The sequence below is a fragment of the Acomys minous genome (assembly GCF_964271855.1).
Source record: "Acomys minous genome assembly, chromosome: 4".
Taxonomy (NCBI): domain Eukaryota; kingdom Metazoa; phylum Chordata; class Mammalia; order Rodentia; family Muridae; genus Acomys; species Acomys minous.
The window spans coordinates 18,220,097-18,364,275 of NC_140486.1; the positions used below are offsets into that span (position 1 = coordinate 18,220,097).

At 41.4% G+C, this 144,179-nt stretch overlaps 1 protein-coding gene across 9 annotated transcripts; it reads right to left on the reverse strand.

Annotated features, from left to right (window-relative positions):
- Window positions 1-722: 722 nt before the first annotated feature.
- CCDC68 (coiled-coil domain containing 68) lies at window positions 723-75,218 on the reverse strand. 9 transcript variants are annotated; one of them, XM_084779069.1, is made up of 12 exons: window positions 75,117-75,217; window positions 36,129-36,360; window positions 21,136-21,183; window positions 19,807-19,893; window positions 16,583-16,717; window positions 15,145-15,270; window positions 14,425-14,553; window positions 9,234-9,316; window positions 7,641-7,746; window positions 6,591-6,674; window positions 4,067-4,143; window positions 724-1,836 (listed from the first exon to the last, which is right to left on the reverse strand). In XM_084779069.1, the coding sequence occupies exons 4-12, from the start codon at window positions 19,858-19,860 to the stop codon at window positions 1,779-1,781; spliced, it is 852 nt and encodes a 283-aa protein (XP_084635195.1). In that variant the 5' UTR covers window positions 19,861-19,893; window positions 21,136-21,183; window positions 36,129-36,360; window positions 75,117-75,217; the 3' UTR covers window positions 724-1,778. The 9 variants fall into 9 exon arrangements, with proteins under 9 accessions (XP_084635197.1, XP_084635195.1, XP_084635196.1 ...); XM_084779064.1 differs by having other exon boundaries at window positions 726-1,836; window positions 21,059-21,183; XM_084779066.1 differs by having other exon boundaries at window positions 726-1,836; window positions 21,059-21,187.
- Window positions 75,219-144,179: the final 68,961 nt, after the last annotated feature.

The following is a 144,179-nucleotide window of genomic DNA, read 5'->3' on the forward strand; positions in this document are numbered from 1 at the left end:
ATTTAAAAAACAAATAAAAAAGCAAGTGAGCAAGCCTGCTGAGCTCCTGCTCCAGGTTACTGCCTTTCCTGAGTTCCCAGCCTGATTTCCTTCAATGATAAACAGTGATATGGAAGTGTAAGCCAACAACAACAACAAAACCAAAACCTAAACCAAAAACCCTTCTTCTCCAACTTGGTTTGAGCATGGTGTTTTATCACAGTGATAGTAACCCAAACTAAGAGAGTGACAAAGTGCCTCTCTCTCTCTCTCTCTCTCTCTCTCTCTCTCTCTCTCTCTCTCTCTCTCCAACAGAAGCATGGTCTGCTTTCTGAGAGTCAGCATTTCTGAGGTTAGAGTTTGGTTTTACATATAGCACTCACAAGCCTCACCTTAAATGAAGACACACAACAGAATTTTTTAAAATTTTTTTATTAATTTATTCTTGTTACATCTCAATGGTTATCCCATCCCTTGTATCCTCCCATTCTTCCCTCCCTTCCATTTTCCCCTTATTCCCCTCCCCTATGACTGTACCTGAGGGGGATTACCTCCCCCTGTATATGCTCATAGGGTATCAAGTCTCTTCTTGGTAACCTGCTGTCCTTCCTCTGAGTGCCACCAGGTCTCCCCCTCCAGGGGACATGGTCAAACATGCGGCACCAGAGTACGTGAGAAAGTCACACCCCACTCTCTACTCTACTGTGGAGAATGTTCTGTCTATTGGCTAGGTCTAGGTAGGGGTTTAAAGTTTATGGCCTGTATTTTCCTTGGCTGGTGCCTTAGTTCAAGCGTGACCCCTGGGCCCAAATCTGCCTATCATAATGTTCTACTTGTAGGTTTCTAGGACCCTCTGGATCCTTCTACTTTGCTATTCTCCCATGCTTCTCTCATTTAGAGTCCCAATAGGATGTCCTCCCCTCTGTCCCAGTTCCCTGGTAAGTGGAGGCTTTCACACAACAGAATTTGAGCACACTTTCACAAAGTCACCAGGCACAAGATTCCAGCTCAGAACTACAGATGGATTCTTTGTGGCTTAGAGAGCAGCCATTGTCCCATTGCACTGTGTACTGTTTACATTACCATGGAGATCCCTGGTAACAGCGCTGTGCTCTGTCTTTCTACCTAATTATTTTAGATAACATTAATATCAGGAAGAAAATAAGTAACAAAACAAAATGCACCACTTGCAGCCGTGTGTGTGTGTGTGTGTGTGTGTGTGTGTGTGTGTGTGGTTTTCCTCTAGCAAAGAACAAAGCCCTTCTAAAGCGATGCAAGGCAACCAGGCAGCCATAATTCCAACCTCAAAGGCCAGCATTTGGTGTCAAATGAGCCTAGAAAAATCTACACCTGCCTCTTCACATCAACTTGTAGAGACCAATTCTCTTAAAAACAAGGCAGGAGATGAGACTATGACATAGTGAGATATTTATTATCTAAAAGCCAAATTACACCACACCATTCATTCATATATATTACAGTCTCCCTTTTCTTTGTCCATATAAAAACCACTAGCAAAGGTCAAATCTGACAACCTTAAAGGAGTCCACATGGTAAAATATTTGAAGATATAGATTTGGATTTTATTTTTTTGGGGGGAGGTTTAAAGCAGAATTCATCATCCATGTGGGAAAGGTCAGACACATTTGTTGAATTGCCTGCGACATCACCTTCCTATGATGTCACTGATACATAATAAGTAACATTGAAATAAATACTGGCATGATGCTAATTTAACTTGGGAGCTGAAACTGCATTTCAAGGAATAAATAAGGTCATCACAGTCCTTTTCTCTCAGCTCATTTCCGTAGCCGAATCAACATCAAGTAGGGAGAAGCACCTTCAGTCTTCAATTCGCTGTAGAAAAGACAACAGGAATTATCAAAGATCAAAGTGGGACAAGGTATAGTCTAGTAATACAATGAGTATACTATCATTATCTAAGGAGAGGCCTAATTGAAATAGGCCTCAACTACCACCATACTGCAAGAGACAGCCACTAATGGAACTATTCTGATGGATTCCCCATGGGGTATAGTAAAGTCATATCAGAGAGGCATTTATCATCAACAATTTCATCTAGGTTGAATTGGGCAAGAGTGAGGTGGAGCAGCGAGAAGGCAGAGTTGGAGCATTTCCATGCGGAGGAACTATGCAGCAAAGTAAACTTAGGATAGGAAAAGTCAAAACTTCTGTCCCCTAAGTGCTTCAGTTCTGCCTGCTCTTCAAGCCTGAACTCCTCCCTTACCATCTGAGTACAGAATTTAAACTATATGTATATGCGCATATGTATACATGTACACATCTATATATGTATGCATGTGTTTTGTAACAATATAGACCCTTAACTCAAACATATCACCTTTTGTATTCAGCATAAGAAACATCTCTGTGCTGTTTGGTGGGTAAAAATCTTGTGTGTACATAGTGAGACATAAGATAGAACTAGGTCTTGGGAGAAATCTGATTGATTTATTCAGACAAGTTTTAAATGTCATCTCCCTCAAGTTATAATTCCATTGTATACTGGAAAATCCAGGCTTAACTTACCAAACCATGTTGCAATGGCATTCTTAAAGCACCTAGCCAATTCTTTTTTGAAAATGCACCACAGACTTTCTGCCCTTAACACTGGAACGTGTATGTTTAAAAGAACACAAGGTGTCCAGTGTCAACATTTCAGTCAGGAAGTTGCTACTAGTTGACTTTTTCCAAATTTTAGAAAGAAAACAAACTTTTTCATGGTCTAATCTTGAGATGTTAATTAATTGTAGCAAAATATATTGGCAAAGAAATCATTGTTTCCAGCATATCGCCTCTATACCAGCCAAACTTTCAGCATTCAATGCCACATCATTGTAAAGGGATGCATGCACCCAGCACTTCCTCCACAGCCCCACTCGGGCTCTGCTCCCTCTAGAGTCAACGCCACTTGACTGTGACATGACATTCACCAAGTTCTAGGCAACAACACTGAGCATCCACTCTTCTCCAGGAAAATCTGGCTTCCTCTTTAAGTGCCTCTAGGGCTTAATTTTTTTTTTTTTCTTTTTAGAAGTTGCAGTGTTGGTGACCAATAAGTTGAGAATTTCGCACCTGGAGATCTGCAAGGACTTGATTCAAAATGGGCTTCATCTCTACTCCCTAATTATGCACATCATTAGCAAACTGAATCATTGTTGCTAGGAGTTTTGAAGAGAGATGAAATCTGTCTGAATTCCTAGACTAATGTTAATCATAGCAAGTCTGATTTTCCACCTCAGGCCTGTGCCCCAGAGTCTTGGAAAATGGGCTCCTTCCCTGCGGGGACCAGACAGTGGAATTCAAAAGCAGCTAGAACAGGAAGTTTTTAATCACTTTCTAAACGACACATGTAATTACAGGCTATGCTTTCTCTTAAGTGATCACTTCTTAAAGCTTATGGAAATGAGGCTTGAGTCCAGATTCAAATTCTGATTCAGCCAACAACAATAAATATCCTACACAAAGAAATCTGTCTGGCTCTAAGTATCATTTTGATTGCTTCCTTGGGTCATTATCACCACTTGAAATCATCTGTTGGTAGCTGGGAGTTGTTGAAGTTACATGTTCTTAGCAGTACAGAAAATAAAAAGAAATAACAGGACATGGTCCTTTCCTCGGAATGTTTACAATCCTTTTGATTGAGAGCTGGTATGAAAAAAATCTAGTAAGTACTAACAACTCGTGATTAAAACATCCATTAATGGCACAAAGAACAGAGCAGCTGGGGAAGAAGGAGAATAGAGAAAAATTATGTGCAGGGCTTGAGGAAAGTTGTGCAGTTAAGTTTGGGCTTGGCTTAAAGCAGAGAAGTGGGGGCGGGGTATACAAACACATGTGTTTATTTGGTAGGTATTAACATGTCCAGCCTCACGTGCTCAGGGGTGGATAATCCATATGGACAGTTCTGGACAATATTTGAGTGACAGGTGTGTGGTGGTTAATCTTCATCATCAACCTGGTGGGTTTGGGATCACCTAGGAGATACACCTCTGAAGGTGTCTTTAAGAGGGTTTCTGGACAGAATTTCAGGTGGAGGATGGGACTGAAGAGGGAAAGACCTTACCTTGTAGAGACAGCCTTAGATACTGATACCCTAGGGGGTTGCGTCCAATGTGCCACCTTGGTTTTAAGTTCTTTATTCTAAAATTGGAAGCCATAAGGTACAGAGATCAGACAGCAAATCCACACATTGCCTACACCCTCCGTGGTTCTGCTCCGCTCTTCACCTGCCTCAAGCCTAGAGAATGAGTCTGTTGTGGTCATTTTATTAGAACCAAGGGCCACAATATGTAAATGTACCTTGAAAAGTATATAATGTACCAAAGGGTACTATTTGAGTTTACAAAGATTCTTTTTCATAGGTAAATGAAAACAATCTTAGTGATACAGATGACACATGTGTTTATTATTATTTTACACGTTAATATACATATATACCTACACATGCATTTATCTGACCACTTACATGAATATTGGAGTTAGTCACATGCTTTAGAGTCAATTGCAATGTCTGCCATCTGTCAAGTGAGTTGGTTTGGATGAGAATGGCCCCCACAGGCTAATATTTGAATGTTTGATTTCCAGTTGATGAACTTTTCAGAAAGGATAGAATGCGTGCCCTTTTTGGAAGAAATGAGTCACTGGAGGTGGGCTTTGAGGTTTCAAAAGCTCATGCCAGACCAAATCTCACTCAGCCTGCTGCCTACAGATCAGAATGTAAGCTCTCAGCTACTGCTCTACCACGCTAGCCCTCCCACCTTCCAGAACAATCCCCACCATCATGAACATGGACTAGTCATGCCAGCAAGCCTCCAGGTATATGCTTTCATCTTAAAGCTGCTCTTGGTGTCTCTTCACACTAGAGTAATACTCAAGACACTGAGCAACTTTAAACAAATGTCTTATCATCTCTGAATTTCATCACTTTCAATATGTAAAAATAAACAAACAATAACTTTCTCCTAGAGCAGCTTTGTAATTGAACATGCACAAAGTCTTGAGTTCCATCCCAAGCAGCTAATATACTTTAGACAGGCCTATAATCTCAACCCTCAGGGGGAGGCAGTGTCAGGACCTCAGAAATCCAAGGCCATGCTTGGCTGTGTAGAATGTCAGGGCCAGTTAGTTATGAGGCTTAGGCTTCTAAAGCTTCAGAGTGCTGACAAGGAAAACATTTATCTACTGAAGAAAGTAAAATTTCAGTTTCTAAAGACCAGGGTTCAGTGGTACTTGGAAAATCTAGGAAAACATTGAAAGATATTGTCACATCTTGTGAAGATCCTGTAGCCAAGTACCAAGTTTCCATGATGGGTTCATGTCCCCACTAGATGGGTCAACCATCCCTGCTGAAATGGAAGACAAAGGCAGGATGTGATAGAAAGAGACACACTTTCTTGGTCCCACTACTGGACCTCAAATATAACTAAATCAATGCACAGCATCTAGGACAAATTATGATGAAGTTATTGGATGACAAAAATCTTCTTGGAGGGACTCCACTTTTGGAGGGCTTTCCTGTACTTCCTGTGAAACAGATGGAATCTACCACAAAAAACCAGGAATGGTTTTACAGAAGAGAAAATGAGTGGATGAGAACAAAATCATGTCTTATCACAGAAAATTAAAACATGTTGCTTGTGTTTTTTTATTTTGTTTTTAATTAAAGAGATTAAATAACATTTAACTTAATTTAACATTTAGTTTAAAATGGTTCTTCACAATGAATTGTTAAGTCAAACCTAACAAAAGTGGAGGAATTTAATGCAATTATAAAATTACGTTGATTAAGTTTTGTTAAGTCAGTTTTTTGCATAGCTGTCATGTGAGAAGCTCTTGATCCTACAGCCATAGAGAATCTTCTACTGTGAAGGAAAGCTAACCCATACCACTTCTCCAACCAACTCCCAAGAAAAGCCTCTCATTTTACAGAGTTTTAAGAGCCCTGAAAAGCACAACAATTTCAGCTGACTTTGGGATTGTAATTAAGCCCAGAGGCAAAGATAGGGAGCTGGGATGGATGTGGGTGAAAAGGACGTCACATGCCAGGGGGGAGCATGGGGACAAGGGGTCAGGAAGTGCCACGTTGTGGCTAGAGAACACACAGGAGCAGCCTGGACCCAGCCTTGGCCTGGTGTGTGTGATCATCACCTGTCTGGCCATACAGTCAGTATCCAGGCACAGTGTGGGTGAACCTTTAACATTTATTTTGTATCTAAAGATAATAATAATAATAATAATAATAATAATAATAATAATAATACTTTAATATGTTTGTTCAATAATGATTTAGTCACAATTAAATTTAATAGTAAATTGAAAGTAAACTATAATTTCTCATGCATATGCAGTGATAAAGATACCTTCATAAACACCAGGGCATGTGTAACATTGAGACACTGAGACCCAGTCAAACACAATTTTACACACAAACACATTCAAAGTCAGACAGGCACAGAATCATGCACAAGCACAAGCATATGCTTGTGTATGCTTGCGGTAATGCATAATTTACACACAGGCATACACTTACATATACATGTCCAGGCATGTACCAACACTGAAACATAGAGCACAGATTCTGTTCTTACCTGGGCTTCAAGTGTGTTGACCTTTTCTTTCAAGGTTTCAATTTCTTTATCTTGTTCCTTTAAAGTATGTTTTAGTCCTTCCATCTACGAATCGGGACGAACAATTGGGAAATCTTGTCAGGCCACGGGGTGTAGTTACAAAAGTGAGGAATTATACAGCTCTCTGTGGTCAAGTGATGGTCATCAAATAAAAAGATGCAATCCCACAGCATGAGCAGAGCCAGCAGGCCACTTAAGATCACAAGCCAAACTGGCACCCAGGGAGGAAAGTATCAGATGATGCCACTCTCCATTTCCCTCTATAGGAGAAGTGTGCCTACAGGAAAATCCAGCAGGGATACAGGTGGCAGAAAGCTGCAGCAGGTGCCCAGTGTCTCACCCTGCCGAAGAACTCACTGAGGAAGAGCACAGACTGGTCCCTGCTCTAAAATAGCCCCCTAAATTGACTGTTTATGACTATGTAACAGTCAAGTCTGCTTGTACCTGGGATCCCAGCTATCCAGGAAGCAGAAGCAGGAGGATTCCAAGATCAAAGGCAGTCTAGGTTGCATAGCAACTCCCAGACTATCATGATCAATTAAGCAAGACCCTATCTCAAGGATCAAAGTAAAACAGGGCAATTGCTACAGCTCGGTGCTACAGCACGTAGCTAGCATGTGCAAGGCATAGCAGATCCACAGTACTAAAAAAAAAAAAAAAAATTTAAAATCACACACAACCCAAACCTGATTAGGTAAGAAAGGTTTGAATCTCTTAATGTACAAAGTCTTCCATATGACACTGTGTAACATCTGACTCAGAACATGTACGTTTGTACAAAAATCACTGAAATACCTAAAGAGCAGTTAAGCTCAGTTTCTCAAACTCTCCTCTAGAATCTGACAATGTGTTGACGTTATAGGTAAGAGAAGCCCGGAGCCAGGTTGCCTGAGAAACAGAAACGATGCATCAGTGAGGTGAGCTGTGGAGCTTAGCCTGCCAAAGTGTCCAGGTCCAGTCTTTGCACTGCAGACCTGTCATCTCCCTGAGAAATGGCCCTGTGACTCTGACCTCCTGGATGATGCTGTATAGGTTCTGGTGCTGGGAGTGAATCACAAACTGCAGGTGACAGATCTGCTCCTGGAGGGTGGAAATCTCCACCTGAAGATCCCGGCAACTGAGAAGGAATGCAAAGGAGGAGGGAGTGAAGGATGGATTTATTTATTTATTTATTTATTTATTTATTTATTTATTGCTACACCAGGCCTACCCTCCTGATGTTGAGCCTTGTGTGGTAAGATGCTAGGAATAAGCGGACCACCAAAGAATCATGGGGGAAGGATAGGCCTGTGCTTTGCTTGCATAGGAACTTGAATGATGTAGGCATTGAGGTCAAAAGCTGCTTCTGGGTGGGGAAATGGATCAGTGGTTACAAGTACTTGCTCTGCAATCACGAGGACCTGAATTTGCATTCCCTGGATCCATGTAAAGCTACATGTGGTAGCCAGCATCAATAATCCCAGGATTTCTACAGCAATACAGTAGTCCAAGACTAACGAATACTTAGATGTTCAAAGCCAGTGTCTTCGGCATATGCATAGGGGAGCAGGAAGCTTGGGTTCTATAACATGGTCCTTTAAAGGACCCAGTCTCCAGCAGAAACACAAACCTTGGTCTTTCTCTTAGAGAGAGGCAGTGGGAGTTAACATGTTGGTGGGCAGAAGATGGTTGAACTAAGTTGCTGACCTAGAGTATGCGTTATGTTGACATCAGAGAATACCATGACTATGGTGAGTTTATAATCAAAAGCATAAGAAAAAAACCCTCAGGAACTGTGACATGAATCAGGACCTAACATTCCAGATGATTCCCTAAGAGCAACTGAGCATGACAGCTGCTGTGATGACCATAGTCCCTCCCCTGGAACTAGGGCTGAGAGAGATCAAGTTGAAAATTATGGACGAGCCAGCCAGCCCAACAAATGAAGGATGCTTCCATAGAGCTTCTTTCACTCTCTGTAGAGTCTGAAGAGTGCCAGGCTATCACAGCTTCACCTGGGTGACAGGCCAGAGTGATGTACACTGTTGAAGATACCCACTAGCTCACAGCAATGAGGATAAAGCACAGAGGATAAAGATACCTCCAGCATCTATGAGTAAATGGAGAAGGATAGACTCACTCTTCGGAAGAATGAGCTCTCCCAGTGGGTCTCCAGCACCCTCCTGTACTCTAGCCCCCTGCCATCCCTGCTAGGTGAGAAACAGGATGCATGTCTGCTAATCCTAGGAGTGTGCCATCCCTTCTCTCAGCATTTGCCCTATTTCCTCTACTTTCCTTAGGCCAGTGGTTCTCAATCTGTGGGTTATGACCCCATTGGGGTTCATATATTAGATATCCTGCATGTCGTGTGTGTGTGTGTGTGTGTGTGTGTGTGTGTGTGTGTGTGTATTGTAGCAGTAGCAAAATTACACTTATGAAGTATCAATGAAATAATTTTATGGATGGGGGGTCACCACAACATGAGGGGCTGTCCTAAAGCGTCGCAGCACGAGGAAGGTTGAGAACTACTGCCCTAGGTATGTAAAGCCTACCTGCCGGCATCCCTGCACACCCACAAACTGAAACGTTATCAGAGTCTGCTTTTCAGGAGGTAGATTCTCAAACCTTTTGGAATGCGCAGCACTGGACTTGAGTTGTAGCAGCTTGCTTTCCAAACACAATTTTCTCTCTAAAAGTATTTTCTTTTCCTAGGAGAGAGAGAGAAAAAAAAGATTTTGTGTGTGTGTGTGTGTGTGTGTGTGTGTGTGTGTGTGTGCACGCGCGCACGTGCGTGCGTGCACATGCGCAGGGGTGCACAGACCTGCTTGCAAATTTTTTGCAATAGATGTGTCTTGTGATACGAGAAATATGGCCTGCTCTCCAGAGCTCATTTCGTCTGAGCAGTTACAGTGTGCCACCAGGAAGCCTGGCCCGGGCCAAGTCCTCTGTGTTGTAAAAGGAAATCTATACTGCGTCATGAGTACTGTTCAAGGCGGGCATGGTATGGCACATGGTTAATGCTAGCACTCTGGATGTAGAGACTGCAGTATCAGGACCAGCTGTTGCTACCTAGCAAGTTCCAGGTCAGCGTGGGCTGCATGAGATCCTATCTAAGAATAAATAAAAGTCTTCATAACTTACTCATTTAGCCTGAATGAAAGCACTTGCTCCTCCTCAGCCCACTGCCAAAATGCAGCCCTACACTTGCAACCTTGCCCACCCACTTTCCCTGTGCCACCTGGAGTACGAAGCCTGCAGGGCCTCTCCTGATGTGAGCTCCCTTCCCTTCTGCGCCTGCCTCTTTGCCACATTAGGAGAGCTGCTGGTATCCAAGGACACCGCTGCACATACGCTGATGCTTCTACCTGTTCTCACAGCATCTGTCCTCACTTAGTAAAGCGGTAAATATATGCTTAATGAGGGATCGAGGACACAAATGTTAAAACTACTTTCTAATGAGGATGCGGGAGAAACTACAGGACAGGAAGAATATCTTTTAAAATGCCATGATTTAATATTGAACCACACTGCTCACCCCAAGGGGAACGTGACAGGGCCATGAAAGGCTAAGCTTGGGAAAGCGGAGTTTGACTTGCTGCTTAGTGCTATGCTACGGGAACCAGAAAAGGCTACAAAAGAGGCAAAAACTGGAATTGGCAGCACGGGCAGAGTGGGCTGGGGATGCTTCAGAATCACTGCTTGCCACAGCATGTGCGTGGGCACCGCGCAAAGAGCGCTCTATAGCTGCACCCAGAAACCCCCTGCCATACACTGGTCTGGTTTTAAAGCTTTGGCCAAGGTTTTAACCTCTCTGGACCTTATAAGGAAACTTTGGTGAAAACTTGAAAATAAAAGTCATCTACAGCATGGGTCTTCTCTAACGGCACGCTGGGTCGCTGTTCAATGATGGGATGCGACAGTCATTCGGTCGCTCCAGACAATTTTCCTATCTTACTTTATTATTTAGAGATCAGAACCCTGCTTCTCTGAAGTTGCATGCTATACTTAGGTTTTTATTTTGCTTTGTTCTTATTTTTGAGATTAAGTCTCTTGAGGCACAGACTGGCCCTGAACTCACTATGTAGCTAAAATTGGCTTTAAACTCAACATCTCCTTTTCTCAGCCTCCCTACTACTGATATGATAGGTGTGATTTTTCCACACTAAATTTAATTTATACATTTCTATCTGGTAAAAGGTAATTCTGAAGATCATTGTCTTAAAGAATATTAATCAGATACACCTAGACTGGTACCACATGCCTGTACCCTGTCCATTCCATGCCCACAGCACCCAATGCCTATAAACAACTTATATAAACAAACTTCCAAAATTAGTAATGAATTGGATAAAAAAGCAATCACTCTCTAATTGTATGAGCCACGGTTTTAACTATCTGACTGTCACTAGAATGAAGCTAGCATGGGCTAAGTAGAGACAACATGTGTGGGATGAGACCCCTCCTACTTGTTTCCCTGACAGACATTTGGATTTCAGTATACAGTAACTTAAAAGTATCAATTGCTTCATATCCTGTGTGAGCTGCTACTTTTAATTATGGCGACTTATTTAAATTATTTTCTTAGAGCAATCTTCCTCACAGAAGTTATTCCGTATTAACCTTTTCCATGTTAGACTTAAGTGTCCTTAAATAATTTCTGAGAGATGTCAGATATGTCTTGAGGCTGAAGCTGATGCACGGATTCTCCAAGAACCAATGGCACAGACCATGTAGTATGATTTGTAGGGTCTGCAGAACACGTAGAAGGCAAATGTTCCTCCTAGGGGCCTTTGTCTTGATTAATGAATGCTTGTGGCCAGAGCCAGAGACTGAGCATATAAGAATGTGTTCTACCCTGGCTCTTGTATACACCATAGGATCCTCATGAACTCCTCTTTGTCAGCACAGAAAATCACACACTTCATTGCAGTGCCTTGCTCAAGCATATAACACCTCACTGTGGGTACCAGTTCTACCTCTGAGAGTTCAAGATTTCCCATCACTGTCACTCAAAGTGGACCGATACAGATTTAGGACATTGTAAGTGCTAACATAGGAATGCCTTAACAACCAGGAATATAATCTTTTTAAAAAATAGCTTTAATTATTTATTTAAAAAATATTTACTTCTTGTGTGTATACACATGTGCCACAGCATACGTGTAGAGGTCAGGTGACAGTTCGTGGGAAGGCGTTATCTCCTTCCACCATATGTGTTTTAGGGATCCAGCTCAGGCTGGCATGCACATTTACCTATTTTGCCATCTCTTTAGCCACAGAACATATTCTTCATCTCACATTAGAAAGCAGCTGGGTGTAATAGGAAGGTTACAAAATAGAAATGGGAGATTATGAAATGGTTTCCTGGTTGTTCCATCCTCACTTACAGAAGAAAGATGAGGAAGTAGGTGGTCTCCGCAGTGCCTTTGAGCCCTGAGAGTCTAGTGGAGCGCTAGCAATGACACTGGCAAACAAATGTGAACCAGCAGAACCGCACTGCTGGCGAAAGGAACATATGCCATGCTAAAATGCTCTTACAGGGCGTTTCTGCGAGCTTCTTGCTGTGTGTTCGGAATTCATTCTCACCGCATTCATGATTAAAAGGGGACAGATGGTGGGGGCTTTAAGTAATGTGTTCATTACCAGACCTCACAGCGCTAATGGCTATTTAGTGGAGCAAGGCCTTGCTCAAGTGAGTTGCAAATGAGTCCTTCTCAGGGAGCAGCCACTGCTAGGGCTGTATCTATCAGCCTTTCTGAGGACATGCACTTTCCGTCATCTCTTCCCATTTGAACTCGCATCCGCCCCCACTGAAACAGAAGGGTCAGCAGCTCTCTAGTATTCCAATAGTCACTCCCCACCCAAGAAATTTCCATACAGTCTCTCTTCTCATTGTCTCCTTAGCTCAAGGAGCTTTTCTGCTTATTTTACTTATTTCCACACATGTTTGAAAAAGATGAAATAGCGTCAGGCTAAATATGTTCTACAGTAACAGTTTGCACATTGCTCCTCTCCTCTATTTAATTGCCATTTGCTTTCACTAACCTCACTAACCAGAGAGACTCTAAGAGGCCCCACGTAACTCCCCCAGAATAGGGAATTTGGAGGTTTGTTTCCTGGCCTTCTTGAGCATGGCATCTACTTACTGCATCACAGAGCTCTGAAAGAGAGTCACAATTATTGGTCAGCATCAATGTTCCTGGATTCACTGCCCTACCTTAAGTGGACTTACAGCTTTTGAAAAAGACTCTTAGAAGAATTAAAAATGGGAAATCTGGAAAGTTCCTTAGACTCAACACAAGCCTGTTATATACACTGAAATCGTCATGAAGAGTGAGTATTTCCAGTTCGTTCACAAGTATCAGTATATCTCCCGTGCCTGGTTGTGTGCAGCATGTGTGTGTAGCACATGGTAGGTACTCAGATATCTTGAAATAAGAGCACTCGACACACCCAGGGGTCTGACAAGGACTTGCCTTGAGTACAGAACTCCTTGAGTTGCTAGGAGAGGGTCTTTCTTTCCACTGTCCTTTTGTTAAGAACACACCCACAGGTGGCCACTAACCTGACTCTGGGTCTCAGAGACTGTGCTTTCAATCCTAATGTCCCATCTCAAGTTGTTTCACCATTTGCTTGGTTAGATAATTCTCTTTGCTTTACAGTACGGTCTTTCTTCCCTTAATGCCAACAGGTAGTGCACTGTCTTAGTCCCTCAGATTATTCACTGCAAGATATGATATTCTAACACTATCGGGTGCTCAACAAATACTGCAGTTTTTCCTATTATAAACTGGCATGCTGGCATGAGCAAACTGCCAAGGATGATTTAGTGACTCTGGGAATGACAAGAGTGGCCCGTGGCATAGTACAGACGTCGGTGAATCCTACTATTATTAGGACCTGTTATATATGCGCTCATGCCCTATTTCTGATTCCCTTCATTAGGACTATACATTTAATAGTCATAGTGTTATCAAATTTTACGTTATTGGAATATATTTTAAACTAATTAAATTTCCTTTGGTCAGAAACCTGCACAGTACAGAAATGTACTGCTCAGGAAGTGACAGTTCGCTAATGGCAAAACCCCAGGAAAATGCAAACAAGGGAAGGCTGAGTAGATTTGAGGCCAATCCAGGAATAATAATGAGCGAGAGGAGGAGGGAGACGTAAGTTACAAGAAGCCTAAGGTTACATTCTCATCCACTCACACTTTGGTTTCTGAGATGCTCATTTTTTTTTTTTTTTTGCCAATAAAAGATCATAATCCTTATTTTGTCTGAATTCTGAACTCAAAGGCACTATTTAAATTTATATGATTTATATTGGCATGTGAATAGCTACCTTTGGAAGCTATTCAATGAGACTTCCAGTTTTTCTTCCACTGCTCTTCTGGAAATAGACCTTTTGAGAGTTCTAATAGCCATAGTTTTCTTGCAGATTTTGTAGCCACTGTTTTTTTTATAAACCCAAAGTGGCCGTGGACTGCTAAAAAGAATGGATACTACTATATTGACTCTAATATATCTAAGTGCTAAATTACAGGGATCCACTCTGCTACTGCTCCAAACAGAGGCACTCTGTGACTTAACCCACTATTTCATTCACAGCTCGTCAAACGCACACATGGACCTCAAGGAGAAATCAGGCAGCTAATAACTGCAGAGCAGGTCACAGGAAATGTGTAAGGGGAAAAGCAGAATTGTGAAGCACCACCCACAAAGCCTCACTCCAAGGAAGACTTCCGACTTGTCATTCTATTTCCCTTTATATAATACTGTCAGGAGGAAATATCTTCACTTCTCTGGGGACTTACATTTTCCATTCTCTGAACACGGTTCTCCAGCCCTATGATTTGAACGTGCTTTTCTTCGAGTTTTTCTGAAAGTTCACTTAGATTTTTATCATGTTGCTTTAATGTCTGCCCTTTTTCATGGTTGTTGGCCTGTGGTCAGAAAACAAACAAACAAACAAAAACAAAACAGAACAAAACAAAAAAGGTTGCTAGACTCTTGTTTTCACTATTTATCTAGAACAAAATATAACACCTTGTATTGCTAATTAAAAGTGTTTTCTTTCTTATCAGAAAATGTCCTAAAAGCAGGAGCATTACCCCCACTGTATCCCAAGGTCACTTGTTAAGTATGAAGCCGGAGCTGAAAGGTCAGTCCCAGACGTGTCCCCGTTAGGGAGGGGTCTTCAGCTCACTTCCAATATAGTACGCATGCACATTCCTGTGCATACATAAAACACAGGCATACATAAAATGGCTCAGTAAAAAAGGAGTGTGTTGTCTGGCCCTGAAAACACTAGGTAAGCCTTCTTGCCAGGTCACTCAGGTTAGAGCTGAGCCCCTAATGCTAGCACACGTACACCTGTTCCTATAGGTCACACCATCCACACGGTGCATAACCAGGCCACATATAGCTAGGTGGGGCTGAGTTCTCCCATTTATGAGCTGCAGCTGGAGATACACACACACACACACACACACACACACACACACACACACACACACACACACGGATGTATATACCTGAAGTAAATGTTTACTGTCCTCATGCTTTCTCTTCATGTCTTCAGACTGTGTTTGGTAGTTATCAAATAATCTCTGGGCCACGTTTCTCAATGCTGCTGCTCCCGCTTCTCTGGAAGCTTCTAGCTAGGGAATAAATAAATAAATAAAGTCACCCTGCATGTTTAGACATTTCCAATAAAAAGAGGTAAAAGGAGAACAGTTATGTGGCCAATTAAAAACAGTCCCTAATCATGATTTCTATCCTTATAGATAATTTATGGGAGAGAAATTGCTGGTGTTGAGTAAGAGCCAAGCGTTAAAGGCTGAAGTCTCTGGTAGGGCATAGGACATGGGCATGTGCCACGGTCAAGCCAAACCAGAGCGCTCTACACACCTGTGGTTGGCACATGGAGAGAGAACCCTGTCGGTACATTTAGTGGCTGCTTTTAATCGAAACTTCTATTGTAGAGAGCTGCATTCGTCAGTTCGTTCTGGACACTGGTGAAAGACATGGGACAAGACTGGAGTAGTAAGAGCAATAAAGCTCAAGCATCAACCTTTCAAGGGTATGAGCTAAGTAAATGACCAAGAGTGTCTGCCAAGATTTATGTACCAAGGTAATCATTGTGAAGCCTCATACAAAAGAAACCCAAGGGCGAAATAGAAAGCACTCAACAACAGATTAATTAAAAAACTGATGAGGCATGTGATAATAATGGTTGCAATCAGTATTTGGGTTTGGGGGTACGTGTGCATGTTCCCATGTGCACAGATGTGTGGGTGTAGATGCACAGTTCGTACACACATAAGGAGGTCTGAAGTCAACCTTGTGCCGGGAGGTCCTTCCTTAGGGACCTTGTCTTCCCACTCTGCCCCCCTTAAAATGGAGTTTCTTGGTATGTTCTAAAGCTCGCAGATCAGGCCAGAATGTCTGGTCAGCAGCTCCACGGATCCTCCTGCCTCCGCATCCTGAGCACTGGGTTTGCAAGCACATGCCTTGATGGGTAGTTTTCTCTGTTGGGGCAGGGGCTTGAACTCAGGCTCTCAGGACTGTAGAGCACTTAGCTGATTAAGGTATCTCCCTAGCTCTGACAGTTCTTAAAGATGCAAAGTATTTTAGAAAGGCACTGTGGTAAAAAAGCAAGGTAGCCTGAGCTCTCTCCCCTTAATAAATGTGTAAGTACACACTGTAGTAGTATTAGCTGTAGGTGTGATGTCACATGGGACACTGCCAGAACTTGCTACTTTTTCATAACTGAAACTTTATAGCCATGGACCGTCAGAAGATTTCGTTAGTACTAAAAGTCATCTCCAAAATAAAACAGCAGAATTTAATTTGCATGACATTCCAACAGTTTGGCTGTGTGTCTGCATGGTCTTCTGCATGTGAGTGGGTGTCTTCCAGTCTGTGTGGACCGATGGATGCTAACTACCTACGAGCACCTAGCATTCATACCTTGATTTGCAACACTTCATTCTCTTTATTCATTTCTAGGAGCTGCTGATCTTTTCTTCTCATGTTTTCCATGAGCAAATCCAAACAGGTGGGATCTGGTGTGGAATCTGAACCATTCTGAATCTTTCCAGTTCTCTGAAATGAAAAAACACAGAAACCATCGAGCTGATGATCCCTTCCTTTGTGAACATGGGCAGCAGTGATTATCATTCACAATATGAGCCAAGGAGAATTCAGGCCAGCAAAAATAATTCTTTGAAATCTCAACCTTTGATGGTTAATTCTGGATAAACGAGCTAGCTTCTGTGTCTGCGCCGATTTAAACATAGTCTTATAAGAATATGCATCCTTTGTGCCTTTTCTATTTCCTACAGCTTTAAAAAATATTGTTAAGTACATTGTACATACCAAGCAACAACCATGAGGCTAGATTAATTAAAGCCATGCCTATAAATATGTTTTTGGTTAAAGAGAATTGGATCTGATAACATCCCATGTTAACGGTGTTTCCTTGCAATCACTTCGTATTGAATTTCTAATCAGAGATATCAGAATGGAGTGCCACAGCAATGTAATCCTGTGCAGAGCCATGCTCCTCGAAAATACACCTGGAACACACAGCTCATCTAGAACCCTGGGCATATGAGGTGAAGAGGAAAGTAGAAAACATCTTAGCCCACCAGTTTCACAGATGTGGACGCTGACCAGCCGAGTCGACATTTATGCAAATAAAGCCAAGAGCTCATGACACAGCCTCCTGATCATCATCCACACTGCCTGCTTTTTCACCTCATTTCATGGCAGATAGAAACTCTCTCTTGCAATTCCACATACCCTGTGGCTTTGATAACAATTTCTCTTTGTTAAGTAGCTATTATACACAATGTCATGTCTTCAATGTTATATACAATTCTTTCCCTGGGTGCACAAAATAGAAGAAAGCGCTATACTCTTTAGAGAAGTGGGGAAACTTAAAATTAGAGTTTCATATACTCAAGTGTTCTAGTTCGGTTTTTGCTGCTGTAAAACAAAATGTCACTCTGATCGTAAGCAACTTGGAAGATGGAAGAATGTATGTCATGTAACTTCCAGGTTGGTCATTGAGGGACGTCAGTGAAGAGTCTAGTGTGGGAGCTGGAAACTATGGAGGAGCATCGCATGCTGGCTCACTCACACACCCAAGCATGCCGGCTTTCCTAGACAACTCAGGGCCACCTGCCCAAGAAATTGTTTTACCCACTATGGCCCGAGCCTTGCTACATCAACTGACAACCAGGACAACCTCAAACAGACGAATCTGATCTGGGCACTCCTTCAGTTGAGTCCCCTGTCTCGGGTGATTCCGGGCTGTTTCAAGTTGACAGTTAAAGCTAAAGTTGCACCTACATAAATAACCATGAGACCAGATTTAGAGTGTAAGATTGCTTAACAGCCAATCTTATAATTTTCCCAGTGCAATAAACTACCTGTACTCCAGAAATAAAAACTAAGCACATGATGTATCTACAGTAACTTGGCCTTTCCTTTTCTGGTTCAGGCCCCATACACACCTTCCCTGACCATATATGGATATATACTAGTGAATAATTGACAGATTCTTACAGAAGGTAAATTACTGGCTGTGGTTGATGGTTGTAAATGACTAGATCAGTGTTCTCCTAGGAGTAGTTGATGGCAAAGAGCTGCAGATTCTTAAAGTACATTAAGAGCACCATGGACAAGCCCCAGCATGAGTACTAGGATGCCCCAATAAACCTTAGCACTACCATCTCCACAAAAAAAAAAAAAAAAAAAAAGCTGCAGATTCCAGGTCAGGAGGTCTGGGTGGAAACCTAGACAATACAAACCTAATAATATAATATAATGTAATAATATATGATAATAATAATAATAATAATAATAATAATAATAATAATAATAATATAGTATAATATAATAATAATAGGAAGCCTATGGAGATGCTGCTGCCAGGCCAGCAGCCCACACTTTACACGTTAACAAGACCCTTCCATCACAGCAGCACCATGTCCTCTCCATTCATGCAGAGATACTTCTAGCAAGGTTAGCAAAAACTCTACGTCAGTGTTTCCAGTAGCCACTGGCCAGTTCTTGGTTTACATGGACAGCACTGGGCAGTTGCTTCCTTCACCCAGCCTCAGGAAATCCATCCTCTATTGCTTTTCCTCCTAATTATCCACCGTCCATCTCCACCTCTGTGATGGTTTTTCTTCTTGCACAAACACAAGCTTTGGGAAGTTCATCACTATGCATTTAGGTCACCTATCATCTCTATGCAGACTCGCTTGCTTGAAAATCCTCTCCACTGTCAAAACTATTGTTATTTTATTCTTTATTCTGGAGATGAAGTCTTACTATCTGAACCAGGCAGGTCTTGCACTCTTGCCCTCCTGCTCAGTGTCAAACCCAGCTCTAGTTTCAGACAGTTACCAACCATAATGGCCCAGTTCTATATATTGTAGCCTGAATCTTCTAACCCAGATTAGAATCCCCAGATCTAAAATCCTATGTCTACCCACTGATAGAGTTCTAGAAGACAACTTAACGTAGCCAAAATGATTTTTTTTTTTATCTTATCTTCTTTACCATACCTCTACATAGTCCCTATCTGCCTGGTTTTGGAGCACTTGCACTAGCTGAGGGTGTTTATGTAACATACACTACTTTCTCCTGTACTGAGTGGCTCTGATTTATAGTGAGTAATGCTGATGAGATGCACATGTTCCTGATGATATTTAATTTGGCAGTTTGTGCTCAAAGAGGTTTGCCCAAACTTAAGTACACCAAGATGCTTTGAAATCAGAGAAAGGCGCCTAAGCTTATTGATCTGCAAAGTCATCACTCAACTCACTGTCAGTTGCCGTGTCCCAGGGTAGGCTTGCAAGCTCGCCCTTTCAACCCTGAAACATGCTGCTGCCATGCATTCTCCTTGGTCTGACATTCTGCAGTATAATTCATAATTATGTTTAGTTTGCAATGTCCCAGCAAGGTCTGGCCAGTCTGATCTGATCCTTCTAATGATATTCCTGGTGAGCGTGCCATACACAGAGGCACTAACCAGCTTTAGATGTTAGACACACACGAAATACTTTATCACTCAGGTCCAAAGAGTGATGGCTGGCAAAGCTGACTGAATAGAAATCTAAGTGGCTTTTTGTTAATTTTCAGAAATGACGCAAGTAAATGGATCTTGATGCATTTGTTACCTCTGTGTCTAGTTTGTGACTGGCATTGCTGTGTCCTTCTTCATCTTTAAACATGTGATTTCGGATCTTTTCCAGGGTAGTTCGGATCTGGAGGAGAAAAAAAATTAGTTAATTTGTTTTACAAGGCATTTAATTCCAAATGCATTTTTCTTTCTTTATACCAGCTATGGGGTACCTTTTTTATACATATACTCTGATGTCAGATTGAAATACTAGCCTCCAACTTAAATTATATTTAGGTTCATATTGTTTGGAGTAATGAAGTGTTTCTCATTTTTTTTCAGAGAAGCCTAAAATATGACAAACTTAATTATCATTATACTAGAAAATAATTTAGTAATTAGTACCTTAAAACTGTGCATTTTGTTCGTCTTTATCTATAATTCTCTACTAATTTAATGTTTAGTAATTACTATAAGACAATTTAGTAATCATTACAAAACAATCACTATATAATAATTACTACAAAATGATTACTATATAGTAATTACCACAAAATAATTGCTATTAAGTAACTACTACAGAAAAATCACTAAGACATGATCATATAAACTTGTGCTGAAATTTGAGCATCACTCTTTCTGACCTGTGGAATTATGAGACAGTCCAACATAATTTAATTAGCTGATCTGATAAAATTACAAGCTATAAATGTCAGAATTCTTCTATGCGGTGTAATAGGCAGTTTAAGTGACGATCTTTTGTTAGTTCTTTTTGTAGTGGATTTCATAAGTTACATTTTTAATGAAGTCATTTTCCGAGGAGGAGGAAGAGGAGGAGGAGGAGGAGGAGGAGGAGGAGGAGGAGGAGTCACTGGCAGTAGCTAGCTGGAGTAGCTAGCTTAGGGACAGGGCAAGGAGAAAGCTGGAATCAACAGGAAGCATAAACATCTAGTGGGGGGCAGAATACCCCCATTCAAGCACCCACCAGGGAAGGCTATAAAACAGCAGGAAATCCAGCAGTGAATGGTGGGCTGAGAATTAAATCCTGACAGGTGTTCCGAACCCTGCTGGCCTTTATTCAGTTTCACTGAATGGAGAAAGTAATTTTACTTCACATGTAGGCTCAGGTTTATATCCTAAAGAAAAGCGACTATCCATGGTTAAATCTAAGCTGTCTACTACGCCAAGTCAGGCAAGGTTCACTCCTTTTCTCATACGCTGCATGGGTGAGGAAACAAAGGCCACCAGTCAATACCGGTGCTTATCCTAAAATACCCATGTCGTGTAGATGACGTCTGGTGCCCTCATACCTTTCTCACATACTCGGTTTCTTCAATAATGTGAGCTGGCGTAGATCCATACAGGAGAGAGTCGTCTTCTGTCTTACCTCTTGGGGGAACTTCTGTCGTCACCGTTACAGTTGTCATGATGAATTCTGGCTTTAGGAAAACACAAATCAGCTCAGCAGAACAACATAAAGGAGTTTCATCATAATTAAAAGTTTTAGTACCAAATGTTTAGTATCACCTTAGATGGCAAAATCTCAAGAGTGGCCCCCAGTTTACTCATTTTATGTTATAGCATACTGCCAGAGTTTAATAAATGTCTGCAAAACTAGAAATACAGCTATAATCAAACTGTGTTGCGTGAGTATCCTGCAGAAACTCTATAAAGGCTGTTTATTAAAGGACTCTGTAATGGAAAATAATGGAAGAAACCTAAATGCACACAAATAGGATTGGAAGTAGTTTATTGCTATGGAGTAATCTTTACATCGTGTGACTCTATTAAAAAACGTGGTACTGAACGAACATTTAACATCATGGGTTTGTCTTTTTTAAAAATGCAGAGAATATGAATGAAGAGAAATATCTGTCTCGCAACATTGACAAAGTAAGTTTCAGATGAGCCTGGGCTTAGGTGAGCTCCTGCCTACACACACACACACACACACACACACACACACACACACACACACACACACACAGTGGATTCTGGTAGAGTGATGGTCACACTCCTGGTGCTCAGGCTGTGCTCTCTCAATATCAAGCCCTTCTGCGGAGAAGCTAGGAATTCTACTACAGAATCCTGGACCTGCCACAGACTAAGTCTTGGGGCTGGGGAGATGGCTCTGTGTTAAGAACACTTGCTACTCTTAAAGAGGATCTAGATTTGGTTCTCAGTATTCCCATCAACAACTCACAATCACCTGTAGCTTCAGGTGGGCATCTAGCGCCCCCCTCTGGCCTTCCCACGCATTTACATACATGGGCTATCCCATGTATGTAATATAATAAATGAATCTTATTTGAATCCTGCCTTAAACACATTAGGCATATCTAGGTTGGTTTGTTGTTGTTGTTATTGTTGTTGTTTTAGATTAATGAGAAAAAGCTGATAATGAAGAATTCTTATCATATACTGGGGATAGCTCACTTGGTAAAGTGCTTACTTTACAAACACGAGGAGCTGAACTCATTAAACCCAAGGTGTGTGGAGGGGAAGGGGGCCGGTAGGTGCCACTCGTTTGTAACCCCAGCATTCCAGAGGTAAGAAGTAAACAGAACCCTGGAACTCACTGGACAGCTCGCCTAACATTTTTTACCAGTTTGGAGACAATGAAAAAGTCTGTCTCCCCCTCAAAAAAAATATGGGTACTATTTGAGAAATAACAGTAGAGGTTGTTTTCTGAATTCCACATGCAAGCACACGCACACCTATACACATACACCTGTACAAACAGGAACAGGAACACACATGTGTACACATGCTTATATATACACACATGCGCACACACACACACACACACACGCACACACATACACACCTATATACACATACACCTGTAGAAACATGAACAGGAACACACGTGTACACATGCTTATACACACACACACACACACACACACACACACAGACACCCTTTATGTTTCTAAGCTTAAAAGAATTAAGACAGCCTTTTAAAAAATTGTGTCTCCTAGGGGGACTTGCTGAGATAGTTGTGGGTGAAATAAGGACAGTTGGGCCTGCTGTGAAGGAACACACAGTAAAGATGGAACTTGAATACAGATTACCGTTGTGTCTTAACCAAAAGTTTGGCGAGCTCCAAGTGACTTGAATCTACACTATTCTCTATAGGCTAGTGTGTTGGGACACCTGATGCCTAGCTGACGGTGCTGCTCTGGGAGGTTACAGAGTCTTAAGGAGATGGCTTTTGGCTGGGTAAGATGGGTCACTGAAAGGCTGCAGCCCTTCTTTTGATCCAGTGCTTGGCTTCCTGGTTTAGGCTCCAAGTGAGGAACTGTGCCACAGGGTCTCACCACAGAGCTCCCCCCCACCCCCGCCTTCCAAAACTGTGGGGCAAGGTAAATCTACCCTCCCCTAAGTTGGGCCTCAGACACTTTGTCACAGTGATGAGAAAGTTAACCATGGAAAACAAGCTACAGGAAAAAGCTGTGTAGAGAATTATTGAACCTTCTCTGCCGATTAGCAAGTTTATAGTGATGTCATGTCAACTTACCCTACATCACACTAAAACTAATGGAGGCAAACCTCAAACTCTGTTTTGTTTTTCCCCAACCTCAAGGTATTTCCACTGCATTCAGACTGTCTTACCTAGAAAGAGACAACAAAATGCCTAAAATCTAGCAATGACCTATGCATGCTAAAAGACAGAGGGAAATTTTATATTGGCCCATAGCACTCTGAAAGAAGATGGCCTCAGGGGAAGCCACAAAGCCTTTCGTTTATCCTTTAATCTTCAATGAAATTGACAGGGCATGCCAAGAATTTTCCATTTTATTGCAAATCCTCTCAGAAGGCAGCAACGGGTTCTTTTTGTTTCAGCTGAACTCAATTTGGCAGCATCAACCCCGCAAGTCTACTGTGTGGAACGGCATGGAAGTACTTCCTCCTCTTGGGTCTGTAAAGTCTCTTCCAGGATTAGAGGCTTGCTGCACAACAGCATTTGAGTGCTCAAAGAAAAAAATAAAACACCTTAAAGACAATAAGCAATGTGTTCAGGAACTCAAAGGAGGTGGTCAGCAATCTATAGATTGTTTCCTTTCTATCTGGTTTTCTCCTTCGACACAGCCTACAGTCTAAGAGATTTCATGTATTTTTTTTTCAAATAATTCAAAAGAGGCATATCATTTCATGAAATGTGAAACATATATGATGTTGAAATTTGTAAGCACTACATTTAGAAAAACACATGCAGTTTGAATCTGAAACACATACAAGTCCATGTTTTGCGCGCCTGTTCCTCTGGCTGGTGGTACTGTTTTGGGGTGAGCGTGAAAGTTTTGGGCAGCAAGGAACAGCTGACAGAAGTAGGTGAATAGAGGTGAGCCTGTGAAGGTTGTTAATTGGCCCCTTTTTATACCCTTACTGCTACCTGCTCTGCCCTATTGCCACAAGCCTCTGCCACGTGCTGTTCTATCTTCCCACCATGAGGCACTGGAACCTCTCAGAAATCAGTCAAAACAGACCCTTCCACAGAACATTGTCTATGGTGACAGCAACACTTAAAGTAACTAGCACAGTGTCCATGCGTGAGGTTTTTCTGTAACGCTGCTGTGTCTGATTGTTGGCATATGGTCCTTGCTAATTTGGCATAGGTGAGCATTAACCAGAGAAGCAGTACACAGCAAGCAAAACTGAAATAATTCCTATCTGTCTATTTCTACAAAAGAGTCTGCTCCATAGCGTTGCAGGGAACAGGGGCTGTGGAAGTGGGCGAGCAGAGGCAAGCAAAGCGATCTCCAGGCTTGGGGCTGACTTCTTTTCTTCATTGCAACTCACTTCTCCACGACTTCATTGGACTGAGGGATTTTCACTTTCCTTCTTCATATCTATGCGTTTCCTCCCTGAAAAAAATGAATCTTAAAAAAAAAAAAAAGCTGTCCTTCCTCTGAGTGCCGGACAGCAGGTTACCGAGAAGAGACTTGATACCCTATGAGCATATACTGGGGGAGGAAGTCCCCCTCAGGAACAGTCATAGGGGAGGGGAATAAGGGGAAAATGGGAGGGAGGGAAGAATGGGCGGATACAAGGGATGGAATAACCATTGAGATGTAACAAGAATAAATTAATAATTTTTAAAAAAGAGGAAAAAGGGGGAAAAAAGCGCCCTGCTTTCTTAAATCTTTCCAAATCTGACAAACACACTGGACCTAAGTAATAGATCCTTAAACACATTTTCTTCTCTGCCTTTCATTCTTAGTAACAATTGCATCTTCACCTTAACTGATCTTCAGTTGCCTTCTTTCAAAAACACCATCCTCTCTGCTTACAAGTTGTAAAGGTTACAGATAATTCAAGTCTGAATTTATATACTTGTGCTATAAGGGGGACAATCCCCTGGAGATGCCACACGTGTTGTTTTTAATGGTTCATTGGAGGAGGCTATCACTGGACCAACAGACTGTGAACATCAGTTATTACCGCCCTTCCTGTTTTATAGTCCTAATAACCTCAGAAGACAAGTCATCTATAGCAAGGGAGAGAGGTCAGGCCCCTGCGGTTTAAAGCTTTACATCCAACAGCATCTATATGAAATTAAATTCCATTTCTCTTTGGTTCTGAAAAACTTCTGTGCCCAAGGTCCTGAGTTGAATAAAGAAATCACAGACAGGAAGAAGGTGGAGGCGGGAGGGATAGCAAAGTCCAACAGGCCATATGGCATTATCATCCCGAGGAAAATCCATGTTAGCATTTTATGTCAGCCAGAAGTAGATTAGACAGATAAACTTTTCAAAATAAAGCACAATCAGTTAATTAAAGTGAGGAAATGCTTTATTTGTTTTTTTTTTGCTGGGATGGATTGAAGATAGCTTATGGGCGGCATCATGCCAAGAGGAGGTATTTCCTACTTCAGGCCTTGCAAACAAAGCAGCAGGGGGTGCTGGGCAGACAGTGTTCTGGCCCCGCCATCTGCAGCCAAAGCAGATGCTTTGTCTTACCACACTGCATTTTCCCAAGAACATTCGGTGAATAAAAAGGGTTGTGTAGTTAAAAAGTTCAGAGGGAGCTCTCTTTGCTTCAAGGCCCCTGGAGATACATGACCACCACCCAGCAGATAGTCACCATGGGTGCTTCCCCGTTCAGGGCCTCAGTTGCTCTTGTGGTAGAATTTAGGTAATATTAATTATTGACAATAAGAGTCAACAGGGGGTGGTTTGTGAGTTAGTATTTTTTTTTTTTGTGTCAAGCACTTAGCAGTATAATACATAATAAATGACCTGCACTTGTTTGTCAAATGAGTAAATAAAATATGAGACAATTATCCATAATTAAAGCTGAAGAGTAGTCTGAGTGGTTTTGTCCCCATTGGGGACGAATCAGGTAATATTTGAAATAGTCTGCCCTCTGAGTTTGCTTGGGGACATTTGACACTGGTAAATTATGGTAGCCATTGCTAAGGTATCAGTGACAACATATCCAAACAATGATGCTAACAACAGCTTACAGTCTACAGAGCAATGTATACACATTGCGGTGCATTATCTTATCCGTGGGATAAACCAACACACCGAGGGACCAGGATGATGCAATTAAACCCACTTCACTGCTTCAGGACCCGAGAAGATCCACCTGTGACCACCCCCCCCTCCAAATTTGCAGGCTGGAGTCCTAGTCCCCGGGATCTCAGAACATGACCGTCTTTGAAATAGGGTCACCGTATATAGTATATATGCACATAGTATATATGTTAAGTGACGCCTTTGCCATGGCGCAGTACAAGCACAGGCTGCACCCCAGCTGTAGATAGCTTTATGTGTAAGAAGGCTTGAGGGGTCATAGGAACAAGGACACATGAAGACGAAGGTACACATCGATGCCCCTACCAGCCAAAGAATACCAAGGATTTGCCTCAGACTTCCATACTTCAGAACAGCAAGAGGACAAATTTCTGTTAGCCACTCAGCTGGTGGTTCCAGATTAGAGTCGCTGTAGGACTAAAACACAGGTCAGTTTACAGTCGAGGAACATTAATGAGCATTTCCTTTCTTTACCTTACTGTCGATTCATCCTTCTTGTAGGAGCTATTTCCTGAACGTTGCTGTGCTAGCAGCTGCGTCTACAGGGCCAGCCTCTAAAGCCTACTAGGCAGGACTTTGAGTTCAGGAAGGCAGGCAGAGGGGAGTAAATGAACACAACATGTTTGGGGGGCAGGGTAAAGACTAAAGAAGAATGGGGGAGCCCCGTGAAAGAAGTGCTGCTTGGAATAAACCTGAAGGAAGGCAACCCAGGAGGGCCCCACTGGAGAAAAGTCTGGATTGGAGGAAACCCCTGTGGCCTACCAGGAGAGGATTCCAGGCTAAGGGGGAGAGGGGCAAAGCGGGATTTGCTGGTTCTGAGAGCAGTATGGCAGACAGCACAGTGCAGCTGATACTGTCTACCCAGGGGACGACCTCCCCCAGATTGACATTTCCATTTAGCTTCAATCTTGAAAGAAAAAAACTCTTTCACAAATCCACCAAAGGAGGGAGCCCGGCATGCCGAGCACTGCTTACTTAGCATTCAGAAGCAGGAGGTCCGGCAGTGGTGGCCATCGCCTCCCCGAGGGACCTCACCTGCTCTTCCCCGGTCCCAATCTCACAGAATTAGCTGCCCAGGGACCCTCTCACTTTCCAAATCTAGTTTTTCAACTTCCCTATCACTTCTATGGGTCAATTCCACACCCTTACCGCAGACTCTTATTCAATTATAGCAGTCTGTAAGCAGGAACCCAGACTGGTTTGGCCACATTTTCTGAGTTCTTCTCTCAGAATCTATCAACTGCCAATAGCTCCTCAGGAACACATGCGGCCTGAAGAGCATCTACCTCATCTACACCAGGACTAATTGAATTATTTCTTAATGTTTAGTACAGGGAACAGCAGGGAAAGGGAGGGCTAACCTGAAGGAAGGTGGTATAAAACACACACACACACACACACACACACACACACACACACACACACACGCGTGCGCTATTATCTCACAAACCAGCATAAAATCAGTAACTGAAGGGATAGTACAAGACATGTGAAATGAAATAAGAGAAGAGAATACTAAGAGTCAAAGGATTAAGCAAGAATAGAAGCTGGAGTGGAGGGAAAGAGGGAGTAGAAAGTGAGTTAGGCAAACTCGGAAAGTGTGGAAGAGCCTTATGAAAATCCAGGGGTTATAAAATTGATTTCAAAATTCAATTTCAAAAATAAACAAGAAGATTGTGAATGGAGCTAATATTGGTATTGCTCAGGGAGGGCCCAGAGGTCCCCAAAACAAGACAGGCTACTGTTAACTGTCATTGTGCTTTGTAACCCCCCTTAACTACATGGTAAGGCCCTATTGCTGAACACACCACACACTCAACTTCTGAACACAGAGAAGTCAGTTATAAACCAACCAGGACACTTGCTCTCTTTTGGGAACCATTCTGTGTTAAGGGCGTGGCGTTGGTATGTTTCCCTTGCTCCAGTACAGAATAGAGTTTCCTTTTTTTTTTTTTTCATTATTTAGAGAATACTTTATTAGTTTTTATAATCAAACCCACATAGATAAGACCTTACATATTTAATACAGTGTGTTACCCCTGTTCAAAAGGAAAAATATACAGCGTAGAGCTATATTCATACACATATGAGTAGCACTAATTGGACATTATGGTTATTGAGATTTTTTTAAATGGCATGAAATTGAGGTGTGTGTGTGTGCGTGTGTGTGTGTGTGTATGTGTGTGTGTGTGTGTGTGTGTGTGTGTGTGTGTGAGAGAGAGAGAGAGAGAGAGAGAGAGAGAGAGAGAGAGAGAGAGAGAGAGAGAGACATGTGGGAAGATCATTATTTTATGGCATACATGAAGGATACTCTCTCAAAAAATAATGCTTTCCATTTAAGAAGGAGAAGGAATCAGGATATGTTGAACTTCATAATATGCCAGGAAACCATGCTCCCTATACACTTTACTATTTCTCAGAAAGGTTAGTGTTATAAATAATGTTTTACAAATGAATAAGGAAAGCTCAATAACACTAACAAAAAACCAGCTCATTCATTCTAGCCCCGGATTCAACCCTATGACTCCACTCTCTCCTCCCATGATCCTGCTGGCTCTTTCCCGAAGTTCTGCTGGTTCCCTCTCTCTTCTCCAGGGTGCCCTCTGGCCATCTGCTACATTCTAAAAGAAGTTCTAAGTCTCTCTGCTTGGGCCCAGATAGTTTAGAAATAAAGTCACTCATTCAATAGCAACAGCGAACTCGCGAGGTGAGCTCCCAGATTAATGACCTGGGAGTCTTAGCAGCTGCTGTGGTCAAAGCAGATCCAGCCTGTGAACAGGGGCAATGTGACCCTGGGGCTTAAAGACCAGAGATGTGGACTCACCTGTGCTGTCTACAAGATTTTTCCTCCACTTCCTTATCAGGTGGAATTATTTAAAATTATTTAAACTCCCAAGTACTTAGTTTCTTCATGTAAAATAAATGCAAGTGAAAATGTGTATTTCTACATAGCTCTGTGAGAACGGAATGAAACAGTGAAGCATAAAGGCTTATAGAGTATCGGACAAGATGAAAATTAAGTGAATACTAAATAATAATATGTACGTTCACAACATTCACATACTGGGCTTCAGTGGAGTATGGCAGGTGTGCTCTCTGTCCATCCCACATCCGTTCAGCCTATTATTTCTGTTCTCCACTTACCGCAGACCCCCAAAGCATCAGGAATGAAAGAAAGATTATGACCCTTCTAAAACTGAGTGTCAAGACTAACATTTCTTCCTGCAAGTTGCTTGCCTTGAGCATTTATTATAGTGACGGGAAAGCTGACAAATACACCAACCAAAAGTATGATTTTTTTTTTCAGGGAAGAAGATATAACAAGAAGCAATGTGAGTGCTAAACCACAGTTGATGATAGATAGCATCCCTATCCTCCTCTCTTTGCAAATTTCTTGAGTCATTCTAGAAAATATTTTCAGAGGAAATAGGTCAGGAATTTACCAACTAACCGTAGCCTTTTAGATTGGTCCTAAAGCATTGAGATGTAACAATAACACAGTTGTACATATGAATGCAGAATGCATAGTGTTGGATAATGGGTAACGGTGTGGCAGTGTCCTGCGCAGTCAAACATGAACAGTCCCATGCAGAAATCCTACTCCTAGCCATTCACCCAAGAGAAACTATGATGTCTGTTTTACCAGTCTGGGTGCAGATGTTCGCAGCTCCCATATGATCAAGATGTCCGTCAGTAGGTGAGCAGGACTCAGCAATCCAAAGGCACAGGTAGCTTTTGGATCTGGGATGTTCCCTAAAGGTCTTTAAGGTAAGGTCTTGGTCCTCATCCAGCTACAGGGGGCATACTGGAGCCTTTAAAATGTGGAGCTTATAGGGAGTCTTTAAATGCTGTAGCTTTGTCCTTGAAGGGGAGTTTGGGACACCCAGCACCTTTCTCTTCCTTTCTTTTGCTACCTGGTTGTGAGGTAAACAGGTTTGCTCTGCTGTGTGCTTCTACCCCGAGGTCGTGCTCTCTCACCAGCCTAGCAGCAACCAGGTGATCTGAGACAGAAACCCTCAAAATGGAGAACCAAAGCTTTCTGGACTGCACACAGACCCGTGGTGTCTTAGGTCTGGCAGTGCAGGAAGGCTGTCTGTGAAAGGAATATGAGAAACAGTTTCACACCGTGGTGTGGTGTGGCTCCTAGGATTGCAATCTCTTGCCAAGGCTTACTATACTCTACACTGAAAAGATTAATTGCAATCTTCTTTTTACTCCAACCATAATAATACCCAGTATCCTATGGAGGTGGGGAGGGGAGGGAAGGACAACTATAATTTTAAAATGCAAGGATCTTTAATGGGTTGTGAGAACTGAAGCAACAGCTGACTGGATTCGTTTTCCTTCGTTACAATCATTGGCCACACTGGCTTGGGAGGGAGTTTATTGGGATGCCTGTCTTGACCTCAGTTCAAGCTCCCACACTCCCTGTAAAACAGGAGCTGGACATAGTAGTGCACATTCGTGGTGCCAGAACAGGGAAGGAAAAACAGGAAGATGCCTGGGGCTTGCTGGTCAGAGAGCTTAGCCTATTGTTCCAAGACAGTAAGAGTAAGAGTGCTATCTAAGGTTGTCTTCTGGTTTCTATATGCATATAGATAGCATGCATAGGGTCCCTCATACATGCCTACACCCACCATACATGTAAACACACACACACACACACACACACACACACACACACACACACACACCCCTGATGACAAGAAAGTATATGTAGCAAAACCCTAAAATTAAAAAGGTCAGAGTCACAGAGCAGGCCACCGTGCTGCCAATAGCTAGACTAAAGCATGGAATGAAGCACTGATATGTAGAAAGCCACGGGTCTATCCAGTGTGGTGACAGAGACGAGGCAAGCCCTCTAAGAATTTCAAGAAAGTTAATCATTGGTTTTCCCTGGATGCCCACCTGCCATGCTGACCAGGGAGGCAGTTGGATGATTGTCACTCTCCCTCTATCCTCCAAATCCAAATCCCCCAGTCTCATCCCCAGCTCTGCAGCAGATCGCCTGCTGTGGCCCCTCTTCTTCTGGAAACTCATCTCCAGAGGATCCCGCTGATCTTCTGCAGCCTTCATCGCCACCCCATGCCTTTGGCTCAGCTGCCAACTCCCACTGCCATTCTCTGGAGACTCTCTGGCCACCTCAGCCAGGGAACCAAGAAGCCAACGCCCTGACCATCTGCCTTCTCCCCCAGCTCTGTAGTTTACCACCTGCTGGGGCTCTCTTCCCTCTCTGTCCCCACTCCCAGGGGTCTACACAGATACCGGTGGCACAGCTGGCTGTCCTCCGCCTGTGGACTCAGGAGCCTCCGACTCCCCTTGCTGCATCAAAGCTTCTGGCTCTTCTCAATGCTTTCCTTGTCCTGCAGATCGTTCAGTCAATCTGTTCAGGGCCTGGAGCTGCCAGGACCTTTCTTTCTGTTACTATCCCTGGCTCCTTTCTGTACCATAAAGATGCCTGGCTTCCCCCAAAACAGCATCCTACTTAGACCCAAATAATAATAGAAAGACACCAGAGAGAAGCAGGTGCCTGGTGTGGGCAGTACGGACTCGCGTTTTGTAACTTTTTAAACCTTCACGAAGTTGGATAAAACAAAAGGCGCTCCTGAGATCAGTCCGGGTCTAATCCAGGAGCTTCAGGCAGCTCCCTTGACATTTCAGACAGAAAAACTGAGCTGTCCATGAGAATACATCCAACATGGAAAATAATATTACTTTACTGTGGGTTATCTTGTTCTCAATTGTAAGGTATTTTTCAGAAATCTCTTGCATTCTAAGTTGCCAAAAAGAAGACCTCATGCTATCTTACTGTTTGTGTTTTCGACAGTGGGAACTTTGGTCTGAGTATCAACAGAAAGGCACTCTGAGACATTGTCTTCTCTCGGGTCCTCAGGACCCATGGACTCTTTTATAAGAGTTTCAGTTCAAATACAGAAAAACTCTTTAAGCATTAGTCATCGACCAGGCACAACCCTCCTCCAATGGCGTCCATTGCAGCAGCACAGTTTCTTCAATTCCTAACAGTTATCCCCAAACGTCACTGCGTTTGCAATGTTAGGATGTTCTTATTTGATTTCCTAGACAGTTTCACGCAGAAAATTCCACTGTTTAACACAATGCGGTGATAAATTCTTTTTTTTCTCTTTTATTAATTTATTCTTGTTACATCTCAATGGTTATCCCATCCCTTGTATCCTCCCATTCTTCCCTCCCTCCCATTTTCCCCTTATTCCCCTCCCCTATGACTGTTCCTGAGGAGGATTACCTCCCCCTGTATATGCTCATAGGGTATCAAGTCTCTTCTTGGTAACCTGCTGTCCTTCCTCTGAGTGCCACCAGGTCTCCCCCTCCAGGGGACATGGTCAAAGGTGAGGCACCAGAGTATGTGAGAAAGTAATATCCCACTCTCCACTCTACTGTGGAGAGTGTTCTGTCCATTGTCTAGATCTGGGTAGGGGTTTAAGGTTTACCACCTGTATTGTCCTTAAGGCTAAATTTTGGAAAGTGGGCTAGGAGTGCAGCTAAGCCGTTCTGTGCTTTCCTAGCATGCACAAAGTCCTCTGTTTGGTCCTCAGCACTGCAAAAAACCGGACACCATGGTGCATGCCCATACCAATACATACAGAACCAAGGAGCTTGGGAGATGGCGCGAAGAATGAAATGCTGCTGCAGACTGCGGGGACCAGCGGTTGACCTCTAGCACCCATGGCAGTGCTGTGCAGCCAGGACAGCCTCGGGGAATTTCAGTGCACAGGTGACAGAGATGGAGGAGCTAGAGCAAGAAGTTAGCTGGACTGGCTGATCTGGCAAGCTCTGCATTCAACTGAAAAACCCCGCCTTCATATATAAGGAGGAGAGTGGCAGAATACCTGGTGTGAGTCTCTGGCCTCCACACCCGTGTGCGCACACATGCAAAGACATTTACACGCCACAGACAGAATCATACACACACATGTATGTGTGTGTGTGTGTGTGTGTGTGATAAAATATTTAAAACAGTCTCATCAAATGGAATGGATATTGGTTGACCATAAAACAGAACCAACTGGGCTGGAGAGATGGCTCAGAGAGATGGTTAAGAGCACTGGCTGCTCTTGCAAAGGTCCTGAGTTAAATTCCCAGCAACCATATGGTGGCTCACAACCATCTATGTGATCTGGTGCGCTCTTCTGGGGTGCAGGTGTACATGCAGGCAGAATATTGTGTACATAATAAATAAATAAAACTTAAAAAAAACCCCGACCAACCACAGGTACATTCTTCAACCTAAATGAACCTCAAAATATTTATTCTATGTAAAAGAAGCCAGATGTTAAGGACCAAACATTGCTTGATTCCATTAGTTTGAAATGTCCAGAAAGACGTCTACACAGACAGAAAGTAGATGAGAAGTTCCCAGGGCCTGGAGACGGGGACTGCAAATGTTCAGGGATGGTGACGTGATTGGACATTGGACTGTGGTGACCACTATGCAGTTCAGCGTATTTACAAACTGCTCAACTATACACTTGGATATGTTTTATAGTGTCTTGATTTCACCTCCAATAAAGCTGTTTTCAAGGAAACTGAATAAAAGCAAGAATAACTTGAACAAAGATGATTTCCCCCTATGGGGAATCACAATAATTGTTGATGTGTTTTTAACTTAAAGGAAAAGAAATAATTATTGGATAGGATTTTCTTAAATTTAAATTTTGTGTTCATATCTCCCTCCAAAATCAGTGCTACTCAAGGCAACACATTTAAACGTCAGCTATTTTTTCACAAATCTAACAACTGATTCTCTAGTTTTAATAGTTCCAGGTTAATAATATTAAACCTAGAATTCATAATTCCTAAGTTTTTCCCCAATCTACATGAAATAGAACAGCACTAGCCTAAAAACATGGAGTTCTTCTCTAAGTTGTAGATAGTTAGACATGAGGTGAAATCCTGTCGGAAAGGCATTTATCTTATTCATGACACGTGCTTATTGGTGTGTTTCCTGATACATGATTGTACGAAGCCCCGAAGGACTCCAATATAACCAGACAGCAATGTGTCCTCTTGTGCCTTCAGCACGGAACACGGTGCCAAGCAGGAGCACCATCAATACTGATTTAAGGACTGTGTGATCTCGTCCACAGGCTCACAGTTGCTTCAAGTGTGTCCTAGAACTGAACGCACAAACACAACTGAAAATCAACATTTGTTTTCTAAAACCATGCAGAGGGCCGATCTTGTGCTTAGCAAATCTGAATTTATTTTAGCAGGTTATTAAATTAATCAAACCAAGCACTGTTGGTGCCTAATAGGAACTACAATCTGAATGAATCTGCATGCCCTTAGAGGACATTTTTTTTGTTGTTCAATGAAATGTTTCAATCAATGGATGGTCATCTCAATTGGATGTACCTGTCTCTGCTCAAAATATTTGAATGTACAACTATAAACACTTTTCAATTCTCTTTAAAAATGTTTCTCTTTATCATCAAGTATTTGAAGCAGACAATTTAAGGCTTCTGCAGAATCTAGCTTATATTTTTAAGCATTTTTGGGGAAAAAAAAGTGGATTGCAACCCAAGTCCACTGTTGGAACACATTTGATACAGCCAAGCTAAAAAAATGATAGTATGTGGATCTATTCAGGCTGCAGTCCCTATTAGTAAGTTACCAAATGGTGCCTGTGTTTGTTTCAGATTCTTTTCAGTTAGGGCAGAGCATCAGTTTATTTTGAAAAGAACAGATTGAGAATCTTATTAAGTCTGCCTGGGTCCTAGGACACGAAGTATCATACAGTGCTCTCCCCTGCCTAAGACACAAATACTTCATCTTCTTTCCGCTCTCTCATCCCTTCCCCCTTCCTCTGCATGGAGCTGGAGGGGCAGAGCGCAGACGAGCAACACTTGAACAACAGCACCAATTGTACACGGGTACTGGGTACCTGACACTCAGGCCCAGCTCAAGTTTCCAGAAAACAAGTCTTAGGGTAGAGCTGAATATTTAATGGTATCGAGTAAATTCGGCAGGCTAGATCACCTTTCACCATTCCTAAACTTCCTATTTGTCATTGCTAAATTTCATCTAAGCCAGCTAGCTAATCTTTATATAGCACAAAAGGAAGGGGCCGGGGCGGGGAGCACTTCATCCTTCGAAAAAAACAACAACTGTGATTTGATGGTGGGACTTCGGTTATGTCCTGAGCTGCAGGCATGCTCTATGCTCCTAAGGTTATGCTCACTGTTTTTCCTTCTGAAAGAGGCTGAAAATTCACTACCACGACGATCCACTCTAGCACCCAAACTGCCCCTGCAGGTGATAACTGGTCACTGGCAAAGCTGCCACAGGCCCCAGTCCGCATTGAAGAGCAGGAAAACTGCTTGGCAGCAGGCTGTTCCCTCACTGTACGTGCAGCTACGCTACTCTGCGCAAGCAACTAACACTACTACTCTGGTCTTCGCTGCTAAACATCGTGTAAGCAGGAATGCAGCCCCAGGGAGATTGCAGAGTTTTCTGGGTTACTTTCCTCTGGGGCCACTGAAACAGGCAGACGCACCACGTCTTAGGACTTTTGACTAAGGGACTGGACAGCAGCTACAGCCGAAAGAAACTATCAGGTGTGTGTGCACTGCGGAAAATTACTTTGTAGGAGAATGGCAACTTTTTCTCTTCCTTGACACTTCTGAACCCCAGAAAAAAGGCTCAAAGAAACACTTTCTTCACCTTTCCAAGACTCTCCCCCGCCCCCCTCTATCGCAGGAAAGTTCCAGGGCGCAAAGCTGCGCTGGGTGACCCGCTCCAAGGTCACCTGGAGTTCCCTCACCTGGCGGGCCTTAAGTGCTGTCCAGGGTTCGCTTACCTTGGAGGGCGCTCAGCGGAAGGCCCCGCCTGCTGCAGCTCCGGGGGCGATCAGGCAGTGAGCCCAGGGTGGAGTTCCCAATTGGTGCAGTTTGGCGACAGAAGGCTGCTAGTGCTCAGTTAGGCGGGGCGCAACCAGGGCAGAGTCCGGTGCTCAGCGGCCACTGGGAGGAGCCTAGGCTGTCCAATGCCTGCGATGCTTGAGACTGTGCATAAAGACCAGAGAGCCTGTCCTGGGAGAGAGGGTCTAGCTGAGCACTGGCCCGCATGAGGAAGTTCTACCTGCACCCTAAGTCCACAAGCTCCTGCTTCGCCTCTCCCTCTCCCTCTCCCTCTGCCTCCCTCCCTCCCTCCTCTCTCCCCTCCCTCTCCCCCTCTGCTTTTCAGAATTTTCCATCGAAGCCAACAATTCCAACACATTGGAAGAAAATGGTATTTTTCACAACAAGTTGATTTGTATGGATTATGGCCCAGTTTGGAGATGTGAAAGCTGATCGCTTTATTTCAGAATTTCATATTTTTATCAAAGCAAAAGAAACAATTACTTTCAATAATCAGGCACTCTTATAAAATTGATGAAGACCAGCGACATGCTTTGACGAGCAGAGGTACCTGTGTGCCCACATCCCACAAGATGACAGCAAGGAAGTGATTCCCGAGAGCTGTTTTCTGGGCTGCACAGACATACTCAGCACACATATTTACACACACACACACACACACACACACACACACACACACAATTAATGAACTAATTCATTTATTTAAAAATAAACTAATGGAAATTATCTTTGCCAAGAAAGAGCCAGGAGGTGAAAGAAGTAAAAACGATATGCTTAAAGTGATGGTTCTCAATTAATTTTCTGTTTGCTCATCTGCAAGGCTCTGCTAAGTTCATACATGCACGCTTGTAAAAAGGAAAAAAAAAAATCCCCACCCAAAGATAGCCGTGGATACTTACTCCCGGCTCAAACACAGAAGTTCAGACGCTACCACCCACGTGTTGTTTTGCTTTGGTTAGCTCGTGTTTACTTTGCCAGTCTGTTGGATAAACAGCACACTTCCTCCCCTTGGCGTGGGTTTCACTCAGCCTTTGGCGCCACCTTACTGACTAGGATCCCTCCACCCTCTTTCTGGCCAGACTCTCCAAGGAGTAACTCTACTGCTCCTTGACCCAGGATGTGCCAGGAAACAATAATGAGCAGCTGGCAGAGGGAACTGACTTCCTACTTCACAAAGGCTTTTTGACTTTATATTTAAATGCCATCAGTTTTTCTATAGAGTAAATGTTTATCTCCCCGATACCCAATTGAGTTTCAAAGGACCAGCATCATTTAAAAGTGGGCCCTTTCAGCTAGTGTCACCCCCCATATCCTCCCAAGAGCCTACCCTGTCCCAGGTTTCCAGCTTGTCCCAGAGATGTCCTCCACCTTGGCATCCCTTGTCTATTCCAGCCCTCTCGCCTCCAGCCCCAGCTCTCCCCACATCTGACCCCCACCCTTGTTCCCTCCCCACAGCCTTTCCCACCCAGCTCTGTCTCTTCATCCACTTTCCTTTCTGAATGAGATTCAAGCATCCTCCCATAGGTCTTCCTTGTTACTTAGCTTCTTTGGGTCTGCACACGCCTTTAATTCTAGCACTCGGGAGGTAGAGGCAGGTGGATTGCTGTGAGTTCGAGGCCAGCCTGGTCTACAAAGTGAATCCAGGACAGCCAAGACTACACAGAGAAACCTTGTCTCAAAAACAACAACAACAACAACAACAACAACAAAACAAAACAAAACAAAACAAAACAAAAAAAAACAAAAACCAAACCAAAACAAAAGAAAAATCCACTTATAATTATGCACATACCATTCATGTCTTTCTGTGTCTTGGTTACCTCACTCAGGATGATACTTTCTAATTCATACGTTTGCATGCAAGTTTTATGATTTCCCTTGCTTTTAATAGCTGAGTAGTATTCCATTGTGTAAATGTACCACATTTTCTTTATCTATTCTTCAGTTGAGGGACATCTTGGTTTTTTCCAGTTTCTAGTTATTACAAATAAAGCTGCTATGAATATAGCTGAGCAAATGTCTTTGGTGGAGCATCTTTTGGGTGGGACATGAAGACTGGAGTGGTCACCTCCTTAACCAAGCAGGACTTCCAGTGGAGGGAGAGGGACACCACCTCACCCAAAAAACATCTGACCCAAAATTTACCCTGCCTACAAGATGTAGAGGGATAAATATGGAACAGAGATGGAGAGAATGGCTAAACTAATGCCTGGTCCAATCTGAAACCCACCCCACAGGAGAAAGCCAACCCCAACAGGATTAATGATATTTTGCTGTGCTTGCAGACAGGAGCTCAGCTTAACTGTCCTCTGAGATACTTCACCCAGCAGTAGATCAAAACCGATGCTGAGATCCACCGCCAAACATTAGGCAGAGCTCAGGGAGCCTTGTGGAAGCGTGTGTATATGGGGGTGTGTGTGTGTGAAGATAGAAGGACCCAGTGAGGATAAGAACTCCACAAGAAGACCAACAGAGTCAACTAATATAGGCCCATGGGGCCTTACAGAGACTAAAGCACCAACCAAAGACCATGCATGGACTGTACCTAGGCCCCCTATGCAGATGTACCCAAAGGGCCACTTGATTTTCATGTGGGTTCCCCTAGTAAGAGGAGCCAGGAGAGTGGCTATCTCTGACAAGGACTCTGTTGTATGCTTTCAATCACTTACCCCTGGCTAGGCTGCCTTGCCAGGGCACTGTTGAAGAGGATGTGCTCAGTCCCCATGTGACTTGATGTGCTAGAGTGGGTTGGAGGAAAGTGGGGTGCCGTTCTCTGAGGGGTATGGGGGGGGAGATAGAGGGAAGAGGTAGAGAGGGTGGGACCAGGAGAGGAGGAGGAAGGGGGCTGCGATCAGATGTAAAGTGAATGAATACATAGACTTAATGAAAGGGGACATCTTTCTTAAGCAGTTAGGTCTTGGAGACCTGAAGGCTTGGGGTCCTTATTAGAAGAAATAGAGAGGGGATCAGTCATACAAAGGAAAAAGAGGGAGGGTCTCACATGCCACAGCTGTGTGCGCTTCGATCCTCAACTTCCCAGTCTTTAAAGCATAAGAAATGAACATTGATTATTTAGCCAGTTAAATATAAACCTACGGTATTTTCTTATCAGACCGATTACGGTGATGTCCCCAAAGGAATCAGCAAAGTCAGATATATGAGTAAGAGTCTGTGTACTTTCCTAAACCCACACTTTCCTGGGTGTACATTCTATGAGCTGCCAACAAGTCCAGTCCACCTGGAACAAAGGACACTGGCTGCAGGAAAGTCAGGAAGAGGGACAATCTGCAGAAGGACCCAGAAATGGCTTATGGTAATCTTTGGACCATCTCTGTCTGTGAGGAAAAGATGAAAAGAATCATTAGAGGACCTGAGGCCATCATCTTTGTTATAAGTTCACGAGCAAAAACACTTGTCAAGTGTTTAGGAACAATAAACACGTTGCTCTGTGTACACAAGTTGGTCTGAACAGGTAATTCTTTTATATATGACTCCTGTCACATCACAGATGCAGAAACCATGACATAAGCAAGAGGCCTGTTCAAAATATGTACCTACTGGGTGAGCAAAAGAGCTGCTGGCCACAGTGAGCCATACAGATGTCAAGCAGCTGAGCACGTGCTCCAGATGCCAGTGTATGCTGCACTCTTAGGAAACGAGCTGTGCAAGGCTAAGGATGCATGCCAATGGCAAGATGCCTACTTAGTATGCACAAGGCCTGATCTCGATTCCAAGCACCACAAAAACAAACACACTGTCACCACAACAATGTCGTACATGTGCAAATCTGATTTTTCTACCAGAAATGTCATTTCAAAACACAGTGGTATATGCAGTTATCTGAACTTAGTAAGTTCTGTTCTCGATGGGCTTTTTTTTTTTTTTTTAATGATTACGGCCTTGGCTTTCCCCTATGGTTATAGCTAAAGTATTAACTCTCACTTCCCTCTGCACTGTGAGCCTGTGTCATAGTTTCTACAAGACTCATTGGCTGATTAAAGCCTGTGTGTTTATGGAGAGATAGGCTGTTAAAATCACGGAGTCCAATTATCTGGACCCATCTTTATCCTCTTGGTAACCATTCTTTGCTCAACTTCGTGGCCCAGCATTCATCCTTGCGCTAGTAGGTAAATCTTTTTACAGCACACCAATAATGCTGTAGCTTTCACTAACCAACAGGTTAGGAATGTCATCAGATAACACCTGAGGCCCATAATAGGAACTGCCCTGCTTTGTTGTAACCTGCCTATGTGACATTCTTACCAAGGTATTTTAAATACCTTTTTAAAAGAAAACTCTATTTCCGGGTATATGCCTATTTGTGGACATATGAGTGCAGTGTGTTCAGAGGCCAGAGGAAGTGAACAATCCTCTGGAGCTGGAGTTACAGGATGTGAGTCTCCTGAGGAGAATGCTGGAACCCACCTGTGGTCCTTTAATAGAGCACACTGTGCCGTTACCTGATGAACCACCTATCCAGTCTCACCAATGTTTATTCTTTCTTTTTATCTATTCTCTCATACAATACATCCTGACCACGACTTCCTTGTCGCCACTCCTCTCAGTCTCTGCCTGCCTTTCCCCTAGACCCACTCCTCTATTTTTCTTTAGAAAAGAATAGGCCTCAAAGGGATACCAACAGAACACAGAATAACAAGATGCTGGAAGGCCAGGCACAAACCCTCATATTGAGGCTGGAAAAGGCCACCTAGTAGGAGGAAAAGAGACAAACCCACTCCCATTGTTAGGAGTCCCACAGAAACCCCAAGCCAAACAAGCACAGTATGTTTGCAGATGGCCTAGCGCGGACCGGTGCAGGCTCCCTGGTTGCTATGAACCCTGCTTAGTTAATTCTGTGGGCCATGTTCTCCTAATGTCCTTTACCCTTCTGGCTCCTACAATCCTTTCTCTCCTTCTTCTGTGGGGCTCCCTGAGCTCTGCCTAAGTTTCGGCTGTGGCTTTCTGTGTCTACTCCCATCATCCTCCCGAGAACACCCCTCTGAGGACAGTTGGGCTAGGTACCGGTCTCTGTGTATAGCAGAACATCACAGGAATAATTTCATAGACTGTTTGGAGGAGGGATGTGAGCCTCAGAATAAGGCTACAGGAAGGTACATTAAAGTTTGCTGGCTAACCTAGAGCTTACAGCCCAAGACTACTGTCTTTATTACCTCGTGGTTGGACTCTTTCCCTTTGTCTTTACGATCTTCAGAGGATTTCAATAGTACTTTTGCAGCTCTCTTATTCCTTAATAGAATGAAGTCTAACAGATTCTGAAGCTCAACTTTCTTTTGGTTCTGTTATTTTGTTTTTGTTTTTGGCTTGTGTGTGTGTGTGTGTGTGTGTGTGTGTGTGTATGTGTGTGTGTGTGTATTCCCATGAGTGGGGACATGTTGTTTGTGATTGTACATACATGAACTTGCATTCTCCTGTAAGGGCACAAATTTGACATTGTGTGTGTTCCTTGAACTCTCTCTACTTCGTTTGTTGAGACAAAGTGTCTTAGGGTTTTATTGCTGTGAAGAGACAATATAACCGAGGCAACTCTTATAAAGGAAAATATATACTTGGGTCTGGTTTAGAGTTTCAGAGGTTTAGTCCATTTTCATCATGGCAGGAAGCATGGTGAAGTGCAGGCCAACATGGTGCTGATAAAGAAGCTGAGAGCTCTCCATCTAGATCGGCTTGCAGCAGATCTTCCTGTAACTGTGTGAGACACTGAACCTGGGCTCCAGCTTCTGAGCCCACCCCCACAGTGACACACTTCCTCCAACAAGGTCACACCTACTTCAACAAGGCTAAACTCTTTATAGTGCTACTCCCTATGAGTCAAGCATTCAAACATATGAGTCTATGGGGACCATCCCTATTCAATCCACCACGGAAGCCAAGAGTCAATTCTGAAACCAAATATGTTCTGGAAAGACAGGAGCCTACCCTAGATGTCCTCTGAAAGACTCCACTCATCAGGGGATAGAAACAGAGACTCACAGTCAACCTTTGGGCAGAGCTCAAGGAGTATGATGGAAGCTTGTGGGATTAGAAGGACCCCGAAAAGACTGGATCTCCATAAGGAGACCAATAGAGCCAACAAATCTGGGCCCAGGGGGACCAGTGGAAACTGATGCACCAACCAAGGACCATGCAAGGAGAGGACCTAACCCCTGCTCAGATGTAGTTGATGGGCAACTTATTTTCATGTGGGTCCCCTTATTAAGGGGAGCAGGGCTGTCTCAGCCATGGACTCTGTTGTCTGGTCTTCAATCACTTCCCCATGGTGAGGCAGCCTTGCCACAGAGGAAGAGAATGCAGGCAGCCCTGATAAGACTTGATAGGCTGAGGTCAGTTGGTAAGGGAGGAAGGCTCCCTCTTTCTGAGGACTAAGGAAAGGGGTTGGAAGGAAGAGAGAGGGAGTGTGGAACTGAGAGGAGACAAAGGAAGGGGTTACAATCAGGATGTAAGGTGAATAAATTTTTAAAAATAAATTTAATTTTTAAAAAGACAGTGTCAAGTTATTCCTGTGGTGACAGAACAAAGGTAGTCATCAAGCAAAACACTTTCACAGTACATTGCTGGAAACATCCGGAAACTGGGTAACAGCAAATCAGAGAAATGAGGCCTTCTCTGATGACATTCTCTAGGGATCTGTGTGTATATTCCAAGGGAGTTTTCCTAGTATTCACGAGGACATGAGGTCATACTCAGAAGAGGGGCTAAGATAATTCAAAATGATTTGTGTCTGGACTTGTAACATTCCAACTCAGGACAATCAATCAGCCATATAATATGTTTAACTAGATGAAGCATTTGGTTTTGAGAACTTCAGGTCACATCATAAGTTGACTGCCATTGAAATGGATCTCTCTCTCTCTCTCTCTCTCTCTCTCTCTCTCTCTCCCATTTCTTTTCACCTCTCTCTCCCTCTCCCTGCCCTCTCTGTCTGTCACTCTCTCAGACTTAGTAATTATGCAGTAGTGACTTCTGTTGGAGATACAGTCAACAGGGACTATGGTGTGACAGGCCCTTAGAATAGAAACTCCAGTGGGAAGTACCATGACTCATGCCTCTAGCACAAGGCAAACAAAGAGTGGGGCCAAGGAGCTTGTCCTTGGGCTGGGCAGGAGTCTATGGCACACTCATAACTGCTTGCTCTCCTTCCTTCACCCACGGAGGATTCTGTGATACCTTTAAAGAACAACAATAACAACACAAATGATATCCATAACCTATGTGTGATTTCTGCTTGAAGCTAGTTGAAATTTAAATCATGCCCCCATCAGAAATTCAAGGTTTAGCAAATCCTGTTTGTCCTGTCTGTACAAATTCTAAAAGTCAAGCAGAAGGCTGTACATCAGCTAAAGGATAAAGACACCTATGTGCCTAGGAAAAGACAGTTGAAGAACATGTTTTACATCCTGGGATGCCATCTTGGTTAATGTTCTACTGCTCTAAAGAGTCATGAAGACCAAGGGAACTTATAAAGGAGAGGATTTAATTGGAGCCTTGTTGATCCAGAACCTGGGGTCTGCTACTTCCCTTTTGGGGCATCCAGGCACTGAACTCCAAGGAATGGAGCAGGTCTGCAGGATCCTGACTCTACAGTATGTATGAGGGTAGAGAGAATATCAGCCCTTTTAGTGACAGCCCTCCCATTGCCAGAGTTTTTTATTTTTTTATTTTTATTTTTAAATTGGGGGAAGTAAGGGCTATATAAACCTTGGGGTAGGGGTTCTTGGGTGAGTGAACAGCATTGTCTGAGGGTGAAGTCTTGGGAATGTTTCATTTGCATGGAGAGGAATTTCAAGTATTAGGCTATGTGACTATCTCAAGAATTGTGAGGGTGGGGTTTGCGCTGGAGCACGCAAGCACAGAAGAGGGAGGGAGTGATCCTTATTCCTGCCAGTCTCGCGATTGAGATTTTCAGGATTTGGCCACATCCCATCCTCGCTCTACCTTCATGCCTGTTGTCCTACTCACACGATCCATGAGGCCCACACAGCTTTGCTCAGGTTTCCGAGGCATAGTCTGTTTTCCTCAAGGTGGGGTGAGTGGCTGCTGGCAGGCAGTGTGCTGGGGAAGTAGCCGAGAGCTTTTCATCCTGATCCACAGGTAACAGGCAGAGAGACACTGGCTTTGAAATCTCAAGGCCCACTCCAGGGAGACACTTCTTCTAACAAGGTCACACCTTCTAATTCTACTAAATATTCAAATATATGAGGCTGTCGGGCCATTCTTATTCAAACTACCCCAGGTGTCAAGGAAGACCTCTGTTTCAGGGTCTACTATAAGAATGAATGGCCATTCTTGTTCTTGGCAATCACCTGGGCTGTGGTTATGAATTGCAGCCATTGCCCTATAGGAAATTTGAATTGCTCATCCTGTAACAGAATCCACCAGGCCCAGTGACCCTCTACCACCTACATCTCTGAGCAGACTCCTGGTCAGAGACAACAAAGAGAGCTGTGTCTGAATTAGTGCCCTGTGGTCTAACATTTCACAGTTGGCAAAAAAAAACCCAGCAACTAAGAATGGCATTTTATCAGCTGTGTCCTGTTGCTAGGAGCTGGCCTGGCTCTCATGATCAGGCAGTGAAGAACCCAACCCAAATACTACAAGAAGGGAAATGCCAGGCCGATGGCTTTCATACTCATACATGAAAATATGATATTATGAAACTGGGCCCATAGAGAACAAAACTCCTTCCCAGTCAAGTAAATTTACTCCAGGGCAGCAAGATTGACATAATTACTAAAACTCAACAATATAATTGTCTATGTAAGGAAACTAAAGAAGAAAATATTTGGTCATTTCAAAACCATGGGGAAAGGATTTGTGACACTGGTTATTTACTCTAGACCTCCAGATGCCTGTCCTTCCTCTCTGTCCCCATTCCCTGGGGACTCTACAGATCCTCACAAGGCCCAGCCTTCCTCCCCTATGCCACTCTTTTGTGTCAGCCACCAATACCTAGAGGCACTCTGTACCTGAGGACCTGCTGTCCACACTGACCTGGTAATCAGGTAGGCTGTCTTCACTTCTCCTTCCTTTCTCCATTGCAAGTTTCCTGTCTTACACCCAGCTCTGTGAGAGACCACCTGGAAGTGCTCCCTCCCTACCTCCCTTTGTTCTCCCTCACTACCTCCACCCTGAGGAAGTTATAGCTTTCCTTCCTTCTGTGAACCCTCTCAGCCCTCCCCTCCAGTTTAGGCAACCCTCATTCCTTCCAGTCAGCACCCAACACCTAGAAGCACATTCTACCCTAGATTCCCTGGGGCCACATGTGGCAGGGACTCAGAAGCACTTCTTACTAGGCCACTCACAGCCACGATACTCCCTAAGATCCAGGCAGGGCAACACAAACCAAGGAACAAAATACCCACCCAACAAAGACAAGACCAGACACCAACTCCTAGAGTTACAATCATCCCAACTCCAGATACCTAGACATCAGTGCAAAATCGCAGCAACATCCAGGACAATATAGCTCCACCAGAACCCAGCGGGCTGACTGTGTATTAAAGCTGAGTATCATCAACAACAACAGAAACAACAGAAAGCTTACAAACTCATGGCAACTGAACAACTCACTACTGAATAAAAAATGAGCTGAGACAGAAATTAGGCAAGTTTAAAACATCTTAAATGGAGTGAAAATGAAAAGACAGCATACCCAAATCTATGGGACACAGTGAGGGCTGTTCCAAGAGGTAAGTTGAAAACACTCAGTGCTTACATTTAAAATAGAAATGAGAGTACTATGGAAGAGTGGGAAGATAGAAGGACCAAGAGGGGACAGGAGCTCCAGAAGGAGACCATCAAAGCCAACAAATCTGGATCCAGGGGGCCCTGCACAAACTGATGCACCAACTAAGGACAATGCCTGCAGAGAACCTACACGCTCTGTTCAAATGTAGCTGATGGGCAGCTCATTCTCCACATACATTCCTTAGTAAGGGGAGCAGTGACTGCCTCTGACATGGACTCTGGTGCCCTCAATTTGATCATTTCTTCTTGGCAGGGCAGCCTTGCAGGGCCACAGAGGAAGAGGACGCAGGCTAACCTAATGAAACCTGAGTGGTCAAATGGTAGAGGAGGAGGACTCCCCTGTCAGAGAACTATGGGAGGGGAAAGGGGGAAGAAGAAGGGAGGATGGAAATGGGAGGATATGAATGAGGGAGTAATAATTGGGATGTAGTGTGAATAAATTATAAAAAATTAAAAATTAAAAATATTGAACAGATACGTATTTGTAACTTAACAGCACACCTGAAAACTCCAGAACAAAATGAAGACATAATGCCCAACAGAAGTAGATGGCAAAAATGTATCAAACTCAGGGATGAAATCAATAAAATAAAAATAAAAATAAATAAAGAATCAAGGAAAAGAGTTAGTTCTTTGAGAATATCAACAAGAATTATAAGCCCCCATTAACCAAATTAAATAAAAATGGAGAGAGAATATTCATTTCAATAAAATTAGAGGTGATGGGGTGTCATAACAACCCCTATTGAGTATCATAAAAAGATACTTTAAAAACTGTACTCCACTAAATTGGAAAACTGAAGAGAAATGGATAAATTTCTTAATGTATGCCACCTGTCAAGATTAAACCAAGATCAGGTAAGCAATTTAAACAAACCTATAATCTCTAGTAAAATGGAACAAGTAATTAAAGTCTACTAATCAAAAAAGCCCAGGGTACAGTAGATTTGGCAAAGAATAGTACCTGACTTTGAAAGAATTAACATCAACACTCCTTAAACTATTCCACAAAATATAAATAAAAGAAATATTGCCCAATTCTTTTTAGGAGATGAAAGTTACCCTGATATCTGAGCCAGATAAAGATCCAACAAAGAAAGAAAATTACAGACATTTTTCTTGCAAATATATATGGGGCAATTCTCAATAAAATAATTAGAAACTGAGTCCAAAAAGAACATCAAGAAGATCATCCACCATGATAAAGTAGGCTTCACCTCAGAGGTTCAGGGATGGTTCAACATACATAAATCAATCAATGTAATCCATCACATAAACAGAATAAAGGAGAAAAACCACATGCTTGTTTTATTACATGTTGAAAAGTCTTTGAAAAAACCCAGCACCCTGTCAGGATAAAAATTCCTGGAGAAATTAGAGACACAGGGACATAAATAATAAAGGTGATTTACAGCATACCCATAGTCAACTTCAACCTAAATGGAGAGAAACTCAAAGTCAATCCACTAAAATTAGAAACAAGACAATGTTGTTAGCTCTTTCCATGCCTGGTCAATATACTACTTGAAGTCTTAGCTAGAGCAATTAGATGACTGGAGGAGTACAGAGTACAGAGAGAAAAAAGAAGTCAAAATTTTTTTGCATAGTGTGTGTGTGTGTGTGTGTGTGTGTGTGTGTGTGTGTGTGTGTGAGAAAATGACCTTGAGAACACTTGGAAACTTCTATAGTTGATAAACAATATTCAACAATGTAGCAAGATATGACATTAGCACAAAAAAATCAGCAGCCTTTCTAAATCAGGATAACAAACTTGTTCACAGAAGCCTCAAAAACAAAAAAACAAAAAAACAAAAAACAAAAAACAAAAAAAACAAAACCTTGGAGTAAGTGAAAGGCTTGTATAATAAAAACTTTTAGACATTAACGAAATTGAAGATGTCAGGTTATGGAATGATCTCACATGTTCATGGATAGGTAGGACTGATATACTGAAAATAAACATCCTACCAAAAGTAATCTACAGATTCAACACCATCCCCATTGAAATTCCAACACAATTCTTCACAGATCACGAAAGGATAATTTTCAGCCTCATAAGAAAACTCAAGAGATCCAGTATATACAAAACACTCCCAAATAATAAAATAACTAATGAGGTATCACCATCCCCAATTTCAAATTGTATCGTAGAGCTATAGTAATAAAAAAAAGTGTGATATTGGCACAAAACAGATATGTCAATCAATAGTTTAAAATTGAAGATTCATAAAGAAGTTCTCATACCCATGGACACCTGCTTTTTTATAAAGAAGCCAGTAATACACACTTAAAAAAAAAAACAGACAGCACCTCCAACAAGTAATGCTGGTCAAACTGAATGACTGCATGTAAAAGAACGCAAATAGATCAATATTTATGATATTGCACAAAACTCAGCTTCAAATGGACCAAGAACCTCAGAATAAGGCCAGATATACTGAAGTTGATAGAAGAGAAATTGAGGAATAACCTTGAGCACGTTGACACATGAAAAGCCTTTCTGAACAGAACACCATTAGCACAAGCACCAAGATTAACAATTAATATATGGGGCCCCATGAAACTGAGAAGCTTCTGCAAGGCAAAGGGCGCTGTCATTTGGACAAATGACAGCCTATAGAATAGAAAAGGGTTTTTACCAACTAAAAATCTGTTGAAGGGCTAATATCTAAAATATATACAGAATTCAAAAACCTAGACATCAAAAAAACAAGCAAATTTGAAAATGGGGTACAGATATAGACATATTTCTTAAAAGATGAACTACAAATGGCCGAGAAACACTTAAAGAAAGGTTCAACATCCTTAGTCATCAGAAAAATACAAATCAAAACTACTTTGAGTTTTCCTCTTACACCAGTCAGAACTGCCAAGATCAGTAAAAACGAACGATACCTCATTCGGGTAACGGTGTGGAGTAAGGTGAACACTCATCCATTGCTAATAGTAGTGTAAAATTTTACAGCCACTGTAGTAATCAGTGTGGTGGTTCCTCAGGAATCTGGGAATCGATCTACCTCAACATCCAGCTCTACCTCTTGGGTATATACCCAAAGGATGGGCTACAGAGACTCTTGCTCATCCATATTCACTGCTGTTCTATTCATATCAGCCAGATATTGGAAACAGCCCAGATGTCTTTCAATGTATGAATAGATAAAGAAAGTGTGATATATTTACACAATGGAATATTACTCAGACATTTTAAAAGAAGTAATGAAATTGTCAGGTAAAAGAGTGGCACTATAAAAAATCATCCTGAGTTAGACAACTCAGACACACACACACACACACACACACACACACACACACACACACACACAGATACACAAAACATAATGCATATTGAATATTGTATGTATTCATATCATTTATTTGTGGACACTGGCTGTTAAGTCTTTGATAAGAAAACTATAATTCATATAACCATAGAAGTTAGGTGCAGAATAAGGGACTAGAGGGGAGGGAAGAGTCTCCCTAGGGAAAGGAGATAGAATAGACAGTTACAGATTGTGTGGGGGCTAGAACAAGAGGATTAAATTAGGAGGGATAAGGTACATACCTATGTACTGGCACACACATACATACACAATTAAAAATAATAAAGTTAAAACCTAAAAAAATAAGAATGATTTTTATCACATCTGTTAAGTTATAGAGTAATAAAAATTCTTTCCAATGAAATAAGAAAGAAAAATGTGTAAATATTAAAAAGAGTAAATTCTGTTTTCATACCAAAGATTATATGATCACATGTGTGGAATGTTCACGTCGATATCCAGACAAAATGTAGAATTAAAAAAATGAATCCGTCTGTATTTCTGTAAAGTTTCTATACAAAAGCAGTACGTCTTAAAATAATTTTTGAAAAAAATGTTAAAATAGCATTAGTAAGCATTAAATGCTTGTAGTGTATTAAATAAAAACAAAAACAAACCCTATACATAGGCAACTATTAAAACGGTCTGTGCCAAACTGCAGAAGGCTTAGAGAGAATGGAGAGCTGTACTGTGTTCATAGTTGAGAGGCGTGCTTTGTAAGACAGAAGATGTGCCAGGTTACCATCATCCTTCATATAGATGCCTCCAGACGTAAAGAAATCACAACTAAAATGACATTTTCAAATTTAAGAAGTCTAGTTGTTTATAAAAATGTATGTAGAAATGTGGTCATCCCAAAGTAGTCAAGAACAACCTGAATAAAATTAAACCAAGTTGGAGGACTGCACAGATACTGAACCGTCATGGGAAAACTAGAGTCATTAGCTTTACATGGGGCTCAAAGATAGACAGTAGTGCAAACTGAGAGTTCGGAGACACAGCCAGGCAGCCCAGTCATTTACTTTACAGGTAGAGACGGTTCCATTGCACTTGGAAAGGGTGTGTTCAGCGCCAGTGCCAAGTGATTGAGGAGGACCAATGTGAATATTGTACTCACACTGTAAGTGATCCCAGGTGGACCTCGGCTCTAAACGTAAACGGCAAAGCAGTAAAGCTGCTGGGAGTTACCTTAAGAGAGTGTCCTAATTTTGCCTTATGAAATCTTTAAAGCAGGATACCAAAATCACACACTGCAGAAAGTAAACTTAGTAAGTTCTGTCCGCTGAAGTACATGATAGCACAGTAAGACTCAGCTACAGAGTGGGACAGCATGCAAGTAAATACTGTACAGCAAAGAGGACAAATATGCTCTTCTGTCCCATTTCCTCTGTCATTTGCCTCCCCATCTCCTTGTGACAAGGAGGAGCACAGACTCCTGAAAAGAGTCACAGTCTTACTGTTTACTTTCTTTATTCTCACTTGAGCCACATTCAACCGGGTTTTTGCCTGAACATCCATCATGCCACCAAGATGTTGACATCCTGGACCCCAGGAGCTCAGCCACCCTCCTCAGGGCTGGATTCAGTTCTATCAGTGGAACCTCCACCTCCACTTTCCCATGTTCTCTTGCTTCCTCCATGTTTTCTCTGAGCTCCTAGACACCACATTTTCTCATGTTTTCCCCCCACTGGCAATTTCTTACTCTTTCTGGATATTTTCTCAACATATCCCCAAGTTCTTAATTTTAGAATGCGTCTACAGCACTCTTGATCCTTTTGCTTCTAGGTTTAACCTCACTTCCTTGATGAAATGCAATGTACATTTTGATAACCCAGAAATATAAATCCTCCACCACACACACACACACACACACACACACACGCATACCTGCACATGTTTACAATTATGTGTTTAATATCACCATTTGGATACCTAATAGAAATATCTGTGCTACATATTACAAATGTATTTCATGATCTTTATATAACCTGTCTCTCTGGCAATCTTCACACTCAGTAGACACAACTTCATAATTCCATTTGTTTAGACCCCAGATACTAATAGCATCATATTTTATTTATTCCTATTAATCACTAGGGAGGGGAAGGTGAATTAGAAATAGAAGCAGATAGATCCTATGAGTTTGAGGTCTGCCTTGTCTATAAAGAGAAATTCTGTCTCAAAGAAGTACATATTTATGTTCTCTGTGTATGAGTGTTTTGCCTGCATTTGTGTATGGGTACCACTTGTGTGCAGTGCTGGAGAAGGCCAGAAGAGGTCATCAGTCTCCTGGGACTGCTGTTACAGAAGGTTATGAGCCATACTGGTGATGGAAACAGAACGAGAGTCATAACAATGCCCTTAACAGCTGAGCCTGCTCTTCAGTGCCCTAGTTATTAACTTATGTACAGTCTATGAGCAAATGCTATAGGTTGTACCATGAAACACATGCAGCCCTCTAGTACAACTTTGGGATAAATCACCTTTATTCATTGTTCTAATTTTTAGGAAAATGCCCTCCTAAATCAGTGCTCCTAGCACTGTTCTTGTTTCCTGTCCCCTCTTAGTGTTCACTTATCTTTCTTGGCCATAATCTGGTATATGACATATCCCCAATAAATTAATGAGTTGTTAAGACTAAAATAACAGAAAAACAAATTTTATAGAGGACAATTGAAATTTTGTTTTAAAATTTTATATCTAAAACTTCCAAATAGATATCTAGCTGGAGAGGGATAGTTTTTAAAGAGTTTAATATGAGGCTACAGTTCAAAATAGGATATGTATGAATTATTTGGTATATGAAATGGGTGAAATAATCTAGGGGTTATATATAGGTGGGAAAAACTTGAAGAGTAAATGGCGCAGACATTAAAAACATAGCCTCAAACTAAACTTTAAAAGCTTTGAAATTTCATTTTTCTTTTTCATTTTCATCGTGCAATGAATACCCAAGGATTTGATCTGAAGCTCAATAAGCCAATCAATTAGTGTGAATTGTAGCTTCCTATTTAAAGCTTGTTCTTGAGTGTTCTTTTGAAGATACTCTCTGAAATAAGTCATTAAAACCAAAAAAGGAAACTACATAAGATATCTAAACAGGAGAATCAGCTTAAAATTGGGAAAGAAATTGAGTTTGATTCCTTTCTGGAAAACAGACGATGACAAAAAAAAAAAAATCACACTTATCCTTAATAGCAAATTACTGTCCCCTTTGTGAGAAGATGACATGATATCAGGCTGTCACAGAAGCCTAGCATGTCATTTCATCTGGCTCTCGTAACAGAAGCAGACATGAGGGCTCTGTTTTACACTGCTGACCCTGAAATGCTCCTTCCACATCCACCTTCCTCCCCTCCTGAGCTTCTCTGATTCCCTTTGGCTTTAGACTCACTCATATCTGATCCTCCTTTTGGCTCTACAGCTGTAAAGACCCAACATAAAAGGCATGTTTACTTTAATCTAAGTGGCTATTAAATTACGATAAAGAAATAACATCTTGAAAGCTTATATAAAATAATTTTGTCAGGAGGAAAGTCAGACTATTGTGAGTTGTACGTGAAGGAAGATACGCAGCCAGTGCCGGAAGTGACTTCCTTCTCAAGGCTGGATCTGGTCCTTTCAGAGGAGTGTTGCTTAGGTTCACCCTTACCCTTGCCCTTCTAAGGTCTTTTAAAGTTTGATGTTCAGTAGAAAACTAAAGAGGGAAGAAGATGCTTGTCATTCTTCCTTGACTTTGATCCTAGAGTGATGCTCTTATGCGACCCACTTCTCCATGGACCTCTGTGCTGTGCAATGGTCTGCACCACGCTCATGGCCCTTTTCTTGGATAGCAAGACATCTTCATACGCAGTGTGGAGATAAAGCCCTATGTATTCCACATGGCAGCCATATTGCTCACTCTTATCTTTAGCACCTGGGCAGGAATGACCTCCTTTTTCCAGCCAAAGGGAGACTCCTAGACTAATTTCCAACTCTGAACTGTCTTTGGATCCTCACAGTAAATTTATCTCAACCTGAAGAAAATGTTCTATTCCTGGGATGTTACTGCTATTTCATTTTGTTTTGCAGAGTAGAAATTACTATGTCAAATGTCCAAAAAAGTTGGACAGACAGTGTGGATTGTACCCTAGATATAGTGGTGATGCTTTCCCTACCAAAATCAAAGACGCGTGTATCTTTACAGATTTCAGATCCATTTTCAGCTTTAAGGATATTGTTTAACATCCTGACCTGTGCAACAAAAGAAATATGTTTTTAAATATTGAAAAAAAAAAGAATGTATTCACTTAACATCTGACACTCATCCAAAAGTAATTTGAGTTATAAAAATATAAATTTCCAATTACCTTGATACTTGGAAGCAGATAACATTTGCCAAGAACTGAGAATTAAAAGTAAGTTAAGCTGGATTCTCAGAGGACTGCTGCATCAGGGACTACCAAATGAGAGCCTGCCACCAATAGTCCCCTGCCTGTCTGATCCTGTCTGGCAAACCCAGCAGTAGTGAGCTCTACCTTGTCCCCTTACACTCTATTTTATGGCCCACAGCTCTGCCTGCATCACTGGAGGCTTGCTGCCATCTGGGGCTACCAGGTGAGATATTTTCCCCAAGTCCTCTGCCAGCCTGTGCCCCTAAAGTTCCCCAACAGATGTGAACTACACCTGCTCCCCTGTGCTCTATTTTCTGTCCCACAACTGCATTACCAGAGGCTTCCCAACACCGGGGACAACCAGATGGCTAAAGGCCAGAGTAAGAACACAATCGGCAAGAGGCAGGACACTGCGGCACCAACCAGACCTCAGCTATCTTACTACAGCAAGCCCTGGATATTCTAACACAGCTGAATCACACACGCCAGGGCAACACAGCACCACCAGATACCCAGAAAAGCTACCACAACAAGCCATGGATAGACTAACATAGCTGAATCACACACACAAAAATGACCTTATGAACATGATAGAGGCCTTTAAAGAGGAAATTAATACATCCCTTTAAAAAATACAGGAAAAATACAATCAAGCAGGTAAAGGAAATGAATAAAACTGTTCAAGACTTGAAAATTGAAATAGATGCAATAAAGAAAACACAAACTGAGGGAATCCTGGATATGGGAAACCTAGATAAGAGAACACAAACTATAGACACAAACATCACCAACAGAATACAAGAGATGGGAGGTAGAATATCAGGTCTGAAAGATACAATACAGGAAATTGATACACTGATCAAAGAAAAATTTAAATCTAAAAATTTCTAGCACAGAACATCCAGAAATGTTGGGACACTATGAAAGGACCAGAAAATATTTTCAACAAAATCATAGAAGAAAATTTCTCTATCCTAAAGAAAGACATGCCCATAAATGTACAAGAAACTTACAGAACAGCAAATAGATTTGACCAAAAAAAGAAAATCCTCTCATCATATAATAATCTAAACACTAAATGTATGGAACAAAGAAAGAATATTAAAAGCTGGGAGGGGAAAAGGCCAGGTAACATAAAAAGGCAGATCAATTAGCATTACACCAGACTTCTCAACAACAGAGACTTTGAAAACCACAAGGGCCTGGGAAGATGCCTTGGAGTCTCTAGGAGACCACAGATGCCATCCCAGAATATTATACATAGCAAAACATTCAATCACCATAGATGGATATTCCATGACAAAATCAAATTTAAACAGTATTTTTAAAAAAATCCAGGCTTACAGAGGATACTAGATGGAAAACTTCATAACAAGGAAGCTAACTACACCCAAAAAGGCATAAGGAATAATTTCATACCAGTAAAACCAAAAGAAGGTAACTGTGCACTTATGTGTACACACACACACACACACACACACACACACACACACACACACAAAACAACAACAACAACATCAAAATAGCAGGAATTAACAATCATTGGTCATTAATATCTCTCAACATCAATGGGCTCAATTCCCCAATAAACAGACACAGGCTAACAAAATGGGTGCAAAAGCAGGATCCATCATTTTGTGCATATAAGAAACAAATCTCAGCAACAAAGATAGACATTACCTCAGAGTGAAGGGCTGGGAAAAAGAAAACAGACCCAAGAAGTAAGCTATTCTAATATCTAACAAAATAGGCTATCAACCAAAATTATTTTAAAAGGGTAACAAAGGGCACTTTCTACTCATCAAAGGAAAAATCTGCCAAGATGATATCTCAGTTTTGAATATCTATACCCCATATGCAAGGGGACCCACATTCACTTATATCACACATTGAACCAAAAATGTTAATAGTGAGAGACTTCAATACAACACTCTCACCAATAGACAGGTCATTGAGACAAAAACTGAACAGAGAAATAATAAAACTAACAGATATTATGAATCAAATTGACCTAACAGAACATTTCACTCAAACACAAGAGAATATACCTTTATTCTCATCACCTCTTGGAACATTCTCCAAAATTGCCTATATACTCAGTCATAAATTAAGTCTCAATAGATACAAGAAAATTGAAATAACCTCTTGTTATTGAAATACTACCATTGATTAAAGCTGGACTTGAACAACAAGAGAAACCTTACAAATCCATGGAATCTGAAAAACTCTCTACTCAATGACCACTGGGTCAAGGCATAAATACAAAATGAAATTGAAGACTTTGTAGAACTCAATGAAAGTGAAGGCACAACATGTACAAACTTATAGGACACAATGAAAGCAGTGCTAAGAGGAAAGTGCCTTCATAAGGAACTTGGAGAAATTTAATACCAGCAACTTAACAAAACACCTGAAAGCGTTAAAACAAAAAGATGCAAACACACTCAAAAGCAGTAAATGGCAGGAAATAAACTCATGGATAAAGTAAATATATTAGAAACAAAGAGAATAATATAAAGAATCAATGAAACCAAGAGCTGGTTCTTAGAGAAAATCAATAAGATAGACAGACCCTTAGTCAAACTAAAAGGCAGAGAGACAATGTCCAAATTAACAAAATCAGAAAAAAATTGGGGGCATAACAACAGACATTGAGGAAATCCAAGGAATCATTAGGTCTCACTTCAAAAACATGTGCACCACAAAATTGAAAAATCTAAATAAAATGGATGATTTTCTTGATAGATAGCACTTACCAATGTCAAGTCAATATCAGGTAAACAATTTAATAGACCCATATACCCCAAGGAAATAGAAGCAATCATTAAAAGTCTCCCAACAATAACAAAAGCCCAGGCCAGATGGTTTCAGCACAGAATTCTATTACAATAAAGGTAGTATACAGGCAGCCAATAGTCAACATCAAATTAAATGGAGAGACTCAAAGAAATTCCACTAAAATCAGAGACAAGGCTTCCCACTCTCTTCATACCTCTTCAATATAGTGCTTGAAGTTGTACCATGTATAATAAGACAACTAAAAGATATCAGGAGATACAAATTGCAAAGGGAAAAGTCAAAGTATTGATATTCACAGATGATATGATAGTATATATATAATGTGACCCCAAAAATTCTACAAGAGAACTTCTACAGCTGATAAATATCTTCAGCAAAATGGATGGATAAAAGTTTTACTCAAAAAAATTAGTAGCCCTCTTTTATACAAATGATAAGCAGGCTAAAGAAGAAAGGGAAACTCCCCTGGATGGTGAGGCCTGGTGGCACTCAGAGGAAGGATAGCAGGCTACCAAGAAGAGACTTGACACCCTATGAGCGTATACAGGGAAAGGAGGACCCCCTCAGTCACAGTCATAGGGGAGGGGAGTAAGGGGAAAATGGGAGGGAGGGAGGAATGGGAGGATACAAGGGATGGGATAGCAATTGAGATGTAATATGAATAAATTAATAAAATATATTTTTAAAAAAGAAAAAAAGGAATAAGGGAAACAACACCCTTCACAATAGCCACATATAATATAAAATATTTTGATGTAACTTTAACCAAGCAAGTCAAAGAGCTGTATGACAAGAACTTCTAGTCTTTGAAGAAAGAAACTGAACAAGATATCAGAAGATAGAAAGGTCTCCCATGCTCTTGGATTGGTAGGATTAACATAGTTTTAAAAAAAATGGTCATCTTACCAAAAGCAATCTATAGATTCTATATAAATCCCACCAAAATGTCAACACAATTATTTACAGACCTTGAAAGAACAATTATCAACTCCATATGGAAAAACAGAAAAATCCAGAACAATCCTGTAGAATAAAAGAACTTCTGGAGTTATCACCATCCTTGATCTCAAGCTGTATTACAGAGCAATAGTATTAAAAAGCTATAACTAGTATTAGCATAAACCACATCCATCTATAATCCCAGCTCATAACCATCTATAATGAGATCTGGTGTCCTTTTCTGGCGTGCAGGTGTAACGTGCAGGCAGAACACTGTATACATAATAATAATAAAAAACAGTTAGGTTGATCAATGAAATCAACTCAGAGACCCAGAAGTAAACCTACATACCTACAGACAATTGTGTTAGACAAAGAAGCCAAAACCATACAATGGAACAAAGAAAGCATCTTCAACAAATGGTGTTAGTCTAACTGGATGTCTGCATGTAGAATAATGATCCATATCTATCACCCTGCACAAAACTCAAATCCAAATGGATCAAAGAACTCAGCATAAAAGAGAATATACTATATCTGATAGAAGAAAAAAATGGCAAACACATTGGCACAGGAGACAACTTCCTGAGCAGAACACCAACACCTCAGGTACTAAGAATAACAATTAATAAATGGAAACTCATAAAACTGAAAAGCTGCTGTAAGGCAAAGGATACCATCAAAAGACAAAATGGCAGCCTACAGAATGGGAAAATATCTTTACCAACCCTACATCCAATAGAGGGCTGAAAGCCAAAATATATAAAGAACTCAAAAAGTTAGCAAAAAAATCAAACAACTTAATTAAAAACAGATTCTCAACAGAATCTGTAATGGCTGAGAAGCACTTAAAGAAATATTCAACACCTGTAGTCATCAAGGAAATGCAAATTGAAAGGACTGAGGTTCCACATAATACCCATCAGAATGGCTAAGATAAAAAACTGAAGTGACAGGTCATACCAGTGAGGATGTGGAGCAAGGATCATTCCTCCATTGCTTGTGGGAGGCAAACTTGTAAACCATCTTGGAAATCAATTTGGCACATTCTCAGAAAATTGAAAACATCTCTACCCCAAGATCAGCTACATTATTCTTGGGCATATAACCAAAAGATGCTTCACCATACCACAACAACACTGGCTCAACTATGTTCAGAGCAGCTTTATTTGTAATAGCCAGAAACTGGAAACAACCTAGATGACCCTCAACCTAAGAATGGATAAAGAAAATATGGTACATTTACACAACGGAATACTACTCAGCTATTGAAAACAATGACATAATAACTTTTTTCAGGCAGAAGGGTGGAATTAAAAAAGATGATCCTAAGTGAGGTAACCCAGACCCAGAAAGACAAACATGGTATGTACTCAAGTGTAAGTGGAATTTAGCCATACAGTGCGGGATAACCAAGCTACAATTCACAGTCTATCCAAAGAAGGGAGGATGCTTGACTCTCACTGAGAAGGGGAAATAAAATGGATATCTGGAATGGATGGAGGAAAGGGTGGGAAGGGAAACAGGAGGGATCAAGTGTGGGGCAGACGGCAGGAGAGAGAACTGGAATCAGTGGGGATGTATCTCTGGGACAAGCTAGACATCTAGGACAATGAAAACTCCCAGGAATCTATATGGGTGACCCTTGCTAACTGTCTTAGCAATAGGAAATACGGACCATGAAATGGTCACCTCCTATAACCAGGCAATACTTCCAATGGAGGGACACCAACCCAGCCACGAAACCTTCAACTCACAATTTTCCCTGCCTATAAGAGGTTCATGGATAAAGAGGTAGCAGAAAGAGAAGGAAAGACCAACCAATGACTGGCCCAACTTGAGTCCCATACTATAAAAGAGAGCCCACGCCTGACACTGTTAATGATATTACACCACACTTGCACACAGGAGCCTACCATAACTGTCATCTGAGTGGCTTCACCCAGCCGCTGATGGAAACAGATGGAAAGACTCACAGACAAACATCAGGCAGAGCTCAGGAAATCTTACGGAAGAGGCAAAGGAAGGATTGAAAGAGCCAGAGAGGTGAAGGACACCACAAGAAAACCTACAAAATCACGAGGGCCCTGTAGGGCCTCACAGAGACTGAACCACCCACCAGAGAGCATGCATGGGACAGACCCAGCTTCCTACATATATGTAACAGATGCACAGTTTAGTCTTCATATGGGACCTCTAACAGCAGGAGGAGGGGCTGCCTCGGACTCTGGTGCCTGCCTTTGGATCTCTCTCCCCTAACTGGATAGCTTTATCTAGTCTAAATAGAAGGTGCACCAAGTCCTACTACAACTTGCTATGCCAAGGCAGGTTGGTATCTATGGGAGGCCTCCCCTTCTCTGCGGAGAAAGGGAGGAAAGAGAGAGGAATTGGGAGGAGACGAGGGAGGAGGAGTTCTGATCAGCATATAAAGTTAATTAATTAATTAATGAAAATAAAATGGGTGGGGAGTGAGTTAAACTGGGTGTAGTGGTGGCGCACACCTTTAATCCCAGCACTCAGAGGCAGAGGCAGGTGGATCTCTGAGTCAGAGGCCAGCCTGGTCTACAGAGCAGCTACAAAGAGAAACTCTGCTTTAAAAAAAAAAGTAAATTAAATATCTGAGTGGAATTAACAATGAGCAGGGACTTCAACTATTTAAATACTGATTTTTCACTGCAAAGAGACACTGTTCCTTGCCTTACAAAATTAATTAAGCTCTGTGTTAATTAATCACTATGCCTGTATAATGAGAGGCTGCCAATCACCTTGTCAGACTGTTTACACCTAAAATCTTAGCCCAAAATTTGTCTGGTTAATGATCTAAGTTAAATTTAACCCATGTCTTGGGACATCCCTCCCTATCACAGCAGACTTCAGGGCTTTAGAATCCCACACGGGCCTCCTAGCCTCTCCATTAATATATGCAAGCTCCAGACTTGCCTGCTTTCCTGAGGCTATGCCTAACTGTACCCTGAAAGGACATAAAAAAGGAGGCAATTTTAAGAAGACCTGCATGTTCTTTTCCTATCTTACTGAGCAATATAGTCGGTAAAGAATGTTTTTATTGTCAAATATATAAGGTGACTGAATAAGGAGGCACTTTTAGAGCTAAAACATTTCAAAATGGAAGTAAACATGTAACAGGCACCAGACAAAATGCTTACATGTTTCAAAATCCTGTCCAGAGAAAAGGCTCAAGGGATGTGCAGTTTGCCAAGTATTGGAATGGACTGGGGGTCTCTTTAAGGAGTTTGTTGTTTTGGGCAGGGAAGCTTTCTATTCATGTTTTCCTGTGGAGTAAGGACTTAAGAGATGAGAGTGGGGCCATGAGTTGGGAGAAAGGGAAACTCACAGAAAGCATCTAGCCTGGGAACTAGCCCAAGCCAGAGACGAAGGAGGAGCAGGAAGCGTCTACTGACCAGTCTGTAGTCATGACCAGGCGATGGTTTCCAGCAGCCTTTCCAACAAGGCCGTTAATAGCTACCCACCCACAGCTACGGAGTATACAGAATGTGTTCAGTCTTAACAGAAATAAATAATTTCAAAGCATAAAAGAATATACATGATCTCAGTAATATTTTATATAGTAATAAAAATAAAGGTGAAATTGATGCCTTAGATATATATATTGACAAAAACAAAATAATTAAAATTATTTCATAATTCCTTGAATTACTTTAATGGAACTTCTAATGTCTGGAAAAGGGTACATGTGACTCGTCTTTTGTTTCTGAGATAGTTGAGTTTTAGAGGCAGCATCTTACATGAAGATAAACAATCGTCAGAGAGCCCCAAGAGAGACCACACACAGAGGCCCTGTGGGCACCTGTACATGACCATGTACAAAGGGAAACTTACTTTCTTGCTGATCCTAAAATAATCCTCATCTCCACAGCAAAGCCCTTTGCATTCAGTAGTACTGACGAAGGCAGTCGCGTTATTTATTTAGAAGTTATCTTCTAATAGCTTAACCCGGAGGGAAAACTCTAACGACAGAGCGGTTGTTCTCAGACACGGTTCCCCGACCAGAAGCAACTGGAAAACTTGTCAGACTGCAAATGTGTGTGGGGCTGGCTCTGGGGCCACGCATCAGAATCTCTGAAGGTCAGAGACTCAGCAGCTGTGTTGATACATACCTCCCACAGATTTTGATGTATATAAGGTTTGACAGCGACTCCCTGGGCGTCAAATAAGGGGACCGAGCTCTCTTCGAGGATCTAGGGGGTGCGAGGCGCTGTTAAAATCTGTTAACATCACTGTTAGTGTTAATTAGGCTGTATAAGTTTACATTGACGCACTCTTGCTCTTCCTCTCCCTGTAAATAAGCAAAGATGTTGTGAAGTTGGACCAGTTGACTCCCTAGTTATCTGTTAGTCCTGCCCTGACTGCTTTGTGCAGAACGACCGTTGTCTAGCAGCCAGCCTTTATGCAAGCACCAGGCACCTTAAGACAACCACGTGGGGACTGGACTGTTTCCCTCGGCCAGGCATGTGTAGAATAGTTCATACCAGATTAGTTTTTTTTTTTTTTTTCCTATTGCCAAGACTGAAAGAATTCTAGGTGAACTCGGCCACTCTTTTCTCCCAGGCCAGAGAAGTACTTCCTCTGGCGATCCAACAAAGCTGGCATAGTCTGAACAAGTGGTAGTGATTGGTCCAAATGCCCACCCACCCGCCCCGTGCCTCCCATTGCGTCATTTAATAGTGCTGTTCACATCACTCGGGGAGTTGGCTGAGAAACACTCAGCCGTGCCGTGCTGCTTCCCCTGGTTTTGAAGCAGCAGCCCCCAAAAGACTTTTCTGTCAAGTGGTCTTTTTCTTGCTTACTTTAAGTACTGCAGGGTTAGCTGGTTACATAAGGAAAGAGGCAGCAGAGACAAGAACGATGGCGGCGGAGTGGCAGGGAGGCGGCAGCAGAACAAGCCTACCATGGGCAGCATACACGAGGGGGCCTCAGCAGCGCCTACCGAGGAGGCTAACTGAGCTCCAGGAGTCAGGCAGCAATCGGGCAGAACAGTTCACAGTTGCCAAAGATGGGAAGAAAAACATCAGAAATGGTGGGCGGAGGCGTGATGGAAGGCCAAGACTAAGGAGTGATGGCAGGTAATAAAGAGCCAGAGAAGCGGGAAGCCGGCTCAGAAGACTTCCAGAGAGCTGTCGGATCTTAAGCGCCAAGGATTTCCGGCACCTGACTGTGAACAGTGGTCACTGACGAGGACCTAGGTAGCCCCACACAGGAACTCTGCATACATACATACATACATACATACATACATACATACTTACATACATACATACATATATACATACATACATACATACAAGGTTAGCGGTCCTGATACCCAGTCCTTGCGTGAGGGCTGTGTCCATGGCCGCTGCCAAATATCAGGGTAAGGAACTTGGCTTCAGAGCACCAGAAAACCGGCTTGCTCACTAGGAAGCTGTCATTTCTAAGCGTCTGGAGGAAATGAGCCCTCAGCTAGATGATTGGCAACAGCTACATTCAGTTGAAGAGTTATCAGATGAAGTCTAGTGGAGCTGTAGCTCAGCTGGGTGGACGGCTTGCCTGGCATGTATCCCCATCTTTGTATATAGCAGGCACCTTAGCACATGCCTATAATCCTAACACTTAGCAAATCAGGGAAGAACCAAGAATTCAAGGTTAGCCTTGGCTACATTGTGAGTTTGGGGCTAATCTGGATACATGATGCCATTTATCAAGGCAAATAAACAGTAACAGCAAAAGCCACCACCAAGAGCTAGAATCCTAGATGCTAATTTGCATTTGAAATTCATATTAGCAGTAGCCTTCATAGAAAGACGGCATGTAAGGTCATCTTTTAAAAATACATTTACAAATCTGACAACAGTGTATTGCCACCAAGACGGAACTTCAATAGTACCTAGAACTTGTACAATTACCAACCTAGAATTGTAAGCGTTAGCCCAAGAGTAAACTAAAATCCGCCCCCTACTTTAAGATCAGAGGTCAGAGTCTGGGAGAGCAGGAAGTAGGAAGGACTGCAGAGAAACTGCTCAGAGAAGCTGAAAGGTGACAGCCCAGATCTGTGCCCTGTGGATGGAAGATAACTGGCCAAGATGCCGTCTGCAAAATGTCTCGAAAAGATCTAGGGAGAAAAGGTGTGTAGTGAGTGTACTGCTCTGACCAGAGAGGCGGGAACAGTACCTGCCTCAGTTGCCCAGTGCAGTGCGACAACTCCTCCACCACTCTATGGCTTAAGATGAAAGTGACAGTTGTCCTGACTTAACTCTGGGGAACTCATGTCACTCTTGGGGCTCTAGAGAGCCTCCTAGTGTCTGGGAAGCCCTTCCTTTGAAAGGAGCCCAGGAGATCTGGCTGCAAAGGAGGAAAGGCTTATTCTGGGCCACAATTCAAGAGAATTCGGTCCATTGTGGTAGAGAATCCATGACCACCTTGTGGAAGAAGGGGAAGGAAAATTCTAAGATTCAGAAGACCGGGGAGTTTACTGTGGGGTTGTGTCTCCCAGTACTGTCATGAGCTACACCTGTCAAGTCTCACCAACATAATTGTCTGCACATGAGCTAGAAGGGGTGACGCTAATAGACATGCCAAAGGGAATAGGGGAAAGCCCACAAAACCTCAGCCATATACAAATAACTACAGGCTACTAATGAATATGAAAAGCCAGAGAAACAGTCTGCCCTGGGGACTTCAAACACAAATGTAAACATGGCCCCTAGTAAGCAGAGCATGACCCAAGTCTCTGAGAAAGTAACTGAACAGCCCCTGAGTCGCCTTCATTTCAATCATCCAGATTCTAAGGAAGCGTCCCCAAAGTTCACAGCCTGGAGAAAAATGAAGCCTCGAACACACCTTTGAAGCAGTTCATGTAGAAACCTTTCAGATCTCTAGTGATTTTATCGAATGCATTATTTCCCTTAGCTATTCCTATTGGGAGGCCACAAGAGTGTGTGCATGCATGTGTGTGTGCCCACGTGTATGTGTATTAATCCTTAAATGTAACAGATATATATATATATATTTATATATGGAATTATCATAACAAATTGATGTACAAAATAATTCATACGTCTATACCATATGCAACAGTTAAGTCAGCCTGATTAGCATTTCTACATCCCTACAGTTTTATCATTTCCTTATTTTTAGAACATATAGGCTTTTTCTAGTTCTTTAGAAGATATTAACTGGATAATCTATCATGAACTTAGCCCTAACTATCTTGGCATTTGTTATCTGACTTTAGTTCTTCCTCCTCAAATCCTTTCAGGTTGCCAATAATTATCATCCTATTCTCTCCTATGAGATCAATGTTTTCATCCTGAAGACATTAGGAAAACACATGGTATTTGGTGGAGTGACAAAATAATTAAACAGCTCATCTTTGAGTGCATTCAAGGCACTCAACTTTCACAAAATCAATTAATAACTATTAATGCCTTTGCTTGGGCAGTACGTTGTTTACACCATATGAAGTAGACTACAGAATTAAAATGTTGGGAGAAAGGTCTTATTGGCTACAAGCACACAGTTCATCCCCACAGGTGCTTTCAGCGGAATGCAACTAGAGGCTTCATCTAGAGAACTAGCTACGTGGCAGTGACATGGGTTTCTCTTGAGGACTCTATGCTTGAAGAAAGTGGGGGTACTAGCGCATTAGAAGCATAATATGCTTACTTATTATTTGAAAAGCCTTCATGTGTTTATGGTGAAACATAGGAAATTTTGATTGTTCAGTTTTTGTTTTACAGCTACTGGTCATTTATTGAGTGACCTTAACTTCCAGTGTATCCTGAGCAGACTTTCATCTTTTATTTCAAATTTCTATTAGCCTGTTTTCACCATTATTGCCAGAATGCCAGCAATTTACTTGCTGTGTTATTGTTCAACTGTGAGCAATGGTCAGTCCAGAGACTGTATCCGGTCCTTGCCAGGAAGTCCATAAGCAGTTGTCTAACAAACAAAGACATACTTTGTCCTAAGTCCTTAGTTTCCAGCTGTCAGCAACTATAAAGAGTCCTAGACTAACCCGACATGGGAACAGCAAACACGTCATTTTTAAACAAAAACTCATAATTGGAGTAGTTCCTTCCAAATAATTACTGAAGCCAGCCAATCATTTTTATCTGTGTAACAAAATTCCCAAGTGTCAGATGAGGTGAATGCCAGGCCGCCCATCTCTCTGGATCCTTCTTACAAATTCAGTGCAGAGTAAATATGACCACATGTTGCCACCTAGTGGACATTTCGTAAATGGCAGGCTATCAAATGTACTGCTTAACTATGTAGTTAGGATCACAAAACAGGGCTGAGGGGACCTTTGATGTCATTTTACGCATCTTTATTATTTCAAAGCATCATGATAGGTTTTAGGATGATCAAAATTGAAGTTATAAACAAAAAATCAAAATGGGATCTCTAAATTCCTAATATTTACTGAGCACTTTGTGCTGAGCACAGGCTTTCCCCGAATAATCCCACATGGTTCTCGTAAGAACCAGCTGGACTGTTATTAGCACCTGCCCTGGTTTGAGACTAAGAAACCTAGACATGGGAGGATTAAATAGGTCGCCCACAGTAGCACCCTCACCACCAAGCTGTGAGTTGAGGTTCAAGTGCAGACTGTGAACTTCGGGGACGCTTCCTTAGAATCTGGGTGATTGAGATGACGGCGATTCAGGGCTGTTCAGACCCTCATCTTTTGGTTTGTCACGTGTGGAACATAGGGAATGGGCTTCATTTTCTAAAAGTGCCTGGCATTTGTCTATTGAATTCTTTATTGAATCATTCTTTATTGAATATTTGCAATATTGCACATGGTTCTGGGCTTTAAAGAGTCAATGAGACAATGATCTCTACTGCGTTCATTTTGTTAGAATGATGTAGGCAAGCTCGGTATGACGGGCACTGAGAAGTCCTCCTGCCCTCCGCTCTTGCCTGTCAAGCATCACTCAACACAAGAACTCAAGCTTTAGAGGTTACTGTTGTTGCGAGGCTGAAATTTTGTTATCTGGGAGACAAACTCATAAGCTAAATATTTATCAAACTCACACATTTTCATGGTATCCCTGAGAAGGTTCAGCCCCTTTTGACAAGGTAGAAATAAAGGGTGAACTGTAAGACAGAGTCCTGTACACAAAAATAGGGCTGGATTTAGCTGTCAGGACAATGTAGATTAAACTACTTCAAGACTCTCCTCACCCCAGGCAGATTGGCCATCATCAAGAATAAAAGTAACAGCAAATGCTGGTGAGGGTATATTCACTGTAAGTGGGGGGCACAAACTAGTGAAGCCACTTCATAAATCATTCCAGAGGTATCTTTAGCTTCTCAATAAACTAGAAATAGCACTTCCAAATGAGCAGACCAGAGCACGATAAAGCCAAAAGAGACATCTGACTATCAGCATTCATTGCTGCTCTATTCACAATAACTAGGAAACCGAACCGGTCTTGATGCCCATCAACCCAAGTGATGAAGGAATAATGAAAAGTGGGCCCAGGCACACAGTGGGGTTTTCTTCATTTGTAGGAGAAAAGGAAATTTGCAAGAAAATGAGTGGAACTAGTGACTATTATAGTGAAGGAAGTAATCCAGTTCTGTGGAGCCAAACTCTGTGTTCCCTCTGATATATGAATTGTAGCTTTACATTTTTAGATTTGTTTAACTTGAAATGTTGTAGAGACCTGGGACCACAAAGGGGCAGGGGTCATAGTGGGAGAGAGAAGAGGCTTTAAGTAGGGAAGAGGTGGTAGAACACATGAGTGTGGAAATAAATTCAGGGGCTAAAGGGGAAGATTGAGAGCAAGGTAAAGGTTAACAAAATCATAGGGAAACCACAACTTATAATCTAATTGAAAGCAATGTTTAAAAACAGGATTTGAGTGTGGGTATCATGTACTGGCAGGTAATGCTGACTCCAGAAGCCATGGGTCATCAAATAAAGACTAGTGCCAGGTGTAGAAGTCATTGGTCAAGAAGGTCCCAGATGCCTCTGAAACTATCCAGGCTATTGACCCTTCCCCCATTTGTCTATCAGACCTGGACATTAAGAGCCGTGGCTGAAGACACCACATGTCTTGGTTGCAGAATATAAAGAAGGTACGATGAAGTTGAGTGCCCCCTTCTTGCTGGCTAGCCTTTATGGTGTTTGTAGCTGTTATAAGGGCAGCTATTACAAGCATATGTATCTATTCGGCCTAGGAAGCCGATAACTGACACAAAGAGACCGAATTGTACTGTAAAACTGCAAGCACTATGCTGGGCACAATCTAAACTGATACTAATCTACTTGTAAACTAAAATAAACTACTCTAAAACTCATAACCAACATATATCCCAAGCACTTGCCACTCTGATCCTCAGCGGCTTCTTTCCTCCTTCTCTCCATCAACTGTCCACTCTTGGCTCCTCCCCTTCTCTCGGAAGTCCCTCCTTCCACTTCCTGTCCTTCTGCCCGGCTGATTGGCTAAACTATTGACAGTTGTTACATCCACTCAAGACATTCCTCCATAATTCCCCCTTTTAGTCTAATAATAATAATAATAACTTTTACCTACACATTTATATTATTATAACAATGTGTATACAACAATGTATATACAATACACACACACAAGAACCACAAAAAAATCATTATATTAATGCTATACTCATAATGTTTTGCTGTCTTCAACCCCATCAGAGACTTGAAAAAAAATAAAAGTAATTACCTTAATAAACAGGAAGTACAGGTTAACAGCTTCCAAAATGAAAAAATGACAGGGACACTTTGTTGCCTGAACAGTCACTCAAAACTCTCTAATACATTGGAGCACCATCTTCAGCCTTCTGGTCCAGTATATCTGACAGACATATTTGTGAGGCAAGGACTATTGAGGAGGACTTGCCTACCCTGTCATGCCGGAGTTTGGCTGTCAACTCTACCTGTATCCAAGTTTTCCCATTTCAGGCAGAATTCTGTCTGGGGCAAAAAACAAAGACATTTATGCCCAGTGGCTAGTTTGCCACATCTGAAGCCATCTCCATAAAGAGGAGTCTTGATGCCCATTACCTTCTTTGAGGCAGGCTGGGTGTTGCCAGGAGTCAACCTGTCTCATTTTCAAAGAATCCCCAAAACAATAAAAAAAAACTTTAAATGCCATATTCTGTAGGTCTCTGAGGTTTTTGAGGACCTTATCTCAATATTTTACCTTATCTATCCATTAAACCATTACCAAAGAACATACAATCATTATTTAATTGAAATCAAAACAAGACTGTACAGTTCTAAATGTTGTTTTCTAGGCTCTATGGCACGTGATATATAGGCCAGGCCACTACCTACTCCCGAGAAAATGTATCCTGCTTTAGAGATAAGTTGGTTGCCTTAAGCAAAAGAAAAGGCATTAATCTTATATTTTTATAAATATGAATTTTTGCCTTTGAGTTTTGGGGACCTAACTAAACTGACGTGTTCCTTGTCACCTGTAAGTGCTCTGTGTCTTTTTGAATCTGGTGTGACCACCACCTGTTACTCCATGAAAGTAGCTCACGTTTAGAGGGATAAGCCAGAGAAGTGATACCCCAACTCAGCATACAAAGGGTTTTCAATGTGGGAGGCATGTAGCTTGCCTGCTTGTCTCCCCGCCAACCTTGGTCCTTACATAGACCAATAGACTATATCTTCTAAGCCAATTATCCTTTGGCACTAGTTCTCCCAATGGAGCTCCACTTTAAAGGAGATTGGCTGGCTTTTTTAAAGCAGTGCCATTTTCCTTACATAAGCCTAAGATCGATGTATATCCGTCCTTTAGATTAGTAGGGACATACAATCTATTGTTAAATATACTTAATAAATTTAAGGAAAAAAATTTCATTTTAGATCCTAGGTTGTCTCTGCAAGTAACTTATCAGCAGGGAGGGGGGCTGGTCTAGAACTCACAGAGATCCATATGTCTTTTTCTCCATTGTGTTAAGATTAAGGGTGTGTGCCACCACCACCATGCATGAATATTTCATCTCAATTCCAGTCAAAATTCACAGAAATATCAAGTAAAATTCCAAAGTTAACAAAAAAAAATTCTAAGTCTTGTGTCAGTTGTGTCAATTTAGGCTTCAGTAAGTGAAGCCCTGTCCACCATTCTTTTGAATTTAGTTATTGCTAATTCACATAGGCAGACCCTTTCAAGAGAGAGCTGGCAAACACCTTGCAGCTAATAAATTCTGAATTTCAGCCGTTATCAACTCTATGGAAAAAAGTTTGGTACCTTCTTCCCTTCTCATTGTTAGTAACTTAGCCTGGCATCTCTCAGCTTTCTGCCTTTCTCTCTGAACAACAAAAGCCAAAAACTGGCCAAAAAGGATCCCAGAGCCTTCTGCCATAGTGACTTGGATAGGGACTATAGCAGTCTTTATTTTATTATTTAGGTTATCTCTTATGGAGCTATTCTCTCCACCAAACTATAACAAACTACGCTTTTTCAAGGGAGTGGATAAACTAAAATGGTTGGGCACCAATTTGTTACAAACAAATATATCTGTTCAGCCTGGGAAGCGGATAACTGACCCAAAGAGACTGAATTGGAGTTTAAAGCTGCAAGCCCTTTGCTGGGCAGACTCGAAACTGATACTAATCTATTCATAAACTAAAATAAACTACTGTAATCCTCATAACCAACATATATCCCAAGCACTTGCCAATCTGATCCTCGGCGGCTTCTCTCCTCCTTCTCTCCATCAACTGTCCACTTTCAGCTCCTCCTCCTCTCCCGGAAGTCCCTCCTTCCACTTCCTGTCCTTCTGCCCAGCTGATAGGCTAAACAGCACTTTATTGACAGTTGTTACATCCACTCAAGACATTCCTCCACAGGCAGCCTTGAGAGAAAATTTAGCAATGGTGTTTCCCAGCTTTGAACAGGGCAGTATAAACTTGCCAGGCAGGAAGTGCTTACTGGTGCCATTGTGGGATGACTGTAATTAGGGTAACCAACTGATGGCTATGACATACTCAAAGGCCCATAACTGAGGAGGTGATAGGTACTAGGGGTGAATCTACTACTTTTGTTTTGCTAAATGAACATGTTGTCAAGAAGCCTTTTAATATTTATGTGTATACCCATAGACAGGAGTTGCCCTAAGCTTTGATCAGAGAAACATCTCATTAGAATAGATAGCAGTTAGAACAAAGGCTGGTTGGTCGAGGTACTGAGAACAAGTGACTATTAAGTCAGGTACTAACAGGTAGTCAGCCTTAAATGGAACACTCATATCACCTCTCCATGGCTCAGAATACAGCACAGAAGAGGCAGAAAGAATGCAAGGGTTTCAGGACGGGGAAGAGGGCTTGAAATACTGTCTTGAAGCATGGCGTGGCTATTGCAATCATTGTTCAGGGCTTACAGAAGACTGACTATTAAATATTAAGTCATAAATAGGGGAGGATTTCAAGAGGGTCCATCCCACCCAGGGAAGCTAATGGCAGTTGAGGAAATCATTGTCTTCAGTGATGTAGCTGCTGGCAAGTTACTTGTGCCCCAGTATCTGCTGGGCATAGTCACACCTCTGCCCATGTAAATGGCCTTGGTAAAATGCAGTGGGCACCAAAACAAAGACAAGAGTAAGACAAAAACAAAGAGATGTGAAAGTGGCGTGGGTGCCTGGTGTAGTTGTGCGCACCTTTAATTCTATTACTAAGGGGTCAGAGCCTGGTGGATTTCTGTGAGTTTGAGACCAGTCGGATCTAAACAGAGTTCCAAACCAACCAGGGATATGTACAGAAGATCCTGTCTCAAGAAGAAAGAGAGAGAGAGAGGGAGAGAGAGAGAGAGAGAGGGAGAGAGGAAGGAAGGAAGGAAGGAAGGAAGGAAGGAAGGAAGGAAGGAAGGAAAAAGAAAAGAAAGGGTCTTGAGTGGGAGTGGGCAAAGGGTGATTATGGAGTTGGGGAAGCATGAGCCTGTGTGGATCCCATCAGACTCCAATGAACAGTTCTAAACCCATGACCACATAAAACACCATGACTAACCTTGGTGGGTCATAAACCCAAACCCAAAGACGCACATGTGAGAAAGGGGGGGGCGGGTAGGGAGGTAAAGTGTAGAAGTCTAGAGTAACCACTTACTCACAGGCATGACATTGCTGAAGAAAACATTTCATACAAACTCTAATAAAAGATTAACATTCCCCAACCTCCTGACTTCATGTACCTTAACCATAGATGGTTTTTAAATGAGGACAATAAACCTGAAAAAATTGAGAGTAGAAAAATGAGTGTGACCAGAGTGTATTATCAGCATGTATGAAATTGTCAAAGAGTAAATTAATTTTAAAATAAGGAAATTTACTATATTAATTTGTTTAGTTTTTAACCATATAAGCAAAGTAAAATCAATAAGCTGGTTCCAAGTGGGCAGCTAATAAAATTAATTTGGATTGAAAAAACGTATACTGGGATATAATTTCTACATGCTATGAGAGTTCTTCCTCCCAATGCACCCAAACAGTTTTCTCAAACCTTTATTCGTAATATTTATAGTTATATTGTGACGACTATTTTATTCTATTATGTTATTCCTTATTGCCATCTACCTCCCAAGCACAGACTGCAGACAGGCTTATATCAATTGCAAGAGGAACACTTTTTAAATCCCCTGTTGTCTGGGATTTTTTCCCCCAGGGTCATAGCATTTATTCAATAAATGCTTTTTGAGTGACAGAAACACAGTTTGGATTATCTAAAATAAAAACCAACTGGATGCAAGTAAAATATCTATGTATTTGATGTCCTATATAATTAAAGAAATTAAAACCCAAGTATACAACTTGATGCCATATTTGCACAGATTTCATTTTTTTCTTTGGCATTTGAAGTAAAAGATGACTTAAAAGCTTTTGTCATCTCCATGGTAATTTATGTCACCAAACAAAATGCACATTTTGAAAATAAATAACTGAGACTGCTAATGAGGAATCACGGTGCTATGCATGCAAAGTTTCAAGTCGATAAAACGAAGATGTACTTTCTATGATCATTGAAAGCAAATAGATGGATAATTATCCCTTTTCATAGTGTAGGCTTGTTCACATCAGAAAGGACTCTAATTTTGCCACTGAATCTGGTGTGATTGTCGTATGACTAGACGTAGGTTATACTATGCTTAATATATCTCTGAATGTATAGCAAACTTCTTAGCATTAGGATTTCCAAACCAGACCTCTGGCATTTCCTTCGAATCCATTTCTTAGAGCTGCCCCATCTCTGGGGAGGAGGGCATCATTCTTTTAGTTCTTGTCTCCAAAGAAAGGAGTTCAATCTTGACTCCTTTGCCCTGTGCCTCATCCATCAACAAGTCTTTCTGGTTCTTTCTTTAGCGCACATCAGAAATCCACCTTTTCTCACAGCAGGGTAGCAGAGGCTACCACATCTCACCTTGATTTGTGCAGTCAGCCCCTTCAGGTGGGGAAAATTAAAGGGACATGGAAGAGAAACCAACCTCTGACTCTACAGTCTGGTTAAAGTCTTCCACCAGCTGAATAGTCAGCAATTCCAGCATTGCTAACAAAATATACTATGAGGGTGCCCTTGTGGAGATAATATTCTTTCTATACAGTGGTGTTTCAAAGAAGAATAGTAAAGTAACTCTAAATCACTTATACAGCCTGAACATATATGACCTTCAAGCATAGCTATTCTCCTTCCCCACATGTAAACCTGCCATTTCCTGGAAACTCATAAAAAAGACTGTAAATCTTGTTTACACTAAAAACATCTCAAGCCCTTTATGCAATGCTTGTAAGCAGTGGCTTTACTTCATCAGCCTATTATAATTCTAACCAATGCACCCCAGTAAAGACTCTCTGAATTCACTTACTGAAAAAAGCAGAGAGAACAAAATGAGTGGGTGTCCTTTAGAAACCCATATAAAATGTTAGTTCAGTAGCCATCGAAATCATGGATGTGGGTATTAGGAGACACATGTGTGACTCTCTCTTGATAAACCTACATTCACACTAGGATGAGTCCTCCCTTTCCCTAAGTGATTGTCTTTCTAAACATGGCCATGTTCTCATCCACATTAAAAAAATGTCTTCTTAATAAACTCTAATTATTTTTCATCCTTGTGGTTTGAATGGAACACCCTTGCCCCCAAATCTAGATCTTTGGCCTTCTGGGAGGAAGGATGCCACTGGAAGTGGCCTTTGAAAGTTTAAGCACTAGTAATACCTCAATTTGCCTCCTTTGGCTTCCTGCTGTGGTTGGAGATGCAAGCTCTCATCCACTGCTCCAGCCCTCATGCCCTCCTGCTACATGCTCTCTGGAACCAGAAGCCCCCCAAAACACCCTTTCCTTCTACAAGTTGCCATGTCCAGGTGTGTATCGCGATGAATGGAAAGTACCAACAACACTGATTCATCTGAGCATTCCTTTGGCCACATAGTCAGGAATTGCAGCTTCACCTGCCTGGAGGTCTCTGAAACCCTCAGACTGCTACGGAAGTCAGGGTAGAGCTGTGTCTCTGGCTCCTGACCAGTTTTCTCTTGGCTCTCACAGATCCCTACTCTACCTCATCCTCATATAACAGCCACTGAGAAGATTATGTCCAAGTTCTTGGTTCAGAATCCTTCAATGGTTTCCAGGTTCTCCCCAAGCGCAAGGTACTCATGTCGTTCAAGGCCTTAGTTTAGAGGATTCTATTCCCACTCTTTGTTTTTCTTTCTTACCTCTTCCTCCTCCCTTCCCCTCTCTTCTCCTCCTCCTTCTGTTAAATGGTTTTATTATTAATTTATTTATTCACTTTATATCCAGATCTAACTTATCATTTAAGTTAGCTCATTTAAAAAATTCCTTCTCTCTTTAACAAGTGTAGTACCAACATCTGAGAGCCTTTATATTCCCCACTTTTCTATTAACCTCTTAAATTTCACCAGTCCCTAAAATGTTAACTATATTTCCAAGTAACAGGGAGGAGAGAAAAAGAATAAGATAGAAAAATCTGAGAAACATAAATTCTCCCACATTGGTATGCTAGGGATGACTGTTTGGAACTACAGCTGGGCACTAGTCTCCTTTGTAGCTGCCATGAAGCCCTGTGCATCAGTGAGTATCACAACAATGCTGTGTAACATACAACTTCAAAAGCTTAAAATGCTGTAGCAGTGAGTGTTTCTTTGCTACACATCTGTAGTGTTAGCAACATGGCCTGGGTCCCATATGTTTGAATTCCTAATTCGTGTAGAACTGTTAGGGAAAGATTAAGAAGTGTGGCCTTGTTGGAACTTGGGGCAAGCTTTGAGGTTCCAAGAGAACTGCAACATTCCCAGTGTGCCCTCTTGTCTCTGACTTGTGGCTGAAAAGATGTGAACTCTCAACTGTCCCTGATGCCACCCCTTTATTCCACCATCATGGACTCTCACTCTCTGGAACCATGGGCCAGATTAAATGATGCTTTCTTTTATAAATTGACTTGGTATGGTGTTTTGTTACACCAATAGAAAAGTAATAAAAAAATAAAAGAGTAGTGGAGGAATAGGTACTTATAAGTGTTATTATTTGTCTGGGCCCCAAGCTGGACATTGGAGAAAGCACACAGATAAAGTGATAAGCAGACTGCAAGTTTCTAAGTACCTGAGCAGAGGATTCACAAAGTATAGAGTGGAAGGATTTTTAGAAAGAACAAAGAAAGGTGATAGAACACTTGGCAGCAGAATATCAACATGATAAAATAAATCAGTATTTGTTGTGTCTTCTTACCTCTTCCACCAAGCTTTCTTCTTGCCCTATTCCAAACTCCCCAGATTTTCACTTTATATAAATGTTCTCTTTGAATCTTGTTCTCACCACGTAGTACAAATCCATTCTAGTTCCATGAAAAGAATCGGTAAGATCTGAGTCATAATGAGCATATTGGAGTCTTGTCTTGAAGCACAGAAGCATTGAGTCAGGACCTAAGGTAGAGGCCCAGCCCTCAGCAGATTTCCAGTGTGGAGGGAATAGCCTTTATGAGCCTACGGTAAACAGGATAAGACAGAGTAGATTTAGAGCAAATTCCAATGCTGTAGACAAGGAACTCAAGGGAGCAAAAGTACAATTAAGAAGACACAGTTATTGCCCTGCAAATTATCAACTGCCCCTATGGATCCAGAGTAACACTGCTAGTATGTCATGTTTAAGACCAAGCAGAAGAACCCCACAATGTCTCTGCAAGGCTTTGACAAGCTTTCCCAACATCAGACTCCTGTGCACTCAATTCTGAGAACACTCCCATTCCGTACCACATAATTGAGCACCTAATTATATTTTTCCTAGTAATGCTTGCTGTGTTTTTTTCAGGATGGTTAGCCTTCCACTCCTACCAGATTGTAAACCCACTAAGGCCTGGGAACATATGTGGCTGCGTCGATTTGAATGAGACCTTTGAGATCCTTTTATGTTGACAGCTGCAGGAGATGAAGACTGACAATTTTGTGCCTTGTCCTAGTTCATACAGCCACTTTGCTGTTTGGGAAATTTCTTATAATCTCCCTTTGATTGGTGGAGAAAAAAGTGACGTGTGGATCACCCCCAGCGCCCCCCCCCCAGGAATGTGGTTACAAATTAGTGTTTAGTGTTTTCCCACCTTAGGTGAAATGTAAAACCCTGGAATTTTTGGTCTAGATTTTTCGCGTGGTGAGGGCCAGCTATCATTTATTATTATTCCTTATTTTGGGCTAGTCGAGGCTTGAATATAGAAAGGATGAGACTCTTTATGCCTATTAAATCCTCTAAACAGGATGAGGCAAGTAAGAATCAGTGGGTTTCAGGGGCTGATCAGATAAGGTCTGACTATGAATGAGAAGCAACAATTAGGACCTGACCTGTGTTTGGCAGACCAAAGAAAGAAATGGGAGCATTATAAGAGGCTGAGTCTGGATTCAGAGGTGAAAATCCAGCAGGAGAGATGGCTTAGTGGTTAAGAGCACTAGTTTCTCTTCTAGAGGATCTGGGTACAAGTCCCATCACCCACATAGCAGCTTAGAAGTGAAAATGCCATGCTGCAATGTAATCAGGCAGTGTCTGGCAGTCTATATTGGGCAGAACAGTGGCTTTTTCAGCCTGTGACCTGCCCTGAGGGAATCTGTCTTACAGGTAGTGTTTGACTCCAGTTTAACTGCAAACACAGAGACAGGGTACCTCTATACCTTGGTGGGCATAATAAATAACACAGACTGCCTAGTGCCATCTCCAAGACGAGACACAAACCAATAACTTGTTCCAGAAACTAAAAAGGTGCAAATCTATACATTTATCAAAGTAAATTGAGGCCAAAGGAACTTATGGGTACATTAAAAATAACACCAGACAAAACAAACTCAAGAACTTATCAGGTACACCAGACTAAGAAAATGATGTAAAACACTTGCCTGCATCCCATGAAGAAGAAAGAAAACATGTAACACCAGGATTGTGGTCCCTTACCCAACTGTCATTTGAACACCTGGTGTTTCTATCAAGGAGTGAACAAATAGAGAACTCCCAACTCTAAAGACTTTGGTTGGAGTCAGTCCCCATTGAAGATGTAGCCTATTGACACTACTGTCTGTTCATCTGCTCACTAGTTCATCTGAACCCAGCCCTGCTCTTCACTTCCATGGCCCCCTACCTCATTTCTATCACCCAACTAGATGCTGAGGTTAGGCTCAAACCTGAAACTCTGAGAACAGTGTCTACAGTAGCAACTTTTGGTGTCAACCAGCTTGTTGCTTCTGCCTCTCAATGAGGCGTTGTTGAAACTCCTTGAACTTAATTAAGGCCTCTTTAGCCCTTTGTAGATAATTTAGTGCCTGATTCATGATTTTAACCCTTTGTAGGCAATTTACTGTCTGATTTATGTGATCTGACAATTAATATTGGAATAGATTCCCCAATACCTATATAAAAAGCCAGGCATGGAAGCATGTATCTGTAACCCCAGATTAGAAGGGCAGAATCACGCTGATCACAGATGGGTCCTCTGCTTCAGTGAGAAACTCTATCTCCAAAAACATACAATTGAAAAAGATGGAAGAAGCCATCCAACATTGACCTCAGGCCAATGTGTGCACCCACATAGTCATGTGCAAGTGCATACAACACACACACACATACACACACACACACACACACAGAGAGAGAGAGAGAGAGAGAGAGAGAGAGAGAGAGAGAGAGAGAGACAGACAGACAGACAGACAGACAGACAGACAGACAGACAGACAGACACAGACACAGACAGAGAGACAGACAGAGAGACAGAGAGAGAGAGACAGAGACAGAGAGACAGAGACAGAGACAGAGAGAGACAGAGAGAGAGAGAGACAGAGAGAGGCAGAGACAGAGACAGAGAGAGGCAGAGACAGAGAGACAGAGAGAGACAGAGAGACAGAGAGAGAGAGAGAGACAGAGACAGAGACAGAGACAGAGAGAGAGAGAGAGAGCTGGAATAAACAGAACCTCTATTTGCCTTGGGGAATAATCAAGGGAACTAGAACTCCTGGGAAAGAACGCTGTCTTCGGAAGCAGAGTACATTGTCAGCTGATCATTGTTCATTAAGTTCTGCTATTAAACACATATGATAATTTATGTTTCTGGCATACTGTATTCATGAAAGAATGAGTGAGAGATGCCTTTAACCCAGCTGGAAAACCTCAATGTCTCAGGAGGCTTTGCCACCACTCAAGCTTTAATTAGAGAGGCCAGCTTGAACTACATACATACTCTTTGCAAAATTACATGGGCTTTTGTAGATATTACTGTCACCTGTAGCTTCTTGCTGTCAGCCATGATCAACCCTAGTGTGTTCTTCAACATAGAAGCCAATGGTGAGCCCTTAAGCCATGTCTCCTTTGAGCTGTTTGTACAGAAAGTTCCAGAGATAGCCAAAAATATTCATGTTTTGAGCGTTGGAGGAAAAGATTTGTTTAAAAGGGTTCTTGTTGTCAACAGATGAGTGCACTCTGATGGAGACAACACCAGACATATGACAGAGATGGAGAGGGCATATCATGAAGAGCCTGACAGGACCTAGTACCCAGCCAGCAGCAAATGTTTACCAAACCTAAATGTTTCCCATAGCCTCATCTGTGCTGCCAAGAATGAGAGGTTGGATGGCATCACACAGCATATACTACTGTTGCTTAGCTTCTCTCACTCAGCACAATCATCTTGGAATCAATAAATTTCCACATGCCGTTGGTGATTTGAAGTATTACACTGTATGGCTCAACTTCCGTTTGCTTAGTCCCTGCCTTTACATGGTAGACATGGTTTTTAGAATCACAGTGAGGTTCTAACTTGCACTTCTTTAGCTAACGGAACCAGAACATAACCTTGTAAGCATATTGAATATCTGTGTATCTTTTTTTATGGTCTCATGCATATATAAGATGGACTGTGATTACGTTCACACACACTCACCAACTTCTCTGTTATTCTCCTTCCCTTTCCATCTTAACTCCTTCTTCCCAGCATGTCCTCCAGCAGATATATCACTGAAGCAAATGGCAAATGCAACAACCATTATTAGCCAACTGCTCCTCAAGAAGGAATGGGACCTCACGGGGCCTCCTCCATTCATGCTGTAATGCTAAGTGGCCCAGTCTTGGGCATATACCTATTGTTGTGCATGAATGATTGTTAAGGCCATATCATATATAGATGGCAATATCTCCCCAGCTCCTGGTTCTTATACTCTTGCTATCTGCCCCCACCCCACCATCACGATGTTCTCTGGGCCTTGGGGTTTGATATAGATGTTCAATTTATGGATGTGTTGTCATAAGTCATTATTCTCATCACATAGTCCAGATATGAGTCTTTGCATTAGCGGTCACTCTCTGCAAAGTGGACCTTCTTAGCCTCACATTGAGAGTAGCATTAATAAATGAATATTAACTAGGAAGCTTTATAAAATGTTCATTTACCAAAACAATAGTAGTATGACCCCCTATTGGGTCCATAGTCTCTGTAACCCTAGGCTTTTGACTGAGTTTATAGCACTAGATGTTTAGTTACTCCTATGGAGCAAGCCTCAAATCCAATCATAACTTGGTTGGTTACACCAAGTATAGTTGTGCCACTGATAAACCACTAGGCATGTCTTCGGTGGCACACTGTTATTGCAGAAAGACCAGCCTACCGCTGGTGAGATTATTGATGAGTTTTCTTTCTCTTAGTTTATTTTTATGTTGCTGCAATAAAATATCATGACCGAGAACAGCTTTATAATGAATGAGTTTACTTGTCTTACACGTTCCTGTCATGGTCCATCGTCAGGGGAAGACAAGATAGGAACTCAAGCAGGGCAGGAACCTGGAGGCAGGAGCTGATGCAGAGGCTACAAAGGAGTGCTGCTTACTGGCTTACTCCACATGACTGTCTCAGACTGCTTTCTTATATACCCATTACCTCCTGCTTACTGATGGCAGCATCCACGATGAGCTAGGACCTTCCATACCAGTCACAGATCAACAAGATGCACCCACAGACTTGCCAATCCTACGGAGGCATTCTCCAAGCCTTGAGTCAAGTTGCCAAAAATTAACAAGAACACTTCCCTAGCAGCACCTTCTGGCAGTGAGAATGTTGGTCCACAGATTGGGAGCTGCCCTCTGTGTTCTGCAAGGCTGGTATGCGATGCCATCATTCTTACCATCTGATTTCGTGATCAACCAAGAACAGTAGCAACATCCAGTGTTCTTTGGAGGGGGCCGTCTGAGACTTCTATGGCCAAAAATCATAGAAAAGTACCCCACACCTAACACTGGGAGTTTGGATTTAAAAGTCTATGGCTCTGGGGACAGCATTATCTACCTATAATAGCTCTATTCAAAGATGTTGCATATTTATATTTATTATATTATTATTATTAAAATAATATCATTATATATTATATATTATATATTTTTATATTATATATGTGTGTATACTGTCCACCTCAATTTCCATGCTGTCTAGGATTTTCCTTATGTTTTGGCACTGAGAGAGGAGTTGGCACCTAGGGCACCCAAGAAGTAAAGGTGACATGGTACATGTCAGCCGCAGCAACAGGCCTCACGCTTGCAACCTCCTTGATATCAGGCAGCAAAAATGAATCTCTAATATTTTTTTGTTAAAGTAGCTGTTGAAATGCTTGTAAAATGAGTAGTATACTTTGTTATAATTGAGTTTTGTAAGTTTTTAATATATTATGAAAATAAGCCCTTCATTAGATACATAATATGAAATAATTTCTCAAAGTCTCAAGCTTGATTTTCGTTCTATTGTTTTTCCATTTTTATTCTCTTTTTAAATTTTCATTTTTTTCATAGCCTTACTACGTAGCCCTAGCTGGCCTGGAACTTGCTATATAGACCATTCTAGAACAGAAATTATAGGAGTCAGCCTCCCAAATGCCTGGATTAAAGACATGTGTCAGTATATCTGGATAAAATTCATTCTCTTTGTCATTACGAAAGAAAAAAAATTAAGTTTGATAACAAAATCAAATTTATCAAAAATTTCATTTTATGAATTATATTTCGTTCCCATTTTTGCCTCCCCCAAGGTTAAAAAGATATTCTCTAATGAATTTCCCCTTTTATTTAAATGTATGGTCTTATATTGAGGCTTATAATCTCTTAGAAGTAATTATCATATACAGCATAGATATGGTGTATCTGATACATCATGGCTGAGATGGCTCAGTAGGTGGGAGCACTTGCTATGAGAGCAGGAGGATGGACGTGAGTGTGGATGCCACAGCCAGGCGAAGACCTCCATGCTGTGCACACACCTGTAACCCCAGCTCTGGAGTGGAGAGAGGCGAGACTAGAGGATGGCTAGGGCTCACTGGCTGCCAGCCTAGCTCCAGGGTCAGCGCAGACCCTGTCTTGAAAGAATACAGTGGCTGGAGCCAAATACCTGACGTTCTCCCGTGGCCTCAGTGAACACCAGCACCTGTACTTGTACACACCGTTGTGCATATAACACACACACACACACACACACACACACACACACACACACACACACACAAGATATGGAGCAAGATTTTCTTTGTATATGGACAGAAAATTGTTGCAGCTTCGTTTAACTGAAAAGACCCATCAGTAAATTGCTAGTTTATTTATTCTTTCTTGAAATGTAGTCTTATTTTTTTTTAAAAACATAATTAAAATTTTTTGAGACATGAGTCCTGTGTTTATATCATTTCCACCGTTTCCCTCCCCTCACTTCTCCTTTCTCCTCCAACTCCTCTCCAATTCATCACCTCGTTTTCTATAACAACTTACTGATTCCACCCGGTGTTGATCGTATGTGCATGGGCTCAGAGCTAACCACTTGGAACGGGGTCATCTATCAAGGGACTTGTCCTGGGAGCAATCAGCATCTCCTTGTTTCCACGGCCATGGATTTCCTGTAGCTTCTTATCTAGGGGTGAGGCCTTGAGAAATTTCGCCTATCCATGTGGACATATCACCTGGACTGCTCGTTTTACAATTCTTCTGACTCTGCATTTCCTATTTCAGCAAAGTTTTTGATGAGCTTGTCTATCTTAGTGCCAATATAATTTTTTTTTTCATTACTGGTGTTCCGTAATTGGCTTAAAGTTTGTTTCGTCTTTATCAAAATTAGTTTGGTAATTCTGTGCATACTCATATGGATTTCAAAATCTCTCAGTTCTACCTGTAAGCCCTTTACTAGATCTCTAGACTTAAGTCTGCACTAAGCTTGGGATGAAAAGTGAAAGCCACTTAGCTTTTACTGAGTTTTCCTGACAATTAGCATGTCATCTCTCCCCATTTCCTTAAGGCTTTAATTTCTCACAGTAATACTATGGCAATGCTGAATTCCATCTCTATGGCCGTTATTGGTTTATCAAAATATGCTTATGCTTACATTTTCTAATTCTGCCACCTCTTAAAATTGACAAAATACACCCGTTCTGGTGGTTTTGCTATGCAAATTCTTTAGGATTTTGCATAACCGACTATGGTACACTCACATCAGAACAGCTTTATTTCTCTCTAATCTCTGTACATTTTCTCTGTATATATTTCCATTCGTCGCTGACTACAGCCTCCAGCACAATGGTGATGCCAAGTACATATTATCTCTTCCTTCTTTAGTGTTAGAGGGAAACATCTAGTTCTGTGCTGCAAATACACAGTTAACAGGAGGATTTTTGTAGGTCGCCATTATCTCAGAGGAAGTTTGCTCCTACCCAAGACCCTGCTCAGCCTGCAGTGTGCTCAGCTGAATGCTGGGAGTAGGCATTGTCCCTGACTTTGTGTGAGCTTTGGCTCATACACAAAGCATTGACAGCTCCTTATCAGACTGAGTAAAGTCTCTCTATTCCTGCTTCGATGAGGAGGCATATGGGGGTAAATTATATCTGAGAGTTAATCAACATCCCTGGATTTAACCATGGGGGTTTTCTTGTGGTGATAGGACCCATTGCAATGATTTTTATCTATTTGCTTTTTGGGGAGAATAAGGACCCTTGCGTAGATGATTCTGAAGCCTTTGAGACCCAGCAAGCAATAGATGAGTGATGCCTGGCCCAGGCCTTAGAAAAGGATTGGCCATTCATACACCATGAAGTTGCCACTTCATCTGTTCATCCTTTATTGGTGATAAATTCACAAAGTTGTAAGTGGTGTTTGCAGCCAGCTGGTGGTCACTTAGTTCACGAAGGTCTCAGCCAACACAGCAGCAAGCTATGGGAGTAGCTCTGGGCCTGTGTTACACCACTGAATTTCATCTTTAGATACTTTTAAAATTTTTTGTCTTTTTCTCCATGGGAAAATTATGAATATGATAAACACATGTTGCTATACATATATTGACAATGGAAGCTCCCATATCCTCTGGCTAAATTTTCCCTTTGGTTATCAGTTTGGAACTTCTTGAATATGACATATCTGGAGAGATGCATTTCCTTCAGAAGTTTTAGGGTGTTAGCACTGTTTTGACAATGAGAATTCTTTGTGTCGATGACTCTTCTTCTACTCCAGCCCCACCTATATTCCTAACATCCCACACACATAACCACTATGTGGTGAGAGAAATGTTCATGGTCCATTATTGTAGCTCAGAATGATTTGTTTCCAGGATATGAGTGACATTCAAATGTCATTTGAACCATCTTGTACTGATGCCTTTGGGATTTTGTTTTGGTCTATTTTTAGATTTGCCCATTTTATTTTCCACGTTTGCCATCTGCAGATATGTATGTGTATCACATGTGTACCTGGTGCCTGGCAAAAGCCAGAACATGGCATCTGATGCCCTGAAACCGAAGTTTCAGAGAACAGTGAGCTGCCACGTGGGTGCAGGGAACTGAACTTAGGTCCTCTGTAAGAGCACCAAGTGCTAAGCTATCTCTGTATCCCCAAAATCTACACTTCAGTGTTACTACCACTGCTCTGGTGAAATGTACAGCCTGAATCAAGTGACTAACTGATAATATTAATTTTTTTTTTAGAATTAAAGGTATTTATAAATTGGAGACAGTCCAGATATTGTGCTGACATGTAATATTACTGTATTGATGCACAAGCATCCTGTGTATATTTAACAATATGTCTAAATGTTGGAGGTAGCAGTGAAAATCACACTTACTGTTTGGTGAAGCAACACGAAACTTGTTTTAAAAAAAAAGGTGCAAGCTGCTGCTGAACTCTCTCATACAGCTGACTGGAAGTTGATTCTGGAAAGGCCATTATGGGGGTAATTGCCCAAGAAAATGTTTTTCTTACACAGGAAATTAAAGGCAGAGAAAACATTAGAAAAAGCAAAAAATTGTAGATTTTTGCATCTGCCAGGACACGTGGCTTGAACTCCTAATGGAAGTAATGACTAAATTGAATCTCACTTAAATCCAAAATTGAAGTTGCATTTCAAGGGGCACAGAACCTTGAATGAGGAAGGGAAAACTATCAAGATGTTTTATACAGTGAGCTTCTCCTTTCCTGAAATTACATTTTAAAAAGTTAATTCCTTCCTCCACCCCCCAAAAAAGATAAAGTGACAGGTTTATTGCTTATATTAAAAGAAAGATCAAAATGTTTAGATTGGTGCTTTTGAAAAATCTAGTGATCCACCCAAATTCACCATATGTATCTGATTCTAGAAGCTAGATATGATAAGACATATATATATATATATATATATATATATATATATATATATATATAATGCCTGTCACAAACTCTTACTCTTGAATTCTTAGCAAAATGGAGAATTATCCACATAGTAATATAGATGTCCTTGTGAATAATATATGTTGTGTTGTTGTGTAGGTAAAGTGTGAATGTGTATATTTTAAGAGAAAAATGAATCAAAATTAAAAATGTTAATTGGACAGCATTCTTGACTGTCTTAATTACAGTGATGTCTCATTTGAATTAATTTGGCAAATAATCAACTTATTTTTCTCTTTGGTCTATACCCTGCAGTCCTGCAGATTCGAATCTTGAGGTGCAGCTCTACTGAGGGCACAGCTTCTCCATCTCTGCATTAATTTATAGGAATAGTGATTATACTCTGTCATGCAGCTAGACAGTCTTTGGACAAGATGTCATCCACATTCATTAACAGCTCATTTATTTGCCATTATAAGTTTTGCATAAGTGAATTTTTCCAGATAACCAAAATGAAATCCGTGACATTTTACTTTAACCATGTTGATGGAAAGGGATCCAATTCCCTCATTTCTCACATCAACTATCCTTATGAAGATGCCAAGTGAGTCCAGACTACCTTGAGAAGGAAATGTTGGTATCTCATGGATGGGAATTAGACTGAGATGTGAAATTTAAATGATGTACAATGGAATGACACTATTGCAAGACATATAAAGAAGAAAACTGTCACACTATCATACTAAATAGCAAAATAAAATGCAAAGCTCCATCCCAGTAGTTGTAGGATGTGCATAGAAAGTATGGGCCATGACAAATTATTAACAATGTTCCCTTCTGAAGAGTGGACTAGAGATGAATTTTGATGTATTTTTTCTCAGAATTTATTATTTACACAAACATCTTTTTACTGTTAGTTTTTTCCCCTCAAAGGCAGTTGGTTTATAACTTATATGAGAAATGTTATGTGAATATGTTTTTGTTTTGATCCCAGATGTGGGAAATGGAGCTGCTTCAGGTTGTCCACTGCATCTGACTATGATTTGCCTCGTGCTCTAACAAGGTCGTGATTTTGCCAGCCAAGCATAGCTTATTTGGAATTCTGGGGACTCTACAAAGGGTATAACAAAAATGCTAGAGCCCTGAGAGGTGGGGTGGCTGCTGCTTTCTCTGCTGCTGCTCCCCTGTTGCTGCCCCTGCTGCTGCTACTTGCTGTTTGCTCCTGCTGTTGTTTTCTGTTTGCTGGATTTCTGGTTGCTGCTTGGAGATATCCTCATGACAAAGATCAAACTCACCCCAAGGAACTTGACACCCTTAATTAGCAGGAAGTAGTCTAAGGATATTGACATCCCCTTTCCCCTTAACCTTCTTTCTCTCCTACCTATTGTTGGGGGGTTGAAATAGATAGGGACAGTGTCAGGAGGTAGATAATAAAACCCAATACAGTAGCCAAAAAGTCTGGCCACAGTCCCTTATTACCCTGCATCTATTACATTTTGAAAACTTGACTACATGAAGAATGATGATCAGAACATTCATTTTTACATGACATTATTTCTGAGGGTATTTCCATAAAGAGACTGTGCTTGAAGTGTCTCACGGTAAAAACTGTCTTGTAGCTTTCTTCTGCCCTGTATTTATTACTTTCGTACTCACTTATCACAGAGGCAAAGAGGTCTTCTAGGGGCTATAACACAGACACCTCAGCTGACAGCAGTGGTCCACAGAGCAAAGTAAGAAACATGATGCTAGTTACAGTTCTTGTCTGAGTAAACCCTTCAGGTCACAATGGATGGCAAAAGGCAGTTATTGTGTGATTGATTGACTGCCTAAATTAATCATAAGAATGGGGATGAAGTTCAAGATGTGTGACATGACCTATGATGTCTGTTAACAGCTAGGTCTTCCCTCCAGTTCTTCATGAATCAGCACTTGGGCTAAAATGCTTTGTGCTTGTTCCTAAAGGACATCTTTAACCTTTGTAGTCATTGAGACTGAGTGACACACAGTGGTAGGTAGTGTGGGCCCTTGCTTGGCCATTATGAAGACTATTATAACTACCAGTGTATGAGGCTGCAAGCGAACAATAGATCCTGGAGTGTGAAGTTTTCTATGCATCTTCCTCTTAATTCCATGGACAAAATACTTACATTCTTTGTGCCTTAATTTCTCACCTGAAATAGATGCTAGTATTAGAATCTGTTCTTATAAGGTCTCTGAGGCCATTAAAGGTGTTAAATCCAAGACTATTTTAATACAGTTCCTAAGACGTTTATATAGCTAATAAATATTATTAGCATTTACTTATGACTCATAATTAACATAACTCTGAACTTAAGTATTCATAAAGTCATAGTGAGCCAAAAAAAATCATATGACAATAGGCAATGTGTCCTGGCAGATGCAGAACAGGAATCAGAAAACTAGAGTCTGAAGGCCAAATACAGCCCACTGCCTCTTTAAGTAAATAAAAAGTTATCGGAATGTAGCTTCACCACTCTTTCCATGTTCTCTGCACTTCCGTCCTGCTGTAATGGAAGAACCAAGCAGTTGCAAATTAGCCATAACAAGTACAGCCTTAAACACTGCCTGTTCCTGTATAGAAAAGCCTGCCATCCACTTGGCCTCAGAGAGCAGCCAGGGAAAATGTATGACACTTGAGAGAAACCCAGAATTTGAAGAAGTAATCAAGGAAGAGGCAGTCTGAGGAATGATTCCGAGTCACTGCTCAGCCAGAAAAGAAGCAATAGTAATATGAAGACGCCAAGTGAGCACCCCTGTCAAGAGAGTGTCAAGCAGCGTCAAGGCAGACAGCAGTTGGCTTATTTGAGGACAAGAAGGGATCGCATCCAAGAGAAAGAGGAAAGGAGAAAAGGAAAAGGAAAGGAAAGTTCTTCCTATGTACTACAGACAACAAGGAAGGCCATCTTCACTTTGTATAGTCTTTTGAGATAAAGCAGTAATCAACTACTCACTCCAATTAATTAGTGGTGCTCCATCCAAATTGTTAAAAAGCATGTGTGTGTGCTCATCAAGGATGGTGATGCCAGGGGCGCTGGAGAGATGGATGGCTCAGTTGCTAAGAGCTCCCTCTACATTTCCAGAGCTCTTCCAAGCATCCACATAGAGTGGCTCACAACCACCTGGAATTTCAGCTCTAGAGGATCTAATACCTGCTTCTCACATCTGTGAGTGCCCACATGAACATGCGTACGCACAGAGACTCAAGCGCACACCTACACATACACACACACTCACACTCGTACCCACACTTACACACACACATGCATAGGCACAAATACACAAATGTGCACACACACTCACATACACATGCACAAGTGTGCATGCCCACACATATGCATCCACACATGCACATACACAAGTACACATGCATACACACTATGTGATCTAGGAGTACACATATAAAACACGAAAATAAATTGTATTTTAGGAAAGAAGGTTGATGCTAGTGATAAAATGACTAAGTCTCAGAAAAACGAAAGCAGGAAACCAGCATAATTTTGCTCTCTGCCGAACAAAAATTTGTTGCAAGCACCAGAGACTTACATGACAACAGAAGCTCATCAACAAGACTGTGGAAGTTGTTCTGAACTAGGTGACAGTCTCTGCTAAGACGAAGACCATTGCTTGTTCCCATGACAAAATGTCACATAAACTCTCAGGCCAAGCTACTTTCCTGAGGATAAACTCTCATTACATCACTGCAAAGCTCTGCCTCCAATCATTTCTCCTTGCTAAGGGTTGGACATCAAGTGAAAGTACCAAAATGAACATCCAGACCCTATCCTTAATTGGAGGATAACCACCTCACGCTCAGGTGGAAGAGAGTAAAGACCAAGCTGCTTGGCAACCTGGTCTTCTTCTAACTAGAACTTCCCAAATCCCCTGAGCCTTCATCCAACCAGTCACAAATTTGAGGGGTCAAGAGTGGGAGTGTGTGTTTGAATTCCAATGCCACTCTTATGCAACCCCAATTTCCCACAGGGTCATCAGCATTCCTCTTCATTTGGACTGTGTGCACTGTTGTCTCATCAATCTTCGGTAAAACACCGAGGGGAACACAGAGCCACTTACACGTTGAACTAAGCTACAGGAGTCAAAGCAGAGCTATTACTAGCTGCTGTCTCCAGAGAGAAAGATTGTTTCCATGTGCTGTACTCTCGCTTGGTGAGCAATGGCTACCTGCTTAGATATTCATTAGATTCACTCAGCACTGACACTCTGAATTGTGTCGGTATGGCTTCTATGGTCCCATCATTGTCAGGATGCATGTGGGAGAGAGGTATACAGAAGCTTTGCACTGTTGCTCAGATGGTTGGACCCATCCAAGGCAGCAAGGGATGGGAGGTTGAAATGAACTAAGTTTAGACCACAGTATCATTTCTGTTGGACTCAGAGCAAGAAGCACGAGCTGAGGATTTTCTGGGGTGTACTGTTGCTCATCTTCAAACTGGGGCAGGGGGATAAAGGCGATGCATTTAATAATTATTGACCTTGGATACTTGGTAACTTGTAAATGTGGCTTTCACTGCTCTGGCCCTCTTCTACTACTTAAATCCATATATAGTTACAGAGGATAAAACGGGCTGAGATGAGGCAAATTCATCAAGATGTTTAGATTTGCTTTCTTTGAATGGTAAGAGTACATAGACTTTGTTGTCATCATTTGCTTTGCAATCTTTTTTTTTTCCCTAAAAAGTCTATGTGTCCTTACAGAGTGGAACAAATATGAAATAAATTATATTACACTGGTTTATTTAATTTCTTCCAGCATATTTGAAAAAAAGAAAAGAAAAAGAAAATTAGCTTATTTCCTGATATGACAGATGGATGTCTGGCAGCTATATTTTAAAAATGATTTTAATAAATGAGAGTAGACAAAATAATAACATTTTTCTGGCATTTAAACCTAATATAAATGAATAAAAAGGCAGAGTCTTACCTTAATGAAATATTTCAGCCAAAAAGTCATTCATTTTTATTTGTTATGTGGATAAATAAATGTGATTCTCCCCCAAGTCCGCTCATTAATTCTACTTCTGTTTTCTTCCCTGCCATTTTACATTTCTCTCTATTTCTTCCTTTCTCTGACTTTATTGTTCACTTCAAACAACAATCATAATTGTTCAAGTACATAAAATAAAAATGTTTGCTCTTGGAAGTAATGGTCTTAGCATGTTGTACATTAATTTCCCATCTTGCTCTCTACTCATAAATTACAAATGTGTGAATTGCTCTATGTAGTTCATTAAAATTAGGTAGATATTATTCTAATTCTACAAATAGGTGCTAATTAGGACATATTTGCAATTAATGTAATTTTTTTCAAAATGTCTATGTTACCCCCCCCAACATTTTAAAAGCACATTTCTCCATGTACAAACACTGAAATGTGTATCTTAGGCCATTATAAGTACTATAAGTACAAAGATTGTATCAAAAAACAATTTGTACTTTTGCATTTGCAATTTTCTTGGTCTATTATAAACAAATGCACTTTTTATAGAGCACATTTAGATGCATTATTTCCATGCTTAAAAAAATGTACTCTTTTTAAAAAGAGCATTAAGAGAAATGCTAATGTAACCATCTTGTAGATTTCACTTGGGCAAGGGGTGAATCAGTTGAAGAGTGGAAATGCAAGCAAAATACCCTTACTGCACCGACAAGACATCCTCCGAGCACTACAGTCCAGAGAGTGAGCACTTGCCTAGGGTAGATACCTTAATTCTCTCATTCTTGGGGTGGCTGATGGATCTTAGCTTTCTTGCCAGTCATTTATTCTATAGTTTTCTATTTATAATACCAAATTACCTAACTAACCTCATCTCTTTCATTGCCTCCATGTTGATGCCACCCCAGTCATTGCATTCCTATCCTCCACCATGCCAGTGGGCTGACTTCCTTATCTCAGAATCACCATTTTGTCTCTTCCTGGTACCTTCTACCTTTGGTGACCTCACCAATCCAAGAATTCAGTTGCTGCTACAGTTTTTAACCCAAGCACATCACAGTTGAGAAACAGGAAGACATCTTCTGGCTTTCATTTTAAAGGTTTCAAAATGTATGGATTTTCTCCTCCATTAATTTTCTTCTAAACCTGTAAATGCCATCTGAGATTCTTTAAGTCTTCTCAGTCAGCATTTATGGTTTGAAAAATACCCCAACGTGCCTCGTTGTTGGCTGTTGAGAGAATCAATGCTCTGTCCTTTGTTCCACTGTACCACTTGAGAGGCATTTTTTCTCTACTTACAAACACAGAGACTGTGGTATTTTTAATGGATGGGGGGACTGGGAAAGTAGCCTTGACACAGAACCAAATTAAACAAAAACGGAGTCTCGCTAGGCTGTTGGCGTTGGCCGGCCCCTGGGAATTGGTAGCACTCCTTCAGTACAGATCATGCACATGCCAACACACAAACTGTAGAGCTCCACCATGTATCTGCTAAGTTATAACTCAGCCATCTCCACAAGAAAGGGATCCGGTGCCTCAGCAGGAGTAAATGAGTTCCCTGCAGGTTTAAAAAGCTGTTCTCCGATTCGAACCAGGGTGCTTGAAGTGTTCCGATAATGAAATGAAATGAATTTTCGACTGTTATAGAAATGCTGTTCACCAGACCCAGACAGACATTTCCACTGGCGCTCACACAGCGAATGAGTTTGTCACAGATGCTCCCTTCTCTAAAGATGACTTCTTGTTGTAGTTCAAGTATCTGTCTTTCTGAGTAGGTCCTTCTAAAGGTTATCTACACCTGAGCACCAGAAGGGGTGCCCAGCCTGTGTCCTCTCTGTCCCTGAGGACAACTGGAGTGAGCGCTTCCTTCAGCAGGACAACCTTCCAGAAGAGCCACAAGCTTGCAGGAGGTCTAAGGGCTGTGCAAGGTGGGTAAGCAACAGCCCAGCAGCCCACCTGGATACACAAGCACACACATACCCGTGTCTGAACTATTTCAAGAATTTCCTGATTGGAAGGAAATTCTAAGTTTGTGCCAACACAGGGGGAAAAAAAAAAGACTGCACTCGGAAGAGTGCAGACGGCAATAAGAAGGCAAAATGCCAAACTGAGAAAAAAACTCTGCAATAATGCAGAGAAAGGGTCATTATTACTATTTTTTTTTGAAATTGATCTTTTCCTCTAAGAAAAAGTAAATCTCCTGTCCCTTCACGACTTAGTAACTCACCAAACATATTGGCTAATATGCACATGAAAAATAACTAAATCTATAGTAATCATAGAGTTTTGTAAATTAAAGCAATATCAAAATTTTATTTGTTTCAAATTAAACAAAATACTTACTGCTTATGTAAGTAGCAATTGTTTTTTAGTATCCGATACACAGCTTTAGAAGTCCATTTATTTTATACCTAGGATGACAACAAAGATATTAAGGACATGGGGAGGCATTTGTTTTATTAATCAGTCACAGCTCTAAAAGCATAAACGTAGTTGTTTTTAAACATATAATGAATGAATTTGTAAGAAGACAAAGCTAGAAGAGCAAAGGTCCAAATGTTTATTTTATGAATTAGAGACCTTGCCTTTTTGTTTTTTTGACTTTCATGAATTTGTTGTATTTGATTCACTGAGCACCATTTTTTAAAAAATTTCTTTACTCAGATTACATCTCAATTGTTATCCCATCCCCTGTAGCCTCCCATTCCTCCCTCCCTCCTGCTTTCATCCTATTCCCCTCCCCTATGTCTGTGACCAAGGGGGACCTCCTCCCCCTGTATATGCTCATAGGCTATCAAGTCTCATCTTGGTAGCCTGCTTATCCTTCCTCTGAGTGTCACCAGGCTCCCCCACTAAGGGGATGTGGTCAAATATGGGGCACTAGAGTTCGTGTCAGAGTCAGCCCCTGCTCTCCACTCAACTGTGGAGAATGTCCTGTCCATTTGCTAGATCTGTATGGGGGTTCGATGTTTACTGCACATATTATCCTTGATTGGTGCAGTAGTTTGAGCAGAACCCCTGGGTCCAGACCCGCCTGTCATAATGTTTTTCTTGTAGGTTTTTAGGGCTCTCTGGATCCTTCTATTTCCCCATTCTCCCATACTTCTCTCACCTCAATTCCCAGTAGGATGTCCTCACATCTATCCCCATTTCCTGGTAAGGAGCACCATTTTCTTTAAGCCAACTTGTACGTGAAGTGCTTTACCCTTGCACTTCAGAATGTATCTTCCTGCCCTTATTGACTTTCTAAGAGGTTTTACTGTATGGTTGCTTGAACAATTTTCAACCCCACCTATATTAAGACGCATATAGGCTAGAAATTTCTGGCTATGACAAGCCAAGTCTTTTCATGTGAGCTATGGAGAGGTAAGCAATAGACGGACTGCAGCCTCATTGCTCTGCCACTAGATTTGATGAGAGGGACCATAGCCTTTATTTTCCCCAGGGTAGGTTGTGTTTAAAATCATCAGTACATCATGGCATTGTGTTATACAAAATGACATTGTCTATAGTTTTAGCATGCATGCTGAACTTCGAAATGTGTCTTTTATTTCTGTGCTGGGTCTCTGAACATTGCAAAGTCCTGAGCTCAGACTGAATTTCACTGTACAGTTGGAGTGAGGATGGCACCTGTGCCCAACTGTATAGAACTCTGAAACATTGTGTGGTGTATATCTCCAAGACTGAGGAGTGCACCTGGCCTAATAGACAATACCTCGTGCAGAACACTGCTATACGTATAAAGACGGATCCTTCAGTGTTTTTCAAAGAAGTCTGGTATGAACTTTACTCACCTAGGCTCACACTTGTGACCCACTGCTAATCCTTATGCCAGTAAATAGGAATGCTGTCAATTCGGAGGAAGTATTCCCCTACCCTCCCTCCTTCCCTCCCTCCTTCCCTCTCTCCTTCCCTCCCTCCTTCCTTCCCTTCCTCCCTCCCTCATTCCCTTCCATTGTTCCTCCATCCCTTTCTTCCTCCCTCCCCTCCGTCTCTCCTTTCCCTTCCTTTCTTTCTCCCAGGGTAACCTCAAACACTTCTCTGTGAACTTACTTCCCTTCAGCCTCAGCCATCCCAATGATCAGGTTCCTGCCATAAGCAGGAATAATAAGGCCCATAGGCTAAGGCAGTTACTATTTGTTCTGCATACTGGCAGCAATAAAGCTTTCTATCTTTCTAATTATAATAAATTCTAATTATACTAAAATAATAATTTCACTAATATAAGTGATGATTAGACCTGGCTTAGGTATGAATGTGAATTCTGACTTTTCATTTGTCAGTGGTTGTTCTCTTAGGTGTGTATGTTCAACGTATGTACGTTGGATAATTTAGGAGCACTTTTGTTAATTTTTACAAGTGTCTGAGATGATAATAGTTCCATCATATTATGAGAACAAAGAAACTAACTTTTCCCAGAGGTTAAATAACTGCCTAGTATCACAAAGCTAAAATGGGTGCAAACCTCAGAAACATACTTGTATCTTCACTCAAACTCCACTCAGGACTAGACGCCCTTTGAACAATGACCAACCTCTTTGTGCCTCTTTTATGCCCTTCATTGCCTCTGTTTCCAGAAGCTACTTAAGTCTCTTATATTGCAATAGCTTATAAGACACGTAGACAGGAGCTGACATTCTTTTTTACATTCTTAGATCCACACTGGGGGAGCTAACCATTTCAGCCAACATCCTGCTACCTGGAGCACAAGTGATGATAGAAACTTGTCATATGACTGACTTTCCAAGCTCCATGGATCCCTTACATTTACTTCCGTGCTTTTTGTTGAACCGTCTGAAACCAAAGTCAAGTTAACTCACTAAGGAATTGGAATGATGTGTATATTCTATAGAAAACATCACCATGCAGACTTCAGTAAGTGGTTTGGTTTTATGTAAATTATATCTTACTAAGTGAAATTTTAAAACTCAGATTTTGTCATTCAAAGCAGGAATTGTTCTTGAGATTCAGTAGTAAAATTTGTCTTGAAAGCAAAATTTTGTAAATGGTCTTGTTTTCTTTTGTTTTTGCTTGTGTTTCTTTCTCGACTAGTTTCTATTGACTTGACCTATTGAAAAACTGGCAGTCTCAAAAGTTTGAGGCTCTACTATGTGCAAAGCATTGAGGGGGTCACAATGTGAAGACACAGGAGACTGAAGAAATGAGAAATACTAGGTAGGCTGATGGAAGTCCCAAGTGGAGGAAGTCTTGGGAAGATACCTCCAAGTTAAACTTTACAGCAATTGCTTAACAGAAAAAATTTAAAAAGCAAGCCAGGTTTGGCTCCTATGGAAGTAACAATTAAACATGCTGTGGCGATCCAGAAGTTTCCTGGTACCAAGGGAGGGTATAGTTCACCAACAGAATCGTGAGTCAACACAAGAAGTGGAACAATTGGGCAAGTAGAGTCAAAAGACAAAGAACAGAATCTACAAAAATGAAGGCCAGCATGATGTTTCAAAAGACTATAAGACAACCAAGTTCTCTAGTGGACAACCATCTGGGGACCAGACTATCACCACAGAAACCTGTGAGCACCCCACAGACACCATCACACACAGAAAATAGCGAAAATAATACATCACCAATAATTTATTCTCAAGAGCCCAGTGTCTCCAATAAGATCATCTGAACTTAACAATTCTGAGACATGGCTCATTGCAGACATAACATTAAAATTAGGTACTGCCCCAACTCCAGGCACAGCACACTGTAGTCCCAGTACTAAGGAGGCTAAAGCAGAAGGAAAGACGCTCTAGGCATGCCTAGATTAAGTTGCAAGAGCATGTCTCACAGAAAGAAAAGAAAGGGGAGCAGAAGGGAAGGAAAGAGAAGGGGAGAGGAGGAAGAGAAGAGAGAGAAGAGAGGAGAGGAGGGGAGGAGAGGAAAGGGAAGGGAAGGGAAGGAAAGGAAAGGAAAAGAGACTATTTAGGAGCTTGGTCTTTGTCATTGAATTGCTTACTATGCAAGCATGAAATCTTGGTTTGGATCCCTAGCACCCACATAAAAAGTGGGGCATAGCACTGATCATCTATAACCCCAGTAGTGAGGATATAGAGGCAGACAGATTCCTAGAGCTTGTTGGTCAACCAGCCTAGACAACTTGCTAAGTTTCTGGCCAATTGTAGCCTCACTAGCCTTTGTGACCAGCATCTTTGTCAGATTACCTAAACCCACAGTGCTTTCCTTCCATGATGATGGTCTCTGAATGATGTCCATTCGTCATCCTCCCCTTCAAATCCATCTGTTTGTCTCTCAGTAGACAGGTGTTAGTTATTACTACACAGGCTGAACTCACAAGGGCTGAAGCCAAAGCCACTGACTAACATGAACACCCGCAGATGATGTTCTACCTTCTGGAAGCTGGGGATCACAAATCTCCTCCCAGACTATTCTCCTCTGTTTTTTCCATGTGCAGCTTATGAAATCAACCAGTTCTCAGTACGCAGGAAATCTGAACTGGGCTCCCTTTAATGTGTTGGTCATGTTTCACCAAGCAAACTGTAAATGTCTCAAGATGAGAGACTGGTTGGTTTTACATCTTTCACGCCTCATGTAAAAAACACTGGCTACTTTTATAATGCTATCCATTGGCTCACCATTTCTTGGCCAAAGAGAAAAGAAATTGCAAAATTTGCCAAGATGAGCTCTCATTAGACTCTGTCTCATTTTCATTTACCAACTTCCCTTCAAGTAAGGTCATAAATGTGAATATATTTTTATTTTCTCAATGATATCCTTTTGGTTCCTGTACCCTGCCCAAGTTGGATTTATTTACATTGTTCTGGGATGAAATTTAGTCTGCACAACCTTCCCTTCTGGTAGATTCCTACAAATTTCCTTGTGCTTAATACCGTTCCTTTCAGCTATGTTTCAGCACAGGGCTTTCTTTGTTCAGAAGAATTCTGATACCGTCTCCCACAGCTGGACACAGCCCATGCAGGAATGTGTCCGGCACTTGTTCAGAAAGGGGAATACTGTGTGGTTTCCAAACCATCGTGGCATAATTTGAGTATAGAGACATTCCTGTGTTAAAAAGATGTTTATTTCCCTCATGCCAAAGCAGCAGCAAAGCTGAACCAGAAGCAGCAGGAATGTAGAGGGGACTGCACTTGCTTTAAGCAGCCAAAGTGTGGCAGCTCCGTATACCAAAGCAACCTACTGTTCAACATTGATTGACTATTAGCATATTATAATTTAACCTCATATTGCAAAGATTCTTCATGTAAATTGTTTAGAAAAATCTGTAAGCAATTATTGTTAATAACAAGCAATTTGCAGCATCCGGGGATCACAAAACCTGTTACAAATGAGTAAACAATATCGCTCAAGCTCAGCCATCATGGAAGGGACACAGTGTGAAGTTAAGAAGTCTGATGAAGACTCCACTGCCAGGCGTAGGGGACTGTGAGGCTGCAAGAGGCTAGAGGTCAGCTGAATTCACACCCAAAACATGCACATTTCTGAAACCACAGCAAGCCCTTCCTGCTGCCTTCCACTCCTTTGTGTTTCTGTATCATTCCACACCGGGGTCTTCCTTGTGATCCATTACCCATTGAAGAGCAGAGCAAATATAGTGAAAGGCACCACAATGGATGGCTGGAAATGGTGGGATTTGAACACCTGTGTGAAAGTAATGAACAAAAGAAAACTGGGGAAAAGCAATTATCCCCCAAGAAACGGATTATTTTAATCAGTACATAAGTGCGTGTTGTGCATGTGGGCTCCAGAGAGCCTTCTTTCTTCTCTTTGCTCTCTCTGTCAACAGATCTCATCTGAAATTAGTCCCAAATTAAGGAAACAAAGACATTAGAAGTAAATGGGCAGGGCAGTGAGGAGCACCTTTAAATTCACAGAAACAAAAAGAGATGCTTTGATTGCCTTTTGCAGATTTTTCTAAAACCCTGCAGGGCAGATAGATGCACATGTCGGGGATAGATGATGGCCGCAGGACACGAGGAAATTCTCTGGGGGAATTTTTAGAACAACAAGATTGACAGTTTATGACAGTGGCTACTGCGCATGCGTCACTCTAGGGTGGGTCCTTTCCCATTCTGCACAAAGGGAAACTGCTGTAGGGTCCACTGACTTTTCTTTTCATTAGAAGCCATCCCAAGAAGCAGGAGGTGAAGAACCTTTCTTTAAAGTGCGTCCCATTGTCTGTTGTTTGCTGAATGCCGAGGTCCGTATCATAGATTTAGACTGGAGACGTTTCTTCCCAGACTTCTGATCCTCCTGCTTGCTCCTGGGCTGATTTCTTTACTGTCCATCCAGGCAATTTTTTTTATGCCCACTTATCTTACAAACGAGATTGTTCTTAAGCCCACCATCCTGAATGAGGCTCCCTGGATCTCTTCAGGCCAACTAATATTATCCAGTCCATCAGACAAGGGGAAAGGAAGAGAAGTGGTCCTCATGACAGGAGCCTGCAGCATTCCTAAATACAAACTATCTAAACATGTCTTCCCCTTGCATGTGGCCTTGACAGGGGATACCAGCTTGGTTTCTATTTAACTATTCAAGGGAGTTTTTCTTGTGTCTTTAATTATGGGGCCAATTCTTCAAGGCTGGAAACTATCCCCTTAAGTTATCCGAAGCATGTAAGCATATTTCAAGACTTGTTGTTAACTGTTCCTTCATAAATATTTTTAAACAATCCAGCAATAAAAATACCCCTATTGATCACACCCTCATGTTCAGAATTAGACTTCTGCTCTTTTGCTCTACTGTTTAGGGGGGTTGGTTCTTTTAGGTTTTATTTTATTTTTTTAATGCTTTTTAAATTTTTTACTTTTATTTATTTTTTTAAATATTACACACACACACACACACACACACACACACACACACACACACACAATGTATCCTGATCATATTCATGCCCCCTGTTTCCACTTCCAGCTCTTCCCCCAGGGCCCCATACCACATTTCCTTCCCACCTCCCTCCCATCCTGTTATCACTAATTTTAACCCATTTAGTCTAGTTAGAGCGGTTCATAGGCACACAGGTGTGGCGTTACCCACCAGGGCATGGATAACCACCCAGTGGCCATACTCCAAGAAAAGTGACTCACCTTCATGCAGCAGCTACCAACTACCAACAGCATCTCACCTAGGGTGGAGCCTTAGAAGGCCCCTCCCCAGTCCTCGCTGGAGTTTGCAACTGGCGTAGTCGTATGCAGATAGTGTGTAGGCTGCCTCTACTTCTGCAACAGCCATGTCAAGCCCAGAGGTCTGCATTTCACAGCTCTCCTGCCTCTAACATTCTTTCTATCTCCTCCCCCATGACGCTGCCTGAGCCTTGGAGAAAGGGCTTCACACCGATATCCCATCGACAGATGAGCCCCGACAGTCACTTACTGTCAGCATGTGGCACAGTGATGCACACTTCTCTGCAGTAACCACTGCCTGCTTCAACAGGAAGCTTCCCTGGCCAAGACTGAGAGCAGCACAAGTCTATGGGTAAAAATATAAATATATAGAAGGAAGTATGACAACCATGAAAGCTAGGCAGCAGGGAAAGATTTTTGGTTAGTTTGAGACTGATATCTCTGTGTCCTGCAACCAGAGTGGGTGGGGTCTTCAGCATCGGAGTCTTACTACCTAGCTGTGGTGGGCAACCACGAGTACCACAATAGGCTATGTTAGTGTTACATCTACGACCTCTCTCACTAGTAACTCAGAGAGAACACAGGAAGGTTACCTGTGCAAACTGGCACTGAGATTTACACTTATAATCTTGTCTTCTGTGAGCAGCATTATTCACTAAAGTGTGTTATTTCTATTCAAATGCCTCAAAACTAAACTAAACTAAACTAAAGCTTCAATTAGCTTATAAACTAGTATGGTTTTCCTAAGGCTTTGTCATATATCCTTTAGTTTTGGTTAAACTACTCCCCCACTTGGAGACCTATGTTCATGGCTTCTCATTAGTGATAGCTAGAAAATCTTTCTGGCAAGAATCATGTCAACTTAACATGAAATAGACTCATGTGAGAATAGGAAACTTCAATTGAGAAAATGCCTCTGTAAGATCAGGTTTTAGGGAGGCAAGCCAATAGGGCATTTTATTAATTAGTGATTGATGAGAAAGTTCCCAGATCATTGTGGGTGAGGACACCACTAGGCTGGTGACCCTAGTTTCTATAAGAAAGTAGGCTGAACAAGCAATGAGAAACAAGCCAATAGACAGCACTCCACCGTGGCCTTTGCATCAGCTCCTCCCTCCAGGTTCCCATCTGGTCTGAGTTCCTGCCTTGGCTTCCCTCCGTGAACTGTGACTCAGGATATGTAAGTGAAATAAACTCTCTCCTCTCCAAGTTGCTTTTGGTCATGGTGTTTCATCACAGCAACAGTAACTTTATTAAGACAAACATAGACATTCAGCAACTAACAGACAGTGAAAATGTGGTACACATATACAGTAGAATATTATTCTGCTGTAGATAAAAATTAAATCATGTAATTTGTCGGGTAATGGATGGCACTGGGAAAAAAATATATTGAGCAATGCCACCTTGGCCCACAAAGATAAACATGTCCTCTCTCATGTGAGGCTACTAGTTTTGAATATTTTGTTTTATGTGTGTAACATGGTGTACACATGGAGTCTTGGGAACTAGAAACAGTCTTCTAGAAGGAGAAATGCGTTTAGGAAGAAGGGCCAGTAGAATACAGGTGAAAGTAAAGTAGACAGGGCCCACTGAGGGCAGATGAACTCAAACCGGCGGTGGAGTGATAGGCATTGTTAAAAAAAAAACAGGACTCCATGCTCACAGGGTGGCTGAGGTGGGACAACAGAGTGAGCAAGAAAGGGGGTTAAAAGGCTTTCGTTCTAGGCTACCAGAGCTAGGAGTTGCTTGCTTCTAGTGTTTCTCTCTCTCTACTTTTACTCTTAAACGCACAGGCTGATAGCCTTGCTAATCATTAACTCTCTCTTATCTACACTTTAATTCTTAAAGTCTCGGGCTGGTAGCCCTGCTATTCGGGGCTGCTGTTTGCAATGAGGAGAAAGACAGAAAGAGAAAGCCGTACATTCACACAAACATAGGGAAACCCCACAGGTCTTTCATAAACATACATAAATACATAGATAATCAGACAGACAGACACATATTTAGTGGATGTTAAATGGAGGAAAACTCCAATCAACCAACAACAGCTTTGTTCCTATCTTGGGTTTTTATTATCTATGAAAAAAATTACCTCATTCAAAAATAGATACAATCATTACATAAAAAGGGAGTTCCGGCAGGACGATTGATTCTAAGTTCTTTCATTAGAGCTGTATCTAACTTTTCTTTACTGTAAGTTTAAAGCAGTGATTTTATCTATATGTGCATTATGAGTTCAAAGCAGAAGTTTTATCTTTTTCTTATTTCAAATGTATGTTATGTGTTCAAAGCAAGCGTTCTTTTATGCCATGCTTTTTCTAAGAAACAGGAGTCAGTCTTGTCTCTCATAACTGACCATTACTCCTTGTTTCTCTATTAATATGGTTATTTTTATCATAGTGTACACCTGGGCCTTATCCTTGGACTAAACCTAGAATGAATATATTTCCTTGATTATTGATTTGTTTCAGTCTTGTTTTCCTTCTTGGTGTAATTCACAAGGAGATTCACAGAGCTCCTAAGACTTTTTGTTATATTGCAGCAGGGTTTTAAAATCACCTGAATCAATTCAGGGACCATTATCAGGAATTATAAAACCATCTATAGGAAATCTGCCCAACAGAGAGAATAGCACCTATGAAGGAATAAAATCATGCTACAGGAGTGAGGGTCTTTTCGTGCTCACCTGCATTGCACCAGACATATGAGACAAGCAAAGAAAGGCAATATGATCACAATAAGCAGGCTTGAGGCAAAATCCCTTGGGGCTATGCCTAAACCAGAGATGCACCCATTCGTCAGCTGTGCAAGAACGTGCAGGCTGCCTCCAGGAAGCTCATTTGCTTACTTTTGCCAATCCAGCAAGCAACTGGAGGAATCGTGAGATGAGGGGTCAGGTGAGGACTTAAATAAAATGAAATGTACATGAGGAAGCCGCTTGGGAGCCTACGATCTTGTAGTCCTAGCAGAAAAGTAGAAGACAGCAGACCATATGTGATATGAAAGCATACCGGAAGCCAGAGGTTTAAACTTTACGGGGGGAAGGAGACATTCACAGTAGATAAAAGTTTAATAGCCACATGCTGGGGATTAAAGATGTTTACTGTGTTGACTTGGAGTTAGATGGGAAGTCATAGTTTTCCGTAAAGAATATTTCTTTCTCACTGAAGAATCTATAAAACAAACACCGTATGGCCACTGTAAGACACTAAGGGGAAAAGGGTACACAGTTGGTCTTATAAACAATCACCATTTGAAGGAGAACTAGCTCCTGCACGTGTTCTCTTACCTTCACAGATATACACATAAAAAAAAAAGTTAACAGCCACTATTGGTACACCAACAACTTGATTGGCATCTTCTTTCAAAGATGCTGTGCATGACTTCATCATCACAAGGAAGAAGTACAAAGGGAGTCTTTATGTCACAGAGCATCTCAGAGCCTTTCGTGGAAATTTCTTTGAGGAACAAGTATGTTTTCTAAACACTCTTGAAAATGACACTTTTATTTTTTTGTTTTTTGTTTTTTTTTTAAATTTTTTATTAATTTATTCTTGTTACATCTCAATGGTTATCCCATCCCTTGTATCCTCCCATTCCTCCCTCCCTCCCATTTTCCCCTTATTCCCCTCCCCTATGACTGTTCCTGAGGGGGATTACCTCCCCCTGTATATGCTCATAGGGTATCAAGTCTCTTCTTGGTAACCTGCTGTCCTTCCTCTGAGTGCCACCAGGTCTCCCCCTCCAGGTAACATGGGAAAATGACAACTTTTAATTGCCTTTTATGACTCAAGTCAGGAGTATGCAATGCCAGAAATGTACAATGACAAGTTCATATCTTTATGTAATGTCAGAAATTATTGAGTAGCAATAAATTCACAAGTTTGGCAACTTCGTTAGCTATAATTTGCCAGGTAATCATTTCCCTAGATCTGTGACCACTGGAAAAATGCATGTCCTTGTCTCTTAATCTTAATTACTAATATTAACTTACATCGTTACACAGCAATCAGTGTATATATGTATATGTACATATGTGTGCATACATGTGTATATATGTATGTTTACGCATGTGTGGATCTATAGATTACAGAATGTTTACAAAAGTGTTACAGATGCTGCAGAGTTCAAGGCCATACCGGTACAGTGTGATACAGATGAGGATAGTCATCGCTGTGGTCAGGCAGATATGAGGGAACCCAGTTGTAGGCACGCTGAAGGCAGGGAGAACTGCTGGGGGTTGCAGGTCCAGGTAGCTGCAAGGTTGCGCTAAGCCACAGAGTCTCAGGACCATGAAGGTACATGACCGTAGAAAGTAGATATAGAATGAAAGGGGGTTGGCAAGTCTTCATCTGTCTCTTCTGATGATGGACCCAATGCACCAAGTGATAACATTAGCATTACTTGATCTCTGTTCAAGGCTCTCTTCAGTTCCCATCACACAACGACTCATGGTTTCAGCATATGACTTTTAAGGAGACAGAAACTCATTCCATAGTAATTGTGGTGGGAGCTGTCTCTGACATGGACTCTGTTGTCTGCTTTTTTTATCTCTTCTTTCTGATAGGACTTCTTTGCCAGGTTGCAGGGGAAGAGGACACACTCAGTCCTGATGCTATTTGATGAGCTGGCTGGGTGGGTATGGGTTGTCCCCTTTTCTGAGGAATAGGGGACAGAGTGGAGGAAGGGAGAGTGGGACTGGGAGGAGAGAATGGAAGGGGCTACGTCCAGGATGTAAAGTGAATGAAAAAATAAATTAATAAAAAGGATATACTGTAGTTCAACAAAAAAAATTTTTTAAAAAGTAGATATAGGCTTTAGAGGGGGAGAGCAGGGCGGGCCTGGATGGACTATTAGGTGGATGGATTTGACAGAAAGGAATTCAGTGGAGACTGAGGTGAGCTAAGGCCAGTGCATGGGACACTGGGAGTTCTTTGCCTGTCATTCCCTTGACACACATACAAGATGATCCAATGACAGGACACTGGGTCCACGACCATCCCATTGTTGAGTGTCCTCTTTATGGGATTCTAGGGAGCTTTCTCTATCCTTTGCTTGTCTACTGTGTTTGATAAGTTCTAAGGATGGTTTTGTTTTTTAAGATAGCTTTACAATGTCCATATGTTCATATGTTCCCAATCTACTGTGATTTTTACTCTTAAATAATTTATCAGCCTTGCCTCATGGTCAGTGCTGTTCGGGTGATGCAGGCTCCAACAAAAATGCAGATTCATTCTGCCTCTGCATCGCCATCTAAATGGAGACAAACCGTGATTTGTAAAGTGACGTCTCCCAGACAAGACCCAGCCTGAAAGCTACTATCTCACACAATATGGAGTGTGACTTGTGGCCAGGGCTCAGCCTGGTTCCCACATTGGGTGTTCCACAAAACAGAGTGCAGCTCAATAGCTTCGCCCACATGAGCATCTTTAGAAAATATGTGGAAGTAGACGTTTTCAGGGACTATCAGTTCAAAACCATGGGTTTTTAAAAAATCTTTGATAATAGGCTTCATGACTGTGCTAGTCTGTAAAGGCTCTGCAAACCATGCCTTGCTTTTATTCTGTGTAATAGTGTGCGCACAATGTTTCTTTCATCAGTTCTTTCTGGCTTTTATATCTGGCCTACACTGAAAGTTATTTAAAATGGTGATCAAGGATTGACTATATTAATTCCCCTTGTGCTGGAAAACACATTGAAACATTATGGTCCAGGCCTTGTAGCTCTTGGTAGACATAATATATTGCAGACTCCATACCAACAGCAAATGGAGAGAAAACCCCGATGGCCTCTTTAAAAGAGTTCCTTATTTTCATGTGCAGTGCTGCCTTTTAAACCACCTTGATCTTCATCAGGCCTAAGTCACTGCTTTCGCTGGAGAGTTAACATCAAAGAAAGCTGTCTGACAAGGTTACTGCTTTTAACAACTTTCTCAATTAAACCTAAAGAGTTCTTTTTATCTGCCTCAAATTAAAAATTTATGTTCTCACCCAAAGCTACCATATGCCCCCGAGTTTTAGGATCTTCGGGCCACACACCCCATACTATTGTTCTGTAAAAAACTGCATGTACTCACACCTGAAATAACTACAAAGGCTTACTCCTTCAGCCAGGCACCAATCAGACCATGCCTGCTCCAATCCACCACTAATTGGTCGCACGTGCTCTGCACATGGGAGAAAGTGCATTGCACACAGGGTTTCCTAATCACTTCCAGAAACAGCCTCTCCAGAATTCATGACTCACAGCAAGCATGTGTCAAGGCTGTAATTGGGAGATTATGCCTCTTAATTGTTATTTATTTTAAATATAGCCTTCTCGGAAAGGAATGCTTTCTGAGGTCTTTGCCACTCAAAGCACAGATGTCCATCCAATAACATTGGTGTCCAGTTGGATCTCTGCAAAAAAATGCAAAATTAGCATCCATTCAAACTTGGCAAAACCTAAGCGCACCTTTAACAAGAGACTAGAGTGATTCTTCTGCTCATCTGAGGCGAGGATGTCCTGGAACCTGGGAAACCTACAACAGGGTCGAAGCTTCTCTCCTAACCCTGAGGTCTGCTCATGGTCTTCTAACAATTAATGATTTTTTTTCTTGTCATACAGAAATAAAAACTACATATAATTAACAAGTTGGTGTAAGTGATACTAGCAAATTGTAGAGATTTTTCTCCCCAAAATAAACGTCATATGTTGCAACAAACAGAGCATGCAGTGACTGCAAAGTTCCTTCCAAAAGTCTTTTTTTTTTTTTTTGCCCTGAGTTATGCTTATTTGTTTTGATGTGGCTACAAATTATAGGAAAGTATCCCAGCCCCTTGTCATCTACAAAGACTCCCTTGAAAGCCAATTGCTTCTTCATCAACAAAGTAAGAAAGGGGGGGGGGGGTCAGGAAAATACTTCTTTCCTAGCAACTTTCCTCCTGCGGTAACTATTTTTCTTGCCACTGTGACAAATACCTACCTGTGCTGTGACATAATGCCTGACAAAGACAACTGGCAGAAGTAATTGGTTTGGCTCACAGTACAAGGGCGCCATCCAACATGCTCGCCATGGCACCAGGCACATGCGGCGGCCCCTCAGACTGCACCAAGACACAGATGTGGTCTGGTGCTCAGCCCATTTTCTTCTCTTACCCTTTTTATTCAGTCTGGGATCACAGCCCATGGGATAGTGCCACCACACTGAGAAAGAAGGATCATTTTTCTTTTTTTTTTTTTTAATACATTTTTATTAATTTATACATATTACATCTCAGTTGTTAGCCCATCCCATGTATCCTCCCATCCCTCCCTTCCTCCCCTCCCACTTCCCCCCTACTCCCTCCCCTCCCCTAAGTCTGTGTCTGAGGGGGACCTCCTCCCCCTGAATATGCTCATACGATATCAAGTCTCTCCTTGGTGACCTATTATTTTTCCTCTGAGTGCCACCAGGCATTTCCGTCCAAGGGACATGTTCAAATATGGGGCACCAGAGTTTGTGTGAAAGTTAGATCTCCTTCTCCACTCAACAGTAGAGAATGTCCATCGGCTAGTGAAGGATCATTTTTCTTCAGTTGAACCTCTCTGAAAACACCCCATCCATGGGTCAGAGACGCATCTCTGAAACAATTCTAAATTAGTCAAGTTGACTCTTTGACAAACAGTTTTGATTTTTAATAAAAAAAAAACTAGTTTGTCTAATTATTACTTTTTGTATGTTATCAGGGATCAAATCCAGGCCTTAGTGCATGCTAACCAATCTTTCCACAATGGTACTATTGCTCTCCCAGCTCCCTGGAAATGATTACTTTAGACTACAAACTGATATGATAGAACCTAGGCAGTGTTCACCACCAGCCAGAAGACTGGCTACAGTAGAACACAAAACAAACTGGTCCCATTCTCTCCTTGTGACACATGTTTGCTTCACTGCTCATGTTTTGTGAATCTACAATAAAACCCAGCATAGAGAAAAGGACCAAGAACTGATCTGATAAAGCAAAGAGCTGACAGGAAGGAGGCATGGAATTACAGAAAAGCTTTCAAGTTTTAATAAACTTCAGATATTGGTCACGTGTTTCTGTTTGATCCTTCTCAAATCAGTCACCACGGGGGACCTGCACCTTTCTTCCTGTGGTATTGCCATGGCAGGAAACAGCCTTTTCTTTGAAAGCTGTCCTCAAAATGACCTAGTGAACATCACAGGACTCAGGCAGCATGATCTTATTTATCCTCCCTGGCTCATTTAAATTTAAAATGCTGTTATCTCATGTGAGATCTTCTCCTATGTCCCAAACTCAGTTCCTAAGAATTTTGAACCATTTCTTTACAGCTGGAAAACTGACTGTTCAAATATGTTTTGCATCATTTGGTTGTTTAAAGGTTGCGCCCCAGTCGTGTTATGCCAATGGAAGATTTGAAAAGTAGTTCTAGTCAACAGCAGAAGGGAAACAACATCGGTGTTCAAGTTGTCTTTGTGGAGATAGGAAATGTACAGGTAAAGACAAAATAGGCCTGTGTGTGACTTCTTCTCGTAGCATTTTACAAAAACAATAATAGTCAATTCAGTCACAGTCAAGCTTTGTCACAAGCTGTACAGAATTAACGAATTTGATGGCTGGTAAGTTGAATAACATTTTTAATGTCTCAACATCCTTTAATCTCCACTTCTCTTCCCAAGCTCTCTGTAAATCATGCTAGAAAATGAGTTGGGAAGATACCCAAGTGAGGCCCATTATGTGAATAAGCATGTGTCTGCATGTGGGTGGAGGGCAAAGCTTATTTCCAGATACACATGTGTAACATGCCATGATACTTTAAGGGTGTATTTTGTTTATTTTTCTTACACCTCCAACTCATACACAGAATGGTCATGTCTGCTCGCCTCTAGCAGTATGGACCCTTAAGAACTGACAGTAGCACACCTCGGCTGCCAAGACATGTGGAACAATTCTAGAACATTTTGACTCCATCACAGGAATGAAAACATGTTTTCAGTGTTCAGAGGATGTTTCTTGGAGCCTGAGCTAGTGGTGGCATTGTCTCTTGCAGCAGTGTAGATACCATGAGTTTAAGAGCTGAGTTGTTATGGCAACTGCAGGCCCATGTCTGGGAAGTCAGGCATCAGGACACAGTTCCAAAGTGCTAAGGGTTTGTATTATGTCAGTGGCAAAGTCCTGTGTTTGGAGTCTGTCAAGGCAGATACAAGATAGATACCAGGAGATATCAAAGATGGCATGTGAACACTACCTGAGCCTCCATAACACCAATAGAAGCAATTCTTGGATACTCCTGGAGATCTGTATGTGGCTTTTATAGAGTCCCCATGATAAGACGAAGAGAGCTGTGAGGGTGGATGGCGAGTTTTGAGATGCACTATCCAGACTCAAATTTGAACCCTTCCATTTTGAAACTATAAATTGTTTAACTATCACCCACTCTTCCCACAGAGTTTATCTAACTAATATTTAGACCCCAGAAGATGCAGGAATGAGGGAAATCCTTATATTAGATCATTTTGTTGAAACAATAATATTAAGCTCTGCCTCTGTAGCTGGATTTATGAAGGTCAATTTAAAAAGAAGAAATATTTATTCATTTATTATTGTATGAGTATGTATCTGCATGGATTTATATATAATACATTCATGAGTCTGAAGAGGCCAGAAGAGAGTGATCCCCTAAAACTACAGTTACAGAAGACATGTGTAAGTTGCAATGTTTATGCTAAGAGTTGATTAACAGGTTCTCTGCAGGAATAGCAAGCCCTCTTAATGGTTGGTTCATTTCTCCAGCCTCAAACAAGGCTGTAATGAACTCTTCTAGTATGAAATGGGTGTTATAACTACATTACAGTTCAAGAGGTCAGGCTCATGAGGTTAAATTCCTAAAAGTGACAAAATTAGTAAGGATTCACCTACCCTGTGGTCTCAAAGACAGTGTGTGGGTCCACTCCTCAGTCAGTTAATGTGAAAGTATTCAAGAAAGGTGTCCATCTACCATTGGTCTGGTGTGTATCAGTGAGCTTGCTCCCAAGAATGAAATGTCAGGGAGGGATTGGAATAGCTCGCCAGTGGAAGAAAAAATACATAGATCATTAACAGTGATACTTCCTGTAAGAACTCATAAGAAATTGATTTTGCCTTTCCCCACAGATATCAAGTAATTGTTCTAGCTTTCTTTTAATTAGTTTTTATCTCTTAAAGAATAGAAATTGGGGTTGGAGAGATGGCTCAGCTGTTGAAGGCTAGGCTCACAACTAAAAATACAAGAATCGAAATTGGATAATAATTTTGGTTTCTTGTTTGCAGAAAAGGAAAATGGCATTAAGCAAATTCATGTTTCACCATGATGTAGAATATCAATAAAACAAAATAGCTGCTCTCAGTGCAGACTTGAGGTTCCTCTTAGTCCGTGGTTTGTTCACAGAACCAGTGTCATAGTTAGTCACTGGCCTGAGTGCAGCATCTGCTGTGTTCTGTGCAAATGCTGTCAACAAATCAACTTAAGACCACATCCTCCATCTTACAAATCTAGAGGTTTTCTCAGAGAGACCACAGAGAAATATTTAACTTCTGAGCACAGTGTAGGAGCACACTGCCCACGGTTTCCTCAGTAAAACTGAGGACATAGTATATTGCTTACAGAAGCTTACATAGGGCCCGTCGGTTCGTCTCTTTATGGAACCCAATTGGAGACTAATGCCCAATGTAAAGACATAATACTTAGTCACTCATCTAGGGCAGTAGAAATATCTAGTTTTCCTCCACTGACTTGGCTTTGAATCTTCCCAAGGTAAGGGCAATGTATGGACAGATGCACTCGTGTGGGTAGGTATTTATGAGATCGTGTTAGCAGTGCCTTCTCCATATTCCTCATCATTTACTTTCTCTGTCTTCCCCATTATCAGGCATAAACCTGAATCAGACAGCCATTCCCTTTCCTTACCCACAAAAGATTAGATTTCTGGGGATTTCTTAAACCAGTTGAGTCCAGCCACCCATGTATAGTCAATACGGCAGCAGCAGATGTCATGCAACTTCCCAGGTGCATCCTGCAAAGCTGGAAGCTCAGCCTTTCCCCCCTCACTCTCTCATTGTCCTTTGTCTTGGGTGGACTGTGAATAGATCAGCTGAGGAGTCACTTTAGACTACAGAAAACTCACTATGAATCAAGTCACAGATGGATGGACGCAGCAGAAGGATGCTCGAGACCAGATGCTACCACCTCAACCTTGGAACTTCTGGATGAGACAGAAATAAACGTCCATCTTGCCTAAGTAGCTGTTATTCTCCTTTATTCCATTGCCAGGGGCTTAGCCTAAGACAGGAGGGCACATCTCTTGGCTGCAGCCATGTGTGTGCCGCTATGTGCCTCTCAGTCTCAGGGTCTGAAATTTCTCTTGGTTTCTCTTTGGAGTTGCTGATATATAATTATTTGCTTGAGCACTTAAATTATCAGGAACTATCATTTGGCATTTCTCTTGCTTTGTCAACCTACACTCCTATTTAATGTATTAATTGCACTTGACTTGTCATGTACTTTCATGTATCAAATTTTATTTTTCCACCTAACTGGGAGTTCCTTCTGTTGCTGAAGCTCACTCACAAATTACAGACTCCAAGCCTCAGTGACAACTCAGGGAGACACATAGGGCTTTGAGTTAACATTTGAAGCACTGTTTCTTAGTCTATAGTTGGATACAAAAATGTATCAGAATAAATCAGGATGAGGTTTACGAGCCTGCCTTGAAGCTCCAATATGGCATTAGGTGACTTGATTTCCCCATCTGAAAATGAAAATAATAAGGATAAATGGTGACAACACAGATGAGAAATGATGATATAAACTGTTATCTCAAGACATTTGTTCCATACTTAGTTTCCTTAACAGTGAAAAGCTAAGAGCTATATTCTCCAAGGCCACAAATCTCATGAGTATGAGAGTAGACTGTTGACCTGGTGCCTTGTGGTCTCAATAATATGACCTCTCTGAAGATGCTGCTGCAGCAACACTAATGCTGCCCAATCTCTCCAAAATTATCTTTGAAAGGTGACCATTTACACTACTCATTCTACATTGACTACAAACTGCCTATTGTTGCCTGATCCACATTTCCATAATGCTAACCCTCAGTGAGATGCCAACATGACTGGGGGGAAATATCACAAGGCCCTACCCTTGGATGAAGACCTGCAGGAAACCAATAGCTACTGAGTAGAAACAGTCTGTTTTCTCCAGAGACAAGGTCCCTGATAGGTTATCAATTCCAAGTGATCAATCCCAAACACAAAACTTAAATGAACTCAGTAGGAGATATATGTGTACGCAGACAGACATATATATGAAATAATAGTTAAAAACACAGATGTCCAAGAATTTAAGAGGGAGTGAGCATCAAGCATCTGGGAGGGGCAGAGGGGAGGGAGTGAATGGGAACAACACGACGACAGAGCTCATGTAAGAAATTCTCAAAAAATTTTAAAAGTTAAATATTAAAAAAAAGTCATATTCCATTTTAGAAGCCAAATGATCCAAGTATTAAAATCTAAAATTAGAGGAAGTTGTAAAGTCACAATCTACATTTTAAAATATCTCCAATATTCAGATATAAGGTGTATTGAATTTAAGAGAATACATACTCAAAATATTCATTCAAAGATGCTAACATTCTACAAAATGGAAGTTCCACAATAAAGCATTACAATTGATCCCTTTTGCTCTGAAGAGAAGCAGGTTCCTCCCTGGAACTAAATGTTGTGTGTGGATTGTCTGAGACTTGGTACATGGATATGCTGTCCCCCATGATGTGGACCCAGGTGCAGAATGCACTAATATTCTTCCTAATGTGTTCCCCCTTTTAATAATAAGGGGGAAAGTTATAATCACTTTTTAAATAAGTTTTTCCCCACTTGAATAAACACAGTGCATGAGTGGAGATCTCTCTGGTCCGAAGAGTAGTGTTTCGCCCGTTAATGACTGACCCCTATAGTTTACTAATCATATCCCCATCCTGCATTGGTGACTTAATATTGGTACTTGGCTCACTTATAAGGACTATTTGTTATCATTTTTTGAAATTAACACTTGATTGGCATTAGGCATAACTTCTTCTGGGGACAGGATTTTCATACACCACTAATTAAACTGAGGGGCTCATTTGTTCAAAAGTTGTAAGAATTGGGATTGTGAAACTAGCATTTTTGCCTCAAAATTGCTATATACTCATGTACAAAGTTTCTATATAATGTGATGAAATAATTATTGTAATTAGCATCCTAATTTGAATTTAGATGTAATTTTTTTTCTTTTTAGAAATCTAAATTAATTCCCTGGGAAACTGATGAGAATTTTTCAAAGTAGAAATAAATGTCTGTAATAAATCAAGAGATAAGGGAACAGGAAGAGATTATTCTGCAATTAAAGTTTACTAAATTAATTCCACTTAAACTCCTCAGAGTTTAATGTCAGAAAACTAAGAAGTATGTATCTTCTTAAATTAAAAAAAAAAAAACACCATACACTGAAAATTTAAAGGCAAAGAAGAAAAAAAGAGGCACATAATCAATATTTCCCTGAACACTAATCAGAAAATAAATGTTAATATTCTTCTCACAGTTTGATATTAAAAATATAAATAAAAGATACCAAACTTGAGCAAATTAAATGGAACTGTGGACAGGTGATTGGAAGTTGAGTGTATTTGTTTTACCCAAATGAATGTAAATTTCATTAGTTGATAATTAAAAGGAAATTATATAGACATTACAATTACTGCCAATGGCGTAAATTATGAAGCTGGATAGCAAAACAATTTAGGAACTCACGTTGCTGTTACTATTGTCAGACTGGTTACCAGAGAAACCTACAATAAGTAATCTACTCTGTGACTATGGAAATGAGGCCTTGATGTGTTGCTAGGCTGTTAAAGCTAATGTCATTCTATAAAACAATAATGTTAAACATTATTAGTTTTTTAATTATGTCAGTTAATTGGAATTGTTCCTGTTAATTGCCTATGATTCATCTCCAGATGAAAAATGCTCAAGAAAGAGTTTGGGCTTTGTCTGTCCCAACGCGCCATCTAAAATAAGGTCTGGGTTTCACAAAACTGGATTTTATAAGTATAATCTGCCTAAGCAACAATAGGAGACATGGTCAAATTATCTGCCACAAAAGGCACCACGATGGAACCAATGTTCACAGTGGCCCTCAGCAGAGAACCAACACTTTAGGAGTCCAGACTCAAAACATTCATCCTCACCCCTAAATACTGGTTTTCTATCAGATTTTCACCAAAATTCCAAGGTTAATGTAGATTATTTGACCTCTGGCTTCTCTGTGCCTTCTAAGACACCTTCATTTTTTTGTTAGAAAAATATATAGTACCTGGTGTTGGCATGTGCTGAGCAAGAATTCTACCAAAGATCTATGTCCTGATGCCTAGATCCCCTCTCTTTTAGATAGAAGGAGCTCACTAAATTGTCCAGGCTGTCTTTAAACTGACTCAGTGTCCACGTTCGTTTTGAGTTTGTTGTCCTCTCGCCCCTAGAACACCACCAGGCTCAGCTACTTTCTTCCCTTACATTTTAACTAAGATGCTATATATTATACCATATATTCATTTTATTATCCAATACTTTGTGATAACCTCAACAAATAAGCGATCATGTATTGAGCACTGTAAATACTACAGCTTTAGGAAAACATAAGCAGGTGACTTTGCCCTGGGAAACTGTGAAAACCATGAAAGTACCAGTGAGCATTCTGAACACATTGAGACCATCAGCATTTAAAAACTATCCCATAACATTCTCCACAGTTGAGTGGAGAGTGCGGAGTTTCACAAGAACTCTGGTGCCCCATATTTGACCACGTCTCCTCAATGGGGAGGCCTGGTGGCACTCAGAGGAAGGATAGCAGGCTACCAAAAAAAGACTTGATACCTTATGAGCATATGCAGGTGGAGGAGGTCCCCCTCGGTCATAGTCATAGGCAAGGGGAGTAGGAAGAAAGTGGGAGGGAGGGAGGACCGGGAGTATACAAGGGATGAGCTAACCATTGAGATGTAATATGAATAAATTAATTAATTATATATATATATATATATATATATTTAATGTCCCATAGCATCCTTCAGCACCAGAATGTCAACCTGCTCACACCACCGTGTTCAGATGCACCCTGGAGAACAGAATGCAAACATTCACTTGTCAGACTTTATTTATGGCTTTATTTCTGGTGACCAGGACTAGTTGACTATGCCTGATAAAGAAAATGAAAGCCATACTTCTTAGTGTGGGTTTTGTCCACTGGTGCTACATATTAGTAATTCAACATTAAGAGGGTGGATTATGAAATTGTGAATAGTGATCATGGTATAAAATGTCAGGGAGAGCAGGAAAGATGGCTTGGCTTAACAGTTTTTGTAACTCCTTCAGGGGACCCAAATTTGGTTCTTGGTACCAATGTCATGTCGATCACAACTACCTGTAATTCCAGCTCAGGAGATCTAACAGCTTCTGGCCTCCTCAGGTACCCACATGCCTGTGTATATCTACACACATACACATAAATAGAGATTAAATGATTTTTTAAAAGAGGATAATTTTTCAGTGTTAAAAAAAACAACAAAGAGAAACAAGAATATGAGATAGGGAAAGTGGCATCTATATGAGAGCTCAGTCTATCTGATGTTTCCCCCTCCCCCCAAGTTCATGTCCTATATCCTTTTGGAAATACATTTATTTATTTGGGGCATGTGCCCTAATATCTGTGACCATAAGAGAACAATGTTTGAGAATCTATTCTCTCCTTCCATTATTCAGGTCCCAGGAGTCAATCTCAGGTTTTCAGGGTTAGCAGCAAACACCTTTGCCAGTTGAATCTTTTCAGCCCAGCCCTGATCTTTTGAGGACATGTAACTGTGCTTTACATAAACTATGGGGCCAAGAGGTGCTGACACTATGCTGTCTCTGTGGGTTCTCACATATACACACTGCAGGGAAACTTACAATGCATTCAGTTCTGTGAGGAGGTGAGTGGCCCTAACTGCAGGGTTTCAGGCAAGCAAATCTGAGGAATCGCTCCCACACATCTATTTCCACTTTCTGACCTGTTTCTGCCTGAGAAGCATGGATGGCACTTCCCTCTCCATCCATTTGTGTTTATTGTATATTTTGTTAGGCAACCTGAAAATGACCACTATCTTATTCTTTCCTGGATGTTCTTAGCACGGAGTTCATCTCATGGATCTGTTGAACTGATCCACTAACATTAAAACAAATAGCTACCTGCTAACTTTGCAAGAATTCAGAGTTAACACTGACTGTACTTGTTACTAAGAACACAGTCTGAAACCACACATGCCCAGAACATAAAAACCATCCATTGGAAGTGATAAAGTGGATAGAGAGCAGGGGGAAGGGAGAACAAAATAGGAAGATGAAAAGCAAAAATGTAGTCTAAGATTCAGACTACTTGATAGCTAGCATATTAGATTCTTTTCTTTGTAGCAACTGGCCTTTGTAGATTTGATGCAGCCCAAATTCCATTTCTTGGTAAGCCTTTATATATTAATTGACTAATGCAGAGCCAATCTCTGAATGCTGATATTGTATTTAGCTACATTTTCTGAATGGAGGTTCGTCTTCTCCCTTTATATGATGTTTCAGATGATTTTGTCTGATCTCAAAGTGTGATCCTTTCCTATATGTGGATCAGATTTAATCTTTGATTTCTAGGCTCCTGGATATAATTGAACAATCTGACAATGCTAGGTAGAATTAAGAAAAATAATACCCTAACAGTTGAGCTCATGAACCCAAGTTAGACTCACCCATCACTATGTCTGTCTATGGCTTATCACTACACACCACGTCAGAGGGCGACCCATTCAGTTCTCTGAGTTCCAATTCTTCATGATGCAGACAGGCTGCGATGATTATACGAGTAAATGTGTCAAAATATTAAATGAGTAAAAACATAGAAAATACTCTTATAAAAATCTTGATATGAGCTGAATGTTCAATCTGCAGCAGCTGCTATTACTGGTGTTTTAATTCTCTGGTGTGAGAAACTAAGGATTTTTAATCTGATGCAAACAGTCTGCCTGACCACTGTTGAAACTCATTTCTAATGTTTGAGGATTCGAATCATTCACATACATAGTTCCTCTGTTCCAGGAAAGCCCTTCTCTCTCATCTCTCACCTATATTTGCCTCTAATCCTTCATTGACTTGGTCACACCTTCAGTCATCCATCAGATATGTGCTGCTTAGGTTTGACTCAGGTCTCAGGGGAAGAACAACAGAGGGAGCAAAGTAATTCCAAAATGGTTCTTCTTGTGGAGTTTCTCAAGGGATGGCACTGGAGAGAGTTCAAATAAGTACAAGCACAAGTGGTCCCTCAGGGGTGGTCTCTATTATTATAGTGCCACTTGATTGATCCAGTAAACTCAGAGATCTCCTTGGAAAAGTAAAGCATAGGTAAGATTTCAAGCAGTAGCAAGGTCCTAAGGCCAGCTGGGGAGAAGACATTCCAAGCAGAGGAACCAGCATGTGCAGAATTTGTAGGGCTAATCTTTGACTCTCCTCTCAAAAACTAACTTCGCAGGAGATGTGTCTCTTCTCTGGCCACTGGGTCTCCAGACCAGATGAGAGTCTTGTCCATATGAGCTCTTCATAGCATCCTGTACTTTGTTTTTATATCTCTTCCTAGGAGTTTGTAATCTCATTAGCTTGTTTTCTGTCTCCCTCTCCCCCAGATCAGAAACACCACGAAAGCACAAGCCACGTCCTGCTGTAATTCTATTCCAGAATCAAGCTGGTGCTCAAGTCAGATCTTTTGCTCCATTCACTGAGAAATTGTGTTCTTAATGCCCTCCTTTTGAAGTTAGTTAGGGACTTACTGCTTGGTTTTATTTCATTTTATTTTTGCTTACCATAACATATCACATCAAGGTTGCTTGATGAGCCAAAACCTTCTAGAACTCCATCCATTCAAGGAGCTTTCAATTATTTTCTGGCACTATATTACCCAGATACCCCAGTACTGCAGAAGACAGAAGAGCCATAGCCCTATGAGTGAAGAGATTACAATCTCTTGCAGTCATTCTCAGCATTCCTAATGCTGTGACTCTTTAATACAGTTCCTCGTGTTGTGCTGACTGACCCCCAACCATAAAATTATTTTTGTTGTTAATTAATTATTTTAATTGTGCTACTGTTGTGAATCATAACATAAATATCTGGTGTGCTAGATATCTGATATGAGACCCCTATGAAAGGGTTGTTGGAAGCTCAAAGGGGTTGCGACCCACAGGTTGAGAAGTGATGATCTAATGGATGAGAGAAGAAAAGCAGATTTATAGACACCATAAAACTGTAGGGTTTTTTTTCAGAACTTAAAAAGACCTTGAAGTTTATTTAGACGATGTCATTCATTTCATAGAGAATTGAAAGATTAGAACAGGACAGGACAGGCCTTTCTGCTCTACTAGTCCCTTGAAAGATGCCCTTCAGGGAAGGTTCTGGGGGCATTAAGCACACACCTGTAAGAGCAAGACTAATGAAAGCCAGTTTAGCAGTCCTTTCCTGGGAACTGAACACAGCCATTATCACAGCTGTATCGTTTTGAGTCTTAATGGGAGGGCCTATTTCTAATCTTAATATGCCTTTATGAATTGGTCACAGTGATTTCTGACAAAGCAAGACAGAGAGGAGCTTCTTTTACACATGAAAAGTTCTTGAAACATTCCATACAGTATCGCTTTTACCTGGATTCTGAACTGATAGGTCGGCATGAATTCATCTTAGAACCATCTGTACATTACAAAGGAAGCATTAAGACTGATTACTCAAGGGCAAAGAAAGGACTAGACACTATTACCCAGAGGAATAATGAACTCTGTACACATTTCCCCTTTCTAACCATCTCGAAGCTTGTTCCACATGCTACTCAGTAGTCAAGCTTGCCAAGCAGACTTTCTGTTCTCCCAAACATGGTCTCATTCCTTGAAGTCTCGGTTTTTGTAATTTGCCTGATTGAAGAACTTGGCTGAGCAAAAGCATCATCAGAGATGATTTCTCTTGTTGCAAATTCAAAAGGCCTCGGTGCACAGCACAAACGATCCATTAGTGGCCATTGTCTGGAGTTCAGGAAAACACCTTCTGCAGCATTGTGCACTAATGTGTGTGGCTTGTTCTTTCTCTTTCTTCTTCTAGGGGGGAAGCACGCCTCCCAACATATAGAATGACTTGTTTTTCAGTGTGTGGGCATTTTATGTATGATTAACTATAGTTGGGGAAAACTGTCAATCTTCAAAGCTTCTCAAAGTGTTCACACAAAATGGCAGGATCGAGTTCCAAAGAGACTGAGAAAAGCTGCCACTCTTCTGAGTTTGTCAGAAAGCTTAGATCAGATAAAATCACTAGAGAGAAAAAGGACAACTAAGTATTTGCTGTGCATAGCGAAATATTTTCAGAAAGGCAAGACAGACTCAAACCCTGACTTTCCAGTTTTCTAGCTTGCAGCTCTATTCTAAAAGCAGAGATCAAAGAGTAAGAGGACGCTGAAAAAGTACAGAGTGGGAGGTCTCACCAGATCTGGCCCTAAGAGCTGGGACAAAGCTTAGTAATCAAGGCAGATTAACAACTGGTCTAAAGACAGACAAAAGGTTGAGTGAACAGTATAAGTCAAAAAATAGAAATATATAAGATATGTACATAACTAATTTTCAATAAAAGTTAAAGCTAATAATTCTGCATTATCTGTTTAATATATGGTATAAAATCAAACGGATTTCCAGGAAAAAAAGGGAGGGAACTAAAAATCTTTCATTCTACCTAACCCAAATATAAAAGTTAGTTCCAAGGAGATCATAGTCACAAATGTATGGTGCAGCACTATGAAACATATAAAACTATAAAAAGGAGTAGGAAGGAATTATGTAATGCTAGATTAGGCAATAATATATTCAATGGAGAAACATAATTAAAAACTATAGACTTCAACACCACCAAACCCTTTTGCCTTTGTAATCATTTCCAATAATATAAAAAGACAGGTAGGAGAGCACACTTGTGGAACCATATTCTACTCAAAGCCTAACGTCTAAAGCATCTAAGAACACCCCGAAGCTCAAGAAAAACAAACAAACAAACCAATTTTACATGGGAAAAACAGTTGCACTGACTTCACCAGAGAAACGGGATGAAGTCAGTATGTAAGTAAATAGAAATACTCTGGCAATCATTTGTCATTAATGTAAGATAATGTCAGAAACACAATTACATGTAATTTCATTGTTCACGTTTTTAAGAATGCCCATCCTGTGTTGTTGGGGGTGTGGAGTGACTGAGACTCTGGTGAGGACATAAAAATTGAAAAATAATTCTGGAAAATAGTTAAGCCACCTTTTGTAAAATTAAACATATACCATATAACTCAGCATTTCCATATCTAGGCATTAATGCAAGGAAAATGAAATCATAGGTCCGTACAAAGACTTGTACATACTGTTTATGGTGGCATTTTTTATAATAAACACAAACCTGAAAGCAACCCAATATCTATCTATAGCTGAATGAATAAGCAAATTATGTGCTATGCCTATAGAGCAGTGGTTCTAAATCTTCCTAATGTATGATCCTTTAATACAGTTCCCCATGTTGTAGTGACCTCTAACCAGAAATTTATTTTCATTGCTTCTTCCTAACTGTAATTTTGCTACTGTTATGAATCATAATGTAAATATATGATATGCAGGTTATCTGATGTGTGACCCCTTTGACAGGGTCATCAAGTCCCATGAGAACCTCTGGTATAGTCAAATAACAAGAAATAAACCAAAGCCACCTGAGTGAACAGGTGCCAAGCAGTGATGCCTAGTGAAAACAGGCAGACAGAAGGGATACTCAGCCTGGACTCCAGCTGCTCAAACTTCTAATAAATCTAAAGTAATCTACAGTGGTAAAAGAAAACAAAGTAGCAGTTGCCTGCAGAGAGAAAACCAGAAAAGGAAAAGGGTATAAGGAAACTTGGGAGTGGTAAAGATATCACAGTCATTATTGTGATTACGGTAATTATTTCTGGCATATATAAATATGTCAAAACATCAAACTGAGCACTCTTAAGTATATGCAACCTGTTGTGTGTCACTTATTCTTCAATAAGACTTCTAAAACAAAAAACAAAGCAAAGTTGGAAGACGGTATTTCAGAGCTAACACAGTAAAGAAATTTGAACACAACACACAGCATAGAAAATAGAACAGCTCCTCAGAGTTGTAGAGTTGAAAAGAAATCTCAATGTAGATCAGCTCATCGAGAGTGATTACACACCCACTATGTTCAGGAGTCGGTCCTAGCACAACCATACGCAATGTGCCGATTAACAAAACTGACAAAGACGTGACAGTACCTTTTAAGGTACCTCATAGAGGCATGCACTTAATGCCCTGGAAGGACAGAGAAAGTAGGTTAAGCCTGCCACGATGCTCAAGGAAGGATTTCGCACAGAACATTCTCTGAGAATGAGCTAAGCCAAAAAGAAGGAAGAAGAGTCAGTGTTCTAAACTAAAAGAGACTCATGAATTCAGATCCATCAATGAGAGCTGATAATGCCAGTGGGATGGAGAGTTGTAGTCAAGCTCTACTTAACAAATAGTCACTAAGTGGTTTCTATAGAGCTGGCTGCATCAGACTGGATAACCTCAAACCCTTCCAGTGAAGAAAGGAATCCTTCTAGAGAATTCTGATAGTCCTATAGTGGCCAACAAAGACCATATCAGAAGAAACTACACTATATCCCCTGCCCCCAGCTGGGAAGGCTTTATTCTAGAGACAAAAGAAAGCCATGAAGAAAGTTAAGCTGGCATGGGGAGGCTTGCCTAGAGGACTTGGCAGACCTGTTAAGAGACAAAGCCTAAGACAGGGGTGATGGCACACACTTGTAATCCCTGCACTCATGGAGGCAGAGGTAGGTAGATCTCTGTGAGATCAAGGCTAGCCTTGTCTACAAAGCAAGTCCAGGACAGCCAAGGCTACATAAAGAAACCCTGTCTTGAAAAACCACAAACACACACACACACACACACACACACACACACACACACACACACACACGGAGAGAGAGAGAAAGAGAGAGAGAGAGAGAGAGAGAGAGAGAGAGAGAGAGAGAGAGAGAGAGAGAGGCTAGAGAGAAGGATATTAGTCGACCCGGAATAACACAAGCAGTGGCAGAGCCCATGGTGAGTTCACGAAAAATCATGTTGAATGTGAACTAGCTAAGAGTAAAGTCGGTACAGTGCAGTGAAGAGTACAGCTGTTTATACTATACAGACAGGTAAACGCTGGCCATGGATTCTGAGAATCGGATGAAGAGAACAGTTGAAAGTTGAAAAGGCAAAATCCCCCCTGTATTTGTTAGATGGGGAAATAGCTTAGGTTTTGCCTAAGATATCCTTTGTCCTAGCTATTTTCCATTTTTACTGACTTCTCTGACATGGGCGGGCGCTTTCTAAGGTACTTCCCAAACAGGTACCAATGTGACAGCATAAATTCAAAATACCCAGTCAAGGGATATTGAATTCCTAAACATTTTAGAATTAGCAGTTCTTTACTTACATTAGCCCTTCTGAAATGTCAAACATATAAAATATAATGTAAGAAAATACAATGTAAAAACCATAACACCCAAAATTATATTTATCTCAGGAGCTAAAATTATAAAAATCCCCCTGTAAATGTAATGGGCTTCCTAAGCAAGCCTACACTGTTTAGAGATACAAAAGCAGTAAACAAAGAAGCACTATCTTTGTGTGGATAAGTAAGCGGGAAGTTAGTACCGCTCACTGCAAAATTAGAACTCTGAATTTTAGACTAGTGATGGCACCACTTGTCTCAAAGTACTGTTTTGTTTTGTTTTTTAAGACGAGGTGTGCAACAGCCCTGGCTGTCCTGGAACTGCCTTTGTAGACCAGGCTGGCCTCGAACTCACAGACGTCTGCCTGCCTCTGCCTCCCTGAGTGCTGGGATTACAGCCACGCACCACCACCGCCCATCTCAAAGTATTTTAAAGTGCAGAGACACAAACTTTCACCTGCACTTTCCATGAGCCTAAGACCTGACTTACTCGTAAGGACCACACGTCAATTCAGCTGACGTGTGTGAGAAGTGGAGGCCTGATACATAATAAGACAGGCCAAATATCCTGGCTGCTCAAGAGGACAGAGAAGCATCTCACCAAGCTCTGCCTTGACTCCTTGCCCTTCCTCTCTTGTGGAAACAGGTATTTACAAGCTGCCCTGTGCTAAACGTGCCCTTGATTTCTCCCCATTGAGTGAAGCTGAAAACCCTAGCTTCTACTGATGTTAGAACTCAAACAATGAATGTAGCTGTCACACCTTTAATCTTGGGTGTTAGTATGGGACAGAAAATTTTTGTATTGATGTAGACATAGAAAGGCTCAAGAAAAGATAATTACACGATAAAAAGGAAAACAAAAATAAAAAAATCCCCAGAGTTGTCAATTGGTGCTGGTGGTGGTGGTGGACCCTGGCTCCCTTCCTCCCTATCTCCTCCTCTTCCTCTACCACACTATATCTCTGTTTCCTATCTTAGAAAAGCGAAAACGTAGCGCCACTCCATCACCTATCTGGTTTCTGGATCTCCACGTGAATACTGTGACTCCCCAGACCAAGAGCAGCTCAATCATAATGCAAATGGTTTACGTTTCACAAGCTGAGCCAAGAAGCAGAGGAGGCAAACTGAGTGTGGGCGGCAGGTAGAGGGCGTGGTGACATGTTCAAAGCAGTTCTCCCCTCAAACAGCGAGGCTTGGGCACCCTGTTTAGAGAACCTACGCATATCCATCTAGAAAATCGTGTTCGGGGTGGACGCGTTCCTTAGCATGCTCAGTAAGTCACGGTGCAAGCAGGAATCCTCCAGGCATGTTTCGCCCCAGGCGGAAAGCGCGTGTGTAGAATGTTAAGGTATAGTAAAGCAAAACAGTCTTGGGGTGCGTTCAACTCCGATCAGAAGGTTGCAGCCGAAAATTAGAAACAAACTTCAACGAGGTGATTGATACAGGGCTTTGTCCCTGCGGTTACGTGGCTTACTACAATTTCATTTAGCTTCCTTCTCAGACACCCAACGAAAATTTCCTGAGTGCTGTGCTCACCTACTCAGTGGGACTTTTGTGGCTGTGTAAGAACTGTTTAAATCCTCTATCCAAGGATAGACTCCCACTTGGGCCCGCGATGACCAGGCGTTGGGAGACTCTGGGTCAGTAGCAGGTTTTTTTCTAATATAAATGTAAGTCCTTTGGGCCTATCCTGCACCAATAATATATACTGAGAGTATCACCCTTGTCTTTGCTCCCATGAGTCGCATGCGTATTCAGCCATAAAAATATTTTCTACCATCTCTCGTTGAATATTTTACAAACATAATGGGGTGAGGTCCGCACGAGCTGAGCTGTGCTCACTGCTTACATCTGTCAGAAGTCTTTAATAAAACTATCCACAAATCATTTCTGAGCTCAGAATTTCAGGAGAGGGAACACTTTTATGTGCTAAAACACTGATTTGGAATTGTCTTTGAGGAGCTGGGGGACCATTACAGCAATCAAATTCAGGAATTATATGCAGCCACTCCATTCAGTGCTTACTGCCTCTAAATGAAGCCATCTTAGGAGAGAGTTTGTGCAGCCTTCACTTTACACTCAAGTTCAATCATCGTGTTAGAAACAGGGTCTGAAATTTTTACTAATCTTAGCATGAATGTGTTTAGTGGCATTATAGAGGGTCCTACTCACCGAGTCCACTGACTAATGTAATATTTTTATTCAGAATGGCAAGAGGAAGCGACACCTCCCCTGTGAGCTTGCTAAATCACAGGAGCCCCAGACATGAGTCCTTACAAGCAAAGATATTATAAAAGTGTAGCATCTTCTACAGTCGTACTTTAAAGGAAAGGGCCTTCCATTGTGCCTCACTTATGGTTCACAGCTACATCCCGGGCAATTTAGAACGTAAATGAAAGACTAAATAACTAAATGCCAAATTACAATCTCCATGCTTCGATCTCAATGCGCCACTGCTGGATGAGGCTCTTTAATATTCCAGAGCGCCTGTGACAACTACTCCAAGTGTTGGATATGCAATTTCAATCTCTTTTTCTCTGAGTCTTTGTACCTTTTAGTCTAACAACAAAGAGGAACAAGGATCCTAATTATACCCATAATCATTATTATCTGAAGAAGTTCCCAGTAATTAAATTTTAAAGAAAATTTATTTAATGAGCTTTCTACAGTCACATCCAAGCAATACACATTCAAGTAGATAGTGATTAGTATGAAATAGCACTAATTTGAATGACTTGATAAAAGCTCCTACTTCACTACTATGTTTTTAATAATTGTGTAATTACATAGAGAATTATTCCTGTAAATATCGCTTGTTTTATATGGAATTGAAGACATGAAGATGTGTTCTATCTGGAACAAATTTCCAATATTTTGAAGCTGTATCTTCTTGTATCAGCTAAAAAGTTAATATGTACGTCTTAATTACCCAAACACACACACTCTTGCATTGGAATATACACCTTTCATTTGCATGCCTTGAGAAGAAGTGCTTAGCTCAGTCGAAGCTGAGGTGGAGAGAAAATAAATCTTCGCTGAAGGAGAGCATGGTCATTACCAGTGAATGAAAATGAAAGGCGTACTTCGACGAACATGTCCTAATTATCCCATAAGAGAGGCGCGATAATTGACATAGACTATATGGATGTTGTCACGTCTGTATCATTTCCAGTGACTCACGGAGCTTTAGAAATGGTATCATGTAATATTGTGCATTTGTTCTTTTAATTTCAGGGCAAAATAAAACGTTGATTTTAAATACAACTATAGGAAAGGAAGTACAGCTCAACGAAGACCTCATGCATGTGACGATTTTGTGTTTCCAATCTTGTGACTAAGGTACCAACAGATATATCACATGTTCACAAATGAGACCAGGCACAATAAGACAAAGGAGCCGTGTCGTGGCCAGGGACCCGGAAGACTTATGCTCGACAACTAGGAAGCCGGTCCAACCTTCAGCAAATCCTTGATACCCTGTAGGCATCAGCCACTTCTTTTGTAAACAAGATTACAGAGGAAGTTTGTAAGAACACTCTCAACTTTAAACACAATTTTTTTTAGTGCAGTAGCTCTGTGAGATATTCACACCATTCTTATAGAGTCATTTGTTCAATATGCTCCCCCTTCCTAAAAGCAAAAGAGAGTATGTCTTTCTCTTAAAATGAGATCATTAGACTGAAAGCATCTAATTCAATGGTAGCCACAAAAACATTCACACAACATTGTGTTCAACACACCAACAGTACAATCAGGCAGTGCAAAGACACAAAACGAGATGGGCAGACAAGTTATATAGAAACTACAGACTTAATGTCATGAAAATCAAATTTAAGTGGCCCTGCATTCTAACAGCCATCAAATGTTTCTTTTCTTCCTTACTCAGTTTTTCCTCTGGAGAAAGTGAACAGGTGTGAAAGGTTAAGATAGGTGGGTGTTATCTCAATCTGTCTTCACTGACACTTCATCAGGAAGAACTAACTGGCCATGGTTGTGACCTTTAACCTTCAGAGACAGTGCCTTCAGTGACTGGAGGTGGGTAAACAGAGTTGGATGACTGGCAGCAATGCCATGGAGCACCTGCTGGAAAACGCATGTCATCTCAGTCCCTCTGAGTGGCCAAAGGGAAGTGCAGCTCCCCTTGAACTAGCAAGGCTGTTTGACTAGGCATTGTTTGACTTCCTTTTCTGGTCTCCACAATCACTAGGTGCCTGTCTGTTGTCATCAACATGGCAGAAGGGAGATATTTATTTTTCTGGGAAGACTGTGGTTTTCCTACACTTTGATGCATGCTTAGTAGAGGGAGCATTTCTTATCATTTGCCTAGAGAAATAGATCCAAGGGCCACCGGCACTGGCCTCTCTGAGGTTGGGCACTTTGTAAGGCTCATGGATTCTTTCGGGAATCCAGGGCTGGAACCAGCCAATGAAGTAATGCCTGTGGTGAAGATGCAGAAAGTATGCCTCCAAATCCATAGCTAGTGTTTTTGCGTACGTTTAAAAAGAATTCAGGAATTCACTGTAGGCAAGGCCAGCTTGTTAGCTCACAATAGCTTGGATCAAATTGTAGGTTTTGAGCCCAGTTAAGCAAGTCAATAGGACTCTGAAGGCCTGCACTATCCGGGCAGTCTCTTCAGAGAAGCAAACGCCAAGAGATAAGGAGGCCATTAATCCCCCTTCCTTCATTAGAGTGCATCAGAGTAGGGTTGGTTAAATTTGCCAACAAATTCAATGAGATCCTTTTGTGAAATTTTCTTCAGGTAACATAGAGAATAAAATCATAAAACTTTAACAGACAAAATGAAACAAACCTAAAAAATTATAAATATGGAGAGTTTCACAGAGTCCCTGACGCTTCAAGCTCACATTCATGAGCTACTTTGTCTTGAATTATATTTAATTTCCTTACATTCAGCAGCTCCCACATTTCACATGACTGTCTTAAGTTCATGAATTCACGTTCACTTTTGAGGTGATTTAAAAGAAAAAGGATACAAAAAAATTAACATCTATCAAAAAGGATAATTTATTTGTGCATGAGACTGGGATAGAGCCATTTCTTCAATAAATGTGTTACTAAAGCAAGCAGGATTCCGTTTGCATCACCTTTGGCTTCTCCTGAAGATAAAACAAGCCAATTCAAAAGGAAGAAGGATGCCAAAGATAAGTCTGACAGCGATTCATTGTGAATCCATGGAGGCTCCCTTTTCCTCTCTGATTTTATTTTCTATGCCCGTGATGTGTGAGAAAAAATGCTTGTGCAGAAAAAAAAAATAAAAGCTGAAGAAAATGGATTTTGATTAGTAAGGAAATGGTCCTGATTGTGTATCCAATGCATCTCATTCTTCAGCTTTCCTTTCAAAGGCCTTTTCTTTCATGTCTTGCACTTCCCGCACGGCTAATGTAGCCTAATTTGTTGGTTCTGCTTTCAGGGCGAGCATTCACCGTCTCTACCTACACTCCCTCCCCCACTTTAATGTTCCACGAGCTTTTGATGCTGGTGGTTATTGATATATGTTTTTTTTTGTGAAGTCCCTGAGATTGAAATGACACCTTTCTGCCAGCTCATCAAGGTACTTAAGAGCCTATTCAGCGTCATTGAGTTCGATTGTTCACTCCCGGAGCAGCCTACTAGGTGCTGGGCAGCTAGCTAGTCACCACCAGCAGGAACCGCAGGGCCTCAGTTTATGGGTTGACTCTTTTTAGTGCCGTTTTTGTAGACTGTCTTTTACTTCTGCCACCTTGTTCCTCTTAATGCCATCATAGACTTTGCAGTCTGAATAAACAGCATCTTAGACCAGTTGGTAATAAACTGTATCATTGTTAACGGAACAGTGGACTTTGACTGCAAAGTGTGCCTAATGACCAGAACAGGACACTGTTTCCATCCCCATGCCTGAATCTAGCAGCTCAGTCAGCTGGCATTTAATTAGTTAATAAACAGACCGTTTCGTTGAGCGCTTGCATTAGCATCTAACACCGGCTGGCAGCCGAGCCTTCTTGATTGATTAAAATATACATTTAAATATATTCCCTTAATTTATATCAGTTGCAAAGTGAGGCAGTTATCTTTATAACTGAGAGCATTAGCGTAAATTATTTAGTATCTTCATTCTAATTTGCACCATATTATAATATCTATCTTGATCGCAGAACTAAATAAATCATCCGTCCCAAATTATAAGCACGTCTTGAGTCCTGAGGTGTTTATAGCGCATTTCCCATCTTTGCTTCATAATTTTTCCAAAAGGGGCTGAAACACTAAGAAATATTAATAGGCTTCTTAAGTAGAGATGATATGCCTTTTACAACTCCATGTCCATTTCCCTAAGAATGAAAAGCATGGATCTGGTGCATAAACATTTTAATGTTTACTCCCAAACTGAAAATGGGTAATAGTCTTAGCTGTCTGTAGATGGAAGGAGGTTTGAGGTTAGTATCACTGGCTGCTTTTGTGCTTGTTTTTAATCAATAAGGAAAATTTTCCATCACACATCACTTACTAGAATAGATTATGTAACTTGCTTTCTACATGGTCCCTTGATCTAATGGTATAAAGGAAACAAGATTTACCAGTAGTCATGTTTCAGGGATGAGCAACATCAAAAGAGCTAAGCTAAAAGTAACTGAAATATTGTCCTTGGCTGGTGCCTTAGTTTGAGCGGGACCCCTGAGCCCAAATCTGCCTATCATAATATTCTACTTGTAGGCTTCTAGGACCCTCTGGATCCTTCTACTTTGCCATTCTCCCATGCTTCTCTCATCTAGACAATACAGGCGGTAAACCTTAAACCCCTACCCAGATCTAGACAATGGACAGAACACTCTCCACAGTAGAGTGGAGAGTGGGATATTACTTTCTCACATACTCTGGTGCCTCACCTTTGACCATGTCCCCTGGAGGGGAAGACCTCAGAGAAAGGATAGCAGGTTACCAAGAAGAGACTTGATACCCTATGAACATATACAGGGGGAGGTAATCCCCCTCAGGAACAGTCATAGGGGAGGGGAATAAGGGGAAAATGGGAGGGAGAGAAGAATGGGAGGATACAAGGGATGGGATAACCATTGAGATGTAATAAGAATAAATTAATAAAGGAGAAAAAAAAGTAACTGAAATAGCTATTTGTACAAATAGATGCAAAGAGACTGTTTTGAAACTAATTTTGCTGATAATAAACTATACGTTGACTATTCAAAGTATAGAAAAGTAGAAAGAAAAAAATTCAGTTTCTTATGCCAGCACTATTCAAAATTATAATGGTTCATTTTGACTTGTGGTTTTGGTGGGTTGCAGGCTATCGTAGCATGGAAGTCACAACACAGTTCATGGTGGAGGAGATATGTGGCAGCAACTCTTCACATTTGAGGCTGACCAGGAAGTAGAGAGAGTAGGCCAGAACTAGAAAGCAAATATCAACCTTCAAAGGTATAACCACTAGTGACATACTTCCACCAGCCAGTCCTCACATCTCAAAGTTCTGGAAAATTCTCCAGACAGAACTAGTAGCTGAGGCCCCAGTGTTTAAGCATATGAGCCTGAGTGGGCTGTTTCAAGTTCACACTGTAACATAAAGTTTTATTGGGATTCAGCCATCACCATTCGTTTACACATTACTCATTTTCACTTTGGTGAGCAGGGAGGAACAGTGATAGCAGAAACTGTGATGCTTAAAACGTAAACTATTATCTGACCTTTCACAGAAAAGTTGGCGGATATTCCTTCTTGATATTGTAAAATTTCTGGAAGTGTGTGTGTGTGCGAAAAAGAGATACAGACACACAGAAAGAGACTAAGATTTATTTTCATGTGGTCAAGAGAAAGAGAGATGACAGAGAGAGAGAGAGAGAGGGAGAGAGAGAGAGAGAGAGAGAGAGAGAGAGAGAGAGAGAGAGAGAAAGGAGGACTTATTTTTCCATGTGGTCCACCTAAAATATTCTAGTTACTGGAATAGAATTGAAAATTGAAGAAAGAGAAAATTAGGGGACAGCTTCCATCAGTGCATCTAATCTACAAGAGGTTCATCTAATAACCAAAGAATTATATAGACAATAGGGTCACAGCTCAGGACACAAGGCTCACAAACCGGGCTTAAAGACAGACAATGCCATCCTCCAAATAAAGTAATTCTAAATTGTTCCCAGTCACATGGGAATCTGAAAGTAGCTGTTGGTTCTAAGGATGCCGATATCGTCAGTAACGCTTAATTTTCTTTTTTAAAAAATACTTTATTGATTTATTTATATTACATCTCAATTATTAACTCATCCCTTGTATCCTTCCCCCATTTCTCCCTCCCTCCTGCTTTCCCCCTACTCCCCTCTGCTATGACTGTGACTGAGGGGACCTCCTCCCCCTCTTTTCTAATGTGGTTGATATCTCTGATGAAGCTGTAGTAAAGAGGTAAGCATTACTGGGTTTTTTTTTCTATATGTTTTCAGTACAATTTGTATCTACTTGCCATTCAGTTGTTTCTTTAAGCTTCCAGGGAAGCACCTGAAAACTAATATCAGCAACAGCCACCGACACTCAGGCAGTCAAAATGACTGGCAGGACTGAAGGCATGTTCAAGGTCTGTGTAGACGCAGAAGGGATAGCTTAAAAGTTGGTCCCTGGCAAGCACTTAGCAAACTGAAAGATTCGGCTTAGACTATACTGCTAATAGCAGCATCCTCATCATTCATTGAGGCTTGATCTCTGATGGAGGCTGGTACTTCCAAAAATCTCTCCTTCATGTTGTTAGTTTGTAACAATTTTTAAAAAATAATCTAATTTGGGCTTTGTCTGATTTATGTAAAAATTGAAATTATAAAGATCTAAATTCACAGATTTTTCTCTCTGGTATTTGTGTCAGTATACAATAGACTATTACAAAATTTAATATTAAAAATTTAGTATAATAGTATTAAGTGTCTAATGTCAAAGTAGATAACTCCACCAATGTCACTATATACTAATATTGGCTTCGAATTGGCAAGTTCTTTTGAACCTTATTTGATTGGCATTCATATATTCACTGAGAGATAATCAAGAAGCCAAAAATCACCCAAGAACTTGTACAGGGATAAGGTATATATTAATACAGAGTTAAAATAACATGAACATAACCAGGAAGAAGTCAGACAAATGAGTAAAGATACAAGAGTAACAGATACAAATGGGAGCCTTTGATAGAATTCAGCTACATTTTTATCACCCCTGCCAAAGTGAGGGTTTTATAATTGGCCATTTGTCCATATAACGTCACATACATTATAGGCTGTTGTTAATCACTCACTCAACGCATATCTATGGGAGGATCTTTGTTAAACCTATCTTCAAAATCTGGAATAAAAGATAAAGATGTCTGATCTAGTCCATAAGAGAATAAATCTGCAGTTGATAGAAAAGAAAGTGGGAAGCCAGTCAAAGGCAGTAAGCTGAGCGAGACACCAGAAGAATATGATGAGCACAGTGGCCAAGAACCAGAGAGAGGCTGAATTCATCCCAGGTAGATGAAGGCTGTAAAGGGTCAAGGCCCTGCCAGGAAGACAACGCCTTTGCTGCATCTTAGCCTGGACATGTTACAGAAGAGTGATACAGCCTTCTCTCTGTGAGTACAGGACAGGCCCCAAAGCTCTGGATCATAAAGAACAACTGGCTGGAAAGCCAACAGCTCCCCAAGGCTGGACCTTCCAGCTGAGCCAGCACTAGACTGAGAAGTTACTTTCTGATTTTTAAAAAAAAAAATCCAAGACTTGGCTCTAAGAATTATTATTTCCCTGTTTCCTCAACCAGTTTTTAAACATGCTATTTTGGTTTGTCATCCTGAATATTTGAAGATGATGAAATTAAATCCTCGCATCTGAGCTTGAAAGAAGCATCAGACTGAAGAAAGAGAATAAATATTATTTTTAAAAATAATTAACTTTCACCCTCTCTGTCTTTTTCAAAAAACAAATGTGACTCTGGAGCATGACCGACATAACATACAGATGATGAGAACATCTGAGCCGCATCTCTGGTGAGCTTGCTTTTCAACCAAAGCAAAAAGAAATACCTGCTTGTGGATGACCAAAGGGAAGCGACTGAGAATGTATTGTTTTGAGGAGAGGGGGAAAGAGAAGAATCCAGAGAATCTTAGAAACCTACAAGAAGAACATCGTAATGGGTGGAGCAGGGCCCAGGGGTGTCTGCTCAAACTATTGCACTAACTAAGGACAATACAAGTAGTAAACACCAAACCCCTACTCTGATCTAGCCAACAGACAGGACATCCTCCACAGTTATGTAGAGAGCAGGGACTAACTCTGACATGAGCTCTGGTACCTCATATTTGATGACCTCCCCTTGGAGGGGAGCCCTGGTGGCACACAAAGAAAGAATAGGCAGATTACCAAGATAAGATTTGTTAGCCTGCGACTATAAAGTGGGAGAGGAGATCCCCCTCGGACATGGACCTAAGGGAGGGTAATAGGGTGAGGGTGGGAGGGTAGGAGGAATGGAAGGATACAACTGAGTTGTAATCTGAATAAGCTGATTTTAAAAAACATATGTTTCTCTATCAGAAGACCCGGGTTCAGTTCCCAGCATTCACATAGTATATGCATATATAAAGAGAGGGGCAGAGAGAGAGAGAGAGAGAGAGAGAGAGAGAGAGAGAGAGAGAGAGAGAGAGAGAGAGAACGTACCATTTTGGTCCATGTCTGAGCATCCTTCTGTTTCAAACCACCATAGAGGACAATAGGGTCCTCAAATTTTTTTAAACTAATGAGAGTTTAGTCTTCTCTTATAAATGTCTTAGAAGCTGCTTAGAGCACAAGAGGAGAAGTCTCTAAGGGCTGGCATTGATTTTCAGAGAAGTTGTGTCCTTTGAACACAGAGATAGAAGAGGTTCTTGAATGTTCTGCAAAGCCTGGTCTTCGTGTTGTAGAGAAAATCCTTTCTTACCTCAGGCAAGTGTTGGCTCTAACATGTCTTCGTGGTTCTAGAGAAGTTCAGTAGATTAGTTATAGATGGTTAGAGACACAGTTCAGCATGGTAAAAACACTTGCAGTTCTTGCTAAGGATCAGTGTTTGGACCCAGCTCCCATGTCTAGAGGTTCAGAACTGCCAGTAGCTCCAGCTCAGGGGAATCTGATGCTGTCTTCTGGCCTCCAAAGGCACCAGAACTTATGTGCGCATGCGCGCGCGCGCGCGCGCGCGCGCACGCGCGCACACACACACACACACACGCACACACACACACACACACATGCACACATACTATTAAAAATAATTAAAATAATAAGAATATTTTAATTAAATAAATCTTTTAAATGTATAAACATTTGAGTGTGGTGGCACACACTCTTAATTCAAGCATATGGAAAGTAGAGGCAGACGGGTCTCTGAGTTCCAGGCCAGCCAGAGCTACATAGTGAGATTCCATTTCAAAAAAAGCAATTAACCAATTAGTAGCCTGACTATAAAAGTCTGTGGGGTTTAAGGTTAATTTGACATGGAGGTAGAGTAAGCAGTAGTTTAAATGGCACAGATTGAAAACTGACTTCCTGTTTATCAGAAATACCTCATAATGCCTCAATGACTTACTTTATTTCCTGGCATTTTACCATGCCTCATCTTTCTGTATAATTTTATAAATGTTGATGGATTTACTGTTTTAAAAACCTTTCATTGAGGGTGGGAACTATATACTCCTTTAAGAGCTCCTATTGGCCCATCACTTGCCACTAGGACCTTAATTAAGATTCTGCTTGAGAAGGGTCTTTTCCGTACTTACATGAGCCAACCACATTAGTTTATGTTTCACGTTGATTGTTAACTTGACTGAATTGAGAAGCACAAGATGACATATAAACTACTACATATGGTTTATCTGTGAGGAGGCCTCAAGAGAGGATTAGCGGAGAAAGGGAGACCCACCTTTCATATGGATGACCCTACACGAGATGTTGAGAACCCAGATAGGATGAATGTGAGAGCAGCGTAGATGTGGGAGAGAAGGAATACTACCTCACCAGAGACCCAAACCTGGAGCCAGTTACCCAGGGACTGGTGCCTCGGAAACCATGAGTCCAAACTAAACCTTCCTGAGTGGTTTTCTCGCATACTTTGTCACAACCCAGTCTGACTGAGACACACTGTTCTAAGCACTTTACATATCTCAGTTCCACGTTCCTTTGCAAAACAGGAGATGGAGATGCAGGAAGATAAAGCATTGCCAGGACAACCCAGCTAGTGGGGACTGAAGCCTGGTGCAGTACCGAGGGCAGTCTGACGTGCAGCCCCCCACGATCGCAGCAGATTTCTCAGCTCTCCCAACCAATTCTCACTCGCTTCAGAGTCATCACATACGTTTTTGCTATCTGTGTTCCTGTTTCGGTAAACTTGGGTGGAATCTTGTGAGTTAGAAGACACGATGCAGTCTGTAGGGGACTACTAGAAAGTCTCTTCAAGTAGTCACTGCACTTGGTGGGGCTGATAGAAATCACGGAAGGAGAGTCGAAAAATTAAAGGGAAGCAAGCTCTTGGTACCACCATCCTTTCAGGCACCTCTCCATGTCCTTTTTACTCTAGCTGCACACAATTTCCTCCATGAATAGCTTTGACATCTCTATTTCTAGATGTACTCACTATGAAATCATATCTTTATTTGTAAATTTATCAAGATCGATCAAAGTTCCACATATAAAAAGGAGAAAAAAGAAATAACTTCTAACGCGCCTACTAAGTGTTAGGCATCGTGGCCTATAGTGTGGCTGTGAGCCACGTGGACTCTAAAGCATCCATCTATTTTTCTTCTGCGAGTGCTTCAAATGAGGATGCTGCTCACTCCCAATCAACTCTAGCTGGCCACTGGGTCAAACAGGCTTCAGGCACAGCTGTCATTTTTCATCTAGTATTCCTGATGTGATCATAGGGCAGCTCCAACTGCTCAATACTCAAGAGAGTCAACAAAACTTCTAAGGAGCATTTGGAAAGAGGATAAAAATTTTGATTGTTGTTTAAACTGTTTCTATTCACACTCAAGGACTAAAAGTTATGCCACCAATAATAGCATTGTGGGAGGGAATCTGACACACCAGAGTTGAGACATTATTCCAGGAAATGCTCTTACAATCTCAGGAAGTGATGCTATAAGCCAAGTGTAGATATCAAGAAGACTGAGTCAAGGAAGGGCAAGATGACTCAGTGAGTGAGTAAAGGTGCTTGTTATGCAAACTTGGAAACCTGAGTTAGAGCTGTAGATCCCATGGAAAGGTGGGAGAAGAATGCTAAGTCCACAATGCCCTCTGGCTTCCGCACACACTATGGCCCATGCGCATCACCCCACATGCAATAAACACATTTTTAAAAATGAAAGAATTCTGTCAGAAAAGAAGCTATTGAAAGGCAGATGTAATGAGGCTTCAGTACTTAACCTATTTGTCATTCTTTTATGCCTTTTCTGTATGCCCTGAGTCATGCCTGATTTAAAGAGAAAATTGGTGTCTTCGAGCTAAAATACCCCTTTAAATAATATATTAATATCCCAAAGGATGAGATTGCGTTTCTGGATTGACAGCAATTTTTAAGTTACACTTGCAATGCTACTTACAATGAGTGCTATCTTAGAGCTGGAAGCATTGAGGTGGTTCATGCTACTATACCTATTCTTCACCATTTTTGAGGCTGCAGACTTAAAAAATCAACGCATTCCAGTGTGGAGTCTGATGCTGGCTACTTCCTGGCTCTGGGCAGCCAAATTCTTGCAGTATCCCCACATAGTAGTAAGCAAAGCAGAGACATACTCTGTCTCCCTTCTCATAGGAACATCCGTCCCATTGTTTGAGTTCCACACTCCTGACGTACCCACCGCCCAAAGGCCCTACTTTGGAAATGAGGATTTCAACCTCTGAATCTTGATGGATGTGTTCAGCATCCCAGAGATACAGGAAAATATACCTGGTTCAATGCAAGCCGTCACAAAACTACACGGCACTCTCTATAGTTCACAGGCAGAGAAGAGCCTGCCCAGATAGAAAGATTAATGGTAATATTGACCATAGGTTGGGGCTGCCAGTGGTAAGTCTTGTGGTTATTTTACTGCCTGGGCTTCAGTGTTCAGATTCTGTAAAATGGAGATGAACCTACATACAGCACAGAAATACTGACGGGATTGCATGCATGCGGCCCCTGAAAGCTTTCAGACCTATAAGTTCTAAGGAGACCAGGCTTGCCACAAACTGGCATCTTTCCTACAAGAGTGCTTGAACTGCTTGCCTTTTTTTTTTTTTTTTAAGCGCATTATTAGCTATGACTCCAGCGGACTGGCCAAGCACACCTAGGTGATCTGCACTCCAAGGACAGAGGTTTGTAGTTGAAATCAGTTCGTATTTCTATGGCATCCAGTGCCCATCGATGGTGCTGACTGGGAATTTGTGTAAGTGAACAGTCTTTGACAAGTTGTGAGACTTCCAAGACCACTGGGATTATTCTCTGTGAACAGGGTATAGGCTGCGAACAGCATCTGCTCATGAAGATCTAGCGGGAGAAGCCTAGGATTTTTAATAATGGAACTCCACTCAGGCGCAGTCTCTCCCGTGATGGTATTTATGACATTCGAGGTAGCAGAAGAGGACGACTCCTGAGAGAGGCAACACTGGAATGGGAGACGGAACAAAGATCTGGAAAGACTGGTGTTTGTACAGACTGCATGGCTAAAGAACAAGCCGCATGCTGTGTGATGCATGCCTTTTTGCTGTACACTAAGTCATCTGAGAGCTTGTAGAAGAAGATTTTGTCCTTAGGAAGCAATTTTCAGTCAAGTTCCAAAATAATGTCAAATAATTATCTTTTTAAATACATGTTTATGCATTGTAATTAACTTTAGAATCGGCATTTCCAATCCCCAGTGCCTAAGAAATTCCCTGGTAGTGAGTTAGTTAGTTGGGGAAGGGCATTCATTCTGGGCCTGTAAATTTTATTTAAAATTGAGCCGTCTTCCTGCTGTTTGCTTAACAGTCCCTGTGTTCTTTGCAGGAAAGCAATGCATCTCCCCAAATGCACCTAACTCACTACCAGTGAGCAAGTTGGATGCAGAGGCCTCAGTATGTAATACCAAGAAGAAATTTGTAGACATGAACACATGCCTAGAGCGCAGGATTTCGTTCATAGCCAAGATGTATGTGATTTCTGCCTTCTGGAGCTCTCAGCCCAGCTTAACACCCATTCCACGGAGAGCGTGACTCGGAGCTTACTTGGATGGATGGTGAACAGAGAGAATCCATAAGTACTCCCATTTCAGGGAAGGGTGCTTAAACATAAGTTCATAAAGCTACACCTGTAAACTCAGCTTACTCGGGTGACAAAGCAGAAGGGTGACAAGTTCGAGGCCAGCCTGAGCTATTGCTACCAAACGAGTTTAATGTCACCCTGGGCTACACAACAGAATTCTGTCTCAAAATGGTCTGTCTGACTCTGTGTATATATAGAGTAAAAGCTATTGGGTAATTCTGATGTCTTGTGCCAGTGGGGTCACACATGTGTAAAACGAGGAAGAAGCTGAGTATTGAACTTGATTTGAGGGATGTTCCTAAGTCCTGGATCACGTTCCTCTTTTTTCCTGTTCACATGTCTTATCTTCTAAATTGGTTTCCATAAATTATTATTCCTTTGGTTGTCTTCCCTTTGCTGGGTGTATGCGCTGGGATGCAAGGGCTTTCTTTCTGTCACGGGATCCTGAGTTACCCTGCATCTGCTGCTTCTGTATTAGACCCACGGCTCCTACCACAGAGCCAAACGTGAGAGCCAGCTTTCCATTAAAATTTCAGGTTAAAAATATAGAGGCACTAGTGGCCCCACTAGGGAGAACGAATACAGTTGGAAAAACTTCCCACACTGTGCTCAAAAGCAATAAAGAAGATACAATGGAGAATCTAGAAAAACAAAGAACTGAATTTTCTAGAACAATTGCTGCAGCAGCAGACGCTCTGAATTCTGTAAAAGGTCTAATGTCTGTGCTTCGGACAACTGCCCATTAGGCCTTAATTTGACAATGTGACAATGTTGCAACCCAGTATAAAATGATGCGAACTCATATCACATTTTACAGAGAGGGTCAGCCATGAAAGCAAATGACAGCCACATACCTCCCACCCTACCTTCCTGGACCCTGGAAACCTACAAAACCAATTATAGCAGGCGGCACTGCATTACAGCATTCAAAAGCTATAACCAATTGTTATAGAAAGAAAATTGAGCCACATGCTACAGCTCCCTTCCCCACCTTCCATTAAATCATAATAGTATCTTTGGCCTAATGTCCCCTGTGAGACGGGTTGCGGTGATTTGTGTAGAAATTCTCACTTGACAAGCAGCTGCGAAAGCAAGCTTGCCGGGTTGACAGGCAGAGCAGCGCGCCATCCACCCAATAACTCAGAAACAAAAAGCAAATCAATAGACATAATATTGCAAAACACTGCAGCAGGATAAACACAACTCTCACATCTATTTGATTTTTCTCCCTCATCTGTCAACACAATTGAGAAGTCGCGCTTGCTAATTGTCTTCAATTGGCAGACTCTTCCGACTTTGACTGGAGCCGCGACACTTGGATGTCACAGTCTTCGCGGCTCGTGGTCGCCAGCCTGGCAGCCTTGGAAGCGGCCTCCATTTTGGGCAGGATGCGTTCATCTGCACGACTTCTCTCTGGATGAGGCCCTCTCTCCATTATGCCGTTCTTCTCATCATTAGCACTGACTGAAGAATCTGTGCCATGTTCTCTGTATCCAAAATATTTGAGGGAGGCAAAGAATCCCAGGAAGTCTATGAAAATGCGCTTCTTTTGCCAGCTAGCATTTGCAACTGCCAGACTTCCTTGCATTCAAATTAGATTACCCAGCAGAGAAAGGACAGAGAGACTGGTTTCAAACTAAGCTTTCTTTTGTGGCTATAAAGGGCTATGTTTTCTTTCTTTGCTTTTCGTTCTTCTTTTTAAGTATGCTTGATTTACTTCATGAAATGTCCAGCACTGTCTGTTCCCTTAAAACTATAATATCACCATCAAGGCTTCTGCCCCCAACTGGAGGACAGTGAACACCGCCCCCACCCACCCACCCACACTCCTAGCACAGTCAGACATGGCAAATACTGCCCATGTTGACCAATGGTGGCATTAGTACTGAGAATATAGGGTCACTGCTCCAGGAACCTAGCAGTCTGCAGCTCAAGGAGGAAGAAGGACCCGTTGCACCCAGCCTACTCCAATACCCCAAGACTGTGCAGGCGTGGTGCTAATTCATCTGGTTCCTTTGGCAATGGTTGTTCAAGTTGTTTTTGCAAAAGCCTTAGAAGCCGATCTTCAAGCCTGACATGAATCCAGGAGTAGTAGGCTTGAGAGGCAAACCAGAAGTATACAGCTATGGCAGCTGTGGTGGTAAACAAGATGGCTAACCAGCGCTCCATCCCACCCTTCAAAGAGCTTCATGGTGACTGATAAGGGGAGTTGTATGTGTGCCTGCCATCTTCAGATCCATCCACTCACAAAGCAGGCATTGCATCTCCTCCATTATGCCAACTGAAGCCTTGAAACAAACTGTTCCGGCCAGCCCATTCCACTCTCCTGAGGGACCTTTGTAATAATCCTCCTTCTGACTCTGTGCGCCTATACAGCACACACACACACACACACACACACACACACACACACACACACACACACACCACCTCTAGCACATTAACCTCCATGTACTTAAATCCAGTTTCAATTGATAACAATTCACCTTTAATGTCCTCCACTGCTGTTTCCTCTCTCACTGTAGTATCATTGTAAAGCAGTTTCCTGATATCCAGTCATTCACAAATATTTCAGTGTCAAACTCTAGGGGGAAGTTTAAGTATTATTCCAAGACTTAATCCCTGATTTTAAAATAGTGTGGGGCTCCCTGCTTTGTGTTCAATACACTGTGCTTAGTCCTGGCTAGAACAGAGTCAGTAGTTTGTTTTCAGATTGTCGCTCTCTCTGGGTGGCAAAAGAAAGGGAAGGGAGAGGGGGAAGAGGAGAAGAAAGGGGGAGGTGAAGGAAGGAAGGGAAGGGGAAGGGAGGGGAGGGGAGGGGAGGGGATGGGAGGGAGGGGAGGGAGGGGAGGGAGGGGAGGGAGGGGACAGGAGGAGAGGAGAGGAGAGAAGAGAAGAGAAGAGAAGAGAAAAAAGAAAAAAAAGAAAAGAAAAGAGACACAAGAGAGCCTGACCACTCAAGTCGGTAGGTAGAATCCCTCCAGCTTTGACTGATACCAACCATAGCCCTTCCAGGGCAGATAATATGAGTTAGCCTGTCTGCCACATCTCTTGGACACAAACTCCCAGGATACTGAGGGAAAAAAATTACAGTAGTGTTTACAGATTCTTTGTCCCTTCAGAAGCAAGATTTGAAATCAACAACAGCAACAACAACAACAACCCTCCTCATAGTCTCAGTTAACCACGGCTGGCCTCAGAGGCGGTGGCAGTCACACGCCTTACTCATTTCCCAGCATCCTGTGGAGGACCTCATGTTTTCACACTTCTCATCCAGGCACTCAGTTTTCTTGCCAGAAAACACAGCTTTGGGCTATAAAACGACAGCCACTGAAGCAAACCACTGCCCATTTCCATCACGTTTCTCAGCTGCAAAAATCATTGTCTTTTTAGACAGTGTTTGCACATTCTCATTGGTAAGTAGCCACCCTCTGGTTTCATTTTTCATGGTAAAATAATAAAGAGGAAGAAAAAAAAATGGGTTTTATGAGGGCTCAAAGTTTTACATTCAAAGCTCAATTCTGACTACAGACTACAGTTTTCCCAGTTGTAACTCTCCTTAAGTTTAAATACATGTCAAACAACTAAGTCATAAAATCACTGAGTGAGGAAACAATTCCGATACTCCATGTTAAAATAACCACTTCATTGAGTAACTGTGGATTTTTTTTCTTCAGGCTTTTAGTGTCTATCACTATAGAGTGATAGATTTAAAAAAAAAACAAACAAATAATAAACACTATCTTTAGACCTGCGATTCCTGAGAGGGGAAAACAAGTCTTTCCATTTTTAGAAATGACAGATTAAAGAAGGTCGCCAATAGGACATTTATTGAAGGTCCCATATCATAGAACAAGAGCAAGACAGTTCTGTGGGGGTTCTAGTGGCCACAGTGCTACAAAGTAGCCTTGAAAACAGATACCCAAGTCTAAGTGCCCTGGGTCTAAGATTATCAGGTGGCAAAATATACATGCCCAGTTCAGTTCCATTTCAGATAGGGAATGAACGCTGTTTCAGAGTTAATTTGTCCCAAATATTGTAGAGATAACTGTATCCTTAAATAATTCTCATTGTTTACCTGAAATTCAGCTTCAAATGAAGTTCACATTTTCATTTGCTAAACCTTGCAAACCAGGGGCTTATCACACCCAGAGGCCCACATTCTCCGGTAGAACTATACCTTCCGGTGTCCCTGTATCCATGTGCAGGAAATATTTTTTGTTGCTGTTATGAATTTGACATTAAAATGATAATAAAAGAGGCATTGTTTCTATTTTCCTGTTAATTTTTACAAAAGTGTTTTAAGTTCATCATATTCTTCATCAATATGCAAAAAAGATTATGAACTAAAAAAAGTCTCAGAATGCTGGCAATGATATATTTTAGAAGAGTAACCTTGGGGTCATTTCATATCTACCAAACTGGAAACAAAGGAAAAAAATCAAACTCTGAATCTGTCCTTCTTTACAACCAAGAGTGGTCCCCACCGCATGTATACGAGCAGACAGACTGCTGGCCCAACAATAACTAATAAACACCACACTCAACAGAGGACATAAATTCGTAACCAAAATCTAGAAAGAAAAAAATCAGCTGTCAATAGTCATTATTTTCTATTTAAACCAGAAAACTCCTTGTTCCTAAATCACTCATACCTGCAAAGGCTAGTCAATTTAGAGTATGGAAGTTTCTAGAAGAGATTTCAATCACATGGGTCTTATATTTTACTGTAGGTGTCTAGATTAGAGGCACTTGGGATTCTGTACAAATTGTGCTTATGTGTAGTGTCCTGAGGAAAAAAAAGTGAAAGAAACTATGTCCTTAGCACTTGGCTTGTGTGTTTATTTCCCTTTGCAGTGCACATTCTTTGCGACTTTGACGAAATTTACGCACTTAGATTTGGAACTTCTAATATATTACAAAACAGGGTTTTGTTTTTCAGGAGTTTTTTTCCCCCCTCTCCCTTTGAAATCTGTAATTTTTCACAAAGTTAATGGAAACCATGCATGACTGCTCTAATTTTAATAAAAACAAAACACTGTTTAGCCTTATTGAGGAGAACGGTAGTGGTGCATCCTTGAGCTTGCGTTTGAAAGACTCAAAATGGAAATTGAACCCTCATCAGGGCAGGTGGCAACTGAAAGAGTCTCCCTGAATTCTTAGTTTTAATGATAATTTAAATGTTGTCAGGACCCCAGGCAGGGAAGGATAAAGAACCAAACTCCACTGTACTGATACTGAATGAGATAATGGGAGGGTACCTGGTGAAATTAAACCTCTGCAGCCTGCTGAGCTAACCCAAACTTGCTAAGCTACTAGAACATTAATGAGTAAGAGATCTTAATTAAATTGTTTGTAATTAACTCTCCCAAGGGTAACAAGTCTAAAAGAAGCACGAACTAAAATACCTGTAGCACTTACAGGCAAGAGAAAATGTGATTTTGACACAAATGACATGCTTGAATACAGGCAAAGGATATGTTTTCCTATATATGTGCATGTTCATCAATGCTTATGAATGACGGACATCTTGACATTTCTCACACTTTTGGAATGAAAATATTACTTTCTGGAATTTAACTTAAAACATTCATTCTGTCTAATGAGTGACAAGTCTGGGCCCTAAAATAATCCATGGATTTTTTTTTTAATTAAACAGCATAACATTTGCTCTCTAAATTTAATGAGCTTTAGATAACCTATGGACTATAAACCAGATTGATCCAAATGGCAGGATTAAGAATAAAGATGTTTACTACATATCAAAATTATCTTTGATTTTTCTGGAGATCGGGACAGCAATTCCAGTGGCAAATGTACTGTATAGCTCTACAGGCAGCCTGCAAACACTGGACATGACTCTGAGACAGGTGGACAATAACCCACTGAGCCAACCATATTTGTACCCTGGTCCATAAATGGCTTGCTCTTTAGTTCAGGCTTTGAGAGAGGAGTGAAGCTGCAGACATGAAAAAAAAAAAAACAACTCAGCATTTCACTGGAGTAGCTTTCAATCTAGCAGAGTTATGAGATGGGTAAGTGAAACCTTTTGACTGACTGAATTCAGTTTCTTAAAGCTTAGTTTCACCTCCGTGTATTTTATACACTGCTATAGATATGTTGAGTGCTTATTACATGACATCCTTTCGATTTTGATGAAATCACAGTGTTCATGAATATAATCTGAGATATTAGAGTTTAATATGAATCTTAATCCTATGGAGTGTGACCTGAGCCACCATAGTGTCTCTGACCTTCACAATGAAATGTACAAGTGGCTTGCAGACTCATAAAGGCCTGATAATATTTTAATACAGAATATGAAACTTGGAAGAGTAGGGGCGTGTGGTCTCACTATACCCCAATCACCTTTGCTGGTATAAAAATTAAATAGCCACTGTCCCCACTGTTGGCTGGATCCCTCCTTGTGACAGAGATCACTAAAGTAGTCTTTACAGATGCTTGATGACAGAGTATGACCCTGGGGAGCCATCCCTTCCATTTGTACCATTATTACTTTTGATCTTGAAGATGTCTTTCACATTACACGCTGGCTAATGTGATGTTAATTCAGCAAACACATTCTGCAGGGTCCAAGGCATCAGCGTGTCACTTCTCTGGGAAGTAGCTGGCTCTGAGACAGGAGATGTTGAAGAAGGCACCTCACTGCGCCTCTCCCCCCCCCCCCCCCAATAGCTCCACTCTGTGGTGGGCAATTCCCTGGCACAACAGATTGGCCACCAGAAAACTGTCCGAAGCTCCCCTCTTCTATTGTCAAAGGGAACACCCAGTGGCTTCTCTGTGCCAGAGCTACCATCCGCTGTATTTACACACTCTCTCAAGGTCCCAGAAACACAAGCTTCTCTGTAAATACACCAAGGCTCTCTAACTTCTTCAGGCTGCCTCTGCCTTTCTTGTCTTTATTTTTCAAATCCTAGTCAGCACAGCAAGCTGGTCCTCTTCTACGAGGTTGTTGCATGCGTGGGTTATCTCAACCCTGAGCCTATGGTTCCCAGGCTTGAGGTATAAGCTTTTTATATTTAGTTGACTTCTTTGCTTTTTCTCTCTTCCTTGTCTTTCTTTTCTGTGTCTGGTGTGTGGGTGTTTACCATGCAGCTGTCTGTGGGAGCCATAGGTTGATGTTGGAAGTCTTCCTGGATTGCACTTCACTTTATTAGTTATTTGAGACAGAGTCTCTCACTGAACCTGAAGCTTGCTACTTTGGCCTCATTGGCTGGCCAGTAAGTGCCTAGAACCCACCTTCTCTGTCTTCCGGTGCTGGAGGTAGATGTTCATGTTGCCACATCTGGCTTTTTAACGGGACCCTGGAGATTTGAACTCTCACAGCAAGCACTGCCCGCTAAGCCATCTCCCTAGCTAATATTTTAGTGTGTCTTTCAAAGGAAGATTGCTTTGCCCCCCTTTTGAATATCTAAACATTAACTAAGATAGTTTATATGTCCCCTTCTAAATTGCCTGTCTCTGATTTGATGAAACAATAATTCTGGCTCCATCGTGTTGGCAAGTTGATGCCCAGCCTCTTCTGTGTACTGTCCTTGCCACAGAATCTACCACTGTCAAGCATCAGTAGGCCTATGCATACCCTTGCTTCATTTGTATTTAGACATAATCATGTCAACAATCTTATGCATCTGTGACTGGAGCATAGGGTGACTGGATGTGCATTTAGTGATTATTTTGGATT

What these genes read in the sequence shown, in the direction of transcription:
- CCDC68 (XM_084779067.1), bottom strand. Translation starts at nt 21,175, where the DNA reads ATGACAACTGTAACGGTGACGACAGAAGTTCCCCCAAGAGGTAAGACA. An exon ending in AAACCGAGTATGTGAGAAAG is followed by an intron (nt 19,894 to 21,058) that starts GTATGAGGGCAC and finishes TTTCTCCTCCAG; the next exon opens with ATCCGAACTACCCTGGAAAA. An exon ending in GTCACAAACTAGACACAGAG is followed by an intron (nt 16,718 to 19,806) that starts GTAACAAATGCA and finishes TTTTCATTTCAG; the next exon opens with AGAACTGGAAAGATTCAGAA.